Raw genomic sequence first — 144,179 nt, forward strand, 5'->3', positions numbered from 1 at the left:
ATACCTTCAAGTTTATCAGGGAGCAGGGGCTGCAGGGAGTCAAGCCTGACTTGTGGAAACCGAAGACCATCTACAAGCTCATCAGAGCAAGTGACATTTTGGAGTCGGTTCCAGGCCTGCCTTCAGATACCTGCAAGGTGGTCTGGAGGAACGTTTCTTAAAAGAGCCTCACCAACAGGCACAAGGACCTGGCATGGATGGCAATCCAAGGGGGGGTTGCCTCTCAGGACATTTATGCATGCCAGGAACCTGAGCAGATACAGGCACTACCCCTTCTGCATCATCCACGAGGAAACGGCTCAGCACGTTTTCTGAGAGTGCTCTTTTGCTCAGGACCTGTTGAGGGCCCTGGAACCCGAACTCAAGGACTTTGTACCACAGACAGCCATCACTCACTTTGGGGTGTTGAACGGACTTTTCTGTGGAACTTTTACCCTGGAGAACATTGACAGCGCCTGACGGGTACTGTGTTGTTTTAAGGATGCTTTGTGGTGCGTCAGGAAGCACCTCATCCACCAGCGGGAGAGGATGTCCACTGAGGACTGCCGCAGACTGATCAGGGACTATAACTTGATGGACTTGAAGGAGGAAGAGGACGTCTGGGACTGCCGCAGACTGATCAGGGACTATAACTTGATGGACTTGAAGGAGGAAGAGGACGTCTGGGACTGCCGCAGACTGATCAGGGACTATAACTCGATGGACTTGAAGGAGGAAGAGGACGTCTGGGACTGCCGCAGACTGATCAGGGACTATAACTTGAATGGACTTGAAGGAGGAAGAGGACGTCTGGGACTGCCGCAGACTGATCAGGGACTATAACTTGATGGACTTGAAGGAGGAAGAGGACGTCTGGGACTGCCGCAGACTGATCAGGGACTATAACTTGATGGACTTGAAGGAGGAAGAGGACGTCTGGGACTGCCGCAGACTGATCAGGGACTATAACTTGATGGACTTGAAGGAGGAAGAGGACGTCTGGGACTGCCGCAGACTGATCAGGGACTATAACTTGATGGACTTGAAGGAGGAAGAGGACGTCTGGGACTGCCGCAGACTGATCAGGGACTATAACTTGATGGACTTGAAGGAGGAAGAGGACGTCTGGGACTGCCGCAGACTGATCAGGGACTATAACTTGATGGACTTGAAGGAGGAAGAGGACGTCTGGGACTGCCGCAGACTGATCAGGGACTATAACTTGATGGACTTGAAGGAGGAAGAGGACGTCTGGGACTGCCGCAGACTGATCAGGGACTATAACTTGATGGACTTGAAGGAGGAAGAGGACGTCTGGGACTGCCGCAGACTGATCAGGGACTATAACTTGATGGACTTGAAGGAGGAAGAGGACGTCTGCAGATCTCCCCTTCCCCCTACTCCCCTCGCGTGTCTTTGCCCCTTCAATAAAGCTTCGGGCCTGTGACCCCTTTTCCCCTCTTTCTCCCCCCTCCCACACACCCGATGCTTGTTGGAATTGTACTAGTTTGAGCCTGATTTTGTAATTATGGGAAATGTTTTCTATGCATGCTATGGTATTATGCGGTGGCGCCCCTGGGGGGTAACCTAGGGGGCCACAAACAGTCTCGGGGTAAGCGGCGTTATGCATGACGTGATGGTCTGGGGATTCGTCCGCCATGCACATCACGTCAGACATCATACCGCTGAGCGAATGTATTTATTGTATGCCTGGAACTATATTGCAGTGAGGTGTATTATGTGTCGCAGTATAGGGTGAGATGTGCCCCAATCACAAGTATCGGGTCTTTTTTATACTTCTGTAAATAAAGTATATTTTTCAAATCAAAAAAAAAAAATCACTGAAATGAGTAGAGGCCTCAGGGCCTAGCCAGTGAACAATTGCACAGCCAGTTTTTTATTTTTAATTATTTAATTTATTTTTCTCCCATTTTGTTTCACTTTTCACCTATGTGTGTGTGTTTTTTTAGGGTGTGGGCCCTCCGGCCTACCCTGAAGGTCTAGGTGGAGGATGTGTGACCTTTTGGTTCCTTCCTCCCCTGTCCCTGGAAGGGGGGGGGGGGGGTCTCTCTTCTGGAGAGCCCCCTGACCTAGTATTTGGTGGCTGGCTTCGGCTAGTAAAGGGGTCCGCCAGGCCTTTTGGGTAGGCGGACCATGTGGAAACCTTAGTCCCTGTCAGGAGCCTCGCACCCCGGGGATCAGGGTAGAGGTCCTACCCCTTCAGGGGGTAGATTAAAGCACACCCCTTTTTTGTGTTGGTTTTGCACTAGCACGTTTTTGTTCACTTACAGGTTTTTGTTTTTCGCACTTCCACGGAAAAAAAAAAAAAAAAATCACTGAATTCAGAACCTTTGTCCCTGTCAGGAGCCTTGCGCTCCGGGGGATCAGGGTAGAGGTCCTACACTTTCGGGGGTTGGGCTAAAGCACGCCCCTAAGTGCACTTTTTTGGGTTTGTGTTTTGCACTTGCACATTTTTGTCCACTTACGGGTTTTTGTTTTTTTTGCACCTCTGTGGACAAAAAAAAAAAAAATCACTGAAAATCAGAACACTGAGGACATCTTCCTGTTGGGGACGGTAATTGCAGCCTGAGCCCAACTGAACCTGCACTTTAAAATCAGCAGAAAACTTTCCGGGGACAGCAAAACAAAAAGGCTTTCATGTGTTGGTCTTTACTTTTTAAAAATCAACCTGGGTAGAAAAGGCAGAAAGCTTTAGAGAGTGACCTTTGCCCTCTGTGTGGAAGCAGCGGTCTCTCTGCAGAGGTCCGACCCCACCCACCGAGTCAGAGATGTACCACTGATATTAGCGATCCTCATGCTTTCCTGCTAAATGGGGAGATCTGGCTGTGACTCGGCAGGCCGCGTGTCATGATCTGTGAGGAATCAGTGGTCTCTCAGTGGTCTGAGTCCTTCCATGCAGCATGCTGGCAGGTGACAGGCCTCTCTACTCTGTGGGCTGTGGCTGCTGGTTAACGGAACTCACTGCCTTTTATGAATAGGTTGTAACAGCTTCTGTCAACAGCGGAGGAACCAGCTTAAAGGCCCAGAAGGTGGGCAACATGATCAGGTAGGACGACCCTTCAAGGGTCCCAACACTTACCCACCAACCAGGGTCCTGTCCTCTGCCCTTGAGTAGAGTGCAAGTCTGGCTTCCGCTTGTCCTTCAAATAAACAACAATGAGACCGAAACTTAACACAGCGAAGTACAGAGATCACTGAGCCAATCACATCAGTCTCTGTACCACAGGAGCTTACGCTCTAATGTCCCCTCCCCCACAGTCCCATCAGTCTCTGTACCAGAGGAGCTTACACTCTAATGTCCCCTCCCCCACAGTCACATCAGTCTCTGTACCAGAGGAGCTTACGCTCTAATGTCTCCTCCCCCACAGTCACATCAGTCTCTGTACCAGAGGAGCTTACGCTCTAATGCCCCCCCCCCCCCCCCACAGTCACACACTATTATTATACATATACAATGAAGGAAATGCGTATTTGCTCCCCTGCTGATGTTGAATGTTCGCCCCTCACACAGAAATGATCGGTCTAACAATGGAATGTTCGCCCCTCACACAGAAATGATCGGTCTAACAATGGAATGTTCGCCCCTCACACAGAAATGATCGGTCTAACAATGGAATGTTCGCCCCTCACACAGAAATGATCGGTCTAACAATGGAATGTTCGCCCCTCACACAGAAATGATCGGTCTAACAATGGAATGTTCGGTGTAACACTGAGAGACAGAATACAACAACAAATTCAGCAGAAATGCGTCTAACAAATGATGACGGATCTGCATGTTCATGAGGGAAAGAAGGATTTGATCCCCTATCATTCAGCAGGATTTCTGGCTACCAGGTGTATCTCATACAGGTAACAAGCTGAGATTAGAAGCAGTCTCTTAAAGGGAGTGCTGCTAATCTCATTGTGTTACCTGTATAAAAGACACCTGTCCACAGGAGCCATCAAACCATCAGATTCCAAACTCTCCACCATGGCAAAGAGCAAAGAGCTGTCCAAGGATGTCAGGGACAAGATGGTAGACCTACACAAGGCTGGACTGGGCTACCAAACTATGGCCAAGCAGCTTGGTGAGAAGGTGACAACAGTTGGTGCAATCATTCACAAATGGAAGAAACACAAAACAAGTGTCAGTCTCCCTAGGTCTGGTGCACCATGCAAGATCTCATCTCGTGGAGTGTCAATGATCATGAGAACAGTGAGGAATCATCCCAGAACTACACGTGAGGATCTTGTCAATGATCTCCAGGCAGCTGGGACCACAGTCACCAAGAAAACAATTGGTAACACACTACGCCAACAAGGACTGAAATCCTGCAGTGCCCGCAAGGTCCCTCTGCTCAAGAAAGCACATGTCCAGGCCCGTCTGAAGTCTGCCACTGAACATCGGAATGATGCAGAGGAGGACTGGTGGGAAGTGTTGTGGTCAGAGGAGACCAAAACCAAGCTCTTTGGCATCAACTCAACTCGCCGTGTTTGGAGGAGGAGGAATGCTGCCTATGACCCCAAGAACGCCATCCCAACTGTGAAACATGGTGGTGGAAACATTCTGCTTTGGGGGTGTTCTTCTGCTAAGTGGACAGGACAACTGCACCGCATCAAAGGGACGATGGACGGGGCAATGTACCCTCAAATCTTGGGTGAGAACCTTCTTCCCTCAGCCAGGGCATTGAAAATGAGTCATGGATGGGTGTTCCAGCATGACAATGACCCAAAACACACGGCCAAGGCAACAAAGGAGCGGCTCAAGAAGAAGCACATTAAGGTCCTGGAGTGGCCTAGCCAGTCTCCACACCTTAATCCGACTGAAAATCTGTGGAGGGAGCTGAAAGTTCGAGTTGCCAAACGTCAGCCACCAAACCTTAATGACTTGGAGAGGATCTGCCAAGAGTAGTGGGCCAAAATCCCTCCTGAGATGTGTGCGAACCTGGGGGCCAACTCCAGGGAACGTCTGACCTCTGATTGCCAACAAGGGATTGGCCACCAAGTACTAAGTCATGTTTTGTGAAGGAGATCAAATCCTTCTTTCCCTCATGAACATGCAGATCAGTCATCATTTGTTAGACGCATTTCTGCTGAATTTGTTGTTGTATTCTGTCTCTCAGTGTTACAATACGCCGAACATTCGATTTTTAGACCGATCATTTCTGTGTGAGGGGCGAACATTCCATTGTTAGACCGATCATTTTGGAGAGTCTCCAGCACCTTCCACACATCACAGTATTGGGGGGGGGAGTCTCCAGCACCTTCCACACATCACAGTATTGGGGGGGGGGGAGAGAGTTTCCGGCACCTTCCACACATCACAGTATTGGGATGGGGGGGGGGGCGGGAGTCTCCAGCACCTTCCACACATCACAGTATTGGGGGGGGGGGGGGGGGGGAGTGTTTCCGGCACCTTCCACACAGCACATTATTGGGGGGAGGGGGGTATTGGAGAGTTTCCGGCACCTTCCACACAGCACAGTATTGGGGGGTGTATTCCTCACCTGGGGGGTGACAGTCATATGCAGCCCGGTGTCAGACTTGGCCTCCTCCTCTTCCTCGTTGGTACTGCTGTCTATGAAGTCCGGGTGCTCGTTTTCTGCGTCTGGCGGGAGGAACAACAACCAGATATCAGATATTTGAAGGAAAGGACCCCCCCCCCCCCATAAAACTGGAGCCTTTCATTTCATTACAGCGAAGGACAGACAAGAAAAGTCAAACTCCAATTTGCTCTGTTTTTGTACTTGCATCCCCCATGCATCTGAACCAAAACTTAAAGCGGAACTCCGGGATTCTCGGAAAGCCCCCTAAAAATGTACACCCCGCCCACCTTTGCGGAAATCTAGCGCTTACTATTCCATGATGTCATTATTTCAAGTAACACAACGTAGGAATATCCAGGGGTGCTGGGCGGAGGAGGAGGAGGTGTCCATCACATCCTGCGCTCATCCCCAAGCACCTCTATGAACCACAAGTCCCATGATGCTTTGGGATGTTAGATATGGCGGTGGGCGGGATTGTGGGTGGGGAAGTTAGGTCATTTGTATGACGCTCAGTCAACTCATGCAAGAACAGATGGGCAGAACAGACGGAGTGTGATGACAACTGATGCAGCATGGATGGGCGGGGCAGCACCGGGAACCGCCCATTACAGACAGCGGTGACGCAATATAGGAACAGTACACTTAGGGGACGTTATAGGACCCGTGGCCCCTATCAAGAAGGGTACAGAGTGGCCCCGGTTGTAGATAATGGGACCTTTAGGGCTACCGCTTGAAGGGCGTATTTACCGCCCCAAACTGCTCTCCCTTTAGCTGCAGAGACAATGGCGGGGGGGAGAAACACGCTACATTTTTTCAGCACAGTACTGTACTGGAACGCGGTAAAACGCACTGGAACACACATGACCCTATTTAAATTGAAGAAGAGATGGGGAAAAATGAACTGGAATGCATAAAAAAAGCACTGGAACGCGTAACAAACGCATCAAAACGCGTCAAAATCGCATAAAAAATGGGTATGCAAAGACGTTTCTAGAATGTGAACCGGCCCTTAATGAGAGAGGGAGAATCTCCCTAACAGGGGCACAGACAGCAATAAAATCCTAACAAGTGTTCTACTCCACCAGCTGCAGGGGAGAGGAGGGAGCGCCAATGACAGCTGGGAAATAGGAGCCTATGGGTGACATCACCACTCCTGGAAGTCCCAGCTGTTGTTGAGCACTCTCTCCTCTCCCCTGCAGCTGCCGCTCACTGAGGACCCGTTCGCATTAGGAGACTTAGAATCACCACAATTCTGTCCACAATTTCAAATCACCAGATGTGAATGGGGCCTCAGTGAGCGGCAGCTGCAGGGGAGAGGAGGGAGCGCTGATTATGGCTGGGAAATAGGAGCTTATGGGTGACGTCACCATACCTGGAATTCCTAGCTGAGCACGATCTCCTCTCCCCTGCAGCCACAGCTCACTGAGGCCCCATTCACATTAGGAGATGTGGAATTGTGGCGATTCTAAATCGCCTAATGTGAACGGGCCTCAGTGAGCGGAAGCTGCAGGGGAGAGAAGAGAGTGCTCAACAACAGCTATGAATTCCACAAGCAGTGATGCCACCCATAGGCTCCTATCTCCCAGTTTTCATTGGAGCTCCCTCCCATTCCCTGCAGCTGCTGCTCTCAGAGGACCTCAGTGAGCGGAGGCTGCACAGGAAAGGAAAGAGCGCTCAACAGCTGGGAATTCTGAGGAGTGGTGATGTCACCCACAAGCTCCTATTTCCAAGCCATAATCGGCGCTCCCTCCTCTCCCCTGCAGCCGCCGCTCAGAGGCCCCGTTTACATCTGGCAATTTGGAATAGTAGGCAGAACTGTGACGGTTCTAAATCGCCTAATGTGAACGGGGCTTCAGTGAGCGGTGGCTGCAGGGGAGAGGAGATAGTGCTCAACAACAGCTGGGAATTCCAGAAGCGGTGATGCCACCCATAGGCTTCTATCTCCCAGCTCTCATCGGAGCTCCCTCCCCTTCCCTGCAGCTGCCATTCTCAGAGGGCCAGAGTGAGCGGCGGCTGCACAGGAAAGGAGAGTGCTCAACAGCTGGGAATTTTTAGGAGGTGATGTCACCCATAAGCTCCTATTTCCCAGCCATAGTTGGCGCTCCTTCCTCTCCCCTGCAGCCGCAGTTCAGTGAAGCCCCAATTCACATCTGGTGATTTGGAATTACGGGCCGAATTGTGACTATTCTAAATCACCAGATGTGAATGGGGCCTCAGTGAGCGGCAGCTGCAGTTGAGAAAAGAGTGCGCGCAACAGCTGGGAATTCCAGGAGAGGTGACGTCATCCATACGCTCATATCCCCCAGCTGTCATCGGCGCGCCCTCCCCTTCCCAGCAGCTGCCGTTCTCAGAGGGCCCCGTGAGCAGCAGCTGCAGTGGAGAGAGCGCTCAACAACAGCTTGGCATTCCAGGAGAGGTGACGTCACCCATACGCTCCTAGCTTTCCCAGCCATAATCGGCGCTCCCTCCTCTCCCCTGCAGCCACTGCTCACGTTTGGCGATTTGGAATTGCGGGTGGAATTGTGGCGATGCTAAATCGCCTAATGTGAATTGGATTCTCAGTGAGCGGCAGCTGCAGGGGAGAGGAAGGGAGCGCCAATGACGGCTGGGACAAGGGGCCTATTATGGGTAATGTCGCCACTTCTGAAATTCCCAGATATTGTTGAGCGCCCTCTCCTCTCCCATGCAGCTGTCGCCGGTTCAAACAAGAGATCACATGACCGGACTGGGGAAGGCTGAAAATAAAAAAGTATATACGTTTTTTTTTCTCTACACAGGTTAGCCAGTATAGGTGCTACTACTCACAGATGGGGGGGGGGGGGGGGGGGAACAGGGGAGATCTGTGAATCTGACATCAGCTCTCCTGGAGTGGAGACATCAGAAAGCCTCCCAGGAGCGGTGACGTCACCCATAGGCTCCCATCTCCCAGCTGTCATCGGCGCTCCCTCCCCTTCCCTGCAGCTGCCATTCTCAGAGGGCCTCAGTGAGCAGCAGCTGCAGTGGAGAAGAGAGAGCGCTCAACAACAACTGGGAATTCCAGGAGAGGTGACGTCACCCATACGCTCCTATTTCCCAGCCATAATCGGCGCTCCCTCCTCTCCCCTGCAGCTGGTGGAGTAGAACACTTGTTAGGATTTTATTGCCGTCTGTGCCCCTGTTAGGGAGATTCTCCCTCTCTCATTAAGGGCCGGTTCACATTCTAGAAACGTCTTTGCATACCCATTTTTTATGCGATTTTGACGCGTTTTTTACGCTTCTCAGTGAGCGGCAGCTGCAGGGGAGAGGAAGGGAGCGCCGATGACGGCTGGGACAAGGGGGCCTATTATGGGTAATGTCGCCACTTCTGGAATTCAAAGATATTGTTGAGCGCCCTCTCCTCTCCCCTGCAGCTGCCGCCAGCGGCTGAAACAAGAGATCACATGACCAGACTGGGGTGGGCTGAAAATAAGAAAGTATATATATTTAGTTTTTCTTTTTTTTTTTTTACACAGGTTAGCCAGCATAGGTGCTACTACTCACAGATGGGGGGGGGCAGGGGAGATCTGTGAATCTGACATCAGCTCTCCTGGAATGGAGACATCAGAAAGCCTCCCTGGGGAGGGGGGGGGTCCCCTTTCTGGTGGCCTCTATACGCCGCTAGGACTATAGTTAAGCTGCTGGCGCTCCGCTGTAAGCTGAACTTCCTGTGTTGCCTCTGGAGCGCACTTCACATACATGACGAAGGACAGAGAAATGCTCCGGGGCCCGATGACGCTTCAAAAGTCATCCAGCAGATCTGCTATACAAGTCAACAAAATAACTAAAAACAGGAAATTCACTGCAATACGTGACATGGGAAGGGGATGCCAAAAATACGTCTGTTCCAAAAATAGCCTATAAAACGCACGAATGTCAGGGATTGTGGCGGTGACAGTACGGCGACACTTCATGGTGCCTAGAGTGCAGATCTGGTGCTCAGTACAACACTGGACTACTTCAACCACTCGCCCAGAGGGGATATTTATTAACATTTTCTGTACACATTAAAATCTGCGATTTTTCTAGAAATCACTGCAACTCAATAATGTATTTATTTTTCCAAAAGCAGAGACCTTGAGAATAAAATGGTGGTACTTTGTAATTTTTGATGTCGCACAATATTTGTGCAGCTGTTTATCAAATTTGTGTTTTCAGAAAAAAACAAAAAGCACAACACTAAGCCCTGGTTCAGGCCAGTGCGACTTGTCATGGGGGTTTGGCAGTTTCAAGTCGCACCCCATTGTCTGCAATGGGACTCTTCAAAAGTAGTTCCTGCGCTGCTTTTTGCGATTTCAGGTGCAACTTGCATAGACCTCTGTGCATGAAGTCACACAGATGTCTTTCAAAATCGCTGACATGCGACTTCGAAATCATGCAACTTCAAGTAAAGTCTCACGGTTTCAGACTCAAATCCAGGCTACGATGAAAAAAAATAAAATTATATATATATATATATATATATCACAAAAAGGCGGACTCCCCCCATTCCCCCCTCCCCCACGTAAAAGCAGGTGACAAGTACTCTATAGAGACATTGGGGGTCTTTTAGAGCCCCAAAATCTTGCCCTGTCCCCTAATGCACCTATCCAAACATAGATTGTGGTTGAAAAGCTGCATCCTCGGCTACACTAGTCAAGGAATGACTGGTCTTTGGGGGGTTCCTCTGCATTGTGAAGTGTGACTGGTCTTTGGGGGTTCCTCTGCATAGTATTGGGTGACTGATCTTTGGGGGGGGGGGGGGGCTTCTTTGCATTGTGCAGAGTGACTAGTTTTTGGGGGGGATCCTCTGCAATGTGCAAAGTGATTGGTCTTTGGGGGCTACCCTGCATTCTATAGGGTGAATGATCTCTGCTGGGTGACTTTATTGGGGGGCGCTTTGTCATTGTCCAGGGTGACTTTTCTTTTGGGGGGGGGGCTCTTTGTCAATGTGCAGGGTGACTGGTCTTTGGGGGGGTCCTCTGCATTGTTCAGGATGCGTGATCTTTCGGGGGCTCCTCTGCATCGTGCAGGTTGATTAGTCTTTGTGGGGCCTCTTCTGCATTGTGCAGGGTAACTGGTATTTCGGGGGCTCCTCTGCATCGTGCAGGGTGACTGCTCCTTGGGGGGGCTCCTCTGCATCGTGCAGGGTGACTGCTCCTTGGGGGGGCTCCTCTGCATCGTGCAAGGTGACTGCTCCTTGGGGGGGGCTCCTCTGCATCGTGCAGGGTGACTGCTCCTTGGGGGGGGCTCCTCTGCATCGTGCAGGGTGACTGCTCCTTGGGGGGGCTCCTCTGCATCGTGCAGGGTGACTGCTCCTTGGGGGGGCTCCTCTGCATCGTGCAGGGTGACTGCTCCTTGGGGGGCTCCTCTGCATCGTGCAGGGTGACTGCTCCTTGGGGGGGCTCCTCTGCATCGTGCAGGGTGACTGCTCCTTGGGTGGGCTCCTCTGCATCGTGCAGGGTGACTGCTCCTTGGGTGGGGCTCCTCTGCATCGTGCAGGGTGACTGCTCCTTGGGTGGGGCTCCTCTGCATCGTGCAGGGTGACTGCTCCTTGGGGGGGGCTCCTCTGCATCGTGCAGGGTGACTGCTCCTTGGGGGGGCTCCTCTGCATCGTGCAGGGGTGACTGCTCCTTGGGGGGGGCTCCTCTGCATCGTGCAGGGTGACTGGACTCTGAGGGCTCTTCGGCATGGCCATCCAGAATTGGGGCTCACAGAGCCATGAGGATGCCTCTGCTCTCCAGTTTTTCGGCATTGCATCCATTGGATGGTGCAATGTTCTCTTTGCATGCAGCACTGCCTCTGCCTGCCTCTGCCTGCTCTTCACTCCTGGATGTCTCTGCTGGCTTACAATAGGAGCAAAGCACTTCTGGTCCATAACAGAACCCATTAAACTTCCCTCACTCTTCGTGAACACAGGGAGGTCATTGCACCCGGTCCTCCACTTTCTCTGGACTTCGTTTTCAGACCATCCCAGTTCTATTACTGCCTGAACCTTACCTGAAGGACCTGACCGGAGTGCTGGCATTGCTTGGCAATTACCTCCTTGAACAACCCTGAGAAGCCAGTTAGACTTTATTATCAGATAAAACACAGAGAGAGCCATTGTTGGGGAGTCTGCTGGTAGCGGCGCAGTACCGTCCTGGGAAATAAAGCTGCACATTCCTTCCTGGATGCGGTGGCCTCGATATCTCAGGCTCAGGGGAAGGTAATCCACTTCCAGATTAAATGGCGCAATGCCTGGGGAAGTCTACAAATACCATGACCACTAACAAACCACATGATGTACTGAACGGGGGGAGAACAAGAAGGAGCAAATTGTTCTACTGCTGTGCAAGTCCCTAATCGGATCACACGTCTGCAGCTGGCCCTATCTCTCTTCATAGAAGGGCTGGGACAAGGGGAGGGCGGGAGGGACAGAGGCCCTGGGTGCAGTGGTATGGGGGTGCCCATTCACTGCACACTTCAGATCTGCCACCATATTGTGCCTGCTGTGACAGCAACCTACCCCCTCTGCACCCCATCCATCCACACCGTGCACAAGGAGCTCTCTTCTAGGTGCTAGAATGCAAGGGATCAGCTGCGCGTGTGCAATGCGCACTCCATGTCAACCAACCAAGAGGGCAGAGAATGGACGCAGGGTGGTATGCATTATTGCATGCATTAGCATTGGGGATGGGGGAATGGCAGTTCGACATTCTTGATTGGGGCGCTGAGCGAACCTGTCCCAGTGCTGCTCCACAGAACCACTTGATTTCCACGATGGCTATTGCTTCCTCTTTCCCTACAGGGAGAGATTTATTACTCCGTGAAAACGGTCAGGCCCACCCAACAAGGAGGCTTGTGTCTTTGGGTTATGCAGTGGGGTCCATACTCCATTACAACTCCTGCCTGCCCTGATCTCTAGCTATACATTGCTTAGGTTCTGGCATCTGTTGCCTGTCTAGGGCTGCAACCTGGGAGTGGTCAGCAGCCATCATCACATACAGGCGGTGCTGGTGATGGTTGGGCATCTGGGCCCTCAACCCTGACTTTTCCACGTGTCTCCCTGGAAAGCTCTACAGCTCGAGCCCTACTCGTCCTCCTCGTCTTCACTTTTGACCTACAGAAGACTCCTTTCCCCTTTTGCTTCTTTTTTCCCTACAGGGAGAGATTTATTACTCCGTGAAAACGGTCAGTCCCACCCAACAAGGAGGCTTGTGTCTTTGGGTTGTGCAGTTGGGGTCCACACTGAGCTCGATTACAACTCCTGCCTGCCCTGATCTCTAGCTATACATTGCTTAGGTTCTGGCATCTGTCGCCCGTCTAGGGCTGCAACCTAGGAGTGGTCAGCAGCCATCATCACATACAGGCGGTGCTGGGTGATGATCGGGCATTTGGGCCCTCAACTCTGACTTTTCCACGTGTCTCCCTGGAAAGCTCTACAGCTCGAGCCCTACTCGTCCTCCTCGTCTTCACTCTTGACCTACAGAAGACCCCTCCCCCTTTTGAAGTGTTGCACGATGGACAAGACAACCTTTGCCATTTGCTTTTGAGCGTTCATTCTATCCTTGCTCAATCAAGCAACATTTCTCATCTGCTAGGAACGAGACCTTCAACTTACCCTATCCCAACGCCAAGCCCAGAAGATTCTTCATTTTTTTCCCTAAAACCCTTCATAGGTACTAGACTACCAGCTATAAAATATCGACCAGATGGTACAAACCCCCAAAAGATCTATCCACAGACCCCAGATCTATGTTGGAGGTGCAAACAGACTTCAGGATCGTAATTCTACATCTTCTGGTCATGCCCTGTTATCCAGCTCTCCGGGACCAAAATTTAGAGAGACAACCACTTTAAGTAAAGCAAGTTGGTTGATACGAGCCATTGGCTCTTGCTGCTGTCAATCAAATCCCATGAGGAGGGAGCGGGGGGCAGCACTGTGTGTGTCAATAGAAGTGCACATCCCTGCTTGGGAATGAGCTCACACCAGTGCCACCATAGCAAGCGGCTGGCTACTGGGGCACTCGGCAGGGAGGAGGAGCCGAGAACGCTAGTGGAGGACCCCAGAAGAGGAGGATCAGAGCTGCTCTGTGCAAAATCATTGCACAGAGCAGGTAAATATGACAGGTTTATTTTAAAACATGGAACCTTTAGAATCACTTTAACCACTTGCAGGCCGCGCTGTAGCCAAATGACGGCTACAGCGGGGTCGTCCAGCTCTGCGGCATGCACCGCCACTCTCTGTCATCGCTTTGTCCTTCAGACACAACTGATCACAAATCACGGTAAAGGGCCAATCACAACAGCCCTTTACCATGTGCTCTGCTGTGTCCAATCACAGCTGATCACATGATGTAAACACACTTGCTGGTTATCAACAGTACTTTGCTCACACTTTCACAGCGTGAGGAAAGTACAGCAGATAACCGGCAGGTGTGAAAGGGGACATCTATACTGATAATCAGGGCACTGATTATCTGGGCCCGTCAGTGCCGCCTATCAGAGCCCGTCAGTGCCGCCTATCAGAGCCCGTCAGTGCCGCCTATCAGAGCCCGTCAGTGCCGCCCTATCAGAGCCCGTCAGTGCCGCCTATCAGAGCCCGTCAGTGCCGCCTATCAGAGCCCGTCAGTGCCGCCTATCAGAGCCCGTCAGTGCCGCCTATCAGAGCCCGTCAGTGCCGCCTATCAGAGCCCGTCAGTGCCGCCTATCAGAGCCCGTCAGTGCCGCCTATCAGAGCCCATCAGTGCCGCCTATCAGAGCCCGTCAGTGCCGCCTATCAGAGCCCGTCAGTGCCGCCTATCAGAGCCCGTCAGTGCCGCCTATCAGAGCCCCTAAAGCTGAACATTGGCCTGGGCAGGAAGGGGGTGAAAGTGTCCGTTGTTGAGGGGGTAAAGACTGATTTACAGAAATTTCCCGACTATACCATCCCAGCCGGCTGGGAACTGGTATCAACACACAATCAAAGCATACGCATCCAGCAGGCCATGAATCTTTAAAAATGGCGTCCAGAAGTGTATCAAAATGAAGAAAGGGTCCTCCGTGGCTCTGAAACGTCGGGACTTTATGCCGTGATGTGATTATTACAATACAACATGCTAAAACCGCACCAGGAAGAGCCACATGATCTCCACTTACTGCACAGAGCCGTGGAAATATCAGATGACCTGGAACATAAACCCCAGAGGTGGCCGGGGCAAACCCAGAACTGGTGAGAGATCGGGCCGGTGAGGTTCCCAAGAGATATACAAAACCAGCGTGTGACCCAGGACACCAGACCCCACCCCTAACCGAAACACTATTGGGTGAGGAGGGCTTTGAAGGCGGGTACTTACAGCGTTGACTAGATGGTGTCTGGCCACTTACCTGTTCCATTCACCTTCTCTCTGAGCAGCCTGGCGTCTCGGCCCAAACCGGCGACTCTGAAGGAGAGATCTGACAGTTCATCTGCAGACTGAGAGAAACAGATCCATGTGAGTCTTCCAGTACTGCGCAATCAAATCACAGAGAAACGAAAGGGAATCGATTACGTCACTATTCATAGCTAATCCACCCCGACTATACCCCCACACCGACTATACCCCACCGACTCCACCCCAACGATACCCCCACACACCCCACTCCAATACCTCCACTGACTCCACCCCCAACGATACCCCACCCCGATACCCCACCTTAACAATACCCCCACACACCCCACCCCGATGATACCCCCACCGACTCCACCCCGACGATATCCCTACACACTCCGCCCAAACAAAACCTCCACGATACCCCCACACACTCCACCCCCACACTCCACCCCCGACGATACCCCCCCCCACACACTCCACCCCCGACGATACCCCCCCCACACAATCCACCCCCGACGATACCCCCCCCACACACTCCACCCCGACGATACCCCCCCCCCCCCACTCCACCCCCGACGATACTCCTCCACACACTCCACCCCCGACGATACCCCCCACACACACTCCACCCCGATACCCCTCCACACACTCCAACCAAACGATACCCCCACACACACTCCACCCCATAATGATACCCCATCTACTCCACTCCAATGTTACCCCACCACCTTCCCTATGATGATTTCTCACCTATTCCACACTGATGATGCCTTCCTTCCCCATAATATCTCACCTACTCCACCCCAATGATACCCTACCCCAATGATACCCCACCTACTACTCTCCAACAAAACCCCACCTACTCCACCCCAACAATACCCCAACGATACCCCACCTACTCCACCCCAATGATACCCCACCTACTCCACCCCAATGATACCCCACCTACTCCACCCCAATGATACCCCACCTACTCCACCCCAATGATACCCCACCTACTCCACCCCAACGATACCCCACCTACTCCACCCCAACAATACCCCACCTACTCCTCTCCAGCAAAACCCCACCTACACCACCCCAACAATACGCCACCTACACCACCCCAACAATACCCCACCTACACCACCCCAACAATACCCCACCTACACAACCCCAACAATACCCCACCTACACCACCCCAACAATACCCCACCTACACCACCCCAACAATACCCCACCTACAGCACCCGAATGATAACCCACCTACTCCACCCCAACGATACCCCACCTACAGCACCCCAATGATAACCCACCTACACCACCCCATGCTACCAAACCACCTGCTCTATGACTTCTCACTGACTCCACCCCAATGATACCCCACCAAGTGAAAGTGAAACTCACTTATCCCTCCCAATGATATGCTCTCAGAGCTCCCCTATTGCCCTGTCTATTTCTTGTAGCCATGAATCTAAACCCTGTGTAAGCTCCAACAAAGACCTCAGTGACCTGCCCCTCCCCTCACATGACAGTATTTGGGAGGGGCGATTGGCTGCTCAGTCTTGGGCGCTACATCTTGGAAGAAAGGGGAGAAGGTCACACGCCCTTCCTTACCAACACTGGTGGACATTTCAGAAGGCTCAGACAGACAAATGGAGCAATGTGGGGTGCAGACTCTCAGGTGGGTGAAGGGCACCCCAGAAAGAGAAGCAGTCTCTTTAGCCCCTTCCTACCAGTTGTATGGTCCTAAGTGGCAGCATGGAGGTCACATAGTGACAACTGGGGGCTTCAAGTGATCACATGACCCAGCAGCCCAGGCATTAGGGGTTTGTTCCTATAGCTTGGGCATTAAGGGGTTAAGGTTGGGTGTCAGAGCCAATGCAGGAGTCAGCAGAATTTTGTTTTTCTGGATGTACAGTGTAAACAAAGACTAGTTCACTCTAAACTAGTATAACTAGTAAATCTAGAATGGTGTCTGATGATGGAGGTGACGACATCTGTAAATACAACCCAATGATCTTGGTTTCTAGGAGGGCTCAGGATGTGGAGAGTCAGCTGATATAAAACAAACACCCAAAATTATTTGTGTCTGCATCAGCCAAGATTTAAAGAGACCCTGTCACCTGACCATTCATTCCAACAACAATCTTCACGTAAGATTACATGTGCATTGTTTGCATGGTATTTACCTGTAAAGTCCCCCCCCCCCCACGTGCAGGCATCCCATCCTTACTTACAGGAGAATCTGGCTTCTCTAAGAAGAGTCATTTGTCTAACTACTGTCAATGCTGGCCCAGCTCTTCCTTGCCAATGCTTCCATAGAACCTTGGTTGACCTTATCTGGCCCTTGAGCCACTATTCCTCCCACTGACACCAAGGACAAAGCACTATTCCTCCCACTGACACCAAGGACAAAGCACTATTCCTCCCACTGATACCAATGATGGGGCACTATTCCTCCCACTGATACCAATGATGGGGCACTATTCCTCCCACTGACACCAATGATGGGGCACTATTCCTCCCACTGACACCAATGATGGGGCACTATTCCTCCCACTGACACCAATGATGGGGCACTATTCCTCCCACTGACACCAATGATGGGACACTATTCCTCCCACTGACACCAATGATGGGACACTATTCCTCCCACTGACACCAATGATGGGACACTATTCCTCCCACTGACACCAATGATGGGGCACTATTCCTCTCACTGACACCAATGATGGGGCACTATTCCTCCCACTGACACCAATGAAGGGGCACTATTCCTCCCACTGACACCAATGACGGGGCACTATTCCTCCCACTGACACCAATGACGGGGCACTATTCCTCCCACTGACACCAATGACGGGGCACTATTCCTCCCACTGACACCAATGATAGGACACTATTCCTCCCACTGACACCAATGATGGAAAACTATTCCTCCCACAGACACCAATGATGGAAAACTATTCCTCCCACAGACACCAATGATGGGGCACTATTCCTCCCACTGACACCAATGATGGGGCACTATTCCTCCCACTGACACCAATGATGGGGCACTATTCCTCCCACTGACACCAATGATGGGGCACTATTCCTCCCACTGACACCAATGATGGGGCACTATTCCTCCCACTGACACCAATGATGGGGCACTATTCCCCCCACTGATACCAATGATGGGGCACTATTCCTCCCACTGACACCAATGATGGGGCACTATTCCTCCCACTGACACCAATGATGGGGCACTATTCCCCCCACTGATACCAATGATGGGGCACTATTCCTCCCACTGACACCAATGATGGGGCACTATTCCTCCCACTGACACCAATGATGGGGCACTATTCCTTCCACTGACACCAATGATGGGGCACTATTCCTCCCACTGACACCAATGATGGGGCACTATTCCTCCCACTGGCACCAATGATGGGGCACTATTCCTCCCACTGACACCAATGATGGGGCACTATTCCTCCCACTGACACCAATGATGGGGCCCTATTCCTCCCACTGAATATTATTATTACTATACAAGATTTATATAGCGCCATCAGTTCACACAGCGCTTTACAACACAAGGCCAGACAGTACAGTTTTAATACAGGGGGAATCAGAGGGCCTGTTCATTAGAGCCTACAATCTAAAAGGGACAAGTGATACAAAAGGTAATAACTGTGGGCAATGGGCTGATGCCCCCAATCAGCACACGCTCTGGGGGAGACCAACAGCAAAAAGAAATGCATCTGTCGGCGGCCGTACATTTCTGAGACAGGAAGTAAAAGGGAATGTCTCCAACGGGACACAGACAGCAATAAATATACATGACGGGGGCTTTAACCCTTCCCTGCCTTATACAGGAATGACAGGAGACCCCCTACTTGCCTTACAGCAAAGCTCTGTTCAACAGTCCACATCGGTGACACCGGTAGGAAACCACTGGCCAAGGTGCTGCTGGCCTATAAGGGGGACACTGTGACCGACCACCCGGTTTGCTGGCCATGCATCCCCCGAATCTGCACACAGCAAGAAACTGCATGGGGGGTTGGTTTCGGTTCGCCCCTCAGGGCTGCTCTACTCCTGCAGGTGGCACTATGCCCGGTGGGTGATGGTGTCCTCCAATGAATAAAAGAGAAATAATGTATTGGCTCTGCATACACTGAGATCATTGGGAGATAGCGGGAGCCGTGCTCCGTAGCCCCCCAGCCTCCAAGAGAAAAAAATGCACAAACCTCATTCCCGGACCACCGTTTGCTGCCACTGTCCACACTGTTAAAGCCGGAATCCAGGCAGCCATACGGCTTAGAGGAATACACATCATCAGTGAGGCTGAAAGAGATCGCAAAGGTGATGTTCATCAACATGATCTTCCTACAGAGAGCGTTCAATGTCAGATTAACCCCTTCATTACCGGGCACCCCCCCCTCCTACAGAGCGTTCAATGTCAGATTAACCCCTTCATTACCGGGCACCCCCCCCTCCTACAGAGCATTCAATATCAGATTAACCCCTTCATTACCGGGCACCCCCCCCTCCTACAGAGCATTCAATGTCAGATTAACCCCTTCATTACCGGGCACCCCCCCCTCCTACAGAGCGTTCAATGTCAGATTAACCCCTTAAATACCGGGCACCCCCCCCTCCTACAGAGCATTCAATGTCAGATTAACCCCTTCATTACCGGGCACCCCCCCCTCCTACAGAGCGTTCAATGTCAGATTAACCCCTTAAATACCGGGCACCCCCCCCTCCTACAGAGCATTCAATGTCAGATTAACCCCTTCATTACCGGGCACCCCCCCCCTCCTACAGAGCGTTCAATGTCAGATTAACCCCTTAAATACCGGGCACCCCCCCCTCCTACAGAGCATTCAATGTCAGATTAACCCCTTCATTACCGGGCACCCCTCCCCCTACAGAGCATTCAATGTCAGATTAACCCCTTCATTACCGGGCACCCCCCCCTCCTACAGAGCATTCAATGTCAGATTAACCCCTTAAATACCGGGCACCCCCCCCTCCTACAGAGCATTCAATGTCAGATTAACCCCTTCATTACCGGGCACCCCTACAGAGCATTCAATGTCAGATTAACCCCTTCATTACCGGGCACCCCCCCCCCCCCTCCTACAGAGCATTCAATGTCAGATTAACCCCTTCATTACCGGGCACCCCCCCCCTCCTACAGAGCATTCAATGTCAGATTAACCCCTTCAATACCGGGCACCCCCCCCTCCTACAGAGCATTCAATGTCAGATTAACCCCTTCAATACTGGGCACCCCCCCCCTCCTACAGAGCATTCAATGTCAGATTAACCCCTTCAATACCGGGCACCCCCCCTCTACAGAGAAAATTCAATGTCAGATTAACCCCTTCATTACCGGGCACCCCCCCCTCCTACAGAGAGCATTCAATGTCAGATTAACCCCTTCATTACCGGGCACCCCCCCCTCCCCTACAGAGCATTCGTCAGATTAACCCCTTCAATACCGGGCACCCCCCCCCCCACAGAGAAAATTCAATGTCAGATTAACCCCTTCATTACCGGGCACCCCCCCCCCCCCTCCTACAGAGAACATTCAATATCAGATTAACCCCTTCAATACCGGGCACCCCGCTCCTACAGAGAGCATTCAATGTCAGATTAACCCCTTCAATACCGGGCACCCCCCCCTCCTACAGAGAACATTCAATATCAGATTAACCCCTTCAATACCGGGCACCCCCCCCTCCTACAGATAACATTCAATATCAGATTAACCCCTTCAATCCCGGGCACTCCCCCCTCCTACAGAGAACATTCAATATCAGATTAACCCCTTCAATACCGGGCGCCCCCCCCCCCCCTTCCCCTCTCCTGCCCAGACCAATTTTCAGATTCCAGCGCCATTGCACTTTGAATGACAATTACTCAATCATGCTACACTGTACCTAAATTAAATATTTTTTTCCCCCCACACACAAAGCTTTCTTTTGGTGGTATTTTATCACCACTGTGGTTTTTGGTTTTTTTTTTTGCTATATAAAAAAACAAAAAAAATACCAAAAACTGAAAAAAAACCCCTAAATTTCAGCTATAAACTTTTGCAAATAAATAATGTTTTTTCATAAATTTAGGCCAAAATGTATTCTGCTGGATTTGTTTGGTAAAAATAACCCAAATCAGTGTATATTATTTACTCCTGTGTTTCTCAACCTTTTTTCAGTCAAGACACACTCTAAAATTACGGACGGTCCCGAGGCAGCCTCTGAAATTACCTAAAGGGTACCTCGGGACCGTCCGTGATTTCAGAGGGGGCCTCAAAACCGTTCGTAATTTTAGAGAGTACCTCGGGACCGTCCGTAATTTCAGAGGGGGCCTCGGGACCGTCCGTGATCTCAGAGGGGGCCTCGGGACCGTCCGTGATTTCAGAGGGGGCCTCGGGACCGTCCGTAATTTCAGAGGGGGCCTCGGGACCGTCCGTAATTTCAGAGGGGGCCTCGGGACCGTCCGTAATTTCAGAGGGGGCCTCGGGACCGTCCGTAATTTCAGAGGGGGCCTCGGGACCGTCCGTAATTTCAGAGGGGGCCTCGGGACCGTCCGTAATTTCAGAGGGGGCCTCGGGACCGTCCGTAATTTCAGAGGGGGCCTCGGGACCGTCCGTAATTTCAGAGGGGGCCTCGGGACCGTCCGTAATTTCAGAGGGGGCCTCGGGACCGTCCGTAATTTCAGAGGGGGCCTCGGGACCGTCCGTAATTTCAGAGGGGGCCTCGGGACCGTCCGTAATTTCAGAGGGGGCCTCGGGACCGTCCGTAATTTCAGAGGGGGCCTCGGGACCGTCCGTAATTTCAGAGGGGGCCTCGGGACCGTCCGTAATTTCAGAGGGGGCCTCGGGACCGTCCGTAATTTCAGAGGGGGCCTCGGGACCGTCCGTAATTTTAGAGGGGGGCCACGGGACTGTAGGTAATTTTAGAGGGTGCCTTGGGACCGGCTGTGTGTGATACCGACTGGGGAGTGTGTGTGTGTATTTTTTTTTTTTACTTTTGTTTTTTTCCCCCCACATACTGTGACTGGAGCAGTGCAGTATTACCACAGTGACACTGTACTGCTCTGGGAGGTGTTCAGGATTTTTTTTTTTTTTTTACACGACTGCTTATAACAGTGATAATCACTGTTATAAGCAATCATTTTTATAAATGGTATCCATTCATTGGGTGTTATGGTGATTAGCCACAGCTATCACATGGTACAGATGCGCGGTGATTGGCCCTGTCTGTTCCATGTGATCGTTATGACCAATCACATAGAGCATTACAAAAAAATACACAATGAATGGCTATGAATATAAGCCATTCATTGTGTACACCTGTGATATGATCACTGTGATTGGTCACAGCAATCACATGATACTGGGACCGGCCAAGTACAATGATCTCTCATCCGGTGGAAAATCATGCTCCTTCCAAAAGGTACACATTCTTGACTCAGCAGGTGGGGTATAGCCAGTCGGAAAAAAGACAGGTAAAGGCTATATTGTCAGAGCCTGGGTCCGAACCTGGGCTTTCTGCAGCAAGAGGCAATGTTTCTTCATGTTGAGTCACCTGGAATGCTGGACGGCTCCCTTGACAATTATTTGGATGATCCTACACCTTGACCTTGTTTTCTGATGAACCTTGAACCCCTTGCTCCTCCCATGAACTTCCTGATATAAGCCATGCCTCTGCACTTCCTGTTTGCCAGATTATTGTTCTCCCCAGCCAGTATTGTGCTCCTTATCTCTGCTGTCATCCATATTTTGCTGTCACTTGTTATTGACCCTTGGCTTGTTCTTGACTACGCTTCTGCCTGATCCCAACCTGCGACTGCTCCTTACCGACCTTGGCTTGTTTACTGACCACACTTTCGTTTGATCCTCACCTGCTTATACGCTACTGGACCTCCGCTTGCTCAGCTCCTGGTGGGACGATCCTGAGGACCGTGACCTGGTGCTAACACGCAGTCAAATCCATCCCCACCACCAGGAGCTCTGGTGAACACCGGTTGGTACTTAGACTCCGCACCTCGGGTGATCCCACTCCTCCACCACGGTGACCTGCCTGTGTACCTATCCTGCTGATTTCAGGTGAGCCTTTCCACTGCTATAGCAACTGGTCTTTGAGCCTGACCCCTGATGGTGACGCCTATAGGGTCCTGAACAGAATACATAGTACATGACACATTTACTTGCCTTGCTGGGAATCTGGCTTCACTGTCTGCATTGTAACCAACATTGTACTGTATTTCAACCCTCAGAATTTCCCTTTAAAGCATATTTGGGGGTTGAAGTTTGGGGGGTAAGAGTTAGGGTTAGAGGGTTGTGTGTCCATGTAGTTTGCCTGTTATTGTGGCAGAATGCACACAGAGTTATAAAAGAAATAAATATTGTCAATCCACAATCAACATACAAGTCTACTTACCAAGTGGTAAAACTTGTGGGGCGGCTCAGTTTCCCCAGATCTCCCAGTTCCGGTGCAGGTTTACTGCAAGCCTCAATGTTAAGGTACTTAAATATGTGAACCTTCCCTTTGAGGCAGATCTGTCCGAAACAGAAAACAAACTCAATATTCTTCAATAAAACTGATAGAAGAGGGCTATATGTCCTCCTCCTGGAACACTGACCTGTGCGGGTGGGTATTGGAGGGGGTTGTTGTCCAGTATGATGGTCTGAAGGTGTCGGAGGTGTCGGTAACAGACAGGAATGTGGGAGATGCGGTTGCAGGAGATGTCTAGACGGATCAGAGGAAGCTCAGAGAGTTCTGGAATAGAAAGCGATAAAGTCTTATATACATGGAACACTACATATGACACCACAGTACCTACATATCAGGAATTCCCTGAACATTCATACAAAAGCAGAAGGGGTTGGAGCACAGAGAACTTATTTTTATTGCTCACCCAGTGATACTGATTCCATTTAGAGCTGGGATTTGGACCCGGGTTTAAATCCCGGATAAGCCCCCACGGTATTACTGAACGAGCAATAGAAAGTTTTGTGCTATTAAATCCCGGATAAGCCCCCACGGTATTCTGTGTAACTTAACGAGCAATAGAAAGTTCTTTGTATACACACAAACATTTTATAGAACTTTATATTTATACTTCATTCGTCAAAGGCTAAGCCCACCCTTTGCAAAAAAGTAATAAATGAACCCATAATTTGCAGGGAATATAAGGTGCACTTATTTTTTATGATTTGCAGCCTGAAAAGCATTGAAACTGCAAACAAAGGATCGTATGTGCAGGCTCCCCTTCTGCAGATGCTGAGATGCACCATGGAATGAACCTTCAGGGTGGCAGAAAGTGTCAATGGGCTATGTAACGGAAACGACCCCAGACTGCACTTGGGTACTTCCGTTAGAATACCGCTTCCCTGTCCTAACACCGACCACTGACACCACAGCAGACCATACAAGACTAGATGACACCAATCTTGAAGTAAGCCAGAGGCAGACTAACTTATTTGAACGCAGATACAAGATATATACACTCAGGGGACAATCCCCCCTCCCTGCATGACACAGGGCGGGGCAATCTACATTTAGTAACAAGAGACACACAGATATTCAAACTTCACACCAGCAGACAGTCCCATCAGGAGCAGGGGCGGACTGACAACTCATGGGGCCCCCAGGCAATAGGGGATCATGTCCTTGCCTAAACTCAAAAAAGCCTATGAAAAAGGTACCAGAGGCATTTAATGGGGCCCCCTACTGACCCCGGGCCCTCGGGCAATGTCCGAGTTTCCAAATGGTCAGTCCGTCCCTGATGAGGAGGGAGGGCTGCTGGAGACACCCCCCCCCCCACTAAGCTAATACACATAAACACATACATCCCATAATAGTTTGCTCCCAAGCCACACAAACAATAGAACAATGGGATGCAGCCACATAACACCAAATAATTCACAACCCCCACCCCACCTATCTCCTAGACATGTCTACACAATATTAGGACAGATCACCCTGTACCCCTAACAGGCACAGGGTGACTTACACATAAGAGGGATATGGGGAGCTGAGACAGGGGTCTCCCCACCTCTCCAAAGTGAGCTGAGTTCCATGGGCCCCCCACCCAAAGTCACTCTCGTCACAGGCTACAAGTATGGCGAACACTGCAATTGTGTGCCGTTGATAACTTTTCTTTTGCCGTGGTGGCAGATGGGATCTGCAGCTTATTAATACACAGATCAGAATGAATGACGCGACTGCGCAGGGGGAGCCATGCACAGCAGCACCAAATTTAAAAAGTGACAGGAGCCGATGGGAAGAAGAATCCTATCAGGGAGGGGGACAGCTTGGCGCTATGTTACACCCTAAATGTGCGCGTAACGTGCAGTATAGTACGAAAGGTGGAGTTAGCCTTTAACTAAACTCAGATATGTCGATTAGCCCTGAGGAAGTGAACACCGATCCCTGAAATGTGTAGGACCTCCTGGAACTTTCAGTCTTCCATCTGTATGAAGACTACCATAGTAAAGAACATTCTCTTGGTCACAGGCACCAACCCTCCAGATGGAGGGGTGCTCACATTCCTTCTATTTCACCTCACGTACATACATGTGGGGTGCTGACGTATCTCTACATTGTAATAGTATAGCTAAAGGCAAGACTTTTGTTTTTGTTAAGTGGAGAGGGATTAGAACCCCTGTCAGTTTTTATTGCTGTCTGTGTCCCCATTAGGGAGATTCCCCCTCTTTATTTGTCCTATTTATCCTTATCATTGAAAGTGAAAGAAAATCCCTCATTTTTGGTTGCCCCAGAAAAGTAATAGAAGGGAAATCTTCCAATGGGGACACTGGTTCTGGTGACCTGGAAGGGGGGGGGGGGCCCAAAGAGATCCCCTTAACTTGTAGGGATTTCCTCTCATTTCCTTTGGCTATGGGGCGGGAAGTGAAGATAAATCTCCCCAATGGGACACAGAAGAAAAAAATTGACAGGGCCTCTCTTTCTCTATCTAAGATGGAAAAGTTTTGCCTACAGTTCTACTTTAACCACTTCTAGCCAGGTGACGTACTGGTATGTCACCTGACTGAGTGGTTATACTGGGACGATGCCGGTAGCTGCCAGCATCATGCCGATGTAGGGCTTCTTGGGCTCTCCTTCCCACCAGAAGACACAAGTGTGCAGCCGGTGGTTCAGCCAGCTGACCATAGAGCTGATCGGAGACCAGAACGGCCCTGATCATCTCTATGGCTGGAGAAATCGAAAGCAGAAAGCATTTAGCCACTTCCGGTTTTGCTGGATGTAAACAGCGCCATTTTTAAATTGGGAAAGGATCTGATCACAACGATCTTGGTGTGATCAGGTGCTGTCAAGGGCAGAGCAGAGATTTCTCAGTAAAAAGTACCTGTCACTGCATATTGCTATCATAAGGGATGTTTACATTCCTTGTGATAACAATAAAAGTGATAAATAAAAAATTAAGAAAAACAGCGTAAAAAAAAAATAAAATAAAAAAAATTTAAAGCACCCCACCATCCTGTGCTTATATGAAAAGGTGTACGCAGCCGTCGGTACGCAAACAGTGATCGCACCATACAAATGAGGTATCACCACGAACATCAGATTGAGAGCACTGACTCTAGCACCACACCTCCTGTATAAATCTAAAGTGGCAACCTGCGAAGGCTTTTAAAGCCTTGCCTATGGATAACAAAATGTACAGTATGTAGTGTTTCGCTACTGCACGGGCGTGTGCAATTTTAAAGCATGATATGTTTGGTATCCATTTATTCGGCGCAACATCATCTTTTATATTTTACCAGACAATTAGGTAATCATTTGTGTTTGTTTAATAAAATTCATCAAACTGCATTTTTTCCAATAAAATTGTGTTTGAAAAACTGCTGTGCAAATATTGTGCGACATAAAAAAGATAAAAAATTGCAAAACCCGCCATTTTATTCTCTAGGGCCTCCACTTTAAAAAAATGTTTGGTGGTTTCAAGTAATTTTCTTAAAAAAAAAAAAAAAATATATATATATATACACATACACACACACAACAAGGTTAAAACAGGCCTGGTCTTGAAGTGGTTAGGCAATATATATGTATATAAAAATATTCTCTCTCTCTATCTATATATATATATATATATATATATATTTATATATATATATTTATTTATATTTATATATATATATATATTTATTTATATTTATATATATATTTTTATATATATTTATTTATATATATATATGTATATATATATATATATATATATATATATATTTATGTATGTATTTATATATATATTTATGTATGTATTTATATATATATATATATATATATATATATATGTATTTATATATATATATGTATTTATGTATTTATATATATATATATATATATATATATATATATATATATATATATATATATATATATATATATATATATATATATATATATATATATATATATATTTTGCTTTTTACATGTAAACAAAAAAGTTAAAAAAAAACAGGCCTGGTCTTGAAGTGGTTAGGCAAGCAGCCTAAAGATAAGACCTGATACAGAATGATTTACCCAAAAGCAGATGCAACTATATAACCCCAGGTTCACACCTAAGCCGTTTCCGCAGCGTTTGCAGAAACGCAGTACAGTCCATTTAACATGATTTCCTATGGGACATGGTCACACCTGTGCGTTTTTATCCGGTGCGTATTTTGGAAAGGGTCAGGGACTTTTTTTGAACACAAAAAGTTGCTGTTTTTGTCTCTATAGACTTCAAACACTGCAGAAAAGCATGTATTGCAGTTTTTGATGCGTTTTGAATCTGCCCAACAACATGAAAAAAAAAAAAAGCAAACACAAACAAAAAATCCAGAACCCCCCCCCCCGTAAAACGTGGCAAAAACGGAGGTGCAAAACACAACACAGAAACGGCTCAAACGTAGGTGTGATCCTAGCCTAAGACTGAACAGGCGGCTTCTCGGTAAAATAACCCCGAACTCCATATTAATCTATGAAACGTTCTGCCTAATAAACAACAATACAGTCGTCCCGGGTAAAGATCTTTTTCACGGAACAAATCGATGGGGTCTTTAGGAAATCGGTTCTTTGGACAGCGACGTTCACCTTCCGGCAGAGAGGTCAGCTGATTCCTGCGGACGTTCAATTCTCGCAGAGATTCCATCGATCCCATCTGTGGCGGCAGAGACTGAATCTCGTTACAGCTGATATCCTAGGAGAGACAACGCAGAAATGACATAAGAGGAGTCCCTCGTCTACAACAGACATTTATTATCTATAAAACATTCGCTTATTGATATACTGTATGCATGGCTTCTGCACACAGACATGAATACACTTCAATTAGATATCCTGCAAACTCTGTATATAATAGAGCAGGGGTGCTCAGCCTGTGGCCCTTGGAGCCCTCTGATGTGGCCCTCGACCTCCAATCAGGGAAGAGCACCTGTAATATATCCTGTGGGTGTGGTGAGCTTTCTGAAAGTGAACCACACCTGCAAGATATAATAGAAGTCAATGGCAAAGCGCAGGAAAACAGCAGATGCACTTTGCTGCACCCCCGGTGTGGGTAAACCACAGCGCATCAGTGTGAAAGCAGCCTTATGGGGAGCTCAGGACAGTTAGGGCTCATTTACATTTAGGGGGGGGTGATGAAACCCCATAGTAGAGACATGTTTTTACACCCCCCCTTAACCACTGCTGTAGCGTCAGGGGCCACACCCCATGCTCCAGGGGGCTCGTGCGGCTTCCCTATCATGGCAACCGATTCCTCCTGCATCTGCTGAAAGCCCTTTTCTCCTCAGAAGCTGCAGAAGGAAAAATGTTCGTAATCATTTTCAAAATTGAAAAAAAATGTAAATTCCGAACCATTTTATTTCAATGTGGCCAGTGACTGGTTACCAGATCACTAAAGTGGCCCTCGCTCTTCAAAAGGATGAATAATAGAGGATGCCTCCCCTTGCTCTCTTACCTCCATCTGTTTAAAGTCAAATTCCAAGTGGCGGTGGAAACCCAAATTTGACCTTTTAATGCCCGGCAATGCTAACGCACCTTATAGTGGTGTACAGCCCTCCTGTCAGAGCCTGGGTCCAAACCTGGGCCTTCTGCGGTGAGAGGCAAGGTTTCTTCTTGCTGAGCCACCTGGAATGCTGGACAGCTCCCTTGACAATTGTTTGGATGATCCTACCTTGACCTTGTTTATCTTGAACCCCTTGCTGCTCCCATGAACTTCCTGATAAAAGCCATGTCTCTGCATTTCCTCCTTGCCAGATTATTGTATCACCAGCCAATATCCCGCTTGTCTCTCCTGCTGCCGTCTATACCTTCGCTACCGACCTTTGGCTTGTTCCTGGACTACCATTCTGCCTCATCCTCATCTACCACCATTTGTGACCGACCCTTGGCTTGTTCCTGGACTACCATTCTGCCTCATCCTCATCTACCACCATTTGTGACCGACCCTTGGTTTTCCTGGACTACCATTCTGCCTCATCCTCATCTACTACCATTTGTGACCGACCCTTGGCTGGTTGACTAACCCCGCTTCTGCTTGATCCCTAACTTGTTCGATCTGCTATTCGATTCCAACTTGCTCATTCCCTGGTGGGGTGATCCTGAGATCTGTGACCTGGTACCAACACGCAGCCAAATCCATCTCCACCATTAGGAGCTCTGGTGAAAACTGGTTGGTGCTTAGACCCTGCACCTCAGGTGAGCCTGCGTCCTTTCCCAGGGTGACCTGCCTGTGTACCTATCCTGCTGGTTTCAGGTAAGCATTTCCACTGCTATACAGTTGTGACCAAAATTATTCAACCCCCACTGAAATTGAGTGTTTTGGCCAGTTTGACATTGCTTTTGATCATTCAGTCATCTTGCTTACATTTACATTAAAGAGGCACTTGTAGGTCAGACAAATATAACATAACAGTTATAATGAAATAACCACAAATGTCTTTTCTGTGCTCACAGCATTATCAGTTTTATTCAACCCCCAAGTGACATTCAATCTTAGTACTTAGTACAGCATCCTTTTACAGTTATAACAGCTTTTAAACGTGAAGCATAGCTTGACACAAGTGTCTTGCAGCGATCTACGGGTATCTTCGCCCATTCTTCATGGGCAAAGGCCTCCAGTTCAGTCACATTCTTAGGCTTGCGCACTGCAACTGCTTTCTTTAAGTCCCACCAGAGGTTCTCAATCGGATTTAAGTCTGGTGACTGCGATGGCCACTCCAAAATGTTCCAGCCTTTCCTCTGCAACCATGCTCTAGTGGACTTGGAGGTATGCTTGGGATCATTGTCCTGTTGAAAGGTCCAACGTCTCCCAAGCCTCAGGTGTGTGACGGACTGCATCACGTTTCCATCCAATATCTCCTGGTACTGAAGAGAATTCATGGTACCTTGCACACGCTGAAGCTTCCCTGTACCTGCAGAAGCAAAACAGCCCCAAAGCATGATTGACCCTCCACCATGCTTCACAGTAGGCAAGGTGTTCTTTTCATCATAGGCCTTGTTCTTCCTCCTCCAAACATAGCGTTGATCCATGGGCCCAAACAGTTCTAATTTTGTTTCATCAGTCCACAGAACACTATCCCACAACTTTTGTGGTTTGTCCACATGGCTTTTGGCATACTGCAGTCGACTCTTCTTATTCTTTGGAGACAGCAAGGGGGTACGCCTGGGAGTTCTGGCACGGAGGCCTTCATTACGCAGTGTGCGTCTTATTGTCTGGGCTGAAACTTCTGTACCCACATCTGACAAATCTTTTCTCAGTTCCTCAGCAGTCACACGGGGACTTCTCTCCACTCTACGCTTCAGGTAGCGCACAGCAGTCGAAGTCAGCATCTTCTTTCTGCCACGACCAGGTAGCGTTTCAACAGTGCCCTTTGCCTTGAATTTGCGAATGATGCTTCCTAAGGTGTCTCTTGGTATGTTTAACATCTTTGCAATCTTCTTATAGCCATTGCCCTTCCTGTGAAGAGAAATCACCTCTTCTCTTGTCTTCCTGGACCATTCTCTTGCCTTCACCATGTTTGTAACCACACCAGTAAATGTCTAGAAGGAGCTGAGTATCACAGTCATTTTAAAGCTGCCTAATTGGTGCTTATTATGCTTGATTGCTGCTCGGTGACATCCACAGGTGTTTTCAATACCTGATGGAAAGCACCTGTATGAACCTCTGTTCTTCAGAGTGGTAGTCTTTAAGGGGTTGAATAATTGTGGCAATGAAGAAACCACATAAGAACCATTTACTACTGTATTACATAAACAATTGATGTCATTTTAGTTGCATTTGGGTAGTTACAACGTCCTTGTAGGATTTGATTCTGAATACAATTCCAAATGTACACTATAGTCCCTAAACCCCTTTACAGCATTGGGGGTTGAATAATTTTGGTCACAACTGTAGCAACTGGTCTCTGAACCTGACCCAGACCGTGACACCTCCTGCCACACTTACCCCAAATTGGAGTCCATGGATAAGAGGCACTAGACAGTATTGTACAAGCTAAGTTTGGTTGACAAAGGAGGCGGAGCTTCTAAAAACGCGTTGCAGTCCGCCCTCCGTTCCATTCACAGCACCTGGTCACTTCTCCCTACTACCATCAGGAAGGCATTCAGAGACGCCGTTCATCCATTGTTGCGGGTCCCCTCCCGGCCCATGCATATTTAATCGGATCTGCTCCTTTGATGTCCCTGGCTCCGGTGTCTCATCTGCCGCACTCGCTGAGGGATTTTAAGATGTGAGTTTTCTTTGTAATAAAGTACTATTGTTCTTCTCTACACTGACATGGCGCCCTGCTTGTCGTTCTTTTGGATACCTCTGTGGGATCCCCGTCCTTGACGAGGAGCTGCCGGTCCGCTCGTGTATTCCAAAGCCTTTATGGTCCTTTTACCTGCACACTCATTGGACGGACATGCTGTTTGCTACATTCTGAACACACAGATTCCGCCTGGAAAGTTGCCCCCCATCCATCCATCTGTGGACTGGTTTTATTTCTTTTATTCCTGTTATTTTATTTAACTTTGTTCATATTTTGAGATATTTATTCTATAATTTATAATTATTATTTCCATCTTGTGTGTGAGCGCTGAAGGTTGTTCATTAGTTGATGATCATCTCTTACACAAGCCGACTAAAGTCTACAGTACTTACCTCTCCTTGCCGGCATGTTCTACCTGGCCTTACTGGCCGGCGGGGGATGACTCCTTAAGATCATCTTTCCGGTCTCCTTCCCTCAACCACTCCACTATTTAATAATTAAGAAATAAAAGGTGGGGAATTACTTGTTTTTGCTTTATCGTCTTCACTTTATATCTGCAATCCTTGCCCAGGTGAGGATGACATAATTGGTCCTAAGCATGCACAGACATGGCTTGGGTTTTTGCCAGTAACATGGGGTGTCTGAGCATGCAGAAGATCTGGCAAACTGCCTTCTGGAATGTGTGAGGTAGATATCAGAGGAGGCAGTTCAGGAGATTTGCATGTGCAGACACGCCATGGGGTCTCCACTATATTACTGGCTGTCAAGTCCTACCTTTCCTCAGGGCTTGTGCTGCTTTATGTTCTGGCATCCATCTTAGGTGTCTGCAAAGCATTGTGGGATCCTTTATGCTTTCAGCCCTCTGCGGCTCCTCCCCCAGGAGGTGGCGGCTTATCACATATAAGTCTGCTGTTTGTAGCTGTCCATTGCATTCGTGTCCTATCTGTTGCACAGCAGCAAGCTCCTGTTTAGTTTCTCATTGCTCTCCTGGATACCGACTCGGCTTTGGCAAGACTCCTTCCTGGCTTCTGACCCTGGCTCTGGCGACCATCCTTCCTGGCTTCTGACCCCGGCTCTGGCGACCATCCCTCCTGGCTTCTGACCCCGGCTCTGGTGACCATCCCTCCAGGCTTCTGACCCCGGCTCTGGCGATCATCCCTCCTGGCTTCTGACCCCGGCTCTGGCGACCATCCTTCCTGGCTTCTGACCCCGGCTCTGGCGACCATCCTTCCTGGCTTCTGACCCCGGCTCTGGCGACCATCCTTCCTGGCTTCTGACCCCGGCTCTGGCGACCATCCTTCCTGGCTTCTGACCCCGGCTCTGGCGACAATCCTTCCTGGCTTCTGACCCCGGCTCTGGCGACCATCCTTCCTGGCTTCTGACCCGGCTCTGGCGACCATCCCTCCTGGCTTCTGACCCCGGCTCTGGTGACCATCCCTCCAGGCTTCTGACCCCGGCTCTGGCGACCATCCCTCCAGGCTTCTGACCCCGGCTCTGGCGACCATCCCTCCTGGCTTCTGACCCCGGCTCTGGCGACCATCCTTCCTGGCTTCTGACCCCGGCTCTGGCGACCATCCTTCCTGGCTTCTGACCCCGGCTCTGGCGACCATCCTTCCTGGGTTCTGACCCCGGCTCTGGCGACCATCCTTCCTGGCTTCTGACCCCGGCTCTGGCGACCATCCTTCCTGGCTTCTGACCCCGGCTCTGGCGACAATCCTTCCTGGCTTCTGACCCCGGCTCTGGCGACCATCCTTCCTGGCTTCTGACCCGGCTCTGGCGATCACCCTTCCTGGGTTCTGATCCCGGCTTTGGGGATCATCCTTCCTGGCTTCTGACCCCGGCTCTGGCAACCATCCTTCCTGGCTACTGTTCTACCAAGTCACCCGCTGTTGCTGTTGGACTTGCATAGACTCTGTCTTGTATAATAAACCTACCTTTAATTGCACCTCCTTGTGTGTCTGGCTCCTCGCTCCCTGACACTGGCAAAGACCTAAGCCGTGTCTGCGCATGCACACATAGCAGCAAGAAGTGGGTGTAAAAGCTCCCACTGCTGCCAATGTACATCTTGGGCCACTGGCAGCGAAAGGGTTAAAGTGCTGGCTCCCACCAGCTTAAAAGGGGTTAATTAAGTTGAATTGCTTCAGTGAGGATGCTTTCCTTATACCAATACCCCAAATGAAGGAAGGGGTCCTGAGGGGAATCCAGATATGTAGAAGCCGCAAAAGAGTGCCATACCAATGGTGATAGAGTCCATGTTGGTATTTTATTGGGTAATCAAAAGGAGAAGACATTCAACATGGTGGTTCTGAGAGAAATTTGTCTATGTTAAAAGGAGTAAGGTCACCACACCAATGGTGACGGAGCCCACAGCCACAGAGATTTTTTTGGGATAATCAACTGGATAAGAGATCCAACACAGGGGGTCCCGAGTACAACCCAGGAATGTAGAAAGCAGTAAGGGATCACACCAATGGTGGTAGAGTCCAATATGTAACCAATATGAAAAAGATATCCAATGTGGTGGTCCTGAGGGAACTCCAGATCTGTAGAAAGCAGTAATGGGGGCACACCAATGGTGACAGAAGTCACTGTGGTATTTTATTGGATTATCAATAGGAAGATATATCAAACATGGGGGTCTTGAAGGAAATTTAGATATGTAAGAAGCTGAAGGGGAGCCACACCAATGAAGACAGAATCCACAGTGGATTTTTGTTACGGATAGTCAAGAGATGCAACATAGGGGTCCCGAGTACAATCCAGATATGTAGAAAGCAGTAAGGGAATCGCACCAATGTTGGTAGTCCAGTGTTTTTTATTGGATAAATGAATATGAGAAAGACATCGAATGTGACGGTCCTGAGGGTACTCCAGATCTGTAGAGTAATTAGCAGTTAGAGAGCAGTAAGGGAGGCACGCCAATGATGACAGACGCCACTGTGGTATTTTAATGAATCAATAGGTTAAGATCTCCAACATAAAGGTCCTGAAGGAAATCCAAATATTCAGAAAGCTGTAGGGGTTCCACACCAATGGAGATAGAATCAAGAGTGCTTTTTTTTACTGGGCAGCCAAACAGGACAAGATATCCAACATGGTGGTCCTGAGGGAAATCTAGATATGCAGAAAGCTGAGTGCCAAACCAGTGATGACAGAATCTATGGTGTTATTTTGGATAGGTAATATAAGATATCCAACACGGGGGTTTCCCACGGGAAATGCAGAACTGTAGAAAGAAGCAAGGGGGTAAAACACCAATGGTGTTCCTTATCGGATAATCAAAAGAATAAGATATCCAATGTAACGGTCCCGAAGGAAATCCAGATATGTAGAAAACTGCAGGGGTGTCACACCAAAGGTAACCGAATACAGTGTTTCCTTTTACTGGATAGTCAACAGGATAATATATCCAATATGGTGGTTCTGAGAGAAATCCAGATATGTAGAAAGTCGTAAGGGTACCAAACCAATGATAGAGTCCATGGTGTTTTTTTTAAATGGATAGGTAATAGGATAAGATATCCAACACAGGGGTCCTGAGGGAAAAGCAGAACTGTAAGAAGGTAACACCAATAATGTTTAATTGGATAATCAATAGAATAAGATATCCAATGTAATGGTCCTGAAGGAATTCCAGGTATGCAGAAAACTGAGGAGGTGCTACACCAATGGAGACCAAATCCACAGTGTTTTTTTATTGGATAGTCAACAGGATAAGATATCCAATATGGTGGAACAAAGAACCAGCAAACACAAATGCTCCTGCGCTTGGGGATGAACTCGATGCAGGCTACAACCACATAAGGAATGTCCTGGAACATGCACACCTTGCTGCCCTCAAATGGACCGGGGAAATCCAAATATACTGAATGAGGAAAGAAAAAACAGAGGGCGCACGGCCCTAGTGCATTACCATAAAAAATGTTTAATAAAAAATAAAGTATGTGTTGTACTCACAAATGACAATATAGTCAAGGCACATCATGAAGAACAGCTGGGTCAACACCGTGCTGAGTAACAGTCCGCAATAGGGAGTATAGACATCCAAAAGGCTGACGTGTTTCGAGGACTTGCCTCTTCCTCAGAGCCAACTGACCAAATGTCTGCTCAAGACATTTGGTCAGTTGGCTCTGAGGAAGAGGCAAGTTTCTTTCCTCATCCAATATGGTGGTCCTGTGGCAAATCCAGATATGTAGAAAAGTCATAAGGGTTACAAAAAAATGATGATTATGAATAAGTCCGTGGTGGTTTTTAAAATTGGATATTCAATGGGATAAGATATTCAGTCTTGAAGGAAATCCAGATATGTAAAAAGTGGTAGATGCCACACCATTGGTGATAGAGTCTATTGCGGTATTTTTATTTAACAGTCTTTAGGATAAGATATCTAGGTGGGGTCCTATCAGAAATCCAGATATGCAGAAATCAGTAAGGTGGGAACAAGGGTGATAAAAGACCACGGTGGTATTTTATTGGATAATTAGTAGGATAAGATATCCAATGTGGTGGTCCTGAGGGAAAGCCAGAGATGCAAAAGCAGTAAGGGAGGCGCACCAATGATGATCGAGTCTAAAGCACACGTAAACACAAGGCCCGCAGGCCGAATCTGGCCCACCAGACTATTTCATTTGGCTCTCGCACCTCTCCTGCAGCACCCCCCTCGTCTCCACCCCTACATCGGCAGTAGAGAGAAGGACAGGACTTCACCAGATCCTGCACTTCTCTATGCCATGAAGAGGTTCATCACTGCTCTGCCTCCCATCTAAGCAGTCAGCAGCAGAGAGGACAGGACTTCTCCTACAGATCCTGTGCCTTGCTGTGCAGCTACTGCACCTCCTCATCTGCACCTTCCCTGGTCTCAACATTCAGCAGACTCCAGTCTTCCTCTGAGGGAAACGTTGACATCTGATGTAAGAGGGAATGAGTTGCTCTTGACATCTACTCTTACAGATGCAACTGGCCCTTTGAGGGCAATCATAATGCAGATGCGGCCCATGAAATTTAGTTTGACACCTCTGGTCTAAAGTTTTTTTTTTTTTCCCCAACAGGATATTATATCCAATTGTAATGGTCCTGAGGGGAATCCAGACATGTAAAAAGCCATAGTGGCGCCACACCAATGGTGATAGGAAGGGGTCCTGAGGGGAATCCAGATCTGTAGAAAGCAGGAATGGCACCAGACCAATGATGACAGAGGTCACAGTGGCATTTTACTGGAGTATCAGTAAGATAAGATATCCAATGTGGGGGGTTTTGAGGGGAATCCAGATATGTCAAATGTGGTATTTTATTGGATTATGACTAGAATAAGCCTTCCAATATGAGGTCCTGGGGGAAATCCAAATATATAGAAAGCAGTAAAGGAGCCACACCAATGATTATAGAGTCTAAAGTGTTTAATCGGATAATCAATAGAATAAGTTATCCAATGTAATGGTCCTGAATGAAATCCAGAAGATATGTAGAAAATCATGGGGGTCCCACACCAAATGTGATAAGAAGAGGTCCTAAGGGAAATCCAGATGTCCAAAGTGGTATTTTATTGGATTATCAATAAGATACGACTCCAATGTAGGGGTCCTTAAGGAAATCCAGATCTACAGAAAGCAGAAATGGTGCCAGACCAATGATGACAGAGCCCACAATGGTATTTTATTGGATAATCAGTAGGATAGGAGATCCAATATGGGGGCCCTGAAGGAAATTCATATATGAAGAAAGCCGTAGGGGTGCCACAACAGTGGTGACTGGAAGGAGTCCTAAGGGAAATCCAGATCTCCAAAGTGGTATTTTATTGGATTATGAATAAGATACAACTCCAATGTGGGGGTCCAGAAGGAAATCCAGATCTGTAGAAAGCAGAAATGGTGCTAGACCAATGATGATAGAGACCACAGTGGCATTTTACTAGATAATCAATAGGATAGGAGATCCAACATGGGGGGCTTGAGGGAAATCCAGACATGAATAAAGCTGAAGGGGTGCCACAACAATGGTGATAGATTCCACAATGGTATTTTATTGGATAATCAATAAGATATCCAATGTGGGGGTCTTCAGGGGAATCCAGATATGTAGAAAGTGGTTATGCCACATCAATGGTGATCAATCAACAGGATAGGATATCCAAGAGGGGGGTCTTGAGGGAAATCCAGATATGAAAAAAGCAGTAAGGGAGTCTATAGTGATAGAATATAAAGAGTTTTTTTATACTGGATAATCAATAGAATAAGATATCCAACACGTTTCAGGTTCACACATTCCACCTTCATCAAGGCTTTAACTTCAGAAATGTCTGAAAATTGTTTATAAAGATCACATCAAATGTTGCCATCAACGAGGAATTCTTGTGCTGCATTACTCATTGGTACAAACATCTGAACTGGTATTTGATGTCCTCGTCAATTCCTGTGGGATGAACTGAAATCTCAATCTCCCCTCCCCCCCTGGACATGAAGTTACTGGCAGGATCACTAGATGGGGGAAAAAGAAAACAGAATAAAAATCGGCACCCAAGGACTGGCTAGCTGCAATATGTGACAATTGTTGGTTTAGATACTAGGGTTGCACCAATATATCGGTGGCTGAAATGTATTGGCAGAAAATAGGTATTTTGCCTATAGGAAAAAAGGTGCCAATAATGGCTGCTGAAAACACGCAATTTTGGAGCGATTTCACCAAGTTTAGAGTGCGTTTTGCATAGGTAATGGGACTCCAAAAAATGCATCAAAATGGTAACGTGCATGCCTTTTTGCCGCAATTCAATGCATTTCAGGCCTGGTTCATGCCAATGCAGTTTGTGTTTTGTCCATTTTGCAGTGCCAACTTGTTGCTGGGCAGATTAAAAATGCAAAAGCACATTAAAAAAAAATGCAACATGTGCATTTTTGCTGTATTTTCAATGTATTTCAGGCCTGGTTCACACCAATGCAATTTTTCATTTTGGTCTTTCTTGTGTTTTTTCGTGTGTTTTTGAGCCCATTTTTTAAATTTTTTTTTTAGGACAACTTGTTTCTGGGCAGATTAACCACTTCAAGTCTGGACACTTTCCCCCCCTTCCAGTCCGGACGCTTTCCCCCCCTTCCAGTCCGGACGCTTTCCCCCCCTTCCAGTCCGGACGCTTTCCCCCCCTTCCAGTCCGGACGCTTTCCCCCCCTTCCAGTCCGGACGCTTTCCCCCCCTTCCAGTCCGGACACTTTCACCCCCCTTCCAGTCCGGACACTTCCCCCCCCCCTTCCAGTCCGGACGCTTTCCCCCCCTTCCAGTCCGGACGCTTTCCCCCCCCTTCCAGTCCGGACGCTTTCCCCCCCCCCTTCCAGTCCGGACGCTTTCCCCCCCCTTCCAGTCCGGACGCTTTCCCCCCCCTTCCAGTCCGGACGCTTTCCCCCCCCCTTCCAGTCCGGACGCTTTCCCCCCCCTTCCAGTCCGGACGCTTTCCCCCCCCTTCCAGTCCGGACGCTTTCCCCCCCCTTCCAGTCCGGACGCTTTCCCCCCCCTTCCAGTCCGGACGCTTTCCCCCCCTTCCAGTCCGGACGCTTTCCCCCCCCTTCCAGTCCGGACGCTTCCCCCCCCCTTCCAGTCCGGATGCTTTCCCCCCCCTTCCAGTCCGGACGCTTTCCCCCCCTTCCAGTCCGGACACTTTCCCCCCCTTCCAGTCCGGACACTTCCCCCCCCTTCCAGTCCGGACACTTTCCCCCCCTTCCAGTCCGGACACTTTCACCCCCTTCCAGTCCGGACACTTCCCCCCCCCTTCCAGTCTGGACGCTTTCCCCCCCTTCCAGTCCAGGCCAATTTTCAGCTTTCAGCGCTATCACACTTTGAATGACAATTGCGCGGTCATGCAACACTGTACCCATATGGAATTTTTAACTTTTTTTTTTTGAGACAGATAAAGCTTTATTTTAGTGGTATTTATTCACCACTGGGATTTTTATTTTTTGCTATATAAATGAAAAAGTCCAAAAATTTGGGGGAAAAAAAAAGCATAGATGCGAATGTGTCTCATGGGAAACCAAATTAAACTGACTGTAGCGTGTTTTATGCAAAAAGCACAAAAAGAAAAAAAAAAAAAAAAAAAAAAAACAAACAAAAAAACCACATTGGTGTGAACCAGGCCTCAATGGGGAGTTGCGTTTTTGGTGCGTTTTCTTTATTTTAACCTCGCCAAATATGCACCAAAAATGCGCCAACCAGGATTTTTAACGCCGCAAAGGAAGCGCAATGGACCAGTGTGAAGACATGCATTGAATTTAAAAGGGATGCATTTTTCTTGAGTTTTTTTTTTTTTTTTAAAACGCTTTAAAAACTGTTCAGCAAGAAAGCAGCCTATTGGCCGAAAAAGGTATTGAAAATAAAATTCATATTCATTTAAATTCATGATTTCAATTAAAAAGTTGAAGATAATACAATTCTATATAAAAATATATATATATTTTTTTAAACCTTTCCATTCTGGTTTTGTTTTTTTGGCTAATGCATCCTGCATTTTCGGTTTCGGTTCACCACTATCAGATACGGTGTAAGGTCACACGAGGGGGCTCAGGAGCCGCGTCTATTTTGTCTATGACAAGCAGGGGGTACCGCGGACTAAAGTAATGGGATTTGGTAATACTGGCGACGGCCCAAACTGCTTGGCCTGAAGCGGGAATGATCTGCGGACAGAGGTGCTGTAATTGCTGGACGTCTGGAAAATTGCGAAGGTGCTGGATGAGATGTTGTGCCAGTTTTCAGGCCTTTGCCCTCGATGACGTGACCCTGCAGCATGTGACAGGGTGATGTCTGGCAGCCATCTTGCTCTGTATAACCATCAGCTATCAGAAGTACAGTATATACAGAGCTGTATAATACAGGAAACGGGGGGGGGGGCATGCTCACTATACCCATAATGAAGTATGGAGGAGGAGGGGAGGGGGGAGAGACTCGCACATAGTAAGAGCAGGAAACCTGAGATTACACAATCCCGCTGAGCAGAATGAGCCAACATCTTCCGCTGATCAGAGAGAGCCACTGACGGCTCCAACACAACCCCCCCTCCCCCATCTATACACAACACCCGCCTGACAACCTGACTTGTATCATACCCTACCATCAGAGAGAGGAGCCAGATACACCCCAACCTCCGATTTACCCGACACCCACATTTGGTGGTTTTTGCAGTTTTGCATACAGTGAGGTTGTGTCAGGAAAGTCATGACAGGCCGCGTGTTATTATATCACCAAGCAGATACAGGGCCTTGAAAAAGTCTTCACACCCCTGAAATGTCCCCCATGTTCTCATGTTACAATGTATCCCCCTGAAATGTCCCCATGTTGTCATGTTACAATGTATCCCCCTGAAATGTCCCCCATGTTGTCATGTTACAATGTATCCCCCTGAAATGTCCCCCATGTTGTCATGTTACAATGTATCCCCCTGAAATGTCCCCCATGTTGTCATGTTACAATGTATTCCCTCCTGAAATGTCCCCCATGTTGTCATGTTACAATGTATTCCCCCTGAAATGTCCCCCATGTTGTCATGTTACAATGTATTCCCCCTGAAATGTCCCCCATGTTGTCATGCTACAATGTATTCCCTCCTGAAATGTCCCCCATGTTGTCATGTTACAATGTATTCCCCCTGAAATGTCCCCCATGTTGTCATGCTACAATGTATTCCCTCCTGAAATGTCCCCCATGTTGTCATGCTACAATGTATTCCCTCCTGAAATGTCCCCCATGTTGTCATGTTACAATGTATTCCCCCTGAAATGTCCCCCATGTTGTCATGTTACAATGTATTCCCCCTGAAATGTCCCCCATGTTGTCATGTTACAATGTATTCCCCCTGAAATGTCCCCCATGTTGTCATGTTACAATGTATTCCCTCCTGAAATGTCCCCCATGTTGTCATGTTACAATGTATTCCCCCTGAAATGTCCCCCATGTTGTCATGCTACAATGTATTCCCCCTGAAATGTCCCCCATGTTGTCATGTTACAATGTATCCCCCCCTGAAATGTCCCCCATGTTGTCATGTTACAATGTATCCCCCTGAAATGTCCCCCATGTTGTCATGTTACAATGTATTCCCCCCCCCCATGTTATCATGTTACAATGTATTCCCCCCATGTTATCATGTTACAATGTATTCCCCCCCCATGTTATCATGTTACAATGTATCCCCCCCCCACGTTGTCATGTTACAATGTATTTATTGGGATTGGATGTGATGGACCGACACAAAGTGGCCCATATTTGTGAAGTGGAAGGAAAATGAGAAATGGTTTCCAACATTTGTGACCAATAAATCTGTGAGAAGTGTGGGGGACATTTGTATTTGGCCCTCCGGAGTCAATACTTTGTAGGACCCCCTTTGGCTGCCATTCCAGCTGCAAGTCTTTTTGGGGATGTCTCTTTGCACATCTAGAGAGGGACATTTCTGCCCGTTCTTCTTTGCAGAATCACTCAAGCTGTCAGATTGGATGGAGAACGGCTGGGAACAGCAATTTTCAGGTCTTCCCACAGATTCTCCATTGGATTTGGGTCTGGACTGTGACTGGGCCATTCTAACACATGAAGATGCTTTGATCTGAACCATTCCATTGTAGCTCTGGCTGGATGTTTCGGGTTGTTGTCCTGCTGGAAGGGGAACCTTCGCCCCGGTCTCAAGTCTTTTGCAGACTCTAAAAAGGTTTTCTTCCAAGATTGACCTGTATTTGGCTCCATCCATCTTCCCCTCAACTCTGACCAGCTTCCCTGTCCCTGCTGAAGAAAAGCATCCCCACCACATGATGCTGCCACCACCATGTTTCACAGTGGGGATGGTGTATTTAGGGTGATGTGCAGTGTTAGTTTTCCGCCACACATAGTGTTTTGCTTTTATGCCAAAAATTTTAATCTTGGTCTCCTCTGCCCAGAGCCCCTTCTTCCACATGTTTGCTGTGTCCCCCACATGGCTTCTCACAAACTGCAAACGGGACTTCTTATGGCTTTCCTCCAACAATGGCTTTCTTCTTGTCACTCTTCCATAAAGGCCAGATTTGTGGAGTACATGACTAATAGTTGTACTGTGGACAGATTCTCCCCCCTGAGCTGTGGATCTCTGCAGCTCCTCCACAGTTCCCATGGGCCTCTTGGCTGCTTCTCTGATGAATGCTCTCCTTGCCCGGCCTGTCAGTTTAGGTGGACGGCCATGTCTTGGTAGGTGTGCAGTTGTCCCATTTTCGGATGATGGATTGAACAGTGCTCTGTGAGATGTTCAAAGCTTGGGAGATTTTTTATAACTTAACCTTGCTTTAAACCTCTCCACAACTTTATCCCTGACCTGTCTGATGTGTTCCTTGGCCTTCATGTTGCTGTTTGTTCATTAATGTCCTCTAACAAACCTCTGAGGGCTTCACAGAACAGCTGGATTTATACTGAGATTACATGACACACAGGTGGACTCTATTTACTAATTAGGTGACTAATGAAGGCAATTGGTTCCACTAGATTTTAGTTAGGGGTATCTGAGTAAAGGGCGCTGAATACAAATGCATGCCACACTTTTCACAGATTTAATTTGTAAAAAAAAATTGAAAACCATTTCTGATTTTCCTTCCACTTCACAATGATGTGCCACTTTGTGTCGGTCTATCACATCCAATCCCAATAAAATACATTGACGTTTTTGGTTGTAACATGACAACATGGGGGACATTTCGAGGGGGAAGAAGACTTTTTCAAGGCGCTGTACATGCATGCATGTCAGGGTGCACTGATGGGTGTGTGTCGTCATCCATAAACCTGCCGGTTTGCTTGCCATTGGTGCTCATGTTGGCTCCAGATGAGCTGTTGAGGCAAAGATCTGTCTGAACTCTGTGCGGTGTGGTCTTCACCTATCACCTGTGATCTATTACCGTCTCCTGTTACTGACCCCGCTGGATAATGACCAGCCTCTACAGTGCTCCTTTGACCATGGCTCTTCTTGTCCACCTGTTACCAATCCTGCTGACTAGGACTTCTTCTGCTGCCTCCACACTTTTTATTGGCTGATTGTTGCCAATCTTTGCCAATCCTGCTGACTATGACTCTGCTGCCCCTGCACTTTTGTTGCATGATCATTACCATTCCTACAAACCATGAGTCTGCCTGCTGCCGAGGCTGCCGGTCCTGCTGGCTAAGACTCTGCCTGCTGCCTCTGCACATTTGTTGCCCAACTGTTGCCAGTCTTGTTGACTACGACTCAGTCCGCTGCCTCTGTACATTTGTTGCCCGATCGTTGCCAATCCTGCTGACCACAATTCTGCCTGATGCAGCTGCAATTTTGTTTCCCCATTGTTGCTAATCCTGCTGATTATGACTCTGCCTGCCGTCTCTGCGCTTTTTTTTGCCAATCCTACTGACTACAACTCTGCCTGCTGCCTATGCACCTTTATTGCCCAATCTCAGCCAATCCTGCTGACCACACCTCAGCCACCTGCCTCTGCAGATTTCTTGCCCAATTGTTGCCAATCTCATTCCTGCTGACCATAAATCTGCCTGATACTTCTGCAATTTAGTTGCCCAATCGTTGCCAATCTTGCTGACTACAAGTCTCTCTGTTGCTTCTGAACTTTTGTTGCCCGAGCATTGCCAATCCGGACCACCATAACGCCTGCTGACTACAACTTTGTTTGCTCTGCACTTTTATCGCCCAGTTGTTGCTATTCTCAGCCAATTGTACGGACCACAACTCTGTCACCTGCCTCTGCAAATTTTTTGCCAGATTGTTGCCAATACTGCGGACTATGACTCTGCCTGTTGGCCGATTGTTGCCAATCTCCGTTAGTCCTGCGGACCACAAATCTGCTGCTTCTGAACTTTCGCTGCCCATTTGTTGCCAATCATGCCTGCCTGCTGCCTCTGCACTTCTCTTCCCAGATTTCTGCCAATCCTGCCAATTAAAACTAGGTCTGTTATCTCTGCAATTTCTATTGCCCAGTTGTTGCCAATCTTGCCTGCTACCTCTGCAATTTGCTGCCCCATTGTTGCCAGTCCTGATGACTAGGACTGTACCTGCTGCCTCTGTACCTTTATTGCCCAGCTGTTGCCAGTCTCAGCCAATCCTGCTGATCACAACTCTGACACCTGTCTGCACTTTTCCTGCCCGGCTGTTGCCTATACTGATGACTACGAGTCGTGCAGAAATCACACGGCTGCCAAGCCTGGGAAAATATAAAACACACATTAATAAGGAGAACCATGAAGACAGGAATACGGCTGCTACAGGTGACATGAAGCCGTCCCTCCAGTCTTGCACAGGTGTACCGGCTCCTCCCCTCCAGTCTTGCGCAGGTGTACAGGCTCCTCCCCTCCAGTCTTGCGCAGGTGTACCGGCTCCTCCCCTCCAGTCTTGCGCAGGAGTACCGGCTCCTCCCCTCCAGTCTTGCGCAGGACTACCGGCTCCTCCCCTCCAGTCTTGCGCAGGACTACCGGCTCCTCCCCTCCAGTCTTGCGCAGGACTACCGGCTCCTCCCCTCCAGTCTTGCGCAGGACTACCGGCTCCTCCCCTCCAGTCTTGCGCAGGACTACCGGCTCCTCCCCTCCAGTCTTGCGCAGGAGTACCGGCTCCTCCCCTCCAGTCTTGCGCAGGAGTACCGGCTCCTCCCCTCCAGTCTTGCGCAGGAGTACCGGCTCCTCCCCTCCAGTCTTGCGCAGGAGTACCGGATCCTCCCCTCCAGTCTTGCGCAGGTCTACCGGCTCCTCCCCTCCAGTCTTGCACAGGTGTACCGGCTCCTCCCCTCCAGTCTTGCACAGGTGTACCGGCTCCTCCCCTCCAGTCTTGCGCAGGTCTACCGGATCCTCCCCTCCAGTCTTGCACAGGTGTACCGGCTCCTCCCCTCCATCTTGTACAGGTGTACCAGCTCCTCTCCTAGATTTAAATGGCTTACTCCGATTTCACTGCACACTGTGAGCTTCTCACAATGTGCATTAGAAGTCACAGCCAATCAGAGCACCGCCTCATTTCCTGGCTGGAGGACGTCCAGCCTCATCTAGCTCTTTCCTCCCCAGCCTGACTGTCCCTGGCCCCGCACCTTCCCTGGATTTCAGTTCTGTCAATCATGGAGGTTTAGCACACATGTGGTCTGCATGCAAATCCAGTCTGCTTAGGAACACCCACTCCAGAATGACACCTATTCATCAATGACTTTAAATACTTGCATAACTCCTTTCACTGCTTGCATTACGTCTGAGGGCCCGAGTGAGGATGCTGTGATGTTTTCAGGAAGCCATGTACAGCACCCTGCTGGCCCCTCCCACCAGCAATGATCTGTCTGCATAGAGAAGTATAGAGACCCAGTGATGAAGTCACCGGTTATAAAATAAGTTATGGAATCAAAAGAGAAACCGTTTCCTTTACAAATAGTATGTTGATGAAGGGGGGACCAGGGAGGACAAAATATAAGCAGCCTAAACTTTATCTTTAATGTGCAAGCTTTGAGGTCACTTGTATTCTTTGCTACATTGTAAGTCACTGACATGTAACAAGCATGTGGCCAGTGAAGACATCGCATGTGCATGTGGCCAGTGAAGTCATCGTATGTGCATGTGGCCAGTGAAGTCATCGTATGTGCATGTGGCCAGTGAAGACATCGTATGTGCATGTGGCCAGTGAAGACATCGTATGTGCATGTGGGCCAGTGAAGACATCGTATGTGCATGTGGGCCAGTGAAGACATCGTATGTGCATGTGGGCCAGTGAAGACATCGTATGTGCATGTGGGCCAGTGAAGACATCGTATGTGCATGTGGGCCAGTGAAGACATCGTATGTGCATGTGGCCAGTGAAGACATCGTATGTGCATGTGGGCCAGTGAAGTCATCGTATGTGCATGTGGCCAGTGAAGTCATCGTATGTGCATGTGGCCAGTGAAGTCATCGTATGTGCATGTGGCCAGTGAAGTCATCGTATGTGCATGTGGGCCAGTGAAGACATCGTATGTGCATGTGGGCCAGTGAAGACATCGTATGTGCATGTGGGCCAGTGAAGACATCGTATGTGCATGTGGCCAGTGAAGACATCGTATGTGCATGTGGGCCAGTGAAGTCATCGTATGTGCATGTGGCCAGTGAAGACATCGTATGTGCATGTGGCCAGTGAAGACATCGTATGTGCATGTGGGCCAGTGAAGACATCGTATGTGCATGTGGCCAGTGAAGTCATCGTATGTGCATGTGGCCAGTGAAGTCATCGTATGTGCATGTGAGCCAGTGAAGACATCGTATGTGCATGTGGCCAGTGAAGTCATCGTATGTGCATGTGGCCAGTGAAGTCATCGTATGTGCATGTGGCCAGTGAAGTCATCGTATGTGCATGTGAGCCAGTGAAGACATCGTATGTGCATGTGGCCAGTGAAGTCATCGTATGTGCATGTGGCCAGTGAAGACATCGTATGTGCATGTGGCCAGTGAAGTCATCGTATGTGCATGTGGCCAGTGAAGTCATTGTATGTGCATGTGGCCAGTGAAGACATCGTATGTGCATGTGGCCAGTGAAGACATCGTATGTGCATGTGGCCAGTGAAGTCATCGTATGTGCATGTGGCCAGTGAAGACATCGTATGTGCATGTGGCCAGTGAAGTCATCGTATGTGCATGTGGCCAGTGAAGTCATCGTATGTGCATGTGGCCAGTGAAGTCATTGTATGTGCATGTGGCCAGTGAAGACATCGTATGTGCATGTGGTCCAGGCCAGTGATTGATTAGTAATGGAAGGACGGACAGAACCAGCAGGGCACTGACTGATATACTGGTGGCTGTACAAATGCCGAGTCAGCTCATCCAGAGATGCACATGAGGATCGACTATGTGCAAGATTCCCCTAAGACAGGGTCCGACGGAAGCTGCAGTGCTGGGACAGAGGGAATTCAGGAGATACAGGCCCCCAAAATGGTAATACCTCCAAGTACAAGAGACTGGTAATGCAATCCCTTTTTTTGAGGGACACTGTAAGATGGACAGGTAACTTCTTCCACACAGACATGTACAGGAGGTCTCATGTCCTACACATGGCTCCCACCTACATCCCGCCACGTCCTACCACTTCAACAGTGAAGCAATGGCATGCAATTCCCCTCCTCCATTCAGCCGGCAGGTCAGTCCATACATCTCACCCAATAGGCTACTCACCAGCTGCCGCAGGTTGGTCATGGCGCCCACCTCCTCTGGAATGGTGTTCAGCTTGTTATTACTGGCGATGAGGACGGTGAGAGGAAGACGACAGAGGTAGGGGGGTAGAGAGGTGAGGAGGTTTCGGCTGTGGAAACAAGGACAGGAAGTTCATGAGAAAAAGAACAACTTCAATTTTCTCCAGATGGACTTCATCCTTGCTGATCTCTGTAGTAGACTGGGGTCCCCGGCTTGTATACCTAGAAGGACCCCCTGCATCCTCCCTGATGTACTTCATCCTTGCTGATCTCTGTAGTAGACTGGGGTCCCCGGCTTGTATACCTAGAAGGACCCCCTGCACCTCCCTGATGTACTTCATCCTTGCTGATCTCTATAGTAGACTGGGGTCTCTGGTATATATACACCTAGAGGGCCCCCCTGCATCCTTCCTGATGGACTTCATCCTTGCTGATCTCTGTAGTAGACTGGGGTCCCTGGTATACCTAGAAGGACCCACCTGCATCCCCCAATGTACATTCTTAAGCGACTTTCACACTGCTCTATCAAAAACGCAGGCGTCTTTACCTCGTTTTTGTCGCGTTTGCATTTTCCCAATATCACTCTCCATTTTTCTAATGGAATTTTCATTCGATTTACAGTAGGACTATGCAGTGTGACTTTAATCCACCTTTAGAAGTTGCATCATCAAGGTAAGAAGCATTTCTATGCGACTTTGATGGATCGGTGCTTATTTTTTAAGCCCTTACCTCTCCTCCCTGGTCATCCTTACTGTCTAAAGCTAGGTTCACACTGTAGGTTTTGATCCTTCCTTCGATTGATGGACCCTTTGATGATCGACCCTTTGAAGCCTGGGACTCTGGCTTGCATTCCTAGAAGGAATCCCCTCCATCCCTGCAGGTGACCTTGCTCCTTGCTGATCTCTAAGACTAAGGGCTCTGGCTTGCATACCTGGAAGGAATCCCCTCCATCCCTCCAGGTGACCTTGCTCCTTGCTGATCTCTACAGTAGACTGAAGGCTCGTAGTTATAAACCTAAATAATGTCAATTGTGATTTGTTTGACATAAATGCTTGGAGTATGAAGACACATACAGACACAGTGTGACTTTAATCCACCTTTAGAAGTTGCATCAGCAAGGTAATAAGCATTTCTATGCGACTTTGATGGATCGGTGCTTATTTTTTAAGCCCTTACCTCTCCTCCCTGGTCATCCTTACTGTCTAAAGCTAGGTTCACACTGAAGGTTTTGATCCCTCCTCCGATTGATGGACCCTTCGATGATCGACTCTTTGAAGCCTGGGACTCTGGCTTGCATTCCTAGAAGAAATCCCCTCCATCCCTCCAGGTGACCTTGCTCCTTGCTGATCTCTAAGACTAAGTGCTCTGGCTTGCATACCTGGAAGGAATCCCCTCCATCTTATAGGATCACTTGTCACTTGTGAGGCCGGGGGTATATCTTATAGGGTCACTTGTGAGGCCGGGGGTATATCCTATAGGGTCACTTGTGAGGCCGGGGGTATATCCTATAGGGTCACTTGTGAGGCCGGGGGTATATCCTATAGGGTCACTTGTGAGGCCGGGGGTATATCTTATAGGGTCACTTGTGAGGCGGGGGGTATATCTTATAGGGTCACTTGTGAGGCTGGGGGTATAGCTTATAGGGTCACTTGTGAGGCTGGGGGTGTATCTTATAGGGTCACTTGTGAGGCTGGGGGTGTATCTTATAGGGTCATCTGTGAGGCTGGGGGTGCATCTTATAGGGTCATCTGTGAGGCTGGGGGTGTATCTTATAGGGTCATTTGTGAGGCTGGGGGTGCATCTTATAGGGTCACTTGTGATGGACCCTTCGATAATGGACTCTTTGAAGCCTGGGACTCTGGCTTGCATTCCTAGAAGAAATCCCCTCCATCCCTCCAGGTGACCTTGCTCCTTGCTGATCACTAAGACTAAGGGCTCTGGCTTGCATACCTGGAAGGAATCCCCTCCATCCCTCCAGGTGACCTTGCTCCTTGCTGATCACTAAGACGAAGGGCTCTGGCTTGCATACCTGGAAGGAATCCCCTCCATCCCTCCAGGTGACCTTGTCCTTGCTGATCTCTAAGACTAAGGGCTCTGGCTTGCATACCTGGAAGGAATCCCCTCCATCCCTCCAGGTGACCTTGCTCCTTGCTGATCACTAAGACGAAGGACTCTGGCTTGCATACCTGGAAGGAATCCCCTCCATCCCTCCAGGTGACCTTGCTCCTTGCTGATCTCTACAGTAGACTGAAGGCTCGGAGTTATAAACCTAAATAATGTAAATTATGATTTGACATAAATGCTTGGAGTATGAAGACACATACAGACAGCTAACCACCCATCAGCAGAGCTAGTCACTGAATGAGTCAGAGGGTGGCAGGGACTTAGAATGAAGTGACATAATTAGGGCTGAAAAATACTGATGGGCCACCCAGTTCAATCTCTCTGCACAAAACAAAACCTCCTTCTGCTACTGTTGCCAAATTCCTTCTTGATCCTCGAGGACAGTCAACTCCCTGGACCAAAATATTTCTTAGCACTCACTAATTAGGACTCTGGATGCTGTCAGCTGGGAGAACTTTATCCGGTCCCTTTCAACATTCCATGACTGCTTTTGCCTTCATTAACTTATGTAGTCATCCCATTCATTTCTTTGGAAGGATGCATGAAATGTACCATTACTGAGCCCTGCAGGCCTAGACCATCTCGGCTATAGAGGAACCCCAACGATGATTCCCAGTTCCCAGGAAACCCCTGCTAAAAATAATTACACCTACAGCTCATAGTATAATAGCATGATCCAAGTCAGCGGTGGATAACAAATAAAAATGTGGAGCATTGAACACCAAGGTTATTCTCAGTAATAAACATAAAATGTAAACAAAAAAATTAATAATGGCTAGGAAAAAAAATGAAGTGAAATATGGGAGGTGTGTGGAAAAGTGTCCAAACAATGGTGGTCCATTTAGAGCTCAGTGGTCAGTAGAGAAGACCCTCCCACACACTGTGGAGAGGTCCCCCATTACATTGGTGGTGGGTGGACAAGTTCCCCCCCCCCGTTAAAAAGATAGTGGGAGGACAAGGTTTGGACCCCCCGTTACAATGGTGGCAGGTGGACAAGGCCCCCCCCGTTACAGTGGTGGCGGGTGGACAAGGCCACCCCCGTTACAGTGGTGGCGGGTGGACAAGGCCCGCCTCCAATAATGGCCGGTGGACAAGGCCCGCCGCCAATAATGGCCGGGGGACAAGCCCCGCCGCCAATAATGGCCGGGGGACAAGCCCCGCCGCCAATAATGGCCGGGGGACAAGCCCCACCTCCAATAACGGCCGGGGGAAGAGCCCCACCTCCAATAATAGCCGGGGGACAAGCCCCACCTCCAAAAATGGCCGGGGGACAAGCCCCGCCTACAATGATGGCGAGGGGACACGCCCCGCCTACAATGATGGCGAGGGGACACGCCCCGCCTACAATGATGGCGAGTGGACAAGCCCCGCCTACAATGATGGCAAGGGGACAAGCCCCGCCTACAATGATGGCAAGTGGGCAAGCCCCGCCTACAATGATGGCAAGTGGGCAAGCCCCGCCTACAATGATGGCAAGTGGGCAAGCCCCACCTACATTGTTGGTAAATGGAGAGTGGTCCCATTTCATTCGTGGTCAATGGGAGAGATTCCTTCTTAGAAATGAGATGCAGACAGTGAAAACTATATTGATAGTCTGTGAAAAGTATCCCCTTTACATTGATGGTTCACGTAATGATCCACTACACTGGTTTTTGGTGTGAAAGGCTCCCCTCACAATGGTGGTCAGTAGAGAAGGCCCACCTACTTCTTAAGTAGAGATGCAGACAGTGAAAATTTCATTAGTATTCTGTGGAAAAGTGCCCCCTTAAAATGATGGTTCCTATAGTGCCCCACTACATTATTTGTCATCAGAGATGGCCAACCTACATTAGTGGTAATTAGAGAAGGCCCCATATACATTGGTGGTCAATGAAGAAGGCCCACCTACATTGCTAGTAATTGGAGAAGGCCCCCCTTGAACTGGTGGTTATTGGAGAAAGCTCCAGTTACATTGGTGATTGGTGAAGAAGGCCCACCTACATTGGTAGTAATTGGAGAAGGCCCCCTTGAACTGGTGGTTATAGGAGAAAGTTCCAGTTACACTTGTGGTCAGTGAAGAAGGGCTAGTAATTGGAGAAGGCCTCCCTTACTATGGTGGTTAGTGGGAGAGTTGTCTTTTCAGATTGGTGGTCAATGGGAGTAAGGCTTCTTTTACTGGTGGGCAGTGAAATGAAACCCCAATATATGGGCATTCGGTGGAAAGAATGACCCCTACATTGGTGACCCCTTAAATTTATGCTTACTGGGTAAAATGCCTGTTGGTGGTCAGAGGCATACGTAGAGGCAAATGCTGGCTCTGCCGGGTGAATATGGTTCAGATAATACGCAGTTACCATCAAACAAAAGATATCGGCTTAACGCTCAAGAGAACCCTGGAAATCTTTGCAGGAACCCTAGGATTCAACAGAACCTTGGTTGAGAAGGACTGGGCTCAGGTATTGGGGATCCTGTGTGGATAGAAGAGTGTTGTAAGCAGGACGTTCTATGGTTCACTCACCTTATGTTCAGGTAGGTGAGGGCCTGTAGGTTGGAGATGCACGCGGGAAGGGTACGTAGGCAGTTGTGATAGAGGTTCAGGGATTCCAGGGACACCAGCTGACACAGCTCTCCGGGGACTTCAGAGAAACGATTCTTCGATAAGTCTGAAGGAGAAATTTAAATGGTACATGAAACACAAAGCCCTGCAACACCACAAGGCACAAAACGTCCGCAATCCGCTGCACTCTTCAATCTTTATCGATAAAATCCATATCACAGGCAGTGTCAGGGACAAAGAGGTCAACGCATTTCACGCTGAAAACGAGCGCTTATACATAACCACCAAGTAACACAGACAACTACACCACATATATAGACACATGCTATGCAGAGCCATACAAAGCAGTGTGTAGCAGCTGATGGGAGAGATCTGTGTTGTTTACATGCAGGTCTCTGCCCCGTCGGTAATCCTCAGCGATCACCGGGTAGCCAGAGGGTAATCACCGGCCGGGATTGACAGTCGGGACATGAATGACGGAGCACGTGCTCCCCCTACCTGGAAATGCAAATTCACATTATATATATATATATATATATATATATACACACACACACACACGTGATGTTGAGCACCCGTGCCGCCTTGTAGCAGTATTTCTGCTACAGGACGGACGGAAAGCGGCTAATACATCTACAGTGGGGCAAAAAAGTATATGGTCAGCCACCAATTGTACAAGTTCTCCCACTTACAAAGATGAGAGAGGCCTGTAATTGGCATCATAGGGAGACCTCAACTATGAGAGACAAAATGAGAAAACAAATCCAGACAATCACATTGGCTGATATGGAAAGAATTTATTTGCAAATTATGGTGGAAAATAAGTATTTGGTCACCTACAAACAAGCAAGATTTCTGGCTCTCACAGACCTGGACCTTCTTCTTTAAGAGGCTCCTCTGTCCTGCACCCCGTGGGGTCAAAATGATCACAAGAACGGTGAGCAAAAATCCCAGGACCACACGGGGGGACCTAGTGAATGACCTGCAGAGAGCTGGGACCAACGTAACAAAGGCTACCATCAGTAACACACTACGCCGCCAGGGACTCAGATCCTGCAGTGCCAGACGTGTCCCCCTGCTTAAGCCAGTACATGTCCGGGGCCCGTCTGAAGTTTGCTAGAGAGCATTTGGATGATCCAGAAGAGGATTGGGAGAATGTCATATGGTCAGATGAAACCAAAATAGAACTGTTTGGTAGAAACACAACTCGTCGTGTTTGGAGGAGAGAGAATGCTGAGTTGCATCCAAAGAACACCATACCTACTGTGAAGCATGGGGGTGGCAACATCGTGCTTTGGGGCTGTTTCTTTGTAAAGGGACCTGGACGACTGATCCATGTACAGGACAGAATGAATGAGGCCATGTATCATGAGATTTTGAGTGCAAACCTCCTTCCATCAGCAAGGGCATTGAGGATGAAACGTGGCTGGGTCTTCCAACATGACAATGATCCCGAACATACTGCCCGGGCAATGAAGGAGTGGCTTCGTAAGAAGCATTTCAAGGTCCTGGAGTGGCCTAGCCAGTCTCCAGATCTCAACCCCATAGAAAACCTTTGGAGGGAGTTGAAAGTCCGTGTTACCCAGCGACAGCCCCAAAACATCACTGCTCTAGAGGAGATCTGCATGGAGGATGGGCCAACATACCAGCAACAGTGTGTGCCAACCTTGTGAAGACTTCCAGGAAACGTCTGACCTCTGTCATTGCCAACAAAGGATATATAACAAAGTATTGAGATGAACTTTTCATATTCACCAAATACTGATTTTCCACCATAATTTGCAAATAAATTCTTTCCAGATCAGCCAATGTGATTGTCTGGATTTGTTTTCTCATTTTGTCTCTCATAGTTGAGGTCTCCCTATGATGCCAATTACAGGCCTCTCTCATCTTTGTAAGTGGGAGAACTTGTACAATTGGTGGGGACTAAATACTTTTTTGCCCCACTGTATATACATATATAAAGCTCAGTACCTGCATGATAGGACCAGTGTATTGTGACAGAGAAATACCCGATTGGTAAATGTACCGTCACACGTTTGTTGTTTTGAATTCATTTAATTTTGGTACATGTGCTTTCAATGTTGTGTCTATGATGCATGTATGACCGGGATGTAACCTGCTTTTCTGCCTCACTCACTTCTTGGTTTGGGAGGAGTCCTTTCTTTGGCTGCAGGTGAGGGCGGCACCATAATCACACACGAGGTATGTATGTGGTGTAGCTGTCTGTGTTACTTAGGCTGGACATACATTATACAATTTTCTGTCCAGGTTCTGCCCAATTTCCTTTAGATTTACCTTCAGCTATGTAGTGCAAGGGCCCGCCTGATTGGATACAATTGAAAGTGTTGTTTAATTTTGACCTCATATTATATGGTCTTTGGTAAATCTAAAGCAAAATTCTCAAGAAAATTGTATAATGTATGGCCAGCCTTAGTGGTTATGAACAAGCGCTCATTTTCAGCTTTGTCCCTGACACGGTCTGTGATATGGATTTTATTGACAAAGATTAGGAAAAACGAATATAGGTAGAGAAGAGAGATGGTAGCGCCACTCTAAGTGTAGACGGTTACAATCAGGCAGATTTACTGGTAACATTGCACTCACATAGGTAGGTAACGGGTAGGCATGTCAAGTAATGGGGGTCCAGTGGGAGCATCAGGTCCTTTGGCCACTCTCTGGGTGTTTTCCTGCCGCTCCGGTGGTGTCCAGGGCTCGGGGAATAGCAGAGGGGCGCAGGGAGGCTCACAGTGATGATGTCACCGCATGGACTGGGTTTCCAAGATGGCGCACGTTCAGAGCATGCACAAGGCCTGACGAAGGAGTGAGCATGCTCCGAACGCATGCCATCTTGGAAACCCAGTCCATGCGGTGACATCATCATTGTGAGCCTCCCTGCGCCCCTCTGCTACTTCCCAAGCCCTGGACACTACCAGAGCAGCAGGAAAACACCCAGAGTGCAGCCAAAGGACCTGATGCTCCCACTGGACCCCCATTACTTGGCATGCCTACCTGTTACCTACCTATATGATTGCCATTTTACCAGTAAATCTGCATGATTTTAACCATCTACACTTAGAGTGGCGCTGCCGTCTCTCTTCTCTATCTGCATTAGGAGGATCTACAAGCTCTTACAGCCGACTGCCTCCTCGGAGACGTCCATACTACTACAAGCCCCCCACTACAGATGGGCATGGACACCACCTCCACATGGACCTCCTACTAACCCCCATTGCTGATGGTCCATCTCCAAATGCACACAGTGTAGATGCCTCTTAGCGCTCCCTCCCCCACTCACCTCTGGAAAAACGAATATAACTTTTTATATGCAAATATAAAAATGCCTTGATGGGTGGGTGTCAGTCTGGAAGTGTTTCCAGGCTGTATTTGTATACAGACCACCCACAGTAATGCTGAGACACTGACAGGGCACCAACAGGTTATATTGAGCCAGACCCCCCCATTCAGAATTAGTCTGCAAAGGACACGGTGACTCAAACAGAAATAAAAAGGTAGGAATATGATATGAAGATTGTTAGAATCTCTGCAATGTACATTCATCTCACAAAGGGGATTGTTTTGATCTCAACAAAAGTGGAGTCACTCTTTAAGTACAGTCAAAATTCCTGAGCCCTGATGAAGGGGGGTAGTCTTTTGGCCTCAAAAACGTGTTGTCTTTTTTTCTGCAATGAAGCAATTGTATCAATAAAAACCTTGGGACTCTTGGACGATTGTTTGGTGCTCTCAGTGGACTGCATAGATGTGCATTCTCAACCCTGGGCCCCCCCCCACCAGTTCAGGCCCAGAATGAGTATTCAAGATCATGTTCGCACTGGCAAGCTCTCATGGGTCAGCATGACTAAGTGACCACAGAGATGCACTTCTATCTTCTGGGACACCTTACTGGAAGAAGTCTCAGATGCACTTCTCATTGGTCAGCATGGTCACTTGGCTTCACCAACCAATGCCTTGCCATTGTGAGCACTAGAAGGGACACTCGATCCAAGGCTGTGTTTTGTAGTGTATGGACCACTAGACCAGCAGCATGGAGCATCAAGGCCTTGCTATGGGCAGCCAGGAGATTTGGAGATGATTCACCTTTTCATTTTTCAGGAACTGGTCTATAAACCAGAAGCTCTGGATGGACAGTTGGACAAATGGTTCTATATTTAGGATGTATCCGGTCTATAAACCAGAGGCTCTGGATGGACAGTTGGATAAATGGCTCTATATTTAGGATGTGTCCAGTCTATAAACCAGAGGCTCTGGATGGACAGTTGGATAAATGGCTCTATATTTAGTATATATCTGGTCTATAAACCAGAGGCTCTGGATGGACAGTTGGATAAATGGTTCTATATTTAGGATGTATCCAGTCTATAAACCAGAGGCTCTGGCTGTACAGTTGGACAAATGGTTCTATATTTAGGACGTATCCGGTCTATAAACCAGAGGTTCTGGATGGACAGTTGGATAAATGGTTCTATATTTAGGACGTACCCGGTGTATAAACCAGAGGTTCTGGATGGACAGTTGGATAAATGGCTCTATATTTAGGATGTATCCGGTCTATAAACCAGAGGCTCTGATTGGACAGTTGGATAAATGGTTCTATATTTAGGATGTGTCCGGTCTATAAACCAGAGGCTCTGGATGGACAGTTGGATAAATGGTTCTAGATTTAGGACGTATCCGGTCTATAAACCAGAGGCTCTGGATGGACAGTTGGATAAATGGTTCTATATTTAGGATGTATCCGGTCTATAAACCAGAGGCTCTGATTGGACAGTTGGATAAATGGTTCTATATTTAGGACGTATCCGGTCTATAAACCAGAGGCTCTGGATGGACAGCTGGAGGTTCTTCTCGTGAGATTTGTAATCTCGGAAGTCTCAGGATCTTCACATGACCCTTGTGAGGAAGCCGAGGGTAAGGTAAGTATATCTTTTTAAACTTTTCTCCCCATAGAGTCTTTTTTTTCGGCAACTTGAATGCAGTGATTGAAGAAGGGGGAGGGGAGGCAGTATGCAATAAGCAGACGTTGCCTTTACTATAGCTCCATATAGGCAGACTCCAGAATAGATTTTCACCTATATTTTCCCCTTTAATTATAGCGTGACCTGGTCTGTCCCCTCCAAGCCTCTCCCTCCTTGAACAATCCCTGCAGTGTAATCCCCAGATCCTCGTGCCATGTCCCTGCGCTCATCCCTCGGTGCTGGCAGAGGCCGGGCGTCAATGAGCCCCGGGGGCCACCACATGACTCATCGGTGATGACTTGGTTGTGGCTCTCTGCCCAGAGCGCTAATAACAAGGCTTATTCAGGGATGCCGGGGAGAGGCCAGATAATGAAGAGGCCGGGGCGGGACTGTGACCCCGCTGTACTAATGTTTGGATTTGTCACACGTCAGGGCTTGTGGGTGAGGGAAGAGGAATGGGCACTTCAGCCTTGGAAGACGAGTTGGCACAATGCAAGGAACACTCGAGTCTTGTAGAAGGATGGCATAGTGCCACCTCAGGTGACAGGAGGACCTGCCTATCATGTATGGCTTTATCTGACAACTTTCTGCAACAACTAAATTAGATTCAAACTTTTCATCTCTGTTGTTTTACAGGAATGGGATTGACACAGAAACCAAATATAAAGTCAACATCCAACCGTCCATCCAGAGCCTCTGGTTTATAGACCAGATACATCCTAAATATAGAGCCATTTATCCAACTGTCCATCCAGAGCCTCTGGTTTATAGACCGGATACATCCTAAATATAGAGCCATTTATCCAACTGTCCATCCAGAGCCTCTGGTTTATAGACCGGATACATCCTAAATATAGAGCCATTTATCCAACTGTCCACCCAGAGCCTCTGGTTTATAGACCGGATACATCCTAAATATAGAGCCATTTATCCAACTGTCCATCCAGAGCCTCTGGTTTATAGACCGGATACATCCTAAATATAGAGCCATTTATCCAACTGTCCATCCAGAGCCTCTGGTTTATAGACCGCATACATCCTAAATATAGAACCATTTATCCAACTGTCCATCCAGAGCCTCTGGTTTATAGACCGGATACATCCTAAATATAGAGCCATTTATCCAACTGGTCTATACACCAGAGGCTCTGGATGGACGGTTGGATAAATGGCTCTATATTCTATCTCGAGGAAGGGATATATAAAGCACAGATGGAAATGTTCCCAATAAGGAGGGTGCAGGGATGGTAAAGTTAATATTCGCTCCCATCCCCCTACATGTGCCTTTCATTAGAGCATGTTATGGGTAACATTACACAACAAAGCCTCTGGCATCTGACTACACAACACAGCTGAATCCTGAACACCCTACACCTCCATATCACCAACCCGGACTATTCTACATCCATCTCCGGAAAGTATGACATCTGCAGTCATAAGATTATATACAACTCCACACGGCTCCGAACTAACAAGGATGGAAAGATTCCCGTCCAACCAGACCGAGATTTCCTGTATAGAGTTACATGAGGAAGTTCAGTGACTTTATGAGCAACAATTCTGTGTAATTAGAAAAAAAAAAATCCTCTGCACTGCTGGAGGACTCCGCTCCTTCCTCTATAACTCCTCTCCTGAAATCCTCTGCACTGCTGGAGGACTCCGCTCCTTCCTCTATAACTCCTCTCCTCTCATCCTCTGCACTGCTGGAGGACTCCGCTCCTTCCTCTATAACTCCTCTCCTGAAATACTCTGCACTGCTGGAGGACTCCGCTCCTTCCTCTATAACTCTCCTCTCCTGAAATACTCTGTACTGCTGGAGGACTCTGCTCCTTCCTCTATAACTCCTCTCCTGAAATACTCTGCACTGCTGGAGGACTCCGCTCCTTCCTCTATAACTCCTCTCCTGAAATACTCTGTACTGCTGGAGGACTCCGTTCCTTCCTCTATAACGCTCCTCTCCTGAAATACTCTGCGCTGCTGGAGGACTCCGCTCCTTCCTCTATAACTCTCCTCTCCTGAAATACTCTGCACTGCTGGAGGACTCCGCTCCTTCCTCTATAACTCTCCTGAAATCCTCTGCACTGCTGGAGGACTCCGCTCCTTCCTCTATAACTCTTCTCTCCTGAAATACTCTGCACTGCTGGAGGACTCCGCTCCTTCCTCTATAACTCCTCTCCTGAAATACTCTGCCCTGCTGGAGGACTCGGCTCCTTCCTCTATAACTCTCCTGAAATCCTCTGCACTGCTGGAGGACTCCGCTCCTTCCTCTATAACTCTCCTCTCCTGAAATACTCTGCGCTGCTGGAGGACTCCTCTCCTTCCTCTATAACTCCTCTCCTGAAATACTCAGCACTGCTGGAGGACTCCGCTCCTTCCTCTATAACTCCTCTCCTGAAATACTCTGCACTGCTGGAGGACTCCGCTCCTTCCTCTATAACTCTTCTCTCCTGAAATACTCTGCACTGCTGGAGGACTCCGCTCCTTCCTCTATAACTCTCCTCTCCTGAAATACTCTGCTCTGCTGGAGGACTCCGCTCCTTCCTCTATAACTCTCCTCTCCTCTCATCCTCTGCACTGCTGGAGGACTCCGCTCCTTCCTCTATAACTCTCCTCTCATCCTCTGCACTGCTGGAGGACTCCGCTCCTTCCTCTATAACTCTTCTCTCCTGAAATACTCTGCACTGCTGGAGGACTCCGCTCCTTCCTCTATAACTCTCCTCTCCTGAAATACTCAGCACTGCTGGAGGACTCCTCTCCTTCCTCTATAACTCTCCTCTCCTGAAATGCTCTGCACTGCTGGAGGACTCCGCTCCTTCCTCTATAACTCTTCTCTCCTGAAATACTCTGCTCTGCTGGAGGACTCCGCTCCTTCCTCTATAACTCCTCTCCTGAAATACTCTGCACTGCTGGAGGACTCCGCTATTTCCTCTATAACTCTCCTCTCCTGAAATACTCTGCTCTGCTGGAGGACTCCGCTCCTTCCTCTATAACTCCTCTCCTGAAATACTCTACAGTGCTGGAGGACTCCGCTCCTTCCTCTATAATTTCTATAACCTCTTAAGAGTAGCTATCTCCCTTTTTCAAGAGACCAAAAGTAATTGGACAAGTGAATCAAAAGCTGTTTCATGGCCAAGTGTGGGCTACTCCATTATTTCTTCATCAATTAAGCAGGTAAAAGGTCTGGAGTTGATTCTAAGTGTGGTATTTGCATTTGGAATCTATTGCTGTGAACCTCCATCATGCATTCAAAGGAGCTGCCCATGCAAGTGAAACCGGCCATTGTAGGGATTCAAAAATTAAACAAATCCATCAGAGAGATCGCAGCAACATTAGGAGTGACCAAATCAACAGTTTGGTCCATTCTGAGGAAAGAAGAAAGCACTGGTGAGCTCAGCAACATAAAAAGGCATGGACGTCCACGGAAGACAACAGTGGTGGATGATCACAGGATCCTCTCTATGGTAAAGAAAAACCCATTCACAACATCCAGACAAGTGAAGGACACTCTCCGGGAGGTGGGCGTATCATTGTCAGTCTACAGTCAAGAGAAGACTTCACGAGAGCAAATACAGAAGATTCACCACAAGGTGCAGATACAGAGGGTTCACCACAAGGTGCAGATACAGAGGGTTCACCACAAGGTGCAGATACAGAGGGTTCACCACAAGGTGCAGATACAGAGGGTTCACCACAAGGTGCAGATACAGAGGGGTCACCACAAGGTGCAGATACAGAGGGGTCACCACAAGGTGCAGATACAGAGGGTTCACCTCAAGATGCAAATACAGAGGGGTCACCACAAGGTACAAACCATTCATAAGTCTGAAGAATAGAAAAGCCAGATTAGACTTTGCCAAAAAACATCTAAAAAAGCCAGACCAGTTCTGGAAAAGCATTCTTTGGATGGATGAAACGAAGATGAATCTGTACCAGAATGACGGGAAGAACAAAGTGTGGAGAAGGCTTGGAACAGCTCATGACACAAAGCACACAACGTCATCTGTAAAACATGGTGGAGGCAGTGTGATGGCATGGGCGGAGGTAGGGTGATGGCATGGGCGGAGGCAGGGTGATGGCATGGGCGGAGGCAGGGTGATGGCATGGGCGGAGGCAGGGTGATGGCATGGACGGAGGCAGGGTGATGGCATGGGAATACATGGTTTCCAGTGGCACTGGGTCATTGGTGGTTATTGATCATGTGACAGAAGACAGAAGCAGCCGGATGAATTCTGAAATGTTTACAGATCTACTGTCAGCCCAGATTCAGCCAAATGCAGCAAAGGTGATTGGACGGTGCTTCAGAGTACAGATGGACAATGATCCAAAACACACTGCAAAAGCAACCCAGGAGCTTGTGAAGTAAAAGAAGTGGAATATTCTGCAATGGCCAAGTCAATGACCTGATCTCAACTCCATTGAGCATTCATTTCACTTGCTGAAGGCACAACCAAAGGCAGAAAGACCCACAAACAAAGAACTGAAGACAGCTGCAGTAAGAGCCTGGCAAAGCATCAGAAAGGAGGAAACCCTGTCTTTGATCATGTCCATGGGTTCCAGAATTCAGGCAAAGCATCAGAAAGGAGGAAACCCTGTCTTTGGTCATGTCCATGGGTTCCAGAATTCAGGCAAAGCATCAGAAAGGAGGAAACCCTGTCTTTGGTCATGTCCATGGGTTCCAGAATTCAGGCAAAGCATCAGAAAGGAGGAAACCCTGTCTTTGGTCATGTCCATGGGTTCCAGAATTCAGGCAAAGCATCAGAAAGGAGGAAACCCTGTCTTTGGTCATGTCCATGGGTTCCAAACTTCAGGCAAAGCATCAGAAAGGAGGAAACCCTGTCTTTGGTCATGTCCATGGGTTCCAGAATTCAGGCAAAGCATCAGAAAGGAGGAAACCCAGTCTTTGGTCATGTCCATGGGTTCCAAACTTCAGGCAAAGCATCAGAAAGGAGGAAACCCAGTTTTTGGTAATGTCCACGGGTTCCAGACTTCAGGCAAAGCATCAGAAAGGAGGAAACCCAGTCTTTGGTCATGTCCATGGGTTCCAGACTTCAGACAAAGCATCAGAAAGGAGGAAACCCAGTCTTTGGTCATGTCCATGGGTCCCAGACTTCAGGCAAAGCATCAGAAAGGAGGAAACCCTGTCTTTGGTCATGTCTATGGGTCCCAGACTTCAGGCAAAGCATCAGAAAGGAGGAAACCCTGTCTTTGGTCATGTCTATGGGTCCCAGACTTCAGGCAAAGCATCAGAAAGGAGGAACCCCAGTCTTTGGTCATGTCCATGGGTTCCAGACTTCAGGCAAAGCATCAGAAAGGAGGAAACCCTGTCTTTGGTCATGTCCATGGGTCCCAGACTTCAGGCAGTCCTCGTTAGTAAAGGTTTCTCAACAAAATATTACAAATCAACATTTTATGATTATAGTCAATTGTCCAATTACATTTCTGCCCCTGAAAATGGAGGGACTGAGTATAGAAATGGTTGCAGTTCCTAAAATGTGTACTTGATATTTATGTTCAGCCCCTTGAATTAAAGCTGAAAGTCAGCACTTCACATTCATTTGGATTGTTTTGTTTTACTTTATTCTGGTGGCAAACAGAGCCGGAAGTATGAAAATTGTGCCTGTGTCCAAATATATATGGACCCAACTGTATATACATACATTCACACACACACCTCCCGTTCAGCCCAGATGTCGGATGTTTTACAGACATTTGTGAATCTTTCTCTCGTAATATTGACTTGAATTCGGCTTGTGTTTGTCTAGTGATAGAATTCCCTCCTCCCAGACAGTTTTCGTGACAGGACAAGAGCTGGGAATATATAAACAGAGAATGAAAAGAATTTTACACCCCTGCCATGGCAACACTAAGTCACATGACCCGGTTCTACAGTAGAACGCTGAAGCCCTTGTAGTCAAGCTGACTTTGATGGCATTTCTTTAAAAAAAGAACCACTTGCAGACCAGCGACGTTCCGGTACAACGCTGGATTTTCATTGGTCATACCGGGATAATGCCTGCAGCTGAAGGCATCATCTCGATATTGTTTTTTTTTTTTGAGCCGTCAGTCAGCTTTTGTGTAAAAGCAATCCTAGTGGCTAAGTAGCTGTTGGATTGCTTTTACAAGCAGTGGGAGGCGACATACCTCCCCCCCCCCGTCCCACCACCTTCCGTGGTTCTCCCGGGGAAACCATCCTACTCCAGACTTGAGTGTTCAGCCAGCACTCCCCCCAGCTGACCATAAAGATGATGGGGTCTATAGTGGCTCTGATCATCTCTATAATCTAAGGAACTGGGAGCAATGAGCATTTCATCACGGCTGGTTTCTCCGGTGTAAAGATAAACCCTTAGTGGTTTAAAAAAAGAAAAAAAAAAAGAAAGAAAGAACTGGATCACACTGATCTTGGTAAGGTCCAAAGCTGGGTTCTAATAGACCCACCCCAGATCACCCAGTAAAGAGCACCTGTCACTGCCTATTGCTATCACATGGGATATTTATATTCCCTGTGATAACTAGAAAAGTGATAAAAAAATGGCACAATGTTAAACTTACACAAAAAAACCCAAAAAACAAAACCCACACACATTAAAGTCGCGCCCGTCCCCCCGTGCTCACGCACAAAGGCGAATGCGTGCATCATTACATAAACAACGATCGCATTGCACATCTGAAGTATCACTGTGAACATCAGATCCCGGGCAGTAATTTTAGCCCCAGACCTTCTCTGTAAATGGAAAGTGGTAACCTGTAAAGGCTTTTAAAGCGTTGCCTATAGAGAACGTTTACATAGTTTGTCGCCATTGCACGGGCATTCGCACGTTTAAAGCATGTCATGTTTGGTATCCATTTACTCGGTGTAGCATCATCTTTTGCATTCTACCAAAAAACTGGGTATTATATTGTGTTTTTGTGCACTAAAATTCAAGTGTATTTTTCCGCCAAAACAATTGCACATGAAAAACTACTGCGTGTGACAAAAATAATTGCAACACCCACTGTTTTATTCTCTAGGGCAGTGGTCTCCAAACTGTGGCCCAGGGGCCGGATGTGGCACTTTGCTTACTTTATCTGGCCCTTGGGGCACTATTCCTCCATCTGACACCAATGATGGGGCACTATTCCTCCATCTGACACCAATGATGGGGCACTATTCCTCCCACTGATACCAATGATGGGGCACTATTCCCCCCACTGACACCAATGATGGGGCACTATTCCTCCCACTGACACCAATGATGGGGCACTATTCCTCCCACTGACACCAATGATGGGGCACTATTCCTCCCACTGACTCCAATGATGGGGCACTATTCCTCCCACTGATACCAATGATGGGGCACTATTCCTCCCACTGACTCCAATGATGGGGCACTATTCCTCCCACTGACACCAATGATGGGGTACTATTCCTGCCACTGACACCAATGATGGGGGACTATTCCTGCCACTGACACCAATGATGGGGGACTATTCCTCCCACTGACACCAATGATGGGGCACTATTCCTCCCACTGACACCAGTGATGGGGCACTATTCCTGCCACTGACACCAGTGATGGGGCACTATTCCTCCCACTGATAACAATGATGGGGCACTATTCCTCCCACTGATACCAATGATGGGGCACTATTCCTCCCACTGACACCAATGATGGGACACTATTCCTCCCACTGACACCAATGATGGGGGACTATTCCTCCCACTGACACCAATGATGGGGCACTATTCCTCCCACTGAAAACAATGATGGGGTACTATACCTCCCACTGATACCAATGATGGGGCACTATTCCTCCCACTGACTCCAATGATGGGACACTATTCCTCCCACTGACACCAATGATGGGGCACAATTCCCCCCACTGATACCAATGATGGGGCACTATTCCTCCCACTGATACCAATGATGGGGCACTATTCCTCCCACGGATACCAATGATGGGGCACTATTCCTCTCACTGACACCAATGATGGGGCACTATTCCTCCCACTGACACCAATGATGGGGCACTATTCCTCCCACTGACACCAATGATGGGACACTATTCCTCCCACTGATACCAATGATGGGGCACTATTCCTCCCACTGACACCAATGATGGGGTACTATACCTCCCACTGATACCAATGATGGGGCACTATTCCTCCCACTGGCTCCAATGATGGGGCACTATTCCTCCCACTGACACCAATGATGGGGCACTATTCCTCCATCTGACACCAATGATGGGGCACTATTCCTCCCACTGATACCAATGATGGGGCACTATTCCTCCCACTGATACCAATGATGGGGCACTATTCCTCCCACTGACTCCAATGATGGGGGCACTATTCCTCCCACTGATACCAATGATGGGGCACCATTCCTCCCACTGATACCAATGATGGGGCACCATTCCTCCCACTGACTCCAATGATGGGGCACTATTCCTCCCACTGACACCAATGATGGGGCACTATTCCTCCCACTGACACCAATGATGGGGCACTATTCCTCCCACTGACACCAATGATGGGGCACTATTCCTCCCACTGACACCAATGATGGAGCACTATTCCTCCCACTGATACCAATGATGGGACACTATTCCTCCCACTGGCTCCAATGATGGGGCACTATTCCTCCCACTGACACCAATGATGGGGCACTATTCCTCCCACTGACACCAATGATGGGGCACTATTCCTCCCACTGACTCCAATGATGGGGGCACTATTCCTCCCACTGACTCCAATGATGGGGCACCATTCCTCCCACTGATACCAATGATGGGGCACTATTCCTCCCACTGACTCCAATGATGGGGCACTATTCCTCCCACTGACACCAATGATGGGGCACTATTCCTCCCACTGACACCAATGATGGGGCACTATTCCTCCCACTGACACCAATGATGGGGCACTATTCCTCCCACTGACACCAATGATGGAGCACTATTCCTCCCACTGATACCAATGATGGGACACTATTCCTCCCACTGATACCAATGATGGGACACTATTCCTCCCACTGATACCAATGATGGGACACTATTCCTCCCACTGACACCAATGATGGAGCACTATTCCTCCCACTGATACCAATGATGGGACACTATTCCTTCCACTGATACCAATGATGGGGCACTATTCCCCCCACTGACACCAATGATGGGACACTATTCCTCCCACTGACACCAATGATGGGGCACTATTCCCCCCACTGACACCAATGATGGGGCACTATTCCCCCCACTGACACCAATGATGGGACACTATTCCTCCCACTGATAAGGACACTATTCTTTTCATGAACACTATTCCTCCCATTAATACTGGGGCATTTTTTAAAAAATTAAAATATATAAAAGAATTTAAAATTTTATATATATACACACACACACACCTTTTTATTTATTTTATATACTGTATAATGTTTTTCTTTAAGCTGTGTTTGGGGGTTCTGAATAACTTTCTAGTAAAAACCACAGATTTTCTCTTGTGAATAAAAAGTGTTAGAAAGGGCCTGGTCTTATAATATAAGTGGCTTTTATTGGGGAAAAAAAAACAAAAAACAAAAAAAAAAAACCACAAAAACCCCCCACAACTCTAAAAACGAGATGTATCCTCGGACGCGATACTTGTCTGCGGACACAAAGCCCAGTAACTGGCTATCAGCGAGCCCCCCTTGGCTGGCTACTTCTTCTCAGTGATGACATCGTTGCCTTGCAGGCCGATGACATCACCGATGCCCCGCAATCAGAGGTTGCACAGAGTGTGATGCAGTAGAAGACGGGGGCCGGATGTGGTCGGCTGAGAGTTTACTTCTGCAAAACTGATCTTAGCAGCTGCTGGGGGAGGGGAAGGAGGCATGACAGGGACTCCCAAAGGCTGATGACAAGCAGAGCCGCCAGCTGTGAACAGGAGACTATCACCCCGCTGATTACAGACTATAAATACCTCCGGACCATGATGGAGGAGAGTTAGCACATCTTCCCTATACAAGTACTGCGTGCTGACCGCTTGCACCACTGGAGCGCTAGCATATCTCCCCTGACCCAACATGCAATCTGTCCCAGCAGGCCCACCCTGTACTAACCCTGCGGAGGAGAGAGCTAATCTACCTTCCCTGTTCCAGCACACATCGATCAACCATAACATTCCGACCACCGACAGCTGAAGTGAACACCGATTATCCCGCAGCGGATGGCCCCATGTATAAATACTGCGGCAGTGTGGTCGCTCTGCGCTGCATCACGTACATGCACTCTGGGTAAGGGACACGTGCGCGCTCCCGCTGCCCCAGCTGGGCTGTCATTCGCTACAGCACAAGCCGTTCAGTCGGTCCCGGCCAATGATTTATGGCCCAGACCTGCTGATCGGCTTAGCGAATCACAGTGCAGAGCCCTGTGTTTACTAACAACACGAGGCTCTAACAGAGCAGAGATGTAGCTGTGGCTTCTCCCTGCAAAGCAGGGAGGAAAAACAGTCACATCTCTTAGTAACAGCAGCACACTTACACATTGTTAGGCACAAAGTTAACCCCTTGATTTCCCCTAGATCAGCGGTTCTCAACCTGGGGGTCGCGACCCCTTTGGGGGTCGAACGACCATTTCACTGGGGTCGCCTAAGACCATCGGAAAACACATATTTCCGATGGTCTTAGGAACCGAGACACCGCTCCTCTGACTCGGTCGATGTGTGGGCGGGAAGATACGCTGCCCTGTCACCTGGCCACACCTCCGGGATCACAACAGCTGCGCCCCCTCGCTGCTGATTGGCCACCGGAACTGTAGCTCAGGAGAGGCACACAGGCGGCCAATCACCGGCGAGGAGGTGGAGCTTGGAGAGGAGGAGCCGAGCGGCAGCGCGCGTAGATCTAAGAAGATCGAGGGAGCTGCCGGAGTAAGTGAAGAAGAGAGCGGCCAGAGAAGGAAGACAGCTGACAAGTAAGTGAGAGAGCGAGCCCAGGCTGGAGCAGGGGTCAGCAAGGTAAGTATCATTGGTGTCAGTGGGAGGAATAGTGCCCCATCATTTGTGTCACTAATACCAACGATGGGGCACTATTTCTCCCACCACTGACACCAACGATGGGGCACTATTCCTCCCCCCATTGACACCAACGATGGGGCACTGGTCCTCCCCCCACTGACACCAACGATGGGGCACTATTTCCCCCCCCCCCACTGACACCAATGATGGGGCACTATTCCCCCCCCTGACCCCAATGATGGGGCACTATTTCCCCCTCCACCACACTGACATCAATGATGGGGCACTATTCCTCCCACTGACACCAATGATGGGGCACAATGCCTCCCACTGACACCAATGATGGGGCTCTATTCCCCCCACTGACACCAATGATGGGGCACTATTCCCCCCACTGACACCAATGATGGGGCACTATTCCCCCCACTGACACCAATGATGGGGCACTATTCCCCCCACTGACACCAATGATGGGGCTCTATTCCCCCCACTGACACCAATGATGGGGCTCTATTCCCCCCACTGACACCAATGATGGGGCTCTATTCCCCCCACTGACACCAATGATGGGGCTCTATTCCCCCCACTGACACCAATGATGGGGCTCTATTCCCCCCACTGACACCAATGATGGGGCTCTATTCCCCCCACTGACACCAATGATGGGGCTCTATTCCCCCCACTGACACCAATGATGGGGCTCTATTCCCCCCACTGACACCAATGATGGGGCTCTATTCCCCCCCACTGACACCAATGATGGGGCTCTATTCCCCCCACTGACACCAATGATGGGGCACTATTCCTCCCACTGACACCAACGATGGGGCACTATTCCCCCCACTGACACCAACGATGGGGCACTATTCCTCCCACTGACACCAACGATGGGGCACTATTCCTCCCACTGATACCAATAATGGGACACTATTCCTCCCACTGACACCAATGATGGGGCACTATTCCTCCCACTGACACCAACGATGGGGCACTATTCCTCCCACTGACACCAACGATGGGGCACTATTCCTCCCACTGACACCAACGATGGGGCACTATTCATCCCACTGACATCAGTGATGGGGCACTACTCCTTCCACTGACACCAATGATGTGGCACTATTCCTCCCACTGATACCAATGATGGGGCACTATTCCTCCCACTGATACCAATGATGGGACACTATTCCTTCCACTGACACCAATGATGGGGCGCTATTCCTCCCACTGACACCAATGATGGGGCGCTATTCCTCCCACTGATACCAATGATGGGGCGCTATTCCTCCCACTGATACCAATGTTGGGGCACTATTCCTCTCACTGACACCAATGATGGGACACTATTCCTCCCACTGACACCAATGATGGGGCACAATTCCCCCCACTGATACCAATGATGGGGCACTATTCCTCCCACTGACACCAATGATGGGGCACTATTCCTCCCACTGATACCAATGATGGGGCACTATTCCTCCCACTGACACCAATGATGGGGTACTATACCTCCCACTGATACCAATGATGGGGCACTATTCCTCCCACTGACACCAATGATGGGGCACTATTCCTCCCACTGACACCAATGATGGAGCACTATTCCTCCCACTGATACCAATGATGGGACACTATTCCTCCCACTGACACCAATGATGGGGCACTATTCCTCCCACTGACACCAATGATGGGGCACTATTCCTCCCACTGACACCAATGATGAGGCACTATTCCTCCCACTGACACCAATGATGAGGCACTATTCCTGCCACTGATACCAATGATGGGGCACTATTCCTCCCACTGACACCAATGATGGGGCATTATTCCTCCCACTGATACCAATGACGGGGCACTATTCCTCCCACTGATACCAATGATGGGGCACTATTCCTCCCACTGATACCAATGATGGGGCACTATTCCTCCCACTGATACCAATGATGGGGCACTATTCCTCCCACTGACACCAATGATGGGGCACTATTCCTCCCACTGACACCAATGATGAGGCACTATTCCTCCCACTGACACCAATGATGGGACACTATTCCTCCCACTGACACCAATGATGGGGCACTATTCCTCCCACTGATACCAATGATGAGGCACTATTCCTCCCACTGATATCAATGATGGGGCACTATTCCTCCCACTGACACCAACGATGGGGCACTATTCCTCCCACTGACACCAATGATGGGGCACTATTCCTCCCTCTGATACCAATGATGGGGCACTATTCCTCCCACTGACACCAATGATGGGGCACTATTCCTCCATCTGACACCAATGATGGGGCACTATTCCTCCCACTGACACCAATGATGGGGCACTATTCCTCCATCTGACACCAATGATGGGGCACTATTCCTCCCACTGACACCAACGATGGGGCACTATTCCTCCCACTGACACCAATGATGGGACACTATTCCTCCCACTGACACCAATGATGGGGCACTATTCCTCCCACTGACACCAATGATGGGGCACTATTTCTCCCACTGATAAGGACACTATTCTTTTCATGAACACTATTCCTCCCATTAATACTGGGGCATTTTTTAAAAAATTAAAATATATAAAAGAATTTAAAATTTTATATATATATATACACACACACACACCTTTTTATTTATTTTATATACTGTATAATGTTTTTCTTTAAGCTGTGTTTGGGGGTTCTGAATAACTTTCTAGTAAACACCACAGATTTTCTCTTGTGAATAAAAAGTGTCAGAAAGGGCCTGGTCTGATAATATAAGTGGCTTTTATTGGGGAAAAAAAAACAAAAAACAAAAAAAAAAAAAACACAAAAACCCCCCACAACTCTAAAAACGAGATGTATCCTCGGACGCGATACTTGTCTGCGGACACAAAGCCCAGTAACTGGCTATCAGCGAGCCCCCCTTGGCTGGCCACTGCTTCTCAGTGATGACATCGTTGCCTTGCAGGCCGATGACATCACCGATGCCCCCCAATCAGAGGTTGCACAGAGTGTGATGCAGTAGAAGACGGGGGCCGGATGTGGTCGGCTGAGAGTTTACTTCTGCAAAACTGATCTTAGCAGCTGCTGGGGGAGGGGAAGGAGGCATGACAGGGACTCCCAAAGGCTGATGACAAGCAGAGCCGCCAGCTGTGAACAGGAGACTATCACCCCGCTGATTACAGACTATAAATACCTCCGGACCATGATGGAGGAGAGTTAGCACATCTTCCCTATACAAGTACCGGGTGCTGACCGCTTGCACCACTGGAGCGCTAGCATATCTCCCCTGACCCAACATGCAATCTGTCCCAGCAGGCCCACCCTGTACTAACCCTGCGGAGGAGAGAGCTAATCTACCTTCCCTGTTCCAGCACACATCGATCAACCATAACATTCCGACCACCGACAGCTGAAGTGAACACCGATTATCCCGCAGCGGATGGCCCCATGTATAAATACTGCGGCAGTGTGGTCTCTCTGCGCTGCATCACGTACATGCACTCTGGGTAAGGGACACGTGCGCGCTCCCGCTGCCCCAGCTGGGCTGTCATTCGCTACAGCACAAGCCGTTCAGTCGGTCCCGGCCAATGATTTATGGCCCAGACCTGCTGATCGGCTTAGCGAATCACAGTGCAGAGCCCTGTGTTTACTAACAACACGAGGCTCTAACAGAGCAGAGATGTAGCTGTGGCTTCTCCCTGCAAAGCAGGGAGGAAAAACAGTCACATCTCTTAGTAACAGCAGCACACTTACACATTGTTAGGCACAAAGTTAACCCCTTGATTTCCCCTAGATCAGCGGTTCTCAACCTGGGGGTCGCGACCCCTTTGGGGGGTCGAACGACCATTTCACTGGGGTCGCCTAAGACCATCGGAAAACACATATTTCCGATGGTCTTAGGAACCGAGACACCGCTCCTCTGACTCGGTCGATGTGTGGGCGGGAAGATACGCTGCCCTGTCACCTGGCCACACCTCCGGGATCACAACAGCTGCGCCTCCTCGCTGCTGATTGGCCAACGGAACTGTAGCTCAGGAGAGGCACACAGGCGGCCAATCACCGGCGAGGAGGTGGAGCTTGGAGAGGAGGAGCCGAGCGGCAGCGCGCGTAGATCTAAGAAGATCGAGGGAACTGCCGGAGTAAGTGAAGAGGAGAGCGGCCAGAGAAGGAAGACAGCTGACAGGTAAGTGAGAGAGCGAGCCCAGGCTGGAGCAGGGGTCAGCAAGGTAAGTATCATTGGTGTCAGTGGGAGGAATAGTGCCCCATCATTTGTGTGACTAATACCAACGATGGGGCACTGGTCCTCCCCCCCACTGACACCAACGATGGGGCACTATTCCTCCCCCCACCGACACCAACGATGGGACACTATTTCCCCCCCCACTGACACCAATGATGGGGCACTATTCCCCCCCCTGACCCCAATGATGGGGCACTATTTCCCCCTCCACCACACTGACATCAATGATGGGGCACTATTCCTCCCACTGACACCAATGATGGGGCACTATGCCCCCCACTGACACCAATGATGGGGCACTATTCCCCCCACTGACACCAATGATGGGGCTCTATTCCCCCCACTGACACCAATGATGGGGCTCTATTCCCCCCACTGACACCAATGATGGGGCTCTATTCCCCCCACTGACACCAATGATGGGGCTCTATTCCCCCCACTGACACCAATGATGGGGCTCTATTCCCCCCACTGACACCAATGATGGGGCACTATTCCCCCCACTGACACCAATGATGGGGCACTATTCCCCCCACTGACACCAATGATGGGGCACTATTCCCCCCACTGACACCAATGATGGGGCACTATTCCCCCCACTGACACCAATGATGGGGCACTATTCCCCCCACTGACACCAATGATGGGGCACTATTCCCCCCACTGACACCAATGATGGGGCACTATTCCCCCCACTGACACCAATGATGGGGCTCTATTCCCCCCACTGACACCAATGATGGGGCTCTATTCCCCCCACTGACACCAATGATGGGGCTCTATTCCCGCCACTGACACCAATGATGGGGCACTATTCCCCCCACTGACACCAATGATGGGGCACTATTCCTCCCACTGACACCAATGATGGGGCACTATTCCTCCCACTGACACCAATGATGGGGCAGTATTCCTCCCACTGACACCAATGATGGGGCACTATTCCTCCCACTGACACCAACGATGGGGCACTATTCCTCCCACTGACACCAATGATGGGGCACTATTCCCCCCACTGACACCAACGATGGGGCACTATTCCTGCCACTGACACCAACGATGGGGCACTATTCCTCCCACTGATACCAACGATGGGGCACTATTCCTCCCACTGACACCAACGATGGGGCACTATTCCTCCCACTGATACCAATGATGGGGCACTATTCCTCCCACTGACACCAACGATGGGGCACTATTCCTCCCACTGACACCAATGATGGGGCACTATTCCTCCCACTGACACCAACGATTGGGCACTATTCCTCCCACTGACACCAACGATGGGGCACTATTCCTCCCACTGATACCAACGATGGGGCACTATTCCTCCCACTGACACCAACGATGGGGCACTATTCCTCCCACTGACACCAACGATGGGGCACTATTCCTCCCACTGATACCAACGATGGGGCACTATTCCTCCCACTGACACCAACGATGGGACACTATTCATCCCACTGACATCAGTGATGGGGCACTACTCCTTCCACTGACACCAATGATGGGGCACTAGTCCTCCCACTGACACCAATGATGGGGCACTATTCCTCCCACTGCAAAATTACAGTTATGAAGTAGCAACGAAAATAATTTTATGGTTGGGGGTCACCACAACATGAGGAACTGTATTAAGGGGTCGCGGCATTAGAAAGGTTGAGAACCACTGCCCTAGATGGTAACCCCCTCCCACCCAGTGTCATTAGTACAGTATTATCATTGATCAATGTATTAATGTCACTGGTGAGGTCAGTGTCAGTTAGTGTCAGGTTGCCCGCCACGCTATCTCATTCCCACTATAAGTCGCCGATCATCACCATTACTAGTTTAGAAAAATAAATAAAAATTACAGTATATATCCCATAGAGTTACATAGTTAGTAAAAAAGACAAAAGTCCATCCAGTTCAACCATTAAAAAAAAAAAAAAAAAAGTTATAATCCTACACCCACAGTTGATCCAGAGGAAGGCAAAAAACCCAGCAAAGCACAATCCAATGTGCTCCTGCAGGGAAATAATTCCTTCCTGATCCCCCGAGAGGCAATCGGATATTCCCTGGATCAACTTTCCCTATAAATGTTCTATCCAGTTATATTCTGTGTATCCAAGAAAGAATCCAGGACTTTCCTACAGCAATCCACTGAGCTGGCCACAACCAACTCTGGAGGGAGTCTATTCCACATTCTCACAGCTCTTACTGTGAAGAAACCTTTCCGTGTTTGGAGATTACATTTCTTTTCCTCCAGATGTAAGTAGTTTGCAGATGCTATAGCTTTCGCACAGACCAATCAATATACACTTATTGGGATTTTTTTTTTTTTACCAAAGACATAGAAGAATACATTTTGGCCTAAATATATGTTTTATAGCAGAAAGTAAAATAAAAAATTTTTTCCCAAAATTTTCAGCCTTTTTTTGTTTATATAATAAAAAACCCAGCGGTGATCAAAGCCCACCAAAAGAAAGCTCTATTTGTGTGAAAAAAAATGATATACATTTAATTTGGGTACAGTGTTGCATGACCGTACAATTGCTAGTTATAGTAGTGCAGTGCTGATTAAAAAATGCCTTGATAAAACCTTCCGGAGGGCAAGTGGTTATCTGGTTACAATGGCACCTGAAAGTGGGTGGGATATACTAGGCAGCAAATGAACATGTTGTCCCTGAAGTTAATGTGTTGAAAACAGAAAAAATGGACAAGTGTAAGGACTTGAGGAACTACGACAAGGATCAAATTGTAAAACTGTAATGTCTAAACGACGGGGTCAGAGAACTCCAAAACCGCAGCTCTTGTGGGATGTTCCCAGTCTGCAGTGGTCAGGACTGACCAAAAGTGGTCCAAGGAAGGAAAACCATGGACATGGTCATGGGCGGCCAAGACTCATTGATGGAGGTGGGGGGGGGGGGGGGAAGTCTCACTGATGGATGTAGGGGGGGGGGGGGGGGAGGTCTCACTGATGGAGGTGAGGGGGCAGGGGCAGACTGACCATTTGGAAACACGGGCACTGCCCCAGGGCCCGGGGTCAGTAGGGGGCCCCATGAGATGCCCCTGGTACCTTTTTCATAGGCTTTTTTGTGTTTGGGCAAGGACACAGGGGCCCCATGATCCCCTATTGCCCGGGGGCCCCATGAGTTGTCAGTCCGCCCCTGTGAGGGGGGAAGATAGGCTCACTGATGAAGGTGGGGGAGGCCTCACTTATGGAGGTGGGGGGAAGGCTCACTGATGGAGATGAGGGGGGGGTAGGCTCACTGATAAAGGTGGGGGGGAGGGAAAGCAAGGCTCTGTGAGGCAGGTGGGGAGGGAAAGCAAGGCTCTGTGAGGCAGGTGGGGAGGGAAGGCACAGTGAGGCAGGTGGGGAGGGAAGGCACAGTGAGGCAGGTGGGGAGGGAAGGCACAGTGAGGGAGGTGGGGAGGGAAGGCACAGTGAGGGAGGTGGGGAGGGAAGGCACAGTGAGGGAGGTGGGGAGGGAAGGCACAGTGAGGGAGGTGGGGAGGGAAGGCACAGTGAGGGAGGTGGGGAGGGAAGGCACAGTGAGGGAGGTGGGGAGGGAAGGCTCAGTGAGGGAGGTGGGGAGGGAAGGCTCAGTGAGGGAGGTGGGGAGGGAAGGCTCAGTGACGGAGGTGGGGAGGGAAGGCTCAGTGACGGAGGTGGGGAGGGAAGGCTCAGTGACGGAGGTGGGGAGGGAAGGCTCAGTGACGGAGGTGGGGAGGGAAGGCTCAGTGACGGAGGTGGGGAGGGAAGTCCAGCTCATGAAATCTGATCCAACAGAAGATCTACTGGAGCTCAAAATTGCTGAAAGTGGTAATGCTGGTTCTGATAGAAGTCAGAACACACAAGGCATTGCAGTTTGTTGTGAATGGGGCTGTGTAGCCATAGACTTGTTAGGGTGCCCATGCTGACCCGTGTCCACAGCCAAAAGTGCCTACAATGGGCATGTGAGCATAAGAACTGGACCGCGGAGCAATGGAAGAAGGTGGACTGGTCTGATGAATCACATTTTCTTTTACACCATGTGGATGGCGCGTGTTTCCTTTACTTTGGGAGGAGATGGCACCAGGATGCAGTATGGGAAGAAGACAAGCCGGCAGAGACACCATGATGCTTTGGGCAATGTTCTGCTGGGAAACCTTGGCTCCTGCCATTCATGTGGCTGTTACTTGACACGTACCACCTACCTAAACATTGTTGGTAACCAAGTACACGGAAACAGTATTCCTTGACGGCAGTGGCCTCTTTTAGCAGGATAATGTGCCCTGCCACACTGCAAAAATGGTTCAAGAATGGTTTGAGGAACACAGCAAGCTCAAAGTGTTGACTTGGCCTCGAAATTCTTCAGATCTCAATTCAATTGAGTATGGGATGGGCTGGAAAAGGCCCCACCAATCCATGAAGGCCCCACCTCCCAACTTACAAGACTTAAAGGATCTGCTGACAGCTTGGTGCCAGATACCACAGCATACCTTCAGAGGTCTAGTGGAGTCCATGCCTAGATGGGTGAGGGCTGTCTTGGTGGAACAAGGGGAACCTACCCAATATCAGGTGCGTGGTCAAAGTCATGACTGATCTGTGTATAGGTTTTAGAATTCTACAAGAAAAGCTAAGTGACGTAAGCCATTCATTAGTCCAACTCCTCGTCCAGATCCCTAAAGCTCAGATTTTACTGCCCAGCAGCCATGATCCAACCACCACCATTGTGTCTGCCCTGAACTCTTCACATAACCAATCACTATCATGGTTCTCCATCAACAAAATGATGACCGTGGTGATGCAAGACGATAATTACCACCAAAAGCCACGCCAACGTGACTCTGCGGAACACAAATGGATGAAAGCACGGCTCATGTACAGGGCTTCATAGACACCGAGTCCCATGTTAGCCGGCGGGGCCTGACATTGGTATAGTCCAGGCTGAGTCAGCCATCCCTCCAGCCAGGACACCAGAAAAGCACAGCCAATCCCGTCTCCACGCAGGCCTCTGCCAAACTCTCACACTAATTGCAGATTATCAGCCGGCAGAACTTCCGCAGTTCACACACACTTCAATCAAGGATTTCCTCAACAACCCTGGGACGTTAACCGTGGTAGGACAGCTGTGTGTGACCTCAGGACTCCAATCGTTCCCTCTGCCGGGGCTCTAACGACTTCCTGTCACAGGGAAAACTACGGGGGATGACAATTACAAAGAAAAACATTCAGGCCGCCAACAGTTTCAAGTCATTCTTCATTAGTAGCTTTTTATTGCTGGAGTTTGTTTTAATATGGAGAGAGCTTAAAGGGGACATTCCCCCTCCCAGTGAAAGTTCAGTCTATCCCCCTCCGCCTCCCACCACCACCTGTTGATGCTTTGTTATGCTGGATTCATATACTGAGAAGCCCAGCAGATCCAGTGATGCCCCCGTCTCTGGCACCATTCTCCTGCTCCAGGTCCTTTCCCATGCTGCCATCTTCTTTTCATTATGGGGAGCCGGTCGTCTCTCCCTGGATCCTGTGCTGGCTCCCCCCCCTCCAATGCCGGCACTAGATATCACACGTGGTGCCGGGTCTTTGCATATTGCTCTTTGAAGGAGGGAAGTAATGCCTCTTGGGCTGATGATTAACCACTTGCAAATCCGATACGTCACCGGACCTTTGGTGGTAATAGCGGGACGATGATTTCAGCCGGAAAAGGCCCACCAATCCATGAAGGCCTCACGTCCCAACTTACAAGACTTAAAAGATCTGCTGACAACTTGGTGCCAGATACCACAGCACACCTTCAGAGGTCTAGTGGAGTCCATGCCTAGATGGGTAAGGGCTGTCTTGGTGGTAATAGCGGGACGATGATTTCAGCCGGAAAAGGCCCACCAATCCATGAAGGCCTCACGTCCCAACTTACAAGACTTAAAGGATCTGCTGACAACTTGGTGCCAGATACCACAGCATACCTTCAGAGGTCTAGTGGAGTCCATGCCTAGATGGGTAAGGGCTGTCTTGGTGGTAACACCGGGACGATGATTTCAGCCGGAAAAGGCCCACCAATCCATGAAGGCCCCACGTCCCAACTTACAAGACTTAATGGATCTGCTGACAACTTGGTGCCAGATACCACAGCATACCTTCAGAGGTCTAGTGGAGTCCATGCCTAGATGGGTGAGGGCTGTCTTGGTGGTAATACCGGGACGATGATTTCAGCCAGCAGTCGGCTTTCTTGTAAAAGCAATCCTAGTGGCCAATAAGCTGCAGGATTGCGGAAGGGGACATCCCCCACTACTACCCTACCACTCACTCGTGCTTTCCCATCCCTCCGGAAGACCCAAGAATCAGCCGGTGCTTCTGCCAAATGACTATGGCCTTTTTTTGATACAGTTTACATGTAAAAATCGGCTTTTTTTGCTAGAAAATTGCTTAGAACCCCCAAACATTTATGTATTTTGTTATAGCAGAGACTAGTGAATAAAATGGTAGATTTTGCCATTTTTATTTTTTAAATGTGTGCAGTGGTTTTCTTCTAACTCAAAAAATACACGTTAATAGATTTTAATGCACACAAACACAATACCCAATTTTTTTGGGTAAGATATAAAAGACTGTGTTACGCCGAGTAAACAGATACCAAACATGCCACGCGCATTAAATGGTGCCAAACTGCGGTATCCTAGGCAATGCTTTAAAAGCCTTTACAGGCTACCAGTTTAGAGTTACACAGGAGGTCTGGTGGGAGAAATATCGCTCTCACTCCGACGCTTGCGGTGAAACCTCAGGTGTGGTGCGATCAACGTTTACATATGCGTGCGGAGACCAACACGTCTGATTGCCTTTGCTTGTAAGCACGGGGGAGCTTTTTAGATTTTTTTATAATTTTTTTTTTCAATTTTGGCATCATTTCTTCACATCTTTTATTGCTGTCAGAAGAAATGTAAACATCCCTTGTGGTAGCAATAGGCAGTGACAGGTCCTATTTATGGGGAGATCAGGGGTCTATTAGACCCTGAATGTCTTCTCTGCCCTTGAAAGCATCAGATCAGACCAAGATCGGTGTAATCTGAGACTTCCTAATAAAAAAAACTGCCGGAGGAAACGGGAAGTAACAAAGTACTAGTCGCTTTTTGGTTTCCTATACTATAGAGCTGATTGGGGACCTTCCGTTCCTCGAAAAGCTGTAGGGTAAGTCACTGGGCGGGGAAAGGAGGGGGTGACTCCTCCCACCACCTCTAATAGCAATCAAGTGGCTAATTAAATACCTTATATTAGGCTCAGTGACGTCATCACTGGGTCTCTGTTCTTCTCTACACAATGCAGGTGTAAAATTGCGTATGATAAACCACTGTGCAAATAAAGTGTGACATAAAAAAATGCAACACCCACCATTTTATTCTCTGGGGCCTCTGCTTTATATTATTTTTTATTTATATATATTTTTTACATGTGAGAGACAAAGGTCAGAATTGGCCTGGGGGTTTTATGGTTAACGTCTTCACGCCGGCCAAATGCAAATGTGCGGCCTCCCGGCGTCTGGGCCTAGATGCTGAGCGCCCGCACATTTGCGTTCTATTAAAAAAAGACATGTGTGCTGAGAGCGCTCCCTGCGCACTCCCAGCACACATGTCTGGTACTCACGGAAAGGTCCCGATCTCCTCTTTTGATCGGGACCTTTCCCGATCATGTGACCATCGTGACAGCGTGTCACAGCAGTCACATGACCCTAAACCCCGCCCCCCGGCTTCTGAAACCCTTAGAGGGCCGGGAGGCACCGGCGCAAAGGGGTTAAAACCACTTTACCAGAGATAGACAAACACACACACTTGCCAAAAGTATTGGCCCCACCCTCCAAATCATGTGATTCAGGTGTTCCAATCCCCTCCAAATCATGTGATTCAGGTGTTCCAATCCCCTCCAAATCATGTGATTCAGGTGTTCCAATCCCCTCCAAATCATGTGATTCAGGTGTTCCAATCCCCTCCAAATCATGTGATTCAGGTGTTCCAATCCCCTCCATATCATGAGATTCAGGTGTTCCAATCCCCTCCATATCATGTGATTCAGGTGTTCCAATCCCCTCCAAATCATGTGATTCAGGTGTTCTAATCCCCTCCATATTATGTGATTCTGGTGTTTCAATCCCCTCCAAATCATGTGATTCAGGTGTTCCAATCCCCTCCATATCATGTGATTCAGGCGCTCCAATCCCCTCCATGGACACAGGTGTATACAATCAAGCCCCTAGGCATGCAGACGGCTTCTACAAACATTGGTGAAAGAATGGGTCGCTCTCAGGAGCTCAGTGACTCCAAGCGTGGTCCCGTGATAGGGGGCCACCTGGGCAATAAGTCCATCCGTGACATTTCCTGGCTACTAAATATTCCACGCTCAACTGTTAGTGGGATTATAACAAAGTGGAAGCCACTGGGAACAACAGCCACTCAGCCACCAAGTGGTAGGCCACGTCACATGACAGGGCGGGGTCAGCGCATGCTGAAGCACACAGTGCGCAGAAGTCACCAACTGTCTGCAGAGTCAATAGCTAAAGACCTCCAAACTTGGTGTGGCCTTCAGATGAGCCCAACAACAGTGCGTAGAGATCTTCATGGAATGGGTTTCCATGGCCGAGCAGCTGCATCCAATCCTTCCATCACCAAGTGCAATGCAAAGCGTCCGATGCCGTGGTGTAAAGCACGCCGACACTGGACTCTAGAGCAGAGGAGATGTGTTCACTGGAGTGACCAATCACACTTCTCTGTCTGGCAATCCGATGGACGTGTCTGGGTTCAGTGGTTGCCAAGAGAACAGTACTTGCCTGACTGCATTGTGCCAAGTGTAAAGCTAGGTTCACACTTATGCAGTTTGCATTTGATCATTTTCTGCAGTGCTTTTTGTGGTGCAATTTGTATTTTTGTACAGGAGTTTGATGTGTTGATGCGTTTTGACTAAGACTGGGAGGACATTCCAGGTCATGTGTGTGGAAAGGCCGGCGGCCCATTACTTTTGGAAATATAGTGTATATACACGGCTCAAAAAAATGAAAGGAGGACTTTGACAACCCATCAGATCTCAATGGGGAGGAATCTCCTGCTGGATCTCTATACTGACATGGACGGGGGATGGGTGAGGAAAGTAAGGACGCCCCATCATTGGATGGAAATGAAAATGATCGACCTACAGAGGACCGAATTCAAAGACACCCTGAAAATCAGAGTGAAGAAATGATGCAGCAGGCGAGTCCATTTGGCTGACATTTCATTGCAGCAACTCAGAATGGTCCTCAGTAGTCTGTGTGGCCCCCATGTGCTTGTATGCATGACTGACAATGTCGGAGGAGGCTCCTAATGAGGCCACGGATGGTGTCCTGGGGGATTTCCTCCCAGATCTGGACCAGGGCATCACTGAGCTCCTGGACAGTCTGAGGAGCAACCTGGTGGCGTCGGATGGACCGAAACATGACATTCCAGAGGTGTTCTATTGGATTGAAGTCAGGAAAGCGTGGGGGCCATTCAATGGTATCAATTCCTTCATCCTCCAGGAACTGCCTGCATACTCTCCCCACATGAGGCCGGGCAATGTCATGCACCAGGAGGAACCCAGGACCCTCTGCACCAGGAGGAACCCAGGACCCTCTGCACCAGGAGGAACCCAGGACCCTCTGCACCAGGAGGAACCCAGGACCCTCTGCACCAGGAGGAACCCAGGACCCTCTGCACCAGGAGGAACCCAGGACCCTCTGCACCAGGAGGAACCCAGGACCCTCTGCACCAGGGTAGGGTCTGACAATAGGTCCAAGGATCTCATCCTGATACCTAATGGCAGTCAGGGTGCCATTGTCTAGCCTGTAGAGGTCTCCGGCTGTCTCCCGGGCCGCGCCGGCAGTCTCCGGCCCTCTCCCGGGCCGCGCCGGCAGTCTCCGGCCCTCTCCCGGGCCGCGCCGGCAGTCTCCGGCCCTCTCCCGGGCCGCGCCGGCAGTCTCCGGCCCTCTCCCGGGCCGCGCCGGCAGTCTCCGGCCCTCTCCCGGGCCGCGCCGGCAGTCTCCGGCCCTCTCCCGGGCCGCGCCGGCAGTCTCCGGCCCTCTCCCGGGCCGCGCCGGCAGTCTCTGTGGTCTTAGCATTTCCAGTCCTGACAATATTAACTGGATACTGGTGAGTGTTGTCACCCTAGGACAGGAAGTTTGAAATAAAAGGAAAAAATGCTGAAATAATATAAAACTAAAGCAGCCACCATATCTAGGGATTGGTAAGAAGGAATATATGAGCAGCCGGATGGAGATGAAGGCGGGATGTAAATCCGAGGTTGCTGTAGATGGGGAGAAGCCGCCATCCTGCAGGCTCTGCTGTTTCTGGGGACGGTGATAGCAGATAATTCCTGGCACATGTCTGCACAGATGGGGCGCATTCCTCTCCTGTCATCAGGCTGTAATCTATACCAGGAAACCTCCACTCTATACAGGACGCACCCCACCTCTACATAACTGACAACTACCAACCCCCGGGGGGTGCCTCACATCATCTAACCCCCCCCCCCCCCCCCCCCGCACAGCAAGGAGGTCATAAAATCCATTGAGAACTATAAAAGTAAAGAAACCTCTCCGAAGGAAAGACCTGGACACCGAGTTCCCGCATCTGCACACGGTGCTCCACTCATACAGGAATATAACTGACACTTATTTGCAACAAAGTGACAGTTATGCAGTCCATAGACGGGTCGAAAACTGTCCGGTTTAAAAAAAAAAAACGAAAAATCGGTCGTTCAATAGGCCGACGTTACCACCAACCAGGGGCGGACTGACCATTTGGAAACTGGGGCACTGCCCGAGGGCGCTGGGTCAGTAGGGGGCCCCATGAGGTGCCCCTAGTACCTTTTTCATAGGCTTTTTTGAGTTTGGCCAAGGACACAGGGGCCCCATGATCCCCTATTACCCAGGGGCCCCATGAGATGTCAGTCCGCCCCTGCCACCAACAGTAAAAAAAAAAATCAGCCGATTTTCGTCCCGTCTACGGCCGGCATTTAATTACTTCTGTCCCTGCAGAGAGCTCCTCTAATATATTTGACATGAAAAGTCTTGCAGTTGCAACAATGTATCTATTTGTATCCATTTCAGATACAGATGTTTTTATTCGGATACAAATAGATACAATGTTGCAACTGCAAGACTTTTCATGTCAAATATAATAGCGGACTGGAATTCTTCTTCTTCTTCTTGCAGGTCACGGCTCATACGCAGATTTTTTATCGGTAAAAAGATCGGCCGATTTGCCTATCATTGCCGGGAAAAATTGGCCGATTTTTTTCCACCTTCAGCGATAAAAAAAAATGTGCCAAAACGGCCAACCAATTAACCCACAAACGGTGCGAAAATCGGCCGATTTTTGACCCGTCTATGGCCTGCATTATCCTCTGTGAAATCTAATGAAATGGGGAAAAAAAAAATCTACGCACCCCGGATACATTCCACTACGCCCACCCCTACTTCCTAGGCTCAGCCCTCCCACCTGCAGGGTCCAGGAACCCCATGGCTGCCAGGTAGAGGGGAGGGACCCCAGAGAACGATCGATGGCGGATCTCACCAAGATCCCGGGAACGATGCGCGTTACGTCACCTCTGGGTTCTGCGCTCATTTTCCCTGGCCTCTGCGGCTCGGGAAGAAGCGCGATCCGTGCTCCATTAGCTTCAATGGAGGGTAACGAGACATTAAAGAGAACCCGTCATAACAACATTGAATCACATTGGGACGTTTGATTCCTGTGTGATATAAATAAAGTTTTAATGGGAAAAAAACAAAACGTAAAAGAAAACAAAAAATTACGCCAAAGCACTTAAACATAATTTAAAAAAAAAATGGAGCCTGCCCCACCGTCGGTGGACCCTGTATGAGCGTTTTTCCCCTACTACAAACGATTGACTTGTATCAGTATCGGCCACGCATCGCTTTGTCTCGCTCCATTGATCATTTTGGCGAATCAATGGTATTGCGCCATGTATGGCCACCATTACAAACACAAGGCACTGTTTATTGCTTTTTTTTCTTTTAACTTTATTGGCAGTGTACAAAGTGCACAGTCCTACTGTGCATTGCCTTGCAGTTACCTGCGGTGCCATCCAGTGCACTGCAGAAAAATGCCGCACGTCTGCGTTCTTTCAAACGTATTGCCACGTGAATGGGAAGATTTGTTTTCTATGAGCCCTAGCAGTGACCTGAGGGGTGACTTAGGCTGGGTTCACATGCTGCCATTTATGCATTTTTGAACACTCACACAATTTTTATGTGTTTTGTATTTTTATTCAGCCAATAGGAAAGTATTGACTTTGATGAGACGCTGGATGGGCGCTACCTTGACGCGATGCTGAATGGGCGCTACCTCGACTCGATGCTGGATGGGCGCTACCTCGACGCGACGCTGGATGGGCGCTGCCTCGACGCGACGTTGGATGGGCGCTGCCTCGACGCGACGTTGGATGGGCGCTGCCTCGACCCGATGCTGGATGGGCGCTGCCTCGACTCGACGCTGGATGGGCGCTACCTCGATGCGACGCTGGATGGGCGCTACCTCAACGCTGGATGGGCGCTACCTCGACGCTGGATGGGCGCTACTTTGATGCGACGTTGGATGGGCGCTACCTCGACGCTGGATGGGCGCTACCTCGACGCTGGATGGGCGCTACCTCGATGCGACGCTGGATGGGCGCTACCTCAACGCTGGATGGGCGCTACCTCGACGCTGGATGGGCGCTACTTTGATGCGACGTTGGATGGGCGCTACCTCGACGCTGGATGGGCGCTACCTCAACGCTGGATGGGCGCTACCTCGACGCTGGATGGGCGCTACTTTGATGCGACGTTGGATGGGCGCTACCTCGACGCTGGATGGGAGCTACTTTGATGCGACGTTGGATGGGCGCTACCTCGACGCTGGATGGGCGCTACCTCGACGCTGGATGGGAGCTACTTTGATGCGACGTTGGATGGGCGCTACCTCGACGCTGGATGGGCGCTACCTCGACGCGACGCTGGATGGGCGCTACCTCGACGCGACGCTGGATGGGCGCTACCTCGACACGATGCTGGATGGATGATACTTTGATGCATTCACACATATGGAGCTGGTGACTTTCCCCCCCCGCTCCTCATTGGTTGACTGGCTGTGATTGACAGCAGCAGGAGCCAGTGGCTCCCGCTTGACGTCTCAGCCAAAGAAGAGGCAGAGACCCCATACAGCTAAGGCTGTTGTTCACATTGCTGGATCGTGATGGGGCTCAAGTAAGTATTAGGGGGGTCTGGGGGCACTGCTGCGCACACAAGGCATAGAATGTGTGCAGGTAAAAACCTTCAGCCTTTACAGCCACTTTAATACAACGAAAACCAATCTCCTCCTGGCCTGCTTCAAGTGGGGTTTGCATAGCCAAAGACTTGAATGTAAAACCCATCCAATGAAAACACAAGCTCATCAACAAAGGTCCTGACCTCCTCCCGGCCTGCAGCTGACCTCCTCCCGGCCTGCAGCTGACCTCCTCCCGGCCTGCAGCTGACCTCCTCCCGGCCTGCAGCTGACCTCCTCCCGGCCTGCAGCTGACCTCCTCCCGGCCTGCAGCTGACCTCCTCCCGGCCTGCAGCTGACCTCCTCCCGGCCTGCAGCTGACCTCCTCCCGGCCTGCAGCTGACCTCCTCCAAGTCAATGCTAATACATCTTAAAAGAAAGCCAACATTCTCCTGGCCTCCTAATCCATCTGACCTGCTTCCAGTCATTGGACCCCAACAGGTCCTTCCATATGACAAGGAGCGCCAGTCACTTCCTGCAAACCAGAACTAGAAATCCTACAAGTCCAACAAAAGTTTTCCAACTGGACCGAGCGACCAAACCCAATGAGAGACAACCAGAGGAGGACAGTGTGGTCAGAGTGTGACTGATTACACCTTTACTGTACCCCTGGGTTAGGAGGATGACGGGCCCCGACCTCTCCCGGGTCAGGCGGGTTAGGAGGATGACGGGCCCCGACCTCTCCCGGGTCAGGCGGGTTAGGAGGATGACGGGCCCCGACCTCTCCCGGGTCAGGCGGGTTAGGAGGGGGACTGGACCCGACCTCTCCCGGGTCAGGCGGGTTAGGAGGGGGACGGGACCCGACCTCTCCCGGGTCAGGCGGGTTAGGAGGGGGACGGGACCCGACCTCTCCCGGGTCAGGCGGGTTAGGAGGGGGACGGGACCCGACCTCTCCCGGGTCAGGCGGGTTAGGAGGGGGACGGGACCCGACCTCTCCCGGGTCAGGCGGGTTAGGAGGGGGACGGGACCCGACCTCTCCCGGGTCAGGCGGGCTAGGAGGGGGACGGGCCCCGACCTCTCCCGGGACAGGCGGGTTAGGAGGGGGACGGGCCCCGACCTCTCCCGGGTCAGGCGGGTTAGGAGGGGGACGGGCCCCGACCTCTCCCGGGTCAAGAGGGGGACGGGCCCCGACCTCTCCCGGGTCAGGAGGGGGACGGGCCCCGACCTCTCCCGGGTCAGGAGGGGGACGGGCCCCGACCTCTCCCGGGTCAGGAGGGGGACGGGCCCCGACCTCTCCCGGGTCAGGAGGGGGACGGGCCCCGACCTCTCCCGGGTCAGGCGGGCTAGGAGGGGGACGGGACCCGACCTCTCCCGGGTCAGGCGGGCTAGGAGGGGGACGGGACCCGACCTCTCCCGGGTCAGGCGGGCTAGGAGGGGGACGGGACCCGACCTCTCCCGGGTCAGGCGGGCTAGGAGGGGGACGGGACCCGACCTCTCCCGGGTCAGGCGGGCTAGGAGGGGGACGGGACCCGACCTCTCCCGGGTCAGGCGGGCTAGGAGGGGGACGGGACCCGACCTCTCCCGGGTCAGGCGGGCTAGGAGGGGGACGGGACCCGACCTCTCCCGGGTCAGGCGGGCTAGGAGGGGGACGGGACCCGACCTCTCCCGGGTCAGGCGGGCTAGGAGGGGGACGGGACCCGACCTCTCCCGGGTCAGGCGGGCTAGGAGGGGGACGGGAACCGACCCTTCCGGGTCAGGCGGGCTAGGAGGGGGACGGGAACCGACCCTTCCGGGTCAGGCGGGTTAGGAGGGGGACGGGAACCGACCTCTCCCGGGTCAGGCGGGTTAGGAGGGGGACGGGAACCGACCTCTCCCGGGTCAGGCGGGTTAGGAGGGGGACGGGCCCCGACCTCTCCCGGGTCAGGCGGGTTAGGAGGGGGACGGGAACCGACCTCTTCCGGGTCAGGCGGGTTAGGAGGGGGACGGGACCCGACCTCTTCCGGGTCAGGCGGGTTAGGAGGGGGACGGGCCCCGACCTCTCCCGGGTCAGGCGGGTTGGGGGTCAGGGCATTCAGTATCTCACCTCCTCAGGTCAGGTCATAGCTCTGATGGTTCTCAGCTATTGGTTGGTCAGTAGGTCAGCACTGGGGGCCACACACCGATGCGGGGTCATTTTAGAGGTCACACTGATTTTGGTGTTACCTGGTCAGGTCAAAGCTCTGATGGCTCTCAGCTACTGGTCAGTCAGTGGGGGATGGTATGTGGTCACACACCAATAAAGGGTCACACACTGATATGGGGTCACTGTTGGGGCCACACACTGATATGGGGTCACTGTTGGGGCCACACATTGACATTTACATCATGCAGTGATATTGCTCTCACGGGGCCTCTCATCCGCTTGGATCAGGTCAGCCAGATCTTAGCTCCTCCCTCTCTGGGGTGGCTCAGTGAGTGGGGAATGGTATAAGGTCAGTATTGTGGGGACACACATTGATTTTGGGGTACATTTTGGGGTCACAGTGATATGGGGCCAGTTTTGGGGTCACACATTGATTTTGGGGGGTCACACAGCAATATAGGGCCAATTCTGGGGTCACAGTGATACTGGGCCAGATTTGGGGTCACACTGATTTTGGGGCCAGTTTTGAGGTCATAAAGGGTAATTTCTAGGGTAACATTTTTTGGGGGTCACACTCCTATAGGGTCAGTTTGGGGGTCACTGATTTTGGTGTCATTTTTTGATCACACAAAGATTTTGGGGTCCGTTTTTAGGTCATACACTAATGTAGGGTCATTTCTGGGGTAACGCATTGATTTTGGGGTCACACACATATGGGGTAATTTTTGGGGTCACACATCAATTTTGGGGTCATACACATTTAGGGTAATTTCTGGGGTAACATTGATTTTAGGGTCACACACTCATATGGGGACATTTTTGGGGTCACACACTGACTTCGGTGTCAGTTTTGGGGTCACACACTGACTTTGGTGTCAGTTTTGGGGTCACACCCTGACTTTGGTGTCAGTTTTGGGGTCAGACAAAGATTTTGGGGTCAGACACAGAGATATTGGGATCTCTCACCCGCTCGGGTCAGGTCGGTGAGGTCGTAGCTCCGCCCCCTCTCGGGTATACTCCTCAGTCTCCGCCCGCTCAGGCTCAAGTCCCCGGTCCGGGCCGCCTCTTCCAGGGCTCTCTCGGCGCTCCTCCTGCCCCCTCCCGGTCGGTGTAGATCGCTCTCTCCCTCCCCGCCGCCTTCCTCTTCATCGCTCCCCGCCGCCATTGAGAGCGGAATGAGCCGGGACCGCAACGCTGCCAGGCAACAGCCAATCACAGAGCGCCCTCTAACCCCCAACCAACCAGCGCCCAAGGCATTGCTGAGCGACGACGAGAAGACGGGCAGCCAATCACCTCCGACCTATCCTAATCTCCGCCCTTACACTAGCGGACTGTACAAAAACAGCCCCACCTTCCTTGATCTTTCAACCAATCAGGGGCATATCAACTATCTAGACACACCTCCTCTGTCAGTAACGGAACTGAGTGGTACCATGAAATAAACCTGGGCTGCAGACCCCGCCCTCCTGAACAGATTTACAGTGATTGAGAACTGGGGCAACCAATCAGATGACAGAAAAGCTCCCAGCTGGGCACAGGATGGGAGAGAAGAGATACAATGTTACTCCTTATCATAATATTATCATTCCCATCTCATTGTGCGGCTCGCTGCTGCCACCTCCTGACCTATTCTGGATTTACACTGAACAGCATGGCAGCCCACTGCCCACAGGGCTGACCATTCATATTTAAAGGGCAAACACACCCAAAAATAATACTTCACTTATGGGTGGAATATGAGGGGCGGAGCCACCAGCATCTTCTTATTAAAATGTGTATATATATATATATAATTCTGGGAGGAGCATGCTGCTGAGGGGCGGAGCACCCAGCATCTTCTTATTTAAAAAAAAAAAAAAAATATATATATATATATATATATATATATATATATATATATTTATATGCACACACATACAAAAGAAAATATATATACATACAAAAATAAAGAAAAATTATATATATATATATATATATATATAATTCTGGGTGGAGCATGCTGATGAGGGGCGGAGCACCTGGCTTCTTCTTCTTAAAATCTATCCATATATATATACACACACACACACACATACAAAAGAAAGTATATATACATACAAAAAAAGAAAAATTATATATATATATATATATATATATAGATAGATATAATTCTGGGTGGAGCATGATGATGCTGACGGAGTCCCAACATACTATAGCTGTATATATAGTTATAGTATGTTGGGGACTCCACCAGCATCATGATTCTCCACCCAGAATCATGAGTATATAGATAATAGATATGTATGAATGGATGGTATGTTCAGCCTATGAGGAAGTCGCAGTCAGGGGTTAGATGCAGACAACATGTTCCCTTCCTGAGTGTTTCTTTTACGAGTGTTGTCGCAGTTTTACTGTCACTTCAACCAGTTTTCTCATCCTCATGTCTTCTCTGCTCTATCACAGGTCAATGTCTGTGAGCAATATCCATCTGTACCATCTCCATTCCATGTATGACTGCTAATTGACACTTAGCAAATATCTGTGTGACTTGCGAGCCAGTCTGTATCCACCCAATATTAACCTCTCAAAATCAAGAGAATGGACACTAGTTGTCCAAAATATATATAGGATCGCGAACACTCAACACAACACTACCTAGGTGTCCAAAAAAGTCATAAATATATAATGTGTTGCGCTCCCAGTGACAATATCTTTGATATATGTATCTAATTACCCTTAATATACAAATAATTCTCGGGTGATGAATAAAAATATACGAACTCAAAATATAAAAGTGATTTGAAAAAATATTAACCACTATAGTGTATATAAATATGATGATAATAACCGCAAAACCAATAAATGGAGCATTGTATACTAAAATATATAAATAAAAGGAATATACATCATAAATAGTGAATACTCAAAAATTATATATATATACTGCCAAATAATTGTGATATAAATGTCCTTTAAATTCAGTGACTTTGTGCTTGAATAAATCTCGATTTGGTGACTATTTTGTGAATCTGTGACTTTCTTTGAATCCTCAATTGGTAAAGATGTATGCTCACCTCCTTGTTAGCCTGCAATTAGGCTATACACACTTGTGGTTCACCTCCTATGGAACCTACTTAGATGGAATTCCTCCCTTATGGATGGTGAGAACGTGGATGTGCGTTATCCTCAATTAGCCCATGTGCGTTTTTCCATATGTGGGGATAAATTGCCAGACATAGTGTTTTATCCTTATAAAAAGGTTTCTCCTTTATTGCTTTCCAACAGGTACACTCACATGTGTGATATGCGGTATAAGATGAAGCCACGTGACCAGTGGCCATCAGGGGGTGATGAAGCCACGTGACCAGTGGCGTAACGCGTAGGGGTGGGGCTGCGGTGTCACTCGGAGAGAGCTGGAGTATCTGACAGACGGCAGGTGCTTGGCCGGACGGCTGGCGGATCATTAGAGCTGAGCAATTTCATCTTATACCGCATATCACACATGTGAGTGTACCTGTTGGAAAGCAATAAAGGAGAAACCTTTTTATAAGGATAAAACACTATGTCTGGCAATTTATCCCCACATATGGAAAAACGCACATGGGCTAATTGAGGATAACGCACATCCACGTTCTCACCATCCATAAGGGAGGAATTCCATCTAAGCAGGTTCCATAGGAGGTGAACCACAAGTGTGTATAGCCTAATTGCAGGCTAACAAGGAGGTGAGCATACATCTTTACCAATTGAGGATTCAAAGAAAGTCACAGATTCACAAAATAGTCACCAAATCGAGATTTATTCAAGCACAAAGTCACTGAATTTAAAGGACATTTATATCACAATTATTTGGCAGTATATATATATAATTTTTGAGTATTCACTATTTATGATGTATATTCCTTTTATTTATATATTTTAGTATACAATGCTCCATTTATTGGTTTTGCGGTTATTATCATCATATTTATATACACTATAGTGGTTGATATTTTTTCAAATCACTTTTATATTTTGAGTTCGTATATTTTTATTCATCACCCGAGAATTATTTGTATATTAAGGGTAATTAGATACATATATCAAAGATATTGTCACTGGGAGCGCAACACATTATATATTTATGCTAATTGACACTGCTATGCTACAGCGCCTTGAAAAAGTCTTCCCTCCCCCTTGAAATGTTCCCCGTGTTGTCATGTGACAGCCAAAAATGTCAATGTATTTTATTGGGATTGGATGTGATAGACCAACACAAAGTGGCACATAATTGTGAAGTGGAAGGAAAATGAGAAATGTTTTTAACATTTTTTACAAATAAATCTGTGCATTTGTATTCAGCCCCCTTTACTCTGATACCCCTAACTAAAATCTAGTGGAACCAATTGCCTTCAGAAGTCACCTAATTAGTAAATAGAGCCCCCCTGTGTGTCATGTGATCTCAGTATAAATCCAGCTGTTCTGTGAAGCCCTCAGAGGTTTGTTAGAGAACATTAGTGAACAATCAGCATCATGAAGGCCAAGGAACACACCAGGCAGGTCAGGGATAAAGATGTGGAGAAGTTTAAAGCAGGGTTAGGTTATAAAAAATATCCCAAGCTTTGAACCTCTCACGGAGCACTGTTCAATCAATCATCTGAAAATGGAAAGAGTATGGCACAACTGCAAACCTACCAAGACATGGCCGTCCGCCTGAGCATTCATCAGAGAAGCAGCCAAGAGGCCCATGGGAACTCTGGAGGATCTGCAGAGATCCACAGCTCAGGGGGGAGAATCTGTCCACAGGACAACTGGGTTCTATATTACCTTGTCCCAGCATTGATTCGTATCAGTGGGAATAATAATGCTTCATTGTTGATATTAGTGGCAGGAATGGTGCCCCATCAATGGTGTCAGTGGGAAGAATAGTGCCCCATCATTGGTATCAGCGGGAGGAATAGTGCCCCATCATTGGTATCAGTGGGAGGAATAGTGCCCCATCAATGGTGTCAGTGGGAGGAATAGTGCCCCATCATTGGTATCAGTGGGAGGAATAGTGCCCCATCAATGGTGTCAGTGGGAGGAATAGTGCCCCATCATTGGTATCAGTGGGAGGAATAGTGCCCCATCATTGGTGTCAGTGGGATGAATAGTGCCCCATCATTGGTGTCAGTGGGAGGAATAGTGCCTCATCATTGGTGTCAGGGGGAGGAATAGTGCCCCATCATTGGTGTCAGTGGGAGGAATAGTGCCCCATCATTGGTGTCAGTGGGAGGAATAGTGCCCCATCATTGTTATCAGTGGGAGGCATAGTGCCCCATCATTGGTGTCAGTGGGAGGAATAGTGTCCCATCATTGGTATCAGCGGGAGGAATAGTGCTCCATCATTGTTATCAGTGGGAGGAATAGTGCCCCATCATTGGTGTCAGTGGGAGGAATAGTGCCCCATCATTGTTGTCAGTGGGAGGAATAGTGCCCCATCATTGGTGTCAGTGGGAGGAATAGTGCTCCATCATTGGTGTCAGTGGGAGGAATAGCACTCCATCATTGGTATCAGTGGGAGGAATAGCGCCCCATCATTGGTGTCAGTGGGAGGAATAGTGCCCCATCATTGATATCAGTGGGAGGAATAGTGCCCCATCATTGGTGTCAGTGGGAGGAATAGCGCTGCATCATTGGTGTCAATGGGAGGAATAGCGCCCCATCATTGGTGTCAGTGGGAGGAATAGTGCCCCATCATTGGTGTCAGTGGGAGGAATAGTGCCCCATCATTGGTGTCAGTGGGAGGAATAGTGCTCCATCATTGTTATCAGTGGGAGGAATAGTGCCCCATCATTGGTGTCAGTGGGAGGAATAGTGCCCCATCATTGTTGTCAGTGGGAGGAATAGTGCCCCATCATTGGTGTCAGTGGGAGGAATAGTGCTCCATCATTGGTATCAGTGGGAGGAATAGCGCCCCATCATTGGTGTCAGTGGGAGGAATAGTGCCCCATCATTGGTATCAGTGGGAGGAATAGTGCCCCATCATTGGTGTCAGTGGGAGGAATAGCGCTGCATCATTGGTGTCAGTGGGAGGAATAGCGCTGCATCATTGGTGTCAGTGGGAGGAATAGCGCCCCATCATTGGTGTCAGTGGGAGGAATAGTGCCCCATCATTGGTATCAGTGGGAGGAATAGTGCCCCATCATTGGTGTCAGTGGGAGGAATAGCGCTGCATCATTGGTGTCAGTGGGAGGAATAGTGCCGCATCATTGGTGTCAGTGGGAGGAATAGTGCCCCATCATTGGTGTCAGTGGGAGGAATAGCGCCCCATCATTGGTGTCAGTGGGAGGAATAGTGCCCCATCATTGGTATCAGTGGGAGGAATAGCGTCCCATCATTGGTGTCAGTAGAAGGAATAGTGCTCCATCATTGGGGTCAGTGGAAGGAATAGTGCTCCATCATTGGGGTCAGTGGAAGGAATAGTGCCCCATCATTGGTGCCAGCAAAGAGACAGCCCATCCAGCAAAGAGACAGCCCATCCAGCAAAGAGACAGTCCAATCCACCAACGAGTTGCAACAGTGTGCTGGCGGGTGAAGGAGAGAGGTTGTTGTTGTCCCTTCAGTGTGGCCATGTGTAGCGGCTGGCCAAGAAGGTGTCTGTGTGTCCTCAGCAGCGCTTCCTGCCTGTCACTGGAGCCGTGACTACCGCTCCTCCTGTCAGCCCTGCTTTGGGCATAGCAGGAGGTGAGCGGCGGCCACAGTCTGTGTTAGCTGTCCAGACCACACTCTCCACTTACCTCCTACTGTGCGGCCCAATCATCAACAGGCTGCTCTTCCTAAGCCCGACGGCCCCGGCCCATCTGGCAAATGCTCAGTGTGCCCTATGGCCAGTCCGGGCCTGGTTTGTCTGATGACTCCGACAATGTTTTAGGTATTCAGGGTTTTGAAGGTTTCACAAAAGTATTTATTATTTCTAGGAGCCTCTAAGTGCTCATTAAACCGCAGCCCACCACCTATCCTCTTCTAAGAAGGACTGGGGGTGGAAGGAAGGAGTATATCTTAGGGTGACCATTAATTGACTAGATTTAGGAAATGATAATCGTCATTCAAGGATTATTTGTGATCAGAACTAATGTTCTGAGAGGGCAACAATGTGTGAACTCGGACTCAACAGTGTCACGTCAACTAAATTCCATGGACACTCTGGAAACAGGATGTTGAAGGAGTAAATGTCTCCAAACCTGATATTTTCCTATTTTAGTGAAGAGGATTTCATGGGAAAGGTAGTGCACCCCCTAATGAGCCGCTGGTAAATTGGTTTTCTTTCCCCCCAGTTAATGCACATAAGCCAGGCACACAGCATTTTCTTCACTCTTTTAATGGCTCGAAGGAACAGTCTAGGGGTGTATTTTTATGGTTTTTATTAGAACATTGAACTTGGATGGGGTGTAGGGAGCATTGTAAATTATTGTGAGATTTTGAGCAACAACCTCCTTCCCTCAGTCAGAGCATTGAAGATGGGTCGTGGCTGGGTCTTCCAACATGACAACGACCCGAAGCACACAGCCAGGAGAACCAAGGAGTGGCTCCGTAAGAAGCATATCAAGGTTCTGGAGTGGCCTAGCCAGTCTCCAGACCTAAATCCAATAGAACATCTTTGGAGGGAGCTGAAACTCCGTGTTGCTCAGCGACAGCCCCGAAACCTGACAGATCTAGAGGAGATCGGTGTGGAGGAGTCGGCCAAAATCCCTGTTGCAGTGCAAACCTGGTCAGGAACTACAGGAAACGTCTGACCTCTGTAATTGCAGACAAAGGATTCTGTACCAAATATTAACACGGATCTTCTCAGGGGTTCAAATACTTCTGTTCAGCCGTGCGAGACAAATACATTCTTTACAAATCATACAATGTGATCTCCTGATTTTTCTTTTTTTCATTCTGTCTCTCAGAGTGGGAATGCACCTACAATGTGAATTTCAGACCCCTCCATGATTTCTAAGTGGGAGAACTTGCAAAATCGCAGGGGGTTCAAATACTTCTGTTCCTCACTGTATAGTGGCCTTATATCCTTACTTAAACCAGTGAGTATCTTATGTATTTTAGAAGTCCCATGCTTCCCATCTCCTCTTGTTTCTAATAAGTGCTCAAAAGGGTTCCAATCCTCTTTTTTTCTTAGTGGTTTTGGGAGATTTCCTATGAAGTGTTTCAACTGAAAATAACACCATACATCCATTTTCGTGAAAATTTCCTCTTTCTTTCCAATTCCCTAAGTGTACATATTTCCCCTCCCTTCATTATATCTCTTAATTGTACTTCTTTCTTCTTTATCCACCTATCTGTGATCCCTTGTCCCTCATCTTGATCCCCCATCTTGTGTCCCCAAGATGTTAGCGCAGCATTTGATCTTGCCTGGAGAGGAGCCATTATTGGAGAGCTGACCCCTTGAGGGAGATTTGTATGCGGTGGGAGCAGATCTTTGGAGTGACAGCAGACTTGAGGGATCAGTGAGAGGGATCCTATTAAGCGCTTTGACCCGCAAGGGTCGAAGTTTTAAGGTGAGAGGCTGATCTAGCCGGTGGTCGGAGTGTCTTCTGTCAACAACCAACCCACTTTCACACAAATATCAGCACGAGTGTTTCATCTGAGTGTTGTCATCCATATTTTGGACGTTATGAGCACAGAATAGACATTTTTTGTATTGTGTGCGGTTGCACTGATTTTGTTCACATATATGCACATGAATTTTATTCATTGATTTTCACTGAGTGGGGGTATATATAGATATATGTGTGTGTTGATGTACACGTTTCTTCATGTATGTATATTTATACGTATATCTTAAGAGGCACTATTATTTGGAGCTTAGTATATATTATGCATTTTTAACATCTGGAAGTATTAATTATTCTTAGTCACTGTCATGGATCCACGGTCGCCGCCACCAACAGGCGACAATCACACGACCGTGACTAACAGTAATACGTCATGCCCACGGCGTCAGACCCCAGACCTTCTCACCAAACTCGTGACCGAAGGACCGGCCGATCTAAAACCGCGATGTGACGCGCGTAACAAGGCCCCACCCAGCTGCACCCTGCACAGCGATTGTCCAGCTAATGGGCTACAATCGGTGCCTGCAGCCTGAATGCGCTTGTTACTGGGTCGGGTTAATTACGCAACTAACCCTCTGTCTGCCACCACCGTCTCTTGTAATACCGAGAAGACGCAAACTCTTATCAAAATACACTATAGTGGTTGAAATATGGATCTATATAGCACGGCCCACGGACCTGTTATACAGAGATATAACAAACAGTAGCGTCTCTTCAAAATGCAGGAATTCGTGAATTGCAGGTAAGCGCTTAAAAACAGTTTAACACTTTCAGAAAGAAAGATTTATTACTAAAAGAGTCAAACAGGTGCAACAAAATATTTACAAAGAGATGTCACAAAAATATATATATATATGTATATAAAGATACAGCAAACAGAGAATAGCAAGGAAATTACAGGGTTAAGTTACTTGCCTTGCCTTTTCAGACTCAAGCGGCAGAGCGGGGTGATTCGTGGTCTCCTTTTGTTACGATGTTCAGCTGAGGAGACCCTGGTAAAACTCTGACTCTCTCCAGGCTTGTCTGCCTGTCTCTCTTAAAAGTCCCTCTCAAAGGGGAGGGGGGGGCTCTGACTACACGTTTTGGGAGTGGTCATTGGGAAACTCAGTTAAAACTAAGGCTTCATAATCCATGACATGAAACATTTAGTTGACCTGAGGAATGTGCAATTACTCTGGTCAGTTTGATAATGTGTGGGCTTACATAGTTTAGGGTGACAAAAGTTACACTTCAGCAGAAGGCCTGGCTCCAATCTCATGTCTTAACCTGGTTGTCCCACACCATCTGTCAGGAGAGAACGTTTGCCTCTCAGGACTGGAAAGGGCGGGATGTGAGGAATGATTTGAGGAATACCTCAAATAATAGAAAGGAAAAGAAGAACTCCGCTTCCAGATCGGATGAGCAAGTTTGTTACACAAAAAGAAGGTTGAAGGAGAACTCCGCTCCAACTCGGATGAGCTAGTTTGTTACAGTCACCATCACTGTTGGAGTTTTACAGTTTTGTTCACATTTATTAGTGTCACTAGAAGAAATTTTCTGCATGATTTCACTTAAGTTGGCACAGAACCAGTCAATTGTTTTCATTTTTCACTTATTTGATATATTTTTATTTTTTTGTGTGGATTTATGCACTGACGTATAGAAGTTTATGTGAGTAGCGCTACATTCCTCCATGTACACCTCTCTGTGATACTTTCTTTGCCTGGAAGGAAAAACTCTGTGTTCACTAGGGGAATTAATAGTGAATTGAATTCCCATCCCATTTGTTTGTGTAGAGCATCCCAAACTCTTAATACATTACGTGGAAATAAACTTGTGTTGTCTGCTAATCCACGGTACTGAGGAGGAACCAAATATTTCTACTTAAATCTGTACAACTCTGTACAACTGTGTATTCTCTATTTTTTTTAGCTTTTCCCCTGAGCATTATGTGTCCAGTGAAAAAGTCTTGCCAATATTACTGAATTATAGTATCTTTTTATGTCTGGTACACCCAAACCTCCTTTGTCTTTGTCTCTACTTAGAATATCATAACTAACTCTAGGCTTCTTATTCCTTCAGATAAATCTTGTCAGGATTTTTTTTAATCATGCCAAAGTATGCCTCGGGTAGTTTAATTGGTATCATTTGAAATTTATGTATAATTTTTGGAACAATCACTATTTTTATCAGATTTATCCATCCGATCCATGACTGAGATCCCCATTCTAATTTCTTTATTTCATCCTTAATCTCATTTAATAGTGGGATATACTTTACTCTATATAGATTTTTTATAGACACTGTTAATTTTATACCAAGATATTTTAATTCTCTTTCTCTCCAAACAAAGGGGAATTTCTCCTGTAACTTTTTTTATCTCTAGTTAGAAGGTTTATATTTAGTATCTCTGTTTTAGTTGGATTATTTTTAGATTTGACATCTCCCCATATTCTTTTAAAGACTTAATTAAATTTGGCAGTGTTATCCTTGGGTTTCCTACACAGAACAGCATGTCATTTGCATAAGCTGCCACCTTATGCTCTATCTCTCCTACCCAAATTCCTTTTATGTCTATATTATTCCTTATGGTGGCCAAGAGGGATTCCAGTGACAATACATATAACAATGGAGACAGGGGACATCCCTGTCTTGTTCCGTTCTGCATTTCCATATACTCCAACAATTTCCCATTTACCATAATCGCAGCTGAGGGTTTACTATATAATTTCCTTATCCATTCTCTCATTCTGGGACCAAATCCCAAAACTTCCAAGGTGTCTAACATATATCCCCAATTAACTCTGTCAAATGCTTTCTCAGCATCTATTGAGAGTATCAACGCAGGAGTTTTCTCTTTCCTACTTTTTTTGTATGAGAAACTGAGATCTTAATCCATTATCTCTACCCTCCCTCCCTGGAACAAACCCAACTTGAACCATATGTATCCACTTCGGCATTAAATCTCTCAACCTGTTTGCTAGTACTTTTGCATATAATTTGGTGTCTGTATTTAATAGGGATATCGGTCTATAGCTTGCACAATGGGTATCATCTTTACCTTCCTTGCGTATAATAACAACATGAGCTTGCAGGGATTCCTTCCTCATTTCTATCCCTCCTCCCAGAGCATTCATATATAGCCTCAGTTTTGGTATTAATATTTCTTCATATTTCTTATACCCATCAGGGCCTGGGCTCTTCCCTACTACCATACTTTTTAATGCTATTTGTATTTCTTCTTGTGTGATTTCTATTTCCAAAGATTTTAATTGTTCTTCACATAATTTCGGTAATCCCGCCTTTTTTATATATGCCTGAGTGACATAAATGTACACATTTGAGTAGCTGAGATGTGATCAGTAGCAATATGTAATCATAAATTTATTTTCATTCCTTGTTATTAAAGATGTATTCAGTCATATATTCAGTCATAGGTATTCAGAGACATGTGCTCACCCATTAGCATCTGAAGAGACAGAGCTTCCTCAGGCTGGAAGTGACACCGATAATAAGACTTGTCACCTATAGATATAATCAGACTTTTCCACCTTCTTGAAGTTTAAAAGAGGAACTCCAGATGTTTTGGCTGCAGGAGACCAGGGGGGCTCCGATCTGTCTGGGAGCTTTAAAGTATGTCAGCAGATCAAAGGAATATGTTTCATCTCTCATAAAAGCTAAAATATTAGTTGCAGAGAGATGAAAATACTTCCTTCTGATTGGACACTCTGTAGGCTACATCTGCATGTAACAACTGTATTTGTAGCCTATGTAGAATGCCAGCAAAATGCAGGAAATGGTTATGTGGCACTGAATTGCGACAGCTGAACAGTGATTGGTACTGTCGCGATCGGACTGATGCGCTGGTTCAAACTGTTCCTGGTCCAATCGACTTTGGTCATTTCAGTAGCCAGAATGTCCTGTGGGCTGGTAGTGGAACACCCCCCAGAGTCGAATGGCCAAGGACTGATGTCCAGCCTACGTCCATATTCCCATAAATTGAGGACCCTGATGTATGGATGGGGTGATTCGTATGGAGCCTGTCCTATTGCCTGACGGATCGTGGACTTTCTCTGACTTGCTCCAGTCGCAGGATAACTCTTGGTAAAAGTTTTATTTCTGTTTTTTATTCCCTTTTATTTTATAGCCAATAGCCAATTGTGTGTCTTCTTGTATTTTTTGTAACTTTTTATACTTTGTACATATTTTATGCCCTGCCCACTTTCGGGATATTAAATCTTAAAATTAATAAGTGACTTCTGGGTACTTAAGCTCGGGCTCATATCTCCGGAGAGATTAGATTGTATTGTATTTTAGTGTCTTTATATGCTCGGTCAAGTTCATTGCCAATCTGTATGCAATTGCACTGTGTGTTGGCAGATTGCGTGCAGATTGTAAAGGTAACAGATCTGCCAGACGGAGGTCTGTGTGTGTGTGTGGTGTCCCAGCAGACCGTTCTGCGGATAAACTGTTGGGTAGTGGCAAGCTACCATTTGTGGTGTGTCTAGTGTGGGGGTGTGTGGACAGTGGAAGAGTAATTAACACCGGGGTTCTAGCTGTAGGATAGCTGCAATTTTTTTATTTCAAGAGAACTTGCGACCAACAAACAAAAAGCTTTTTTTACAAAATTACAAAAAATAAAAGCAACAATAAATAATTAAATACAAGAACACAATTCCTCTGGCCTAAATCATATACAAAATACGTCATAATAAAACAAACACAGATATAAACATTCAGCCCTTTATGGCTCTAGCATTAGAGTCCATAGCCTGTAGAAAGGGAGAGAAACACAAATGGCCTTTATGGCCCAATATCATACAACTCTCAGGCTTTAAACCCAAGAAAACTTACAGCTATACAAAAACTATACCCACCAAAGACTAAGAAACCTAGACCTTCAGTGAATGCAGCCTTTCATCAAAAACCATACTTACTTCCAAAATCTAGGGGAGTGAAAGGAGAAAAAAGAGACAGGGACCACCACCCGAGATCAACAGACAGCAGCTACGAGCCTGATGCTCCTCCACGCCTCTATCCAGGCTTTTCGCCACAGCCTGTCCTTCTCAAGACCCCGAATCTTCCCAACCTCACCAAGAATGTCACTCACCACCACCTGGACGGGAAGGACTTTTTGCCGAATTGAGACCTGACACCGTGCGTTCCAAGTGTAATAACGGACCGATAAACTGACTATAAAAAGAGTGTCCAAATCAAAACCCGTGCGACTTTCGAATGCCCCATACACCTATTCTGCATAAGACATGCAGTGTAGGAAAGGAACACCCAGAGCCCCACCCACCTCTCAATACACCTCTCTCTCAGGACACCAAAGCAAAAAGTGGTCCATAGTCTCCACTTCACCCCGACACTCTGACCTCGGGCAACCATGGTCATCCAGAGGATGGTACTTCAGGTTTCCTCTCACATAGAGCCTGCCATGGAACGCGAGTCAAGCCTGGTCACTAAACTTCAAGGGAATCTGCTCCAAATTAATCAAACGTAGACCCCCCCCGCATAATATGGCTTGGGCAATCTTTCAAGGCCAGTGGCGCATGAAAAGCGGTAGCCACAATCCTCTCACCCAGAAGCTTCCTAGGGAGGGATCTGACTTCCTCCGCCGTCACATGCCACCACCTATGTATCTTCAAGCTCTGGGCCACGTAAGCCGGGAGCTTACCATGCTTAACACGCAGGCTTTCCACTGGCCCGCCTCTCTCCCAACAGTCCAGAAAGGGTATAAACCAGGCCTGAAACAGGCCTACCCATGCAGGCGATCTCTCTGCCAACATGCTACCACAATTATGTTTAACAAACATCAGAGAGAAGAACACAATTGGGTTGACCATACCTAGGCCATCCTCCCACCTGCATGAATAGGTCACATCCCGCTTGACAAGGTTCAGCCTGTTCCCCCATAACATCTGGAAGAAACAACTGTATACCCTCGTATAGAAAGATCTCACTTTGACCTCGGCAACGGACAGCCTAGCTTCCCAATTTGACTTGCCATAATCAGCAGGGCCAAATTTGATGCCTAGAATTTTTACTTTCTTCTGGGGCACCGGGAAGGCATCCAAAAGTGAAAAGCTCTCACCTTCCCTACCCTTCCAGAAAAGTTCACATTTGTCCTGGTTGACCTTGGAGCCTGACGCCTCGAAATACTGTTCTATCAATGAGACCACCTCCTGTGCCTCCTCAGTCCCAGCGATAAAGACAGAAACGTCATCAGCGTAAACAACAACCCTCAGAGGCGGCTCACCAGCAATGCCCACTGGCACCCCACACAAAGCTCCACCATCTAACCTCCTGACGAAGGGGTCAATGGCAAAGACGTAGAGCAAGGGGCCCAGCGGACACCCCTGGCGCACCCCAGAGCCAACCCCAAAGGGCCGCCCAACCCAGCCATTCACCAACATGAAGTTTTCAGCCCCCTTATATAAAGCCTTAAGCCAGCCAATAAACCTCCCCTCTAGGCTGTAACTGTCCAGGAGATGCCAGAGGTACTTATGATCTACTCGATTGAAAGCCTTTGCCTGGTCCACTGCCAGCAAATACTTCCCCCAACCATCAGCTTTACATCACTCCAGAGCCTCCCGGACAGCTAACACTGCTGTAAAGGTGCTCCTGCCCTGGACTGAACAATGCTGCCGGTGTGAAAGTAAACCATCTGCCACTGACGACAAGTGCCAGAACAAGATCTTAGCCAGGATCTTTCTATCGACACTGAGAAGGCTAATGGGGCGCCAGTTCTCAATAGCCAAAGGGTCCATACCCTTTGACAGCAGAATTACAGCAGATCGCCTCATAGAGGGAGGGAGTGACCCCTCATCCAGACAGCAATTATAAACATCTGCAAGACGAGGTGCCAAGCTGGACTTAAAGGTTATAAAGAATTCCACTGTCAAACCATTTGGCCCAGGAGTTTTCTTAATGGCCAGACCATCAATAGCTTTGGCTACCTCTTCTGCTGTAATTTCTCCTGTCAAACTTGCAGACAAAATGTTACCTTCCAAACCCGGTGTAGAATCCAAAAACCTCAACATCCTCGCCCGGTCAAGGTGCCTCTCATTCAGAAGTTCCTCATAAAAAGACCTAGAGACCTCCAGAATCCCTGACCTGGATTTTGTCAGGGACCCCGTACTATCCCTCAAGCCGGTGACCGTCCTACTCGCTGCACTTTGTTTGCAATTCTGGAAGGGATCAGGCGACTGGTACTTCCCATAATCCCTCTCCAGAACCAAAGAAACATGCCGATCATACTGGTACTTCCTAAGGAGAAGCTTAAGCTCCGAGATTGCCCAGAATCTCCACCGCTAGAGACGAGGCGGTCAAGTTTCCTCCGCAACTGTTGGTAGGCGATATATTTACCAAGTTGCTTCCTTTTTCCTAGGGCCTTGAAAAATCTTGCAATACGCACTTTGGTAAGCTCCCACCACTCCGACTTACTGTTGCAGAAATCCAGGACAGTCTCTTGAGCTTGAAAAAATTCGTCTTACTTCCTCATCGTCCAGCAGGGCCGAATTCATCCTCCAGATGCCCTTCTCTCTCAGTGGCGTATCTGAAACATTCAAAGTCACAGTAAGTGAAAGGTTGTCGGAAAACTCCACTGCCCGACACTCTAGTGCCGAAAAGGCAGAGTCCACCTCCAAAAAAAACCTGTCTATACTACTCTGACAGTTACCTCTCCTAAACGTGAAACCAGTGCTGTCCGGGCTGCTCTTAATTAAGGCATCCACCAGACCTGCTTCCCTGACTATTGCATTTAGAAAAACGTTATCATATCCCAGCCTGTCATTGGAGTCTTTCCTGTCCTTGGGCCTAGTCACGGTGTTAAAATCACCTCCAAAGACAACCTGCCGGGACATAAAAAGAAAAGGCTTGATCCTTGTAAAGAGGCATTTCCTGTCCCACCTGGACTGCGGTCCATAAATATTAAGTTCCTGCGCCCTCACAAGGACATCCAAGATCAAACATCTTTCAATCTCCACCTCAATGACCTGCCAAAACGTTACTATGCTGGTAAAAGTACCACAACGCCGATGTAAGGCTCAGCCGCAAGAGACCAGAAGGAGGGACCACACCTCCACTCCCTTTTAGCCAGATGAACATCGGCAAGGCTGTTAAGCCGGGTCTCTTGCAAAAATAAAATGTCAGCTCCAATACCACTGAGCAAAAATAAGGCTGTACTCCTGGCGCTTACAGACTTTATGCTGGCAACATTAATGGTTGTCACCTTAATCGGAGTGGGAACTGCCATTTGGGTCATTAAGACTGCCGTGTCTTAGCCTTTGTCCTGGCTTTCTTAGAAGGGGGCATGGCCCTTTTCAGGGACCCCCCAGCCTCCTCTTCCTCCATTGGGGAATGGAGTCAACCAGTCCCCCATCATCCCCAGACAAGGTCTCATACATATTACTTAAGGCTAACTCATCAACCTCCAGAGAGGAAATAGAAGATGAAGGAGAGTGGACCGTCCTATTCTTGCCTCCCTTCCCAACCACCGACCAATCCTCCCCCTCACCCGGCCCACCCCCAGCAGACTGCTGACCTTCCACAGTCTTACTACGGTGACGCAGCAGGAGAAGGGCCAACAGAATGCCCTGCCAGACCAGCTTCTTTTTAGCCTTAGCCTGGGGAACAGACACGGCAGGGGACGCAGATGACACTAGGGAAGGGGAAGACACACACACAGACTTGACACCCACAGACTCAACACACGGAGAGGGTACAGATACAACAGGGGGAACACTTGGGGATGAAGTGGCTTCAGCAGCCGCTGCGGTGACACTACCTGAGGGACTGCATCTGCAGCCGCCTCCTCCGCCTCTATCCTAGCAAGCTCAGTTACTAGTTCTGGCTGATTATGCAGTGCCTCAGGGCACTTGCTGTAGGAATGACCCAGATTTAGGCAAATATTGCACCTAATTTGATTGCAATCCCTTGCAAATGCCACACCTCCTGGCATAATGAACATTTCAACACCACGCATGACGCTGAAAAGTGTCCCTTACTGCCACAACGATGGCAGAGCTTGGGCTGCCCTGCATAGAATGCCACCAGGCGGTCCCTTCCCAAAAAGGCTGAAGAAGGAAGATGCTGTATTACATTTCCCACCACCTTCAGCTTCAATGTGGTCGTCCAACCTCCCGTCCATATCCCCATCATCCAGGATCTTACGTAGGGGTCCCAAAACCTCTCCATACCTCCCCAACCTTATCATTATGTCCACCGCTGGTATGGACTCATTCCTAATTAAGATGGTAACATTCTTTATCAGGGGCTGGCGAGAAACGACCTTAGGGAGAAGCCCCGCCCACCTAGGGGACGCTTTACAATAAGCCTCATATCTTTGCCAGAATATGTCCAGGCTGTCTGCCCTAACAAAGGAGATGTCGTACTCCCCTGTACCCACAGGGGCAATAAACAATATCTGCCGCCTGAAAGCCCATCTCAATGACCCTATCCACAACTTCCTTCCCTTCCTGCTTGGTGGGGGGCCCTCACCCATCCACCTTAGTTGCACCACATTCCTTCTGCTGATTGCAGTAGGTGACCTCCCATACGCATCTCAGCAGGCTTACCAACATTCTGACCTCCTTTCAGGGCTGCCGAATAGCTCAATGTACCAGCCGCAGGAGCCGAGGCTGGTCTTAACACCGGGAGGGAAGGAGAGATAGAAGGTGCAGGCAGGATAGAAGCCGCAGGAGGGACAGAGGCTGCAGGAGGGATGGGATCCATAGGAGGGATGAGAGCAGCGGGAGGCATGGGAGCCGCAGGATGCATAGGAGCCGCAAAAGGGATGGAAACTGTGGGAGGGGCCAAAGCCGCAGGGGGCACCATAGTACCAGGATCCGTAACACTAGGGGGTACCTGTACACATAGGGACACAATCATCAGACAGCACAATGTCCTTAGAGTCCATACTCACGGCACACGCCGGTGCACAAGGCTCCATCCTACCCACCTGCAGATCCATGTCAGTAATCACAGGCTCACTGACAGCTAACGTCACCCCACCCTCCAGCTCATTGGAGAGCCTGTGCAACTGTACATACAACACTCTCTCCCTCTCCTTCAGCTTCACCGGCTTTGGGGCTCTGTCATCTTCACTGTCAGAATCCTCTGATGTGAAACAGAACTGCCGCCCCTGCAGAGGGGACTCCATTTCAGCCACAAAATCCAGGGAACCAGCACACTCAGCCTCCTCCACTTGAGACCCCGAATCCTGGCTCCTCTGCGGCTGCCATGGGGGGATAGGGACAGATTCCTCCACTTCACTCCCTGGGGGACCCTTAACCTGCTGGGTAGATCCCACAGATACAGCAGACTCCCTCACTCCTCTTCTCCTTAGCCGGGCCATCTGACAGGTCTTCCAAGGATGATGGGCCCACCTCCACATGGCCCCTCGCAGCAGCCAGGGACTTGCTCCTGGCAAGCTTAAACGCTTCTCATTCTGATATTTTTCTTTGAGGCTACCAACCGGGTCTGCTCGTGCACTTTGTGCTCAAGTGCCTCCAGCTCAGGCTTCATAGCCTGCCTTTTGGTGCTCCATACACGGTCATAGGAACATCTAAAATGCTTCAACTCCAACCTCCATGCATTCACCTTCTCCTCCTCACGTCCAAGGCAGCCAATATGAGCTGCCACATGGTCTCTGTACATGCTGTAACTTTCCTCCTTCTTTGGGCCTATTCTCAGGTCCTCAACAGGTGTGGGTATGAGGCCGGTACTAGGGCCCTCAGGGGGTCTCCCTCCACCGGGATCCTGCCCAGGACCGCTCATCCTCCCTGGGCAGGCAGATAAAATCTAGCCCTTGGCGTTCTCAGGCCTCTGGAAGCACTGCAGAGCTCTCCACCATGCGACCACACCCCAGCTGATTGGAGCTGGGTAGGATAGCTGGAGATATTTTATTGAAATAAAATCTTGCGACCAGCTTACATTTTATACAAAAATAAAAAAGAATAAATAAGAAAACTTCATACAGTAATCAAACGACAGAAAACAAACAAAAAAAGAACTAGCTATATCTCCATAGAATTATATTACCCACTAAAGATAGGAAAATAACTTAGGCCTTTATAGCCACTATAACTGGAAACAGCAATTTTTGTGTATAAGGCCTTTCTGACCTGGCTTCAAAGAATCAAAACAAAATACTACAATAGTAAAATTAAGAAAAACCTGAGGCTTCTACAGCCCCATACATATACCTATTTTTGTTATGCTCCCTATGGCTACCATCAGCCGTCAAAGGAACACACATAAACAACCAAGAAAAAAAAAAAGAAAAAAAATGGAACATACCAGGGCCTTTATGACCCAAAAAGAAACTTCTACATATCTACACAACCAAAGCTAAGAAACGTAGACTTTCAGGTGCACATAGCCTTTCTTCAAAAAGACTTCTAACCAAAATCTAGGGTAGTGAATGAAGAGGAAAAACAGGAAAGCAACCTCACCAAGAGATCAACAGATTGCAGACCTGATGTTCCTCCACACCTCTATCCAGGCCTTTCGCCACAACCTGTCTTTCTCTAGACCCCGAATCTTCCCTACCTCACCAAGGATGTCACACACTACCACCTGAACAGGAAGGACCTTCTGCCGAATGGAAACCTGACACCGTGCATTCCATGTGTAGTAACGGGTCACTAAACAAACTAGAAAAAAAGTGTTCAAATCAAAACCAGTATGGCTTTCCAATGCCCCATATACCCACTCTGCATAAGACATGCAGTGCAGGAAGGGGATGTCTAGAGCCCTCCCCACCTCTTTATACACCTCTATGTTGAAGGGACACTGAAGCAAGAAGTGGTCCATAGATTCCACCTCGCCCCCACACTCCGTCCTCGGACAACCACGGTTATCCAGAGAACGGTACTTCAGGTTTCCCCTCACATAGAGCCTGCAATGGAACGCAAGCCAGGCCTGGTCCCTAAACTTCAAGGAAATCCTTTCCATATTTAACAAACGTAGCCCCTCCCACAAAATATGGCCTGGGCAATCCTTCAAGGCCAATGGTGCATGAAACGGAGAGACCACGACCCTCTCCCTCAGGAGTCTCCCAGGAAGCGATCTGACCTCTTCCGCAGTCACACACCACCTCCTCAGTATCTTCAAGCACGGAGCGACATAAGCCGGGAGCTTACCATGCCTGACTCTCAAGCTTCTCACTGGCCCGCCTCTCTCCCAGCAGTTCAGAAAAGGCTTAAACCAGACTTGGAAAAGGCCTACCCATGCAGGCAGTCTCTCTTTTAACATGCTACCAAGATTATGTTTAATAAACATCAGAGAGAAGAAAACAACTGGGTTGACCATACCTAGGCCACCCTCCCGCCTGGATCGATAAGTCACATCCCGCTTCACAAGGTTCAGTCTGTTCCCCCATAATAGCTGGAAGAAGCAGCTGTAAACCCTCGTATAGAGAGATTCTGGCAAGAGACAAACAAAACTGACGTATAAGAAAACAGGGATCAAGTAAGTCTTGATTAGGTCAACCCTTTCCCTTAGGGACAGCCGCCACCCCTTCCAGCATCTCACTTTAACATCAGCATCTGCCAATCTGGACTCCCAATTTGTTTTGCTGTAGTCGTCAGGGCCAAATTTGATGCCTAGCACTTTTACCTTCTGTCGGGGCTCAGGGAAGGCATCCGGAACCTCGAAGCCTTCACCTTCCCTGCCCATCCAGAAAACTTCACAGTTGTCATGATTAATCTTGGAGCCTGATGCCTCCGCATACTGCTCCATCACCAAGACCACCTCCTGCGCCTCACCGGTCCCAGAGATGAATACAGATACGTCATCGGCATAAGCCACGACCCTCAAAGGTGGCTCACCAGTAGTGCCCACCGGCACCCCGCCCAACACCCCGCCATCTAGCCTTCTAATGAAGGGGTCGATGGCAAAGGCATAGAGCAGAGGGCTCAGCGGACACCCCTGGCGCACCCCCGAGCCGACCCCAAAGGGCCGCCCAATCCAACCATTGATCAACATGAAGCTCTCAGCCCCTCTGTACAAAGCCTGAAGCCATCCAATGAACCTCCCCTCCAGGCCATACCTGTCAAGGAGATGCCAGAGGTACTTGTGGTCAACCCGATCAAAAGCCTTAGCTTGATCCAACGCCAGCAAGTACTTCCCACAACCATCAGCCCTGCACCGCTCCAGAGCCTCCCGGACAGCTAACACCGCTGAAAAGGTGCTCCTGCCCTGAACGGAGCAGTGCTGCTGCTGTGAAAGTACACCGTCTGCCACTGACGACAAGCGCCAGAAAAGGATCTTGGCCAGGATCTTTCTATCGACATTGAGCAGGCTAATGGGGCGCCAATTCTCAACCATCGTAGGGTCCTTACCTTTTGACAGCAAGATCACAGCTGACTTCCTCATGGAGGGAGGGAGCGAACCCTCATCCAGACAGCAGTTAAACACCTCCACTAGGTGAGGTGCCAAGCTAGATTTGAAAGTCTTAAAAAAACTCCGCTGTCAACCCATCTGGCCCTGGTGTCTTTTTAATGTCCAGACTGTCTATCGCTTTGGCAACCTCTTCAGCTGTGATCTCACTTGTCAAACTTGTGGACGGGGTGTTATTCTCCAAACCTGGTGTAGAGTCCAGGAAGCTTGACATCCTTGCCCGGTCAAGGTGCTTCTCTTTCAAAAGATCCTCAAAAAAAGCCCTTGAGACCTCCACGATCCCTGACCTGGATTTTGTCAGGGATCCTGTACTATCCCTGAGGCCGCTGATCGTCTTAATCGCTATGCTCCGTTTACAGTTCTGGTAAGGATCGGGTGAATGGTACTTCCCGTAGTCCCTCTCCAGAACCAAGGAGGCATGCCGATCATACTGATACTTGTTCAAGAGAAGCTTAACCTCTGAGATTGCCCCAGAATCTCCACCCTCTGAGACAAGGCGGGCAAGCTTTCTCCGTAACTGCTGATAGGCAATGTATTTCTCAAGTTGTTTCCTCTTACCTAGGGCCTTGAAAAACCTGCCAATCCACACTTTGGTAAGCTCCCACCATTCCGACTTACTGCCACAGAAATCCAGGATGGTCTCCTGTGCTTGAAGAAAATCCTCAAAGGATCGTCTCACTTCTTCGTCCTCCAGCAGAGCCGAATTCATCCTCCAGACACCCCTTCCCTTCAGCGGCGTATCTGAGGCATTCAAAATCACAGTTAACAAAAGGTGGTCGGAAAACTCCACCGCCTGACACACTGGTGCCGAGAAAGCGGAGTCCCCCTTTAAAAAAAACAACCTATCTATTCTACTCTCACATCTACCTCTTCTAAAAGTGAACCCCGTGCTGTCCGGGCTGCGCTTAATTAAGGCATCCTCCAGACCTGCTTCCCTAATTATCACATTTAAAAAAACGCTGTCATATCCCAGCCTGTCAGTGGAGCCTTTCCTGTCTTTGAGCCTAGTGATGGTGTTAAAATCACCTCCAAAGACAACCTGCCGGGACGTAAAAAGGAAAGGCTTAATCTTTGTGAAAAGGCATTTCCTATCCCACGTAGACTGGGGACCGTATATATATTAATAAGACGTAATTCCTGCCCCTTCACAAGGACGTCCAGGACCATACACCTTCCAATCTCCACCTCAAGCACCCGCCGACACGTTACCATGCCGGAAAAAAGTACCGCAACTCCGCTGTAAGGCTCAGCTGCAAGAGACCAAAAAGATGGGCCACACCTCCACTCTCTTTTTGCCAGATGTAAATCGGCCAGGCAATTAAGCCGGGTCTCTTGCAAAAACAAAACATCAGCACCAATCTTACTGAGCAAAAATAAGGCTGTACTACGAGCACTTACAGATTTAATGCTGGCAACATTAATGGTTGCCACCTTTATCGGAGCGGGAACTGCCATTAGGATACTTGAGATGGCCGTTTCTTAACCTTAGTTCTCCCAACCTTTGCAGGGGACCTCGTCCTCTTGAGGGAACCCCCTGCATCCTCATCTTCCATAGGGGACAAGGACTTGCCTCCATCCCCTCTTCTCCAGAAAGCAGATCAAATTTGTTCTCCAGAGCTATGTCCTCTACCTCCAATGAGGAACAGGAGGAGGCAGAAGAGAGGGCCACCCTACTCTTGCGCACACCCCTTACAACTGTCCACCCTCCTTCCTTACCTTCCACCGCTGGCTCCTCAGTTCCAGAGGCCAGCTGACCTCCCCCCCCTTACCCCCAGAAGCCCCTAAATCCTTAGTAAGGCTCTTCCGCCTCCGCGGCAACAACACCAGAGGGGGACCCATAAGGATTTTACTGACTCCAGCCTCTTTTGCAGCCGCACTGATTTTGGACTTAACTGTAGGGGAGGACACACAAGGGAGGGAAGATGACATCGAGGAAGACACAGTGACAGAGGAATGCTTTACAACAGGAGAAGGAACAGACACATCAGGCAACACACTAGAGGCCTTTGAGGCTGGGACATCCACCACATTCTGGTCCCCAGAGACCTGCACCTCACCCGTCTCCTCAGCTTCCATCCTGGCCAGCTCTTCCACAATATCTGGGATGTTGTGCAATGCCTCTGGACAATGATTGTATGAATGCCCAAGTTTCAGACACCGGTTGCACCTTATCATGTTACAATCTCTTGCAACATGCCCTATTCCCTGACACAGGGAACACTTGAGCACACTGCAAGAGGACGCATAATGGCTTTTGCTGCTGCATCTATAACAGACTTTAGGCTGCCCAGCGTAAACAATGATGAGTCTGTCCCTGCCTATATAGGCTGATGATGGTATATGCTTGACTTGGTTCTCCTCCACCTTTAATTTTATTACTGCCGCCCACCCTCCTGTCCAGATCCCCCTCTCATCTAATTGCTTTCTAAGGGGGCTCATTACCTCCCCATACCTCCCCAGCCACACCATGATGTCCGCCGCTGGGATGGACTCGTTCCTCACCAGAATTGTTATATTTTTTAATAGAGGTTGCCTGGAAATCACCTTTGGGACGAGACCCTCCCATCTGGGGGTCCCCTTCCACTCCCGCTCATATCTCTGCCAAAATACATCCAAGCTTTCAGGCTTTACAAAAGACACATCGAATTCACCAGTCCCTACTGGTGCTATAAAGGCAAAGAGCTCTGAGGCACTGAACCCCATATCTAAAATGCGGTCCACCACCTCTTTCCTGCTTGGGAGGGAACCCCCACCTTCCCACCTCAACTGAACGACATTTTGTCTCTTCACACCCTGAACTGACCCCCCCACCTGCACCTCAGGCTGTCTCACCACCCCCTGACCCCCCCTCAAGGCTTCCGAATAACTCAAAACCTGTCTGGTGACAGGAGCTTGCCCAGGAACAGAGACAGACACAGGGACATGACAGGGGGGAGGGGCCGTGGCGGGAGCGGGGACCCGAACGGGAGCAGACACAGAGGCTGTGTCTGGAGCAGGGATGGAGGATGGCTCTAAAGCCGGGGTGGAGATCACACCACAGACCGGGACAGGAGGCTTACCAATGGTCGGGTCAGGAGCGGGGTTGGATGCCGGGTCAGAAGCCGGCACAGCTGCTTGGGTAGGAGCCGATACAGAAGTCACGACGGGAGCCGCAACGGGAACCGGACCGGAGGTCAGGGGAAAAGCGTCGGGGGAGGGCCCCCCTCAATACCAGCCCAACCAGACACAACCTGGGGAGCCGGCTCAGCAACCGGCCCCAACACTACATTCCCAGGGACAACAGAGAACGGCACACTAGCAGGCATACTAGCAGACACAGACACAATACCGTCCACATGGTCCTTACTCATTGTCCCCACAGCTTGTGGCTTCAACACAGCACAGCTCCTCTCCCCCAGAGCAGCTGCTTTCTCCTGCTCACTGGTCAGTCTCTGCAACTTTACATATACCCCCCTTTCCTTCTTCTTGGGCTTTATGGGCTTTGGGCACTTGTCTGCCTCTGGATCCGTCTCATCTGATGAAAAGGCAAACTGTCTCCCTTCCAAGGGAGATTCCAACTCAGTAATAAACTCCATTACCCCAGCTGCTTCACTCTGCTCCACTTGGGACCCCCAGTCCAGCTTCTGCTGCTGCGGGGGGGGCTGATTTTGGTTCCTCAACCATGGGAGATGACACCGATTCTCCTGCATGCTTCCCTGGAGATGCAGAGATCCCTCCGGCGGGATCAGATGATTCCTCCGATGAAAGCACCCTTTCCGTCTGTTTTCTCACTGCTGCAAATGACTTCTCTCTTGCTTGCCTAAATCGCTCTTCATTGAGGTATTTCTCCCTCATTACTCCACTTGTGGCTTTAAGTGTTGCCACCAGGTCCCCTTGCTGCCGAAACGCCTTCTCCACAGCATCCAATTCAGGCTTCATGGCCTGCCTTTTGGAGCTCCAAACTCTGTCATAAGAGGCCTTCAGGCGCTTCAAATCCTTCTTCATCTATGTCAGTTTCTCTTCCTCCTGAGCAATCCTTTTAATGTGCATAGCCACACGGTTTTTGTACTCAGAATAAGGTTCCCCAGGCTTAGGGCCTTTTCCCAGGTCCTCAATAGTTGTTCCAGGACCGGTACTAGGAGCCCTAGGGGTCCTTCCGCCACCTGGATCACGGCCAGGCTCAGCCATAGTTTGCTTTGGCTCTGGCCCAAAATTTAGGCCCAGGCCCCAATGAGGCCTCCAAGCCTCAGAGAGCTTCACACGCTCACCACTCTGTGTCAGCAGCACCACGCCCACTTCCTTCTAACGAGGACCAGCTGTGGGATAGCTGGAGGAATCCTAGAAGGGTGTGTGATTGCTAGGCTGCTCCTCAACCCTAATTAGTGCACCAGATTGTATATTAGATTTGTATCTGCCTGTGTGTGGTCAGCCAGCTGGGTTGGAGTGGAGTCTCCCTCTAGTGGTGGCCAGAGGTAGTGCGGGCTGTGAAAGTGTATCACGGTCGGTCTTATATATTCAGAATAAGTCCCCCTCATTCCCTCTTTACCCTAAGTCACGGTCGGACGTGCACGCCTCAGTTAGCTAGTCGCTGTGTGCGTGTGGTGTGGATCCGTGACAGATTGTATACATAAAAGAGTAACGATTGCTGAAAAGTCCATATACAGATCGGGACTGTAAAAGTATTTTTCTTGCTGTAATAGATTTTATTTGGACACTTACCTCTAGACCATCTCTCTTCGTTTAAGGATGTCATCTGTAAAAATCCCAATCACTATATTCCACCATCCTCATCCACATCCTTCCCTTAGAACGACTCCGATAACTTTGTATCTTTCCCATGAACAATGAACATCCCATAGACCAAGTTGTAGGTCATACTGAGATCTGTAGATGTATAGTAAAGTCCCCATATACAGCAGATACTCTTTATGTTGGTATACATGGATCCATCTCTAATGGAAGCTCATATCAATGAGGGATCCAATGTATCACTTGTGAATTGTCCCTTAGAGACCACAATGTGGGAGATAAATAGTGTGTGCTTCTTGTTATTATATCAATTCTCATCTTGTAATGGAAGGAAAATGTCAATATAATATACTTTTTGCTTCTTTAGCTAACATTACCCAACCTTGGTTGGAGTCCAACAGGCTCAAGTCTACTGCCAATGGATGGATCCCTCCTTGGTATTAGGGATCAGTGGGTGAAACATACTCAGTGTGATTATCATCATCCTCCTGACCCTTGTGACTCTGTCCACCATTGGGCTCTCTCAGAAAGGACATCAGAGGATGGACATGACAGCACCTGGACTGCTGACTGGACCAGTGAGGTCAGACATGTCATATCTACATGAAAGAGGCTGAGCTGAGTGGAATAAGACCTCAATGGGGCCACATTACATCTACTGAGGGCCACAGCAGCCTCATTCCAGATGATGATAAGAGCACGTTGGCACTCTCATCTCTGTCACCAGACCAGCTAGTGCTGGGCTGTCTTATCGAACTTTTAGGAAGAACCCCACTGCCCAAAAGTGGGAGGAAAAAGTGCGTGGGGTTTCCCTCTAAATGCCATACCAGGCTCTTTAGGCCTGTTAGGACTTTTAAGGGGAACCCCACCCCCCAAAAATGGGGAGCAAAGTGTGGGGTTCCCCCTAAATTCCTTCCAAACCCTTGATCTTAGCACAGCCCTGGTAGGGCAGGAAGTGGGGGGAAGAATGAGTGTCCCCCCTCCCCGCAGCTTACAAGGCCACATGTCCTTGGCATTGGGACAATCTCCACATGCCGATGGGGCAAGGGCCTCTTCCCCACAACCTTTGCCCAGTGGTTGTGGGGGCAGGAGAGCTTATTAGCATTAGAGTACCCCTTTAAATAAGGGGACACCCTGATGCTGCCCCCCTTGTGAATGAGTAAGTGGTACTTGTACCTTTACCTATTCTCTAAAGGGTTAAAATTAGTAAAAAATAAAGAGACCAGTCTTTTGAAAAATTCACTTATTGAACAAAAAACAAAACAAAAAAAAAGCCAAAAAATGGTTCCATTATTGTAATCCATCGTCAATTATGGTGTCCAGTGTTGTCACGATGATGCTGACTTGCCGAAAAAAAAAAAAACCCCGACTCCCACCAACCTGTCCGCGTTCTGCCGAACACTCGCCGCAATCTGATATTTGCCGATCAGTTATAAACAATTGGGTGGAGTTATTGGTGATGTTACTGCTAACTTTGTTCAGTTGTGCTGTGATTGGCCAAAGCATTGCACCTGACTTGCAGTCAGGTGCATTGCTTTGGCCAATCCCGATGCACTGTGAGAGCGCAGTGCATTGTGGGGCATGGTGGGAAAATAGCCCGCAGAACGCCCTTACCGATGTGTTCGCCAAACACACAAATGGCCGATGTTCAAGTCGAACTTACTTTCAACTGGAACATCCAGCCCATCACTAAATGCGACTGGTGTGGCAGTGATCAGGAACATTGTTGCTGTCAGCCCTGGTCTGGTGACAGTGGGACTGGTGTGGCAGTGATCGAGAGCACTGTTGCTGGCTGTACTAGTTTGGGTCACTGGCACTGGTGTGGTGGTGATCAGAACACTGTTGTTGGTTGCTGGTATGGTGATGATCAGGAACACTGTTGCTGGCTTGTACTGGTCTGATGACACCGGGACTGGGATGGTGGTGATCAGTAACACTGCTACTTTCTTACACTGATCTTGTGATATTGGGACCCATGTTGTGGTGATCAGGAACACTGTTGCTGGCTGCATTGGTCTATTGGCACTGGGACTGGTGCAGCGGCAATCACGAACAAAGTTGCTTGCTTACATGGGACTACTGGGAAACTGGGACTATCATGATGATGATCAGGAACACTGTTGTTGGATCAAACTGGGATTGGTGCAGTGGCAATCAGGGACACTTGCTGGCTGCACTGGCTGTGGTGACATTGGCCCTGGTGTGGGGTAATCAGGAACACTGTAGGACATGGTAGTGTCATTGCTGTACTTATACCTTGGAACTCAACTTTGCGCACTGTTACGTATGATGGTGATAGGTCAACTACAACATGACGGTTGTATACATCACAAACTGGGCAGACTAGGATTCCAGGAACAACAAGGACATACAGTAAGGATAATAAAAAGATTAAAAAGAAACTTCACCTTCCCCTTTCCTTACACATGACCATAATCTTTCCTCAGGTTCCATCAATAGATTTTCTGATGTTTCTGGCATTTTCAATCAGCATTTCCTAGTTCCTAGGTGATCAATGAACATAAACATCACAAAGCACCACACATCACCTTCGGAGGGTAAAGGACTGGCATGGAAAGATGGAGTTTATCCTAGTGTGACCATTAATGGGTTGATTTTTGGAAATGATGATCCTCATTCGAGAACCACTTGTGATGAGCGGGCACTATTGTCCTTAGAGGATCAACTTTACCTATAACTTTACCAGTTGGGGAATACCAATTACTTGAACACTACATTTCTGTAGAAGGGGCCCCACTAAGTCCCATGGGGGCCAGCTCCAGAGTCTCACTCCTCTTCTCTCAGACTCTGTGCACAAACTCCTCCTACTCCCTATTGTATCTCCCTGTTTGTCCATGAGGAGGACACCCCCCCTCCTGTAGCCAAATTTTGAATTGCACTTACACCCTTTTACAAGCATGAGTCAAAGGTCAGCCTTGCCCTGTATTGGTAAATATTAACCCTTTTGCTGCCTGAGCTATTTTTGCACATGATTAAAAAATAATTTTAGGCCTTAAGATTACACAAAACCCCAAAATTTTATATATTTTCTGAAAGCAGACACCCTAGAAGATAAAATAGGGGTGCTTCCAATTTTTTATGTCACACAATACTATTGGAAACACAGAATTTCAGTAGAAATCACACTAAAGTGAATTTTAGGGCAAACAAGCGTAATCAATTACCCAAATTTTTGGTAAAATATAAAACAGGAGGTTGTGCCGAGTACATAGATACCCAACATGCCAAACCTTAAATTTATGTGCGCCTATGAAATGGTGACAAACTTCAGTCCCCTATATATTCTATAGGTGACGCTTCATAAGCGCCTACAGGTCATCAGTTTCATGTTATGGAGGAGGTCTTGTGCTAGAATTATTGCTCTCACTCCGGCGTGTGCGGCGATATGTAACGTGTATCACAATCGATGTTCTCACACGTAGGCACCCTGATGTGTGTGTTTACGGTCATACGTGTGTATATGTGGGGGGCTCAACATTTTTTTTTTTTTTTAAGGGGGGATGTTATATCCTTGGGTATAATTTTATTTTTTTACAAAAAAAAATGTACTTTGTGACGATCATGGCGTCAGACCCCTGACCTTCTCACCAAACTCGTGACCGAAGGACTAGCTAATCTAAAACTGCGCTGTCACGTGCATAACAATACCATGCCCAGCTGCACCCTGCACAACGAATTTCCAGCTAATTGGACCACAATTGATGTACCTGCAGCCTGGGAGCATTTGTTACTGGGTCAGGTTAATTACGCAATTAACCCTTCACACTGCCACCACCTCCTTTTTGTACAGAGAAAGAGGAGACTCCAGCAATACACTAGGATGATTGGTTAATCGTCGGTATACCGCTATCTCCACAGACCGGTTATACAGAGGGTTAAACACTCATAGTAGCGCTCTTCAGAGGCAGGAATTCGTAAGTTACATTAAAGAGCTATAGAAACAGTTCAACACTTTCAGAAAGTAAGATTTATTACTAAAAAGGGCAAAAGGGTGCAGTAGAAATATTTACAGAAAAAAAGATGTAACCAATTTTATATATATATATATATATATATATATATATATATATATATATATATATATATATATAAATATACAGAGCACAACAGCACAGCAAACAGATAACAGAAAGAAGTTTAGGTAAATAAGTACTTGCCCAAAAAGATGCCTGGGGTTAAGCAGTTTCAAGTCTGATTAGCTCAAAAAGGATTTCTGGTCTCTCACTCAGTTTTGTTGTTACAGCGAGATTCTCCTTTCTCTCTGTCTCCGCGAGATGGTAAACGCAGGAGATCCTCACTTCGCTCTCTACACACAAAGAATAACAGCCTCTTTTCTACCCAAAATCAACTGGTATCTTCTTACAACAGCAAGCCAATTGCCTTATTTGGGAAAAGGATTGTATAAAGGCAGGGAACTTAGCAATGTACCTTGAATGCATTCCTGAGGGAGGGGGAATGAGGGGATAACAAAGAATCTTAACACAGTGAGGGCCATGCCTGGCTCTTGTGTGCACGATTGTTACACCTCCCCCCTCAGGTGGTTGCATAGGAGTTTAAGAGAAATACCAAAATGCAGAAGTTTGAAATAAAATGGAGAACCATGCCTCTCCCTGTGTGCATGATTGTTACACCTCCTCCCTCATGTGGTTGCATAGGAGGGAACTACAATTTCCCTCCTGACGCAACTGACTTCGGCCGGCTCAACCTGTCTTGATAATCCATCAGCATTGGCATGGGTGCTGCCCTTCTTATGCTGTATGGTGAAATTGTATTGCTGAAGAATTAAGCTCCACCGAAGTAGTTTGCCATTCTCCCCAGCAACATGATTTAGCCAGCTCAGAGGATTGTGATCGGTGATCACTGTGAAGTGCCACCCATACAGGTACATTTGTAACTTCTGGAGCGCCCATACGATCGTAAGACACTCCTTTTCAATTGTGGCATATGCTACCTCCCTGGGAAGCAGTTTCTGGCTCAGGTAGAGGATGGGATATTGCTCTCCTGCACCATCCACCTGGCTCAGGACTGCACCCAATTCATATGCAGAGGCATCCGTCTGCACTAGGAAACGGTGAAGTCTGTAGCCTGCAGCACAGGGGTGCTGGCCAGCGCCTGCTTCAAGGCCTGAAAGGCCTTCTCACAATCGGATGTCCAAGACACCACCTTGGGTAGTTTCTTCTTGGTCAGGTCAGTCAAAGGTTTTGCCAGGCTACTATAATTACATACAAACTTCCTATAATAACCGGCTGTCCCCAGGAATGACATGACCTGTTTCTTGGTTTGCGGGGTAGGCCAGGCCAGGATGGCCTCCACCTTCCCTGTTTCGGGCCTCAGGGTGCCTCCTCCAACTTGGTGTCCCAAGTATTGGACATCTGTCATGCCTATCTGACACTTACTGGGTTTGATGGTCAGATTGGCAGCTGTCAGTTTGTCCAGAACCTGTGACAGATGCATCAGATGCATGATTTTCCCATGTGGGGCTGAACACGGCGATGTCGTCCAGGTAGGCCACTGCACATTATTCCAGCCCCTCCAGCAAGTCATTCATGACCCTCTGGAAGGTAGCTGTGGCAGTCTTCATCCCAAAGGGCATGACCTTGAATTTGAACAAGCCGAATGGGGTGATGAAGGCAGACTTTTCCTGGGCCTCAGGCACCAGAGGAATTTGCCAGTACCCCCTGCGCAGATCCATGATTGTGTTATATAGGGCTGCCGTCTTCCTATCCAGCAATTCATCGATCTGGGGCATGGGGTAGGCATCTGCAGTGGTGATGGCGTTCAATTTCCGATAGTCCACACAGAACCTGGTCGTCCGGTCCTTTTTGGGGTCCAGGACTACAGGAGATGCCCAGGCACTGTGGGACTTCTGAATCACCCCCAACTGCAGAATTTCCTCAACCTCCTTGTTCATATCAGCCAGCACCTCCAAAGAGATGTGTTAGGCTGATTGTTTAACAGGAGGATGGCCCCCTGTGTCTACTTTGTGGGCAGTGAGGTGTGTTCTTCCAGGCTTCCCAGTAAACCTACTCCCCTATACTACAAGCACTCTCTTCAGCCCAGGTACCTGAGTGGGGGTCAGGAGGAGGTTGATCGGGAGGGCTGAATCCACTTCCCTAGTGTCAGCGAGTAGGTCTAGGAGGGGGTCAGCCTCCTCGGGCTCCTGTTGGCTGCAGACTGGCATGACATAGGCCGTACATTCATAGTGGGCTTTGATCATGTTAACATGGAAGGCCTTCTGCTGTCTGCTCCCTTCCCCCAACTTGACCAGATAGGTCACATTGTTCAGGTGCTGGGTGATGGGGTAGGGCCTTCCCAGACAGCCTGAAGTTTGTTCTGATGCAAGGGGAGCAGAACATACACCTGCTGATCAACGTTGTATGTCAGCTCCCTGGCATTACGTTCATACCAACGCTTCTGCCTGGTCTGGGCCTGGGCCATATTTTCCCGTACCATCCCCACCAGCGTCTCCATTTTATCCCTGAATTTGTGCACGTAATCCACCACAGAGACCTCATGGTCAACAATTTTGCCCTCCCAGGTCTCATGGATTAAGTCCAAAGGCCCTCTCACCCTCTGGCCGTACAGAAGTTCAAAGGGTGAAAACCCGGTGGACTCCTGAGGCACCTCTCTGTAAGCAAATAGCAGATGAGGCAGATATCATTCCCAGTCCTTCCCTTGGGATTCCACAAAGGTGCACAGCATTTGTTTCAAGGTGCCATTGAAACGTTCGCACAAGCCATTTGTTTGTGGATGGTAATGACTGGCCATGATGTGTGTCATCTGTATCTTCTGACAGAGAGCTTGCATCAGGTCTGACACAAACTGGGGCCCTTGATCGCTAATGAGCTCGGCCAGAAACCCCACTCTGGTGAAGATCCCCAGCATCCGCAACCTTGTCCGCCCGGAGGGAGGAGAGAGCCACAGCTTCGGGATATCGGGTGGCATAGTCAACCACTGTCAGGATATAATGTTTTCCTGAGCTGTTAGGGATGGCTAGAGGCCCCACGATGTCTACTGCCATCCTCCTAAAAGGTTCGTCAATCACATGCAAAGGTTGCAATGGGGCCCTGTGTACATCTCCTGCCTTGCCAACTCGCTGGCAGGTAACACAGGACCGACAGTAATCCGCTATGTCCGTGAGCATGGTGGGCCAAAAGAATTTATGAACCAATCGGGCTCTGGTCTTAGTAATTCCCAGGTGCCCTGCTAAAGGAATTTCATGAGCCACTTTCAGCAGCTGACCCCTAAGGGATTAGGCATGACAAGCTGTCTCCTACCAATGTCAGCCCCTCTCCCCTTGGTGGGCAAGCCCTCCCTATACATCCTTCTCTGTTCCCAGTAAATCTTTTGTTTGTCATTCTCTGCAGGAGGGCAATTAGCCAGACTTCTGAGCTAATCTAGGGTCTGGTCTGTCTGCAGTGCGGCCTCAAAGGTGGAACTACAGGTTCCAGCCAGCGGTCCTGTAGCAAACAAATGACAGCTGCTGAGACTCCATGGAGGCAGAGTCCACTGGGTCAGAACAAAGGGAGGGGTCAGGGACATCCTCCTGCTGTTCTGAGACCAGAGCCTGTGCCTCAGCCACCCTTGCCGCACTGCGGGTGACCACTAATATTGGTAATGCATCATTAGTATCATCATCATTATCATCATCATTATCAGTTACGTTTGCAACATCAATACCACCGGAGTTCATTACCTCCCCCTTCAAGGGGGTCTCCTCTCCTTCTCCAAGCGGTGGAGAATTCCATACCCCCACCCCACTCCCAACCTCCTCCCTCTGTCCATCCAAAGGTTGCTCAGATATTACCCCAACATCTGCACACAGTACTTTGGTATGTCCAGAGAGTTCCAGGGGGGCATCCGGGGCGTCCTTAGCAGGGGCATAGTAGGAGATAAGAGTGCCCAGATCAGCACCCAATGGGACAGCTGTGGGGATTTCATCCGAGACTCCCACCTCCCTCATCCCCCTCCCGGCACCCCAATCGATGAACACATAGGCACGGGGTATCCGGGAACGGATTCCCCCCACTCCGGTGAGAGTAAGGAACTTCTCTGGGATGATGTCCTTGTCCTCTATCACCTCTAGCCGGACTAAGGTGACTTCAGCTCCGGTTTCACAGAAACCAGTTAAGGTGCAGTTGCCAATTATGACTGGCTGTAGGTTGGTGCTGGTTCCCCGAGGTTTACCACTGACCAACAGCACGGAGGAAGGGTTGCGGGCTGGTTGGCCCGATGATGACATCTTCTTCTGCTCAGGACACTGAAATGTCCGCCTTTCCCACAGGTGAAACATCTGCGGTTGTTAGTCAGGAATGGCTTGGCCCCAGGTGCTGCAGGTGTTGGGTGAGGGGGAGCTTGATTCACCGACGTAGGAGGGGTTGCTAGGGGTGATTTCCCTCCTTTCCAGCCGTTTGGAGGAATCTTGAAATGGTCAGACACTCGCGTGTGGACAAAGGTATCTGCCAAATGGGCTGCAGCTTTAGCAGAGGCTGGTTCTCTTTCTAAGACAAACTGTCTGATGTCTGCCGGGCAGGTATGCAGGAGTTGATCTCATATCATGAGATCTTCTAAAGACTTGTAGGAGTCAGCTTTCAGTCCCTTAGTCCACTGTCGGAATGTGGTGCGTAAGCGACTCGCCACATCCGTGTAAGAGTCCCCAGGTCCCTTTTGCATGGACCTGAACCGCTTGCAGTACACTTCTGGGGTCATCTGGTACTTCCGGATGATGGCATCTTTTTAAAGCTTCATAATTGTCATCCTACCCCTCTGGCAATTCAACAAACATCCAGGGTCTTGCCTCATAGCCCTGGTGTCAGGTACCAAGCCAATTGAGTTGGGGACACATGGTACTGACAGCACATTTGTTCAAATGACAGTAAATACATGTCAATGTCACTATCTTTGTCCATCCCTGGAAACTTGGTGTGTGTGCCCACGGCCAGAGTGGTGTCCCTGTGCTCTAGGGACCCGGGGTTCTGCACCTGTCGCTGTGGCTGGAGCCTCGCCATCTCCAGCTCGTGCCGATGATCAGCTTTCCTCTGCACCGCCTCTCTCTCAGCCCAGCATTCTGCAGCTTCTCTGTCAGCCTGGTGTTCCTCTCTCTCAGCCTGGCATTCAAGGAACCCCAGGTATACCATAGGATCCACCTCCTTGATGCGTTCCATGGCTTCCTGCATCTGAGGAGAGTCTCTGCTGATTACAGGTACTCAGGTGCTGGCCTGCTCAGGCAATGATGGGAAGATAACATTTGATGATACTCCAGTGTCAGTTTCTGTATGCCCATCCTGCGAGGCCGTCCCGGAGCCACTGGGATCGGAGGTAGCAGGAACCCCTGCATGATCAAGTTTCCCCGAGGTCTGATCTGCTCGGCTATCATGCTCCAGTAGGTCCTGAATCAAATCTTCACGAGTTTTGCTACCGACGTCCATTCCTCGTGAGGTACATTCCGCCTTCAAATCACTTTTGGTCATTTTCTTGTATTCTGCTGCACCAGGCATAATTGCAAGCAAGATAGAATAGAGAGTAGAAAAAGGAAGGAGCTGTTGCTATATGTCTCTCTTACACAATTAACCCTTCACACTACCACCACCTACTTTTTGTACAGAGAAAGAGGAAACTCCAGCAATACACTAGGATGATTGGTTAATCGTCGGTGTACCGCTATCTCCACAGACCAGTTATACAGAGGGTTAAACACTCATAGTAGCGCTCTTCAGCAGCAGGAATTCGTAAGTTACATTAAAGAGCTATAGAAACAGTTCAACACTTTCAGAAAGTGAGATTTATTACTAAAAAGGTCAAAAGGGTGCAGTAGAAATATTTACAGAAAAAAAGATGTAACCAATATATATATATATAAATATACAGAGTACAACAGCACAGCAAACAGATAACAGAAAGAAGTTTAGGTAAATAAGTACTTGCCCAAAAAGATGCCTGGGGTTAAGCAGTTTCAAGTCTGATGAGCTCAATAAGGAATTCTGGTCTCTCAGTTTTGTTGTTACAGCAAGATTCTCCTTTCTCTCTGTCTCCGCGAGATGGTAAACGCAGGAGATCCTCACTTCTCTCTCTACACACAAAGCATAACAGCCTCTTTTCTACCTAAAATCAACTGGTATCTTCTTACAACAGCAAGCCAATTGCCTTATTTGGGAAAAGGATTGTATAAAGGCAGGGAACTTAGCAACGTACCTTGAATGCATTCCTGAGGGAGGGGGAATGAGGGGATAACATAAAGAATCTTAACACAGTGAGGGCCGTGCCTGGCTTTTGTGTGCACGATTGTTACACCTCCCCCCTCAGGTGGTTGCATAGGAGTTTAAGAGAAATACCAAAATGCAGAAGTTTGAAGTAAAATGGAGAACTGCGCCTCTCCCTGTGTGCATGATTGTTACATACTTAACTTTTTTTCTTCGCATAGGGGACACAAAGTCCCCTATGTGATGATTTTTTTTGGTGACAGGTTCTCTTGATTGAGACATGCAGGGTCTAAAAGACCCCCAATGTCTCCTCTGGGCTCCATTAGAGGTATTACAAGGCAAACCTCATTGCAATACATCTTTCCTTGCCTATTCTAGCCGGGAATCAACAGCAGTGACAGTCATGACGTCATATCAGTGCAGCATCATCAGTGACCCCTCATCAGTGACAGCCCATCAGTGCCTCCTATCACTGCCCATCAGTGCTTCCAAACCGTGCCAACTCATCAGCCTATCAGTGCCCATCAGTGCTGCCTATCACTGCCCATCAGTGCTGCCTATCACTGCAGCCTCATCAACGCACATCAGGGAAGGAGAAAAATTAACTGTTTGCAAAATTTTATAAGAGAAACAAAGAAAAACTTTTTTTTTAAACTTTTTGCTCTTTTTTTATTTATAGTGCAAAAAATAAAACACCCAGCCGTGATTAAATACAACAAAAGAAAGCTCTATTTCTGTGAAAAAAATGATAAAAATTTCATATGGATACAGTGTTGCATGACCGCGCAATTGTCATTCAAAGTGCAACAGCACTGACAGCTGAAAATTGTACTGGGCAGGAAGGGGGTAGAAGTGCCCGGTAGGCAGGAAGGGGGTAGAAGTGCCCGGTAGGCGAGGGGTTAAACCCGAACACATATGAATGACACAGGTTCTGGGGCTAATTGAATGCAGATAAGGCATCAAGTGAGTGGAATTCCCACCTTCATCAGCCCCAGAACCTGTGTAACTAATGTGTTCGGGGTGTAAAGGGGTGAGGTGGCCCCCCTAGGCTGCATTCACACTTGAGGGTTTTGTAGCTTGAAGATCGAAGATCCAAGAAAGCTCAAACTGAAAAAATGACTTGTTCTCTATGGGGCTTCTTCACACCTGATCACTGGAACAGGCGCCATAGAGAACAATTGATTTTGTAAGTTGGAGTGTTTTTGGATCTTGGATCTTCAAGCTACAAAACCCTCCAGTGTGAATGCAGCCTTAGAGTTGTACAACTACCAGTGAGGACGTATCGGCTTGTCTGCTGGTCTGTAGGACTACAAGGGGCAGCTTAGTAGAAGTTTTAATGTTTAATCTGTGACAGTTTCAATCTGTTTTTGCATGCCTGTTCACTTGTATGGAAAGAGAATCAGTTCTGAACGAATGTTTGTTGACCCCAGCCCTAATTTTCACCAAAGTGTCCGATATTTTCCTGAGACAGGCACATTGTTCTGCAGGAGATTCTTTCAATATTGGTGTCCCTCCATATAATGAATCCTATGAACAAAGTACAAGTCACAGCCCAGCCTCGCCCTGTGTAGGAGGAAGTGACACCTCCCAGCTGCATTCTTCCCCAGTGTCAGAGACTTTCACTTTCATTTCTCTCTTCTGCTGTCAGCGATGGCGTCTGCTAATCTGAGAGCCGAGCTGGAATGTTCCGTCTGTCTGAACATTTATACAGATCCTGTAATGCTGAGATGTGGTCACAACTTCTGCCGGGTCTGTATTGATCGTGTTCTGGATACACAGGGGGGGTCTGGAGGACATTCCTGTCCTGAATGCAGAGAGAAGTTTCCGGATCGTCCTGCACTGCACAGGAACATAACACTGCGTAACATAGTGGAGAATTTCCTGTCTGCTCAGCCTGCTCAGGAGGAGTCCGGGGTCTCCTGTACTTACTGTGTGGACTATCCTGTACCTGCTGTTAGATCCTGTCTGCTCTGTGAGGTTTCTCTGTGTGATAAACACCTGAGAGCCCACAAAAAGTCCCCAGAACACATCTTTTGTGACCCCACCTTGTCCATGGAGAGCAGGAAATGCTCCGTCCATAAGGAAGTCTTGAAGTATTTTTGCACTAAAGATAATATCTGTATCTGTGTGTCCTGCACTTTGACTGGAGAACATCGAGGACACCAGGTGGAGATGCTGGATGAGGCTTCTGAGAAGAAGAAGGAGACACTGAGGAGCGTTCTGCAGAAACTTGTGACAAAGAGAGAGGAGATGGAGGAAAGAGTCCAGAGTCTGCAGGAACACAGGAGGAAAGTAGAAGAAGAAGAGGCTGGAGACACCAAGAGATTCACTGCCCTGTTTATAGATCTCAGGAGGCATCTGGAAGACCTGGAGAAGAGAGTCCTGAGGGAAATCTCCGGGAGGGCAGAGCGGGTCTCCATCTTCATCCGGGATCTGGAAATAAAGAAGGAGGAGCTGTCCAGGAAGATGCGTGACATTGAGGATCTGTGTAACATGACGGATCCACTGACTGTCCTACAGGAATCAGACACAGGTGACTTGTGTGATACTGAGGATGGAGATAATGAGGACAGAAAGAGACATGAGGGACTCCTCCATGATGGAGGGGGGCTGGATGTGGCTGGGATATCACACACATTACACACATTATCTGATATAATAACAGAGGGAAATGTATCCTTCTATATACAGGGAGCTGAGGACATATTACTGGATGGAAACACAGCTGGTAATTATCTACATATATCAGATGACAGGAAAACTGTATCCTGGTCAGATAGAATCCAGAATCGTCCAGAAACACCAGAGAGATTTCAGGATTATTCTCAGGTGTTGAGCAGTCGGAGTTTCTCCTCAGGGAGACATTACTGGGAAGTGGATGTTGGGGGGTCAGATTGGTGGAGAGTCGGGATGTGTTACCCCAGTATAGAGAGGAGAGGATTGCAGTCAGGGACTGGAAGGAATAACAAGTCCTGGTGTTTGTACAGGAATGGTGATCAGTATTGGGTGATACATGACAGTAAAGAGATCCCCTTACCCCCCAATCCCCCCAGTACCAGAGTCAGGATAGATCTGGATTATGAGGCCAGGCGGATCTCCTTTTATGATCTGTGTGACCCGATCCGACACCTCCACACCTTCACCACCACCTTCACTGAGCCCCTCCATGCTTGGATAGGTGTAGGGAGAGGTTGTATAAAGATCTGTGGGGGGAATCGGGGAAAGTGATCTATCTTTTTAAAGTATAATTAAACGTATTTTAGTATTGGATGGGGTGGAGAGGGATTAGAACCCCGGCCAGGTTTTTATTGCTGTCTGGGCCCCCATTGGGGAGATTCGGCCTCTCTATTTGTCCTTGTAACCATTATCACCAGAAGTAACAATGAAACAAATTTTGGGTTGTCACCAGAACAGGAATAGAGGGGACATCTTCCAATGGGGAGACTAGTTCTGGTGATCAGCAGGGATTCCTTCACTATGGAGCAATTTTCTGTCATTTCCTGTTGTGGCGATGGGACAGGAAGTGAGGAGAAATCTCCCCAATGGAACACAGAATGCAGTGTGGCCATTGTGATGGGATAGGATGTGGTCACCCCTACATCTTGGAGAAGTCATATGACACCATGTGGGGGAGAGGACTGGGAAGGACAGAAGTGAAGCCTGGTAGATGGTGGCGGGTGAGGAGCTCTGTCTGTACTGATGGTCCTCTTTGACCCCACTCTCGACCCCACCATTGGCCCTTCCCCTGAACCCATCTGGGAACAAAATGCAACTTTGTCTTGTATGCAGTAGAAGGGGGAGCAGTTACAAATACAGGTGTAAATGAGGCCTAAGGCTATGGGGCTAAGTGCTTTTTTTCTCAGAAAATAGGTGCAGGAACTTTATCATGCCCCCATCACATCACTGGCCATCAACATCATCCACAATACCCCCTTTCCAGTGCGATACATACAGAAAGCAGAATTCAGGATTGTAAATAGTGCAAAAAACTGCGCTAAATGCGTGAAAAGTGATGAATGCCACTATTAAACAAATAATGACTGTGTATAAACACATAAACAAAATGCTGCCACTTTAAAAATGAATAAATAAAACACATAAAAGAACACTCAACAGGTGATCAATAAGCGCATTTAACTCTTATACATGAAGAAAATTTAAAAAATCTAAAAAATTAAAAAAGAATGAATAAAATAAAGTAAACTGTATAGTCCCCAAAAAAAGTTCAAATAATTTTAATTTATCCACCAAATGATTTTTCAAACTTCTTAAAAGATGACCCCCATGTAAAAAAATTGAGAAGTGTTCCCCCTCTCAGGTGTACTCACCAGCAGGTGTTGCCTCCCGCTTTCATGGTTGGCATAATTGGCTTAATAGATGTTCTTCAATGGGGAAAGGAGATTATCCATACCATAATATTTTACTCTCCTTCCCTTTCAAAACGACCAAAAACTTTTATCAGGTACTCATGAATTGCAATGATTCAGCGCTAGAAGTAGCAATCAGGGAATCCTCTTTCCTCCCAATACTCCACACTCAAATAATGACCATGTAAGAGGAAAGTAGAGATAACCCTATTGGTGCAGTATGAAACAAAGTTCCTTTATTGCCAAAGTGGACTGTTACTGACAAGACAAATGAGAATTAAAAGCCCAAAGATGTTGCATAAAAGTGCATGAAGGGAAAAAGCCGAGCCAGTGCTCTCACCACCGCCGGACACTCGATCACTGACACTCCCACATCACTTCTGGTTCCAGTCAGCGTCACTTCCGTTCACCGCACAGCCACGCCACGCGAATTCAGGATTGGGCTACATACAAAGTGCAGGGTCCAGGATTGGACTGTATACAGAGTGTGGGGTTCAGGATTGGGATATGTGCAGAGTGTGGGGTTCAGAAATTAGCTACGCACAGAGTATGGGGTTCAGGATTGGGCTACGTACAGAGTGCAGGCTTCAGGATTGGGTTATGTACAGAGTTCAGGGTTCAGGATTGGGCTACGTGCAGTGTAGGGTTCAGGATTGGGCTACGTGCAGAGTGTACGGTTCAGGATTGGGCTACGTGCAGAGTGTAGGGTTCAGGATTGGGCTATGTGTAGAGTGCAGGGTTCAGGATTGGGCTACATGCAGTGTAGGGTTCAGGATTGGGCTACGTGCAGAGTGTAGGGTTCAGGATTGGGCTATGTGCAGAGTGCAGGATTCAGGATTGGGCTACATACAGAGTGTGGGGTTCAGGATTGGGTTATGTACAGAGTTCAGGGTTCAGGAATGGGTTACATGCAGAGTGCAGGGTTTGGGATTGGGCTACGTGCAGTGTAGGGTTCAGGATTGGGCTACGTGCAGTGTAGGGTTCAGGATTGGGCTACGTGCAGAGTGTAGGGTTCAGGATTGGGCTACGTGCAGAGTGTAGGGTTCAGGATTGGGCTACATACAGAGTGTGGGGTTCAGGATTGGGTTATGTACAGAGTTCAGGGTTCAGGAATGGGTTACATGCAGAGTGCAGGGTTCGGGATTGGGCTACGTGCACTGTAGGGTTCAGGATTGGGCTACGTGCAGTGTAGGGCTCAGGATTGGGCTACGTGCAGTGTAGGGTTCAGGATTGGGCTACGTGCAGAGTGTAGGGTTCAGGATTGGGCTATGTGCAGAGTGCAGGATTCAGGATTGGGCTATGTGTAGAGTGCGGGGTTCAGGATTGGGCTAGGTGCAGTGTAGGGTGCAGGATTGGGCTACATGCAGTGTAGGGTTCAAGATTGGGCTACGTGCAGAGTGTAGGGTTCAGGATTGGGCTAAGTGCAGAGTGCAGGGTTCAGGATTCGGTTACGTGCAGTGTAGGGTGCAGGATTGGGCTACAGGCAGAGTGCAGGGTTCAGGATTGGGCTAAGTACAAAGTGCAGGGTTCAGGATTGGGCTACGTGCAGAGTGCGGGGTTCAGGATTGGGTTATGTACAGAGTTCAGGGTTCAGGATTGGGCTACGTGCAGAGTGTAGGGTTCAGAATTGGGTTAGTTACAGAGTTCAAGGTTCAGGATTGGACTACGTACAGAGTGCAGGGTTCAGGAATGAACTATGTACAGAGTACAGGGTTCAGGATTGGACTACGTATAGACTGCAGGGTTCAGGATTGGGCTACGCACAGAGTGCGGGGTTCAGGATTGGACTATGTACAGAGTACGGGGTTCAGGATTGGGTTATATACAGAGTTCAGGGTTCAGGATTGAGCTATGTGCAGAGTGCAGAGTTCAGGATTGGGCTACGTACAGAGTGGGGGGGTTCAAGATTGGGCTATGTATAGAACACGGGGCTCAGGATTGGGCTACTTACAGAGTGCAGGGTTCAGGATTGGGCTACGTACAGTGTGCAGGGTTCAGGATTGGGCTATGTACAGAGCGTGGGGCTCAGGACTGGGCTACATACAGAGCGCAGGGCTCAGGAGTGCATTACATACAGAGCGAGGGACTCAGGATTGGGCTACTTACAGAGTACAGGGTTCAGGATTGGGCTACGTACAGAGCGCAGGGCTCAAGAGTGCGCTATGTACAGAGAGAATGGCTCAGGGTTGGGCTACATACAGCCTGCAGGGTTCAGGATTGGGCTACGTACACAACGTGGAGCTCAGGGTTGGGCTACGTACAGAGCGTGAGGCTCAGGACTGGGCTACATACAGAATGCGGGGCTCAGGAGTGTGCTACGTACAGATCAAGGGGCTCAGGGTTGGGCTACATACAGAGTGCAGAGTTCAACTGTGCGCTACATTCACAGTGCAGGATTCAGGAGTGTGTTACATTCAGATCGCAGAGTTAAAGATTGTGTTATGTACAGAGTGCATATCTCACAGGTCAGTTAATAACTTTCCTCCCAATACAGAGCTCTCCTCACAAATTTCTGCCCCCCTCCTCCCCAGTACTGAGCTCTTCTCTCCTCCATGCCCAGTGCAGAGCGCCCCTCTCTTCGTCTTCCAGACCTTTCTTCTCCTCCCTGTCCAATACACAGCGCTACTCTCCCCCACAGAACAGAATGTACGGTAACTTACAGTAGGAAGTCAGACTGGAACTTGGTGCATACCCTGCCCCCTCCTTCACCCCGCCCCCTCATCCACACCAAGTACCCCCCTCAGTTGGATGTGCAGGGAGGGTTTAGTGTGCCACTGGGAGACGATCGCTGTCACTTATAAAACACAGAAGTTGTCACTTATAAAACACAGTAGTTAGCGGCAATGCAAATGGCCAGCACTGGAGGTCGTAGCTACTGCATTAAGATGAAACTTGAAGTTGCTGGCTGGCCAGGCCCCTCTTGTCACAGTGAAGGGCCGGGGCCCCCTACAGGAGACCCGGAGGTACCCCCTTATCAGCAGCCCTGCTGGGAGGACTCATTGAGATCTGCTCCATCACACAACAAGAGGGGGAGGGGAGAGGGTCAGTGGCCTTTTCTGCAGAGGGGGGAAGGGTGACCATAGAGCAGGTTGGGGGGCAGAGGAAGAGGACCGGCATAACCCGGTGTGTGTCTGTACAGAGCAGCATAGAGCCCCCACCTTCCCCAGGATGTACAGGACATAAAAAGGAGACACATACTGCTAATATATCATCACACACTAACCTGTCTGCATCCTACAGAGTTCTATTCTAGGAATCTGCAAGGAGGAAGTATGGGGGCAGCCATTGCTAACTACTTCTAAAGAATACTAGTTCCCTGGCTGTCATTCTGATCCAACGCCTTCTGTACTTTCTATGTCAGACCACCTGGAAGAAGTATTCAGACTCGGAGTTCTGACTTAACTTTGATTTCCTGATCGGCATGATTGTTCCAGGTCAGTGTCCCCGAATACTGAGTTCACAGACAGCCAGGAGAAGAGCATTTTCAGAAGACATCCAGCAATGGCCCCTCCATATTCCCCTCAGTACAGGTGTCATTTATGTCACAGCCGGGGACATTCTTCTCGCATCGTTTGTTTTCATTTTCCCCGAATACAAAATGCTGAATGATAATCTACAATGTCTTTTGTTGGTTTTATTCATTTTCTGGAAGATTTACAAATGAATAAATTGATCTTTTCTGTCACTTTTCTTATTACTTATTGTATGAAATATTCATTTTATAAATCAGCATTTAATCCCGGCTCCTCCATGACACCGTGTTACAGAGAATTCTGGGCTTTCCGATAAGACAGCCCAGCACTAGCTGGTCTGGGGACAGAGATGACAGTGCCAACGTGCTCTTATCTTCTGGAATGAGGTCAGTGTGGCCCTCAGTAGATGTAATGTGGCCCCATTGAGGTCTTATTCCACTCAGCTCAGCCTCTTTCATGTAGATATAACATGTGTGACCTCACTGACCCAGTCAGCAGTCAAGGTGCTGTCATGTCCATCCTCCGATGTCCATCTGGGAGAGCCCAATGGTGGACATTGTCACAAGGGTCAGGAGGATGACGATAATCACACTGAGTATGTTTCACCCACTGATCCCTAATACCAAGGAGGGATCCATCCATTGGCAGTAGACTTGAGCCTGTTGGACTCCAACCAAGGTTGGGTAATGTTATCTAATGAAGCAGAAAGTTCTATTGATGTAGCATCTCTTAAGTTTAGCTAGGGGGAGCTAGACTAGGTTTAGGAGGCTAGGAGGGCTGAGTAGCAGTCTGGGCATGAGTTACTGGGGTCATGTTTAGGTCAGGGCTGAGGGCTCTGCAGATTCTAGAAGAAGTGGGTGGGGGTGAGGAGCGGCTTGCCTGCACACTGGAAGAACTTTGGCCAATCCCCAAGTAAGAGGCTTAGCATGGGGCCAGGGCAGCCTTTAAGTGTGACTGAGCCTGCTCAGCAGCAGGACAGTTTTGGTGGAAGATGTGAGGAAGGCTGAGATGCAGGAGCCTGGGAGGGGTACAAGTGGGAGGAGCCAGCACCATCTTGGCTGAAGGGACATAGCAGAGGGAGGAAGAACTCTGTCCTCCTCCTCAGTCTCTCCCGCTCCTTGCATTTCCTGGACATGTTCCAGACCTGCTGCACTACAGTATGTGTGGTGTAGACTTGCTGTAGAGGGTGGTCTGTGCCCCCGCTATGTGCACGGTTCTCTCTCTGCTCTGCAGAGCCAATTTCATGTGCGCCCCTCCCATTCAGCTGCAGGCCACACCCACATCCCCCATTCTTTGAATGTTCTCATGTACAGTACCATCACGCCTAATGTGCATCACTACAGCTATGACACCACTTTGTTGTTTCTCCATTGTAAAATGTTGTTCTATAACCCCATCGCCCCGTGTTCTTCTCTGCTTCTTGTGTGACTGGTTCTGTAAAAAAAATGAGAAAAAATCATTAAATGAAGAAATTGCAAAAAATATATATTTCTACCACTTTATAAACCTCTGGCTCATCCACATCTGGAGTATGCTGTCCAGTCCTGGTCACCAGTCCTCAGGTAGGATGTTCTAGAACTGGAGGGAGTCCAGAGAAGGACAACAATGATAATAAGGGGGCTGGAGGACCTCCGTTATGAGGAACAACTACAAGCATTAAACCCTGGAGAAGAGACAATTACGAGGAGATCTGATAACAATGTACAAATCTTTACATGGGGACTCCAGCATTGAGAGGAACCTATTTAATCTCAGGTCTCTATAGAACTCACATGGCCCAGCAATGAAGTTGGATAAGAAGCGGTTCAGTCTTAAACTGTGTGAGGGTTTCTTTTAGGGCGCTGATAAGGGGGTACCACCGGGCCATCACTTAACGGGGGGGCCTGGCCAGCCGGCAGATTCAGGTTTCAATGACATGTTCCATACAGGGGTGGACTGACCATTCCAGACTGTCTGAGGGCCCAGGACCAGTAGAGGGTCCCATGAGAGGCTCCATCACTGCACCTCTACTTGTTGTTGCGCACCGATCATACTCCATCAAACTTGCCTGCAGAGCGGTCTCTGTTTGCGGTGCTTTCCTCAGCAGTCCAATTTCCTATTAGTCCCGTTTCCTAGATCGGTGACATGTGATCGGTCCCCCCATCCTCCCCGCAGACACACATCCCCTTATATGGGGACAGAATGGAGACAGCGGAGAGCCCGGTGTCCGGCCACAGAACACCCCCTCCGGGAGAGCCATGCATGACAAGCCCCGCCCTTACTCTGCAGCCCAGCCAATTACCGCCTGCCAGGATCACTGCCCGGCTCTGCAGCCCTGATCTCCCATTCATTCTGCTGTGTCCCCAGCTGGGAAGATCCAGAGATGATCCTGTGTGTGGATGGAGGATGATCTTCACACACTCTTGTGAAAGGGGCTATGAAGGCGGCAGATTTTAATATGCAGCACACAGCAGCAGCTCTAGATCCTGGCTGCCTGAGCCTACAATATAGCAGCCTAGGGACAGAATTGTGAGTAGCAGACATGCTGACCTCACTTGCAAATTACCCATCATCTATTCTGTACCCAAAATACATAAAGATCACATAAACCCTCTAATAAGACCTATTATTAATGGCATCAACTCACTAACAGCAAGATTAGGAGAATACAGAGATCAATATCTCCAACCATTAGTAGAACAAACTAAGGCGCACCTCAAAGATACTAGGCAGATCATTCTACTAACACAAAGTTTACACATTAATGAAAAAACCAAACTAAGCCCAGCAGACGTATCGTCGCTCTATACCATCATAGATCATGAGGGAGCCAATAAGGCGGCAAAATGGGCCCTAACAAAGTACTCCACCCTACATATAAAACAACAAAACTTTTTGCTGGAATGCTTTGTATTTTGTTTAAATCACAATTACTTCTGGTATCAGAATAAATATTACCTGCAAGTGAAAGGGGTTGCTATGGGCGCTCGAGTCGCCCCTAGCATAGCGAACCTATACATGGCACAATGGGAAGAGGAAAGTATATTCCAAAATCAAAGGAAAGAAATGGTATTATACCATAGATCTATAGATGATTTGATAGTAATATGGAATCGGGATGAAGTTTCATTATCTAAATTCTATGAAGGCCTTAATGAAAATCATAAAAATCTAACTTTGAGATGGAATATAAGTAAGAAGGAGGTAAATTTTCTGGACATATGGTTAATAAAAAATGGATCACATATATACACCAAAAACGTTTTTTAAAAAACGGACAGAAATGCATTCATACCAACTAACAGCTGTCATTACAAACCATGGATATAAAAATATCCCGAGAGGACAGTTCATGCGTCTAAGAAGAAACCGCACTAACCTAGTAGATTATAAACAACAAAGTAACATTCTAATAAAAAGATTTATAGATAAAGGGTACAGAAGAGAAGCAATAGAGCAAGAGAGGAAGCAAATCAAAGTACTAGATAGAAAAAATCTTCTAGAAAAAAACAATATAAAAACTAACACAGAAAACATGAATGTATCTATGGCAATGCCATTCAACAGACAATTTAAAGATATACAACAAATAATAAACAAACACTGGGATGTATTAACATTAGACAAGGATTTGAAGAATATCGTTAAAGACAGACCTAGATTTATTTATACTGAGCGACATATCAGATTGGATGTCGCTCCACTTCCTTAATCTGAACCTCTCCAAAACCGAGTTTCTTGTCTTCCCCCCAGCCCGGGCACCACCCCCCATTGACTTCTCCATCACATCCAACAATGCTACCATCAAACCCGCCCCGCAGGCCAGAGTACTTGGTGTCATTTTGGACTCCAACCTATCCTTCCAGCCCCAAGTCCAATCTTTAACAAACTCGTGCAGACTCCGCCTCCGCAACATGCAGACTCCGCCTCCGCAACATGCAGACTCCGCCTCCGCAACATCGCCAAAATCTGCACGTTCCTAACCCCAGAAACCACTAAACAGCTCATCCACTCCCTCATCATATCACGACTCGACTACTGCAACTCCCTCCTCACTGGCCTGCCTCACCGCTGGCTATCCCCGCTTCAGTCAATCCTGAATACGGCTGCCAGACTCATCCACCTTACCAACCACTCCATTTCCGCCACCCCCCTCTGCCAATCCCTCCACTGGCTTCTGGATCAAATTCAACGGATCAAATTGAAAATCCTAACACTGACGTACAAAGCCGTCCACCATACTGCCCCGAACTACATCACTGACCTAATATCCAAGTACCACCCAACACGCACACTCCGCTCCTCACAAGACCTCCTTCTCTCTAGTTCCCTGGTCTCCTCCTCCCATGCCCGCCTCCAGGACTTCTCCAGGGTGTCACCCATCCTCTGGAACTCCCTGCCCCAACCCATCAGATTATCACCTACTCTCCTCTCCTTCCTGAAAATGCATCTCTTCAGGAAAGCCTACCCCACCCCCTGCTAACTTGCCGACCTCTTCCACTCTTCCTACCACTCCATTCCCCACAGCTATCACCTCCTGTACCACTATCCCCTCCCTCCTAGATTGTAAGCTCCAAAGAGCAGGGCCCTCGAACTCCTCGTGTATCGCATTGTATTGGTATTGTTCTGTCACATGTTCTGTCCCCCTTTGTAATGTACAGCGCTGAGCGAACTATTGGCGCTTTATAAATACTGTATAATAATAATAATTTATAAAAAAGCTCCTAACATCCGGGATAAAGTAGTTAAGAACATCTTAGATCTACCCAATCCAGACATCAGATATACTTTTTTCCAGGGAACTGGACTTTACACATGTGGCAGATGCTATAGTTGTAATTAGAGATGAGCGAATCGAAGTAGGCGAAGTGGAATTCATTTTGAATATTGGAAAAATTTCGATTCGCGCCGAATCCGAAAAATAGCATACTTCGGGTGCGCAAATCGAAATTTTTCATAAAATGGCGGCGACATGTGCGGCGACGGAGCGGGGATGTCTGGGAAGGCGCGCAGACAAGGCGCGCTGACCCATAATGCATTCATTAATGACATGTGATCGCATTAGCCAATCAGCAGCCAGCCAGCCAGCCAGCACTGTGTAATGGTCGAGCTATAAATGGCGGCCATTTTAGAATTCTCCATTTGCCTCCAGTCATTCAAGAGAGGCAGACCTCTCTGTATTAGGGACAGAGTTAGGTCCACAGAAACGTTACTCGGACACAGAATTGTTACTGAGGGCCATAGAACCGTTACTTAGGGCCACAGAAACTTTACTTAGGGACACAGAATTGTTACTCCGGGACAGACACAGAATTGTTACTCCGGGATACAGAGGGCCACAGAACCGTTACTCAGGGACACATAATTGTTACTAAGGGCCACAGAACCGTTACTTAGGGCCACAGAAACGTTACTCAGGGACACAGAATTGTTACTTAGGGCCACAGAATTGTTACTCAGGGACACAGAATTGTTACTGAGGGCCACAGAACCGTTACTTAGGGCCACAGAATTGTTACTCAGGGACAGACACAGAATTGTTACTGAGGGTCACAGAATTGTTACTGAGGGCCACAGAACCGTTACTTAGGGCCACAGAATTGTTACTCAGGGACACAGAATTGTTACTGAGGGCCACAGAACCGTTACTTAGGGCCACAGAATTGTTACTCAGGGACAGACACAGAATTGTTACTCAGGGACACAGAATTGTTACTGAGGGCCACAGAACCGTTACTTAGGGCCACAGAATTGTTACTCAGGGACACAGAATTGTTACTGAGGGCCACAGAACCGTTACTTAGGGCCACAGAATTGTTACTCAGGGACAGACACAGAATTGTTACTCAGGGACACAGAATTGTTACTGAGGGACACAGAATTGTTACTGAGGGACACAGAATTGTTACTCAGGGCCACAGAATTGTTACTCAGGGACAGACACAGAATTGTTACTCAGGGACACAGAATCGTTGAATTAAAGAGTATGTCAGACAACATGCAGAGGAGTGGCAGAGGAGGCAATGTTTTAGGAGCGAGCAGACGTGGCAGCAGAGGAAGGGGTCGAGGCAGCACTAGTCGCAGCCAGAGGCCAGTGCTCCCGGTGTCATCCAGCGGTCGTGTCTCCACCGACAACCCTGCCGTCATCGATTGGTTGGCTCGGTAGTCTTCCTCTTCCCAGGTCACCTCTGACACCTACAGCCAACGGTCGGTGTGTACGTCAGACACAACCGTTAGTTGGCATGGCCCGGGAGCAAGCCCACTGAAATCACGTGTCCTCTACCTGCCCCTGTCCTTTGCTGTTCCCTCACCAAGCGAAGTATCGCATGCTGTGGGCTCAGCCCCACTGTACAGTGAGGAAGAGCTAACAGAGGGCGGTCAGGAACGGGGGGAGACATCCGCCTCTTCAGCAGCCAGGCGAAGAAGTACTGGCGAGGAGAGTGGCTCGGTAGCCTGTCTAGAGACAGGTCTGTCTCCTGACCCACACGCAGCCGAGGGGGCTAGTAGTGAGGCGGAGAGCCTACTTGATGATGAGGAGGTTGATCGCACTTGGCAGCCTCGTCGTCATCAGGCAATTTCTTCCGCATCATCAGGAGAAGAGGGTGCCAGCTTGGCAGCGAGCGAAACAGTCGGTGGGTTGCCCAGGAGGCAGCAGGGTCGCAGCAGTGTCAGTGGAGCCAAACGGCCACGGAGTAGAGCACCAGCTCCACTGCAGCCTACCACCACGGCCAGTAGTGGTGCCGGTGCGCACGGAGGAAGTAGCAGTCAGCCAGTGAGGAGTAGCGGGGGCAAAGTTTCCTACTCCGTGGTGTGGCAATTTTTCGTCAAGCCGCCCGAGGAAGTAAACGTAGCCGTATGTCGACTATGTGGCCAGAAAGTCAAGCGTGGCCAGGGGGCCCATGTTGGGACTACAGCGTTGCGTCAGCATATGCAGCGTCGCCATTCGGTGGCCTGGGAAAACCGTGATAAAGATACAGCGGTTCTGCCTGCCCCAGCCCCCGCTCCATCACCCGCTCCGTTACTTGCTCCATCACCCAACGTCAATCGCCCTCTATCAGCCAGTCAAGGCTCCAACACCTCTGCTGAGGGGAGTTGTCGCTCGTTGGCATCTTCCGCTCGTTCAGATGCTCCTTCTCCTGCTACTCCTCTTCTCGGATTCCGTCAGCAGTCTTTCTTGGAATCCGTTTCCAAGAGACAACAGTTTGCGAGCACGCACCCGACGGTGCAAAAGCTGAACGTCCTCCTGTCCAAGTTGCTGGTGCTGCAGTCCCTCCCTTTCCAACTGGTGGACTCAGCACCTTTCCGAGAAATGATGGCTTGTGCCGCGCCGCGGTGGAGAGTGCCAAGCCGGCATTTCTTCGCCAAAAAGGCAGTGCCAGCCCTGCATTCACATGTAGAAGAGATGGTGGGCCAGTCTTTGAGCATGTCGGTCTCTGCCAAAGTGCACGGCAGCGCCGACGTGTGGAGCTGTAACTACGGTCAGGGACAGTACATGTCATTTACGGCCCACTGGGTGAACGTGGTGCCGGCACAGCCGCACCAGCAACTTGGACAGGTCACGACGCTTTTGCCTCCACGTTTGCACGTCCTTGGTCCAGCAAAGATGTCCGCCTCTACCACCTCTTCTTCCGCCGTGTCCTCAGCCGCCACCCCCGTGCCAAGTCCCATTACCCGACCGGCATATCACATGTGCAGGGCGCAACGGTGTCACGCTGTGCTGCACCTGGTATGCCTTGGCGAACGTAGTCACACAGGGGAGGAACTTCTGAGTGTAATGAACAGAGAAATTGACAGATGGCTGTCTCCGCGCAAACTGAAAATCGGAACCATGTTGACCGACAACGGAAAGAACATGGTGTCTGCTCTGCGTCAAGGAAGGTTGTGCCATGCGCCATGCATGGCTCACGTGTTCAATCTGGTTGTCAAGCGGTTCCTAAAATCCACCATCCCACTGCAAGACATCCTTAAAATGTCACGTAAACTTTGCATGCATTTCAGCCATTCCTACAGCGCAAAGCACACCCTCCTTGAGCTGCAGCGGCAGAACGGAATTCCACAGCATCGCCTGATCTGCGACGTTGCAACAAGGTGGAATTCAACCCTACACATGTTAGACCGCCTTTACGAGCAGCGAAAGGCCATCACCGATTTCCTGATGTTACAAGCGGATAAAGGTACTCCCCTGTGTAACTTCGATGTCAGCCATTGGCAGCTCATGCGTGACACCTGCCGCTTGCTCAGGCCCTTTGAGGAGGCCACGCTATTCGTGAGTCGGCAGGACTATGGGATGAACGACGTCATTCCTCTGTTGCACGTCCTGGAACAAATGCTGTTAACAATGGCTGGTCAGGGTGCGGTAGACGTGGCGCACAGATCTCAACGCCACATGACCCCTGTGGGGGCAGGACAGGAAGAAGAGGAGGAGGTAGAGGAGGACATTTGTGCTCAGGAATTATTGAGTGAAATGGGTGGTTTTTCCACTCAGCGGACAGGAGTGGAGGAGCAGGAGCATCTGGTAGAGGAGGAGGAGGAGGAGACAGAGGACCCAGACGCACCATGGCAGTATGCTGTGGAGATGGAGGCAGGGAGTCCCTCGCATTCCTTGGCACAAATGGCCCATAGCATGCTCGGTTGCTTGCGTAGCGACAGCCGAATAATAACCATCAGACAGAGGGATGACTTTTGGCTGTCCACCTTGTTGGACCCTCGCTACCGTTCCAAAATGGTGGCCTTTTTCACACCTGCTGAGAGGGAGGCCAAAATAACGTACTATAAAAACCACCTATGTAGTCAGTTGGTCTCTGCCTTTCTGCGCCAACGTCCATCCTCAGACACTGTGGGCCCTGTGCGCTCGCGTTCCGCTGCCATGGCAGCAGGGGAGGGGTGGGGTGGTAGGAGCAGTGGCAACTTCACCAGCAGCGGCTGCCTCAGTCTGCAGTCGATGATGAGTAGCTTTCTTCACCAGCGCAGTGAGGAAACTACTAACCAGCCGCAGCAGCAGCAGCAGCATCAGGTGGACCTGGAGCAGGAGCTCAAACAACAGGCTTGGGCCTACTTGGACAGCACCCTGCCAACCGAGGTAGACAATCCCCTTGACTACTGGGCAACGAAACTTGACCTTTGGCCCCAACTAGCTGAATTTGCCCTTGAAAGGCTGTCATGCCCGGCCAGTAGCGTGGCATCGGAGCGCGTGTTTAGTGCGGCAGGAGGTATTGTAACTCCGCGGAGGACACGACTGTCCACCCAAAGTGTGGAGAGACTCACGTTTGTGAAAATGAATCAGGCGTGGATTAGTCTGGAATTCAAACCACCAGTTCCTGACACAACTGACTAAATCCGCCATGAATCATGCCCCTGCCATGTGCCACTTTCAGGTCTCCGCACACTGCTGCTGGGTTCCATTTTGTCATAGGGTGCTGGCAGATTACGGGCCTCCCATAGCTGCTGCCAGGCCCCTAATCTGCCATGGGCCCCTGTACCGCCTCCTCACGCTGCTGCAAGGTCCACAGTGTCTCATGGGTCCCTGTACCGCCTCCCATTGCTGCTGCCAGGCCCCTAATCTGCCATGGGCCCCTGTACCGCCTCCTCACGCTGCTGCAAGGTCCACAGTGTGTCATGCCATGTGCCACTTTCAGGTCTCCTCACACTGCTGGTGTGTTTCATTTTGTCATAGGGTGCTGGCAGATTACGGGCCTCCCATAGCTGCTGCCAGGCCCCTAATCTGCCATGGGCCCCTGTACCGCCTCCTCACGCTGCTGCAAGGTCCACAGTGTGTCATGCCATGTGCCACTTTCAGGTCTCCTCACACTGCTGCTGGGTTCCATTTTGTCATAGGATGCTGGCAGATTACGGGCCTCACATTGCTGCGACCAGGCCCCTAATCTGCCATGGGCCCCTGTACCGCCTCCTCACGCTGCTGCAAGGTCCACAGTGTGTCATGCCATGTGCCACTTTCAGGTCTCCTCACACTGCTGGTGTGTTTCATTTTGTCATAGGGTGCTGGCAGATTACGGGCCTCCCATAGCTGCTGCCAGGCCCCTAATCTGCCATGGGCCCCTGTACCGCCTCCTCACGCTGCTGCAAGGTCCACAGTGTGTCATGCCATGTGCCACTTTCAGGTCTCCTCACACTGCTGCTGGGTTCCATTTTGTCATAGGATGCTGGCAGATTACGGGCCTCACATTGCTGCGGCCAGGCCCCTAATCTGCCATGGGCCCCTGTACCGCCTCCTCACGCTGCTGCAAGGTCCAGAATGTGTCATGCCATGTGCCACTTTCAGGTCTCCTCACACTGCTGGTGTGTTTCATTTTGTCATAGGGTGCTGGCAGATTACGGGCCTCCCATAGCTGCTGCCAGGCCCCTAATCTGCCATGGGCCCCTGTACCGCCTCCTCACGCTGCTGCAAGGTCCACAGTGTGTCATGCCATGTGCCACTTTCAGGTCTCCTCACACTGCTGCTGGGTTCCATTTTGTCATAGGATGCTGGCAGATTACGGGCCTCACATTGCTGCGGCCAGGCCCCTAATCTGCCATGGGCCCCTGTACCGCCTCCTCACGCTGCTGCAAGGTCCACAGTGTGTCATGCCATGTGCCACTTTCAGGTCTCCTCACACTGCTGGTGTGTTTCATTTTGTCATAGGGTGCTGGCAGATTACGGGCCTCCCATAGCTGCTGCCAGGCCCCTAATCTGCCATGGGCCCCTGTACCGCCTCCTCACGCTGCTGCAAGGTCCACAGTGTGTCATGCCATGTGCCACTTTCAGGTCTCCTCACACTGCTGGTGTGTTTCATTTTGTCATAGGATGCTGGCAGATTACGTGCCTCACATTGCTGCGGCCAGGCCCCAAATCTGCCATGGGCCCCCGTACCGCCTGGTCACGCTGCTGCTGGGTCCACAGTGTGACATGGGTCCCTGTACCGCCTCCCATTGCTCCCACTCTGCCATGTGCCACTTTCAGGTCTCCTCACACTCCTGCTGGTTTCCATTTTGTCATAGGTTGCTGGCAGATTACAGGCCTCCCATAGGTGCTGCCAGGCCCCACATCTGCCATGGGCCCCCGTACCGCATGGTCACGCTGCTGCTGGGTCCACAGTGTGTCATGGGTCCCTGTACCGCCTCCCATTGCTCCCACTCTGCCATGTGCCACTTTGAGGTCTCCTCACACTCCTGCTGGTTTCCATTTTGTCATAGGTTGCTGGCAGATTACAGGCCTCCCATAGGTGCTGCCAGGCCCCAAATCTGCCATGGGCCCCCGGACCGCCTCGTCACGCTGCTGCTGGGTCCACAGTGTGACATGGGTCCCTGTACCGCCTCCCATTGCTGCTGTTTCCATCACCACACTCTGCCATGTGCCACTTTCAGGTCTCCTCACACTCCTGCTGGTTTCCATTTTGTCATAGGTTGCTGGCAGATTACAGGCCTCCCATAGGTGCTGCCAGGCCCCAAATTTGCCATGGGCCCCCGTACCGCCTGGTCACGCTGCTGCTGGGTCCACAGTGTGACATGGGTCCCTGTACCGCCTCCCATTGCTGCT

The 144,179-nt window shown here is 48.9% G+C and overlaps 2 protein-coding genes across 2 annotated transcripts; one reads left to right on the plus strand and one right to left on the minus strand.

Moving 5' to 3' along the window:
• Positions 1-3,075: 3,075 nt before the first annotated feature.
• LOC149434796 (DISP complex protein LRCH3-like) lies at positions 3,076-89,118 on the minus strand. Its single transcript, XM_089663353.1, is given in 11 exon segments — positions 3,076-3,110; positions 3,113-3,140; positions 5,490-5,590; positions 14,871-14,958; positions 19,078-19,174; positions 23,284-23,402; positions 23,486-23,622; positions 27,946-28,051; positions 47,736-47,862; positions 52,374-52,518; positions 88,908-89,118. Coding segments are annotated over 11 exon segments (1,182 nt in total). The 5' UTR covers positions 89,107-89,118.
• Positions 89,119-126,442: 37,324 nt separating this feature from the next.
• LOC149434797 (E3 ubiquitin-protein ligase TRIM21-like) lies at positions 126,443-132,879 on the plus strand. Its single transcript, XM_089663356.1, has one exon. The coding sequence runs from the start codon at positions 126,478-126,480 to the stop codon at positions 128,053-128,055; it is 1,578 nt and encodes a 525-aa protein (XP_089519482.1). The 5' UTR covers positions 126,443-126,477; the 3' UTR covers positions 128,056-132,879.
• The last annotated feature ends 11,300 nt before the right edge of the window (positions 132,880-144,179 follow it).

The sequence above is a fragment of the Staurois parvus genome, unplaced genomic scaffold (assembly GCF_062004578.1).
Source record: "Staurois parvus isolate SC_StPar_1 unplaced genomic scaffold, SC_StPar_1.0 ptg001672l, whole genome shotgun sequence".
NCBI lineage: Eukaryota > Metazoa > Chordata > Amphibia > Anura > Ranidae > Staurois > Staurois parvus.

Coding starts and splice junctions, on each gene's coding strand:
- LOC149434797 (XM_089663356.1), top strand. CDS start 126,478: ATGGCGTCTGCTAATCTGAGAGCCGAGCTGGAATGTTCCGTCTGTCTG.